Source organism: Manis javanica, chromosome 9, assembly GCF_040802235.1.
Source record: "Manis javanica isolate MJ-LG chromosome 9, MJ_LKY, whole genome shotgun sequence".
In the NCBI taxonomy this organism is placed as follows: Eukaryota; Metazoa; Chordata; class Mammalia; order Pholidota; family Manidae; genus Manis; species Manis javanica.
Genome location: NC_133164.1, coordinates 5,672,931 through 5,817,109, shown reverse-complemented (window position 1 = coordinate 5,817,109; position 144,179 = coordinate 5,672,931).

Below are 144,179 nucleotides of genomic sequence, written 5' to 3'. Positions count from 1 at the left end.
GATTGTGCAGGAGTCAGTGCCCCAAACCCCCACCTTGTTCAAAAGTCAATTCTATTTCCATGAGTTCAAGCCTCACTTTAAAAACAAGTGTAAAATTAGGAAAGTCAACAAAAGCCAACATGCTTCAGCAAATACAGAGAGTAGTGGAAAAGGCATCTAAATTTCCCAGAGGTAGGAGAGATCTGCCATCTTGTTAGATCGTTGAGGGCTATGCCATGCGTCTCAGTACCACCAGGCTGGGCGGAACACTGAGCAGGGGAGTGACGGGCAGGCTTTCGGTGCCCTTCCCTCATGACTCACCGAGTCTCAACCTCCTGGACCTACCGCATTGTGCCCTGGCTGCATTTTCTCTGCTTCATCTTATAAACTTTCCCTGCATTAAAATGAGTTCTCTTCATATCGTGTTTTTAATAGGGCCTTATGTTTTAATGGTGACAATGAGTGGAAAGTAACAGATTTTACAAACTCAGTTATAAATTACTTTCCAGTTATGGTTTCACTACTCAAAAACAATTAATGCTGATTCACATTGACTTTTGGGTGGCATTCCTTCTTTCTCTGGCATGGCTCTTATAAAGAAAGCCCTGTATTTGTAAAAGAAAATAAATGCATCAATCTGATTTTTGTGATACACAGGGGAACCAACTGAACAAGATTTTCTGTAATAATCTGATTAATTTTGATCTTTCTAAACACTCACAAGTAATATTTAATCTTCTAACAGTTGTGTTTTCCCGGTTTCTGCTGAATGCAAAGAGATCTCTGTGTCCCTTTCATCACATATTGAGAACTATATTTAAATTTTCAGTTTCTTAGATGATCTCTTAGTATTTGCTTTTACAATAAATTCCAACTGCTGGACTTTTACTTGGTTAATCTGCCGAACCCTAATTTGATCACTTTTCTTGTTTGTAGGCTTGACATCTTTTTTTTACTGAATTCATCCTCTTGTTCATTTTGAATTTTGTTCCTGCAGCAAGAGAGGCTGGGGTTGTCTATAATCAGAACAAAGTATCAAAAGGAAAAATAATCTCCTAAGGCTGAGCAAAAAACAATTTCTAATGTAAAGCAGGTATCTTTGTTACATATTAAGCAGACTATAATGCTCTGATTTTCCAGTTTTTAGGGTTTTAAAATTTCTGGTAGCAATTTTAATAACTTTTCTCGGTTTCTTTCATTTTTTTCTATCACTATGACTAATAAATAAACAAAAAATGCTTTTTATTTCATGTGTTTTTATTTTTCTCATTTTTAAATAAACCAACAAAATACCAAGGGGCACATTCTTTAATATTAACTACTGGTTATTAGATATTTATGAGTTGTAGAGGCTAGATTTGCTAAAGCAAAATTTATCAGGCAGTGCTATCAATACAGACATAACAAAGCAGTACATACATGTAAAATCAGCCAGAGCCCCTCAACTATAAAAATACTCTGATAAGTGAGTAAGAGGAATTATATCTAATACTGGTCATACCAAATATGTGGCAAACACACATTATATTTACCAAGATGAAGGCTATGAGGCTAGAAAATTGTATGGATTTTGGAGTAGTTGTCAGGTCTAGAGCAAAGAGAATATTAGCACAGAATTAAATGATAAAAATTACCTAGAACATGATGTCTTCAAGGGGACTTCTAAGAAGTGTTTATGCTTTGATATGAAAAATAAGTCAATGGCTCAGAATTTCAAATAAGTTTTTGTCACTTACTAGGAAGTAAAGAAGGGAGTGCTTACTGGCTAGAAGGTAAATTATATGATGTTAAATGAATATGTATTTAAAATGTTTAATCATGAGCTCATTAGACATAAAATGAACACATGAACATTCTACATTTTACTGAGTCATTAATGGGATCAACAGTTAAGATGGTAAACCCATTTTAAAGGGGAATTTAAGGCAGCATATAGGTGAAACATTTAACTGGATACAGTAATTTTAAACAAGAAACTCACATAAATATTTTTACTTGCAATTTACAAAATTGTAAAATAGCTCAAAAACAGTGAAAGGCAGAGACATCTTGGAAGACTGTGGCGCAGACAGGTCATTTACTAATCTTTTCCATCCATTTCAATTATTTCATAATTTTCTCTAAATCTACCTTCAGAGTCCATTTCCTTTACATAAAAATTAAAAGAATTATTTATACCAAGATAACCTAAGATCCTCTCCAAAAACTGCCCTGTGCTCAGAAAGGGAGAGAAGGCCTTGAAACAGGGAGGAGAACTCACACAGGCAACGGAGAAGAGGATTTCATTATAAGACACTGAGCTTTAAAAAAGCTATGCATGTGCTATTTAAGGATGGTTTGGGCACTGCATTTCATGGGAATAAAGGGTTGAGTCAATTCATTTAAGTTTTCTTTCCTGAGTTGCAAGTTTGACATCTTGATATTTTTGTTTTATTCTAAAAAATGATTCAAAGTGTAATCTTATCCAAAATTAAGACAAAGTAGTCTCAATTTTGGGTAGATCTCAGAGTATAATGTGTGTATTTCAAGTCATATACTGTATTCCTTAGAGTCTTTATTTGTGGGAATTTAGTTCCAATCAACAATCTGAAAAGTTAGGTAAACTGGAGGATTCCTATCATCTCAGCACAATCATTAAAACACCATGTATGTTTAAAGATATGATACAGTTAATATCCATATTTGTCAGTTTAAGTCCTGGTGCAGGAAAGGAGACAGGGAAGGAGGGAGGGAATGGAGATGTTTATTTTCAAATGTCACAGGGACATTTATAGAGATGATATATATATATATATATTTGAGTCACTTACTCTTCACACCAGCCTTATGCAGAGAATTAACCTACTTCATTTTAAACTTTGAATCATATGAAAACTAAGTACTTTCTCTGGATTTTATTAAAACAGCCTCTCAGGATTTTTATTTTGATCAGGATAAACTCTATTTTTAATTTTCTTCTAGCACAAAAATTATTTTCCTAATACAGAGTCTATTTTAAGTACTCTTTAAAAAATGAGTATTTACAAGACTATGATGAATGAAATTGAAGGACTAAATAAATCGAATGATATTCCCTAATCATGGATAGGAAGACGCAATATTGTCAAGATGTCAGTTCTCCCAACTTGATCTATCCATTCACTGCAATCCCAATAAAATCCTGATAAGTTATCTTGTAAGTATTGAAAAACTGATTCTAAAGATTTTATGAAGTGGCCAAAGACCCAGATTAGCCAACACAATATTGAAGAAAAACAAAGTTAGAAGACTGACACTACCCTATGTCAAGACTTACTATAAAGCTTCAGTCATCAAGACAGTGTGATATTAATGAAAGAACAGGAAAATCAATGGGAAAGAATAGAAAGCCCAGAAATTCACAAGTCAGTCAGTCAGCTCATAGAAGAGCGAAGTCAATGCAATGGAAAAAAGACAGTTTTCAGCAAATAACATTGGTACAACTTGACAGCCATATGCAAAAACATGCCCCTAGACACATACATTACACTCTTTACAAAAATTAACTTAAAATAGATCACACACCTAAAGATAAAATATAAAATTATAAAACTCCTACAAAATAATAAAGGAGAAAATCCAGATGACCTTGAGGATGGTTTTGAGTATTTTTTTTTAAATCTAGCATCAAAGGCATGATCAGCAAGGAAATAATCTATGAGTGGAATTCATTAAAATTAAAAACTTCTGCTCTGCAAAAGACAATGTCAAGAAAATGAGAAGATAAGACACAGATTGGAAACTTCCAAAAGGCATATCTACCTAATAAAGGACTATTATCCAAAATATACAAAATATCCTAAAACTCAACAATAAGAAAGCAAGCAATCTGATTAGAAAAAGGGGCCAAAGACCCCAACAGACACTTCACCAATGAAGATACACGGAAGGCAAACGAACAAACGGAAGAATGCTCTACATCACCTGTCATCAGGGAAATACAAATTAAGACAATGAGATGCAACTACATACCTATTAGAATGGCCTAAATCTGTAACACTAACAACAGTAGCAAATGTGGAGCCACAGGAACTCTCATTCATTGCTGGCGGTTGCAGATTTATAGTTGCTTACAAAACTAAACATACTCGTATCATATGATCTAGCAACTGTGCTCTTTGACATTTATGCAAAGGAGCTAAAAAGATACGCTCACACAAAAATTCACACACATATGTTTATAGCAGCTTTATGCATAAATGCCCAAACTTGAAAGCAAAGATGTCCTTCAGTAGGTGAGTGGATAAATAAACTGTGGTACATCCAGACAGTGGAATATTATTTAGTGCTAAAAAGAAATGAGCCATCAAATCATGAAACACATGGAGGAACCTTAAATACATATTACTATGTACAAGAAGCAAAGAATTTGCACTGTATGATTACAGCTTATGTGACATTCTGGAAAAGGCAAAACTGTGGAAAAACTGAAAAGATTAATGGTTGTGAGGGGTTGGAAATGGGGAAGGATGAGTATATGAAGCACAAAGATTTGTGGAAGTGTGAAAATACTCTATATGATATTCTGATGGATACATGTCATTACACATTTGTCCAAACCTGTACAATGTACATCACCAAGAATGAACCCTTACATAAACGATGGATTTAGGTGATTTTGATGTGTCAATGTAGGGTCATCCCTGGTGAAAAAAAAAAAATGTACCACTCTAGTGAGTAATGCTGATAATGGGGGAGGCCAATGCATGTGTGGTGGCAGGATACATATTGGAATTCTCTGTACCTTCCCCTCAATGTTGCTCTGAGCATAAAAATCCTCTAAGAAATAAAGTCTTAATAAAAAAAATAAATGGTACTCATTGATTTCTTCATATTTTCTCATCACACTCCTTTTGATAGTTGTTCCTAAATTTTATTTCTTCCAAGAATTACTTGGAAACCTTGTTAGATTTACAGCTTGCCAAGCCCTATACCATCAGTGAATTTGGGTTATCTACAAAGTATGCATTTTTATCAAGCATCCTGGGTGATTTTGATACTGGGTCACACTTTGAGGGCAACAAAGCTATAGAGAAAGGGAAAGAAGCAGAAAATGAACTTGTATATACACAATAACAACATGAAAAAGGAAGGGCATGGATTTCAAACTGCCTGCTCTAATTCTTCCATTTGTTTTGCTGTTCCATTTTAATACACAATATTTAAAAGCATTTTCCAGATTCTTTTCAACAGTTTGAACAACTACACTCAAACTCTTCCCAGTTGCAATACCTGATTCTATCTTTGTCTTGCCCTTTATGGCAGCCTTTTAATTATTTATTTACTTAGGTTATAGGGATTGTTTTTGTTTAAATAATGTTTTTTTTAAATTTCCTATAGGTTAAGCATAATAGACCATAGTGAAAATCAAATAATTTCATTTTACCTTTTTAGACTTGAATAAAAAGGAGATTAAGATAAAATCAATTATAAAATACAATTTTTAAAAATATTTCTGAAATTCAATGATCCATTTTTTCTTTTTTTTAACCACTGATAACTTAGTATTGACTTTTTATGTCTTATCTGAGGCTATTCTAATTTGTTATTTACAATATTCCTGAGAACCTTAGTTTGCCACAGAAAAGTGTAGCTGAGCAATAGAAAATGGAAATTACTCAGTGAAATTATATTTATAGGCATAGCAACAAAGCTATTACAGAGTAAATTCTACAGTGATTTTTTTTAGTCATACTGATGAGCTATAATCTGTCTATAAAGTATTAGAAGCTATAGTTTATTGGTTTGAAGCAAAGTTAAATTTAGACCAGTTCCATAAGAGGTTATTTCTACTCATTTTCAATCTTGCGTTCTAATCAGAGCTACTTAATCTTTAGACGGCAGGAAAGCTACTTAAACAAATTCTCCTGTCTTCAAAATGAAGCCAAAGTCTTCAACATTCTTACCAACTATTTCTTTGCAAGAAGGAGGTAAGCAAGAACACACTGGTATAATCTTGTGAAATTCATTCATATGCTAGAAATTTACTTGGTGAGAGAGTTCAAACTAGGATTCTTAATTCTAGAACAGACAGTCTAACTTAAACATTTATAACTAATTTATCTGTATTGAATTTTCTAAAACTTATTTAATTTACTGTAAGTAATGAGTTATTTATTGATAGTGATTCAGTTTGTTGCAGCCAAATACTTGATGTCTGTGTCTTTGATTTGTTGAGAGAAATTTCACTGGGGCTGTGATGTTTCACAAACGCCCTTCCAAAATACCTAAACCAACAACTATCGGCATCCTATAGGAGGAATAAGTTTTAATTTGCTATACAAGTTTCAAAAACTGTATAATCAGAACACGGCTTATTACTGGAAAAACATACACAGGTATGCATATTTTAAGGGTATGATCATTTGTTACTATTAAACTAATTCAACAAGGAGACTGAAGTGGCTTAATGCCCTAGTAGTTATGTAAGCAGACCCACTCCTAAGCCTGAAAAGCCCAGAGGTCAAGGAATCAAAACCTAGAGATAACCAATCACAAACAGCCAAGGAGTCAATGGCTTAAGCTACAGCCAATCAAATAATTCTTTTGCTTTATTTCTGCCTCTTCTCTCTCTCCCCAGTCCCATGGGTAGAGCGCTCCTAATCACTTCTGGTTTGGCTTCACCTGAATCAATTTTTGCTCAAATAAATTCTTAAAATGTTTAATATGTCCCAGTTTATCTTTTAACAGTTCATAGATGTCTTACAGGCCATCTTTTGGCTGCCAAGCGTATCTCAGGAAATGGGTAATAGATTAACCAGTAGATGACAATGTTCTATCGACTTGAATTTTGTAAAATAAAATTAGGTCCTTCTACAAATTCATAATCAATTGTTTCACAATTAAGCAAGTCAATTTGAGGGTTTGGGGACTGAATATTACAGTCAGTAACCACATATGCAAATATGATGTGATGAAATCTGATATGCATAAATTTATAATGATTATATAAAACCAATCAGTTCCAAGAAAACATTCCAGAATCAGAAAAGTTAACATGGTGATTACTGTTTTCAACTTGGAATTGGGAGGTGGGGAGGAGAGGAAGTTGGAGAAATGCCAGAGTCAAAACTTTCATGAGAAATAAAGAACAGTTGAAATAGCATTCTTTCGCAAGTATCCTTAAGGCTTTGAAAATGTCATTTCTCTTCTAGAAATCTCATGACTTTTATAAAGTAAAACTTATGATAAATATAAAATTAAGCAGAAGACAGCATTTCCCTTGGCTAACACTCACCTCATTCTTTTCTGGACAATTCCAGTCTGATTCTAAATGGCAATTTGCGGTGTCCTTTTAAAAGCATTTCTTAGATATTTGCTAGGCATTTTATGGAAGGAGACACTGAGGCAAAGAACTTAAGCTGCATGCCCATACTTAGATAAGACAGCACAAGTTAAGTAAACCTCAGAAACCAGATACCCAGACTCCTGGGCCTTAATTCTTAAGCCACGCTCCCATTTAATATGTCCATGGTGGCTTTTACCATGACAGAAAAAGTAATTGTATCCATGAATGCAGAGCTTTGGAGGGCCTGTCAGCATTTCACGTTATCTTCCATCTTGAAATCGCACAAAGCTTTATTAAACTGTTCAAAAAGGAAGTGTTATTGTGCCCATGCACCTCTGTCCCCAAAAGATAGTCAAGTGGCTTTATCGGGTGGCTGAATGGGAGCACTAAGGAGGTAGATTCAACTCAGGGGGAGAGATTTTCCTTATGAATAGAAGGGCTTTTGTAATGTTGGTGCTAAAATGGTCCCCTTGTCAAAGGACTTAAGTCCTATGAGGTCCTCCCAATAAATTTAAAAAAGAAGAGGAAATTGACCACATTAACTGTCTTTGGTACATTTAAGAACCAAAAAGTACATTTTCACTCCATGGCACACACTCTAATGAGAGAAGGTTAAAGTAAGTGTCTCAGACTGATCAACAACTAGGTTCTATTAATCAAAAGCTGTATTTACATGAGCCAAAGGAAGAATTGGTTTAGAAATTATTTGGGTTATTTAGGCTGAAAAAGATTACTTCATGAACCTTTAAGACATTTTGAAATTCAAATATTTTTCACTTTAAAAAAGTTGAACATGTAGATGCTATTATGTTTAAGGCAGAAAGTAGGTAATTGGTTTCAATTTTATTTAAAGGAATATCTACTTACAGAATTTGTGTGGAAAAGTGTCTGTGTAATGGCGTCAATTATTCAAATTTATTTTGTGTATGTTTCCATAAAGAAAAACAAAGAACTCTTCATTAATCTTTTAGAAACATACAAACATATAGATACTTATTTTCGTTAAGTCAACTTGAAATTAGAATCATTGGAGATTCTGATCCTTATGCCAATTTATTAAAATCTTATCTCAATGATTCTCCACATTGGTGCAGTCTACTATTAATTTTTCCAGGACCTTCCAAGGACATTTTTACCATTTCCACCATTTTAAGAAACCAACAACAGAAGAAAAAAACTTTTTTACCTGAAACTTGAATTTATCAAAACTCAGTTGTCTAGAAATTAGCCTGGGAATATCCAAACACTGGAATTTCTATTTTTTTTTCCCTTCCTAACTTTAAATCCTGAAAGGAAAAAGACATTTCCAAATATCTATGTTTTGAATTTTCAAACAGAAAACACTAGAGCTATATCAGAATACAGTAATTAATTTGCTTAATGATTCCAACACCACCTAGGTATCTTTTCAATATTCATAATAATTTTCATCTAGTGGCATTTTTACAGAAAGTGAAAATGATTCCTTCCCCTCACAGAAAACACATCCACCTGTCTCCAAAACACAGGCCTATTTTTGTAGATTACATGTGAGGTCCCAAAGAAAGGGAGTTTAACGGGCAGAATTCTCCTCTGGGGGATTTTTGATGTGAGTGAGAAAAAAACAGCCTTCCTTTACCTCATTCCAGATCTGGCCAATGGCTATGCAGAGAGTGTGAAATCTGCCAGCGACAAGTCCCGGTTACTCCCAGCATCCTTAACCTCAATGCCCGCTGTCCATGTATCACGTGGCCCACAGACATTCCCGCCTCAGTACCAGGGCAGCTCCCACTCGCTCAGCATCCTCAGGTGCCTGCGGATCGGAGCCATGATCGCCCAGACTCCCTGCAGAGCTTCTACAGACACCAGGGGCTCATGTTAACACCTCCAGATATTTGAATTTTCCTCTACTGCTTATGATCGCCTCTCTAAATACTTCTGAGATGCCATCAGCAACATTCTGATGAAATTTGTTAGTACTCAAAAGCTAGTTGAAGAAACTACTGTGAGCTCCCTCACTTGCTGTCATCTACCTCCAGTCCCAGGCCTTCATCCACTCAGTCAGGCCCGTTCAGTCTGAGGCATTTACACCAGAAACCCAGAGCTCCAGCGGTGGGGCTTACCACCACCCCCACTGCGCCAGGCCTGCCGTCCGAGCACGACTCCCGCTGCCTCTAACACGTCACCAAAAGGGAGACACCAGTGTGGGTGCAGTCCGTCAGATGCAATTGTTACTATTTTCCTATATTTCCTCCAGTCTAAGTACATTAGTGATTTATTTATGAGTTATATACTTCAATATTTTGGTCAAAAAAAATTCTCAAATGAATATAAAATGAAAATTTCAAAAATTTCAAAGTTCAGATAAAAATGGACTAATATAAACATAAAAATCTTCAACTAAAAACATTTTTAAAGTTTATCCATGAAACATTTTAAGGAAAAAAAAAGATTGTTCTAAAAAAAGATTTTAAAGTATTTTAATAAATATGTTCCTCCCAAAAAAACATAATTTTTGAGATAGATACCTGGCAATATCAGAACAATTTAAAATCCTAAAATAGGCAGATGGATTTTAAAACAATAGAGGACTTCACAAATCATTTCCAAAATAATTAATTCTGTGTCTTGGACATTAATTTTTTTGCCTGTCAAATTTCATTAAAATTTGATTTAACTACCTATATTTCAGCTTTTGTGCCAAACTGAAAGAGAATCTATCATTCAAAATAATTTTTACAAGATCTCTCCTGTTCAGGATTATTTAATAGTCTGTATGGGTAATTCATACCATGAAACATATTTGGTTTCTTGGTCATTTCTCATCAACTAATTAGGGAATGATAAGCTAAAAGCAGCCAACTGAAACTCAACTTTATTGAACTATCTTAGACTGCACGATATCTAACAATATAGCTGCACTTCTATTTGAATGGCCCATCATTTTTTACACAAATGTTTCTCATATGAACACATTTTTTCTGATCTTTTCTTTGGATTCAGTAGGAGGTCACAGTATTATTACTTCCATTACAGAATTTCTACAGGGTTTCATCACTGTGTAGTTTCAGGGTTTCCTCACTGTGTAGACGATTACCTTAATTCATCTTCACCACTCAGCTGGCACTAAGGAATGCTGAATCCCAGGTTACCTTCCCACTGAACAAATCAGGTATACATTCATCCTGATTGTGCCTTTACAAATGTGGACAAAAGCAGTCCTTCTCGGGGGCAGATATAAACCCCCCACAGAGAAAGGTCATTCTTTCACTTTCTGTTCAGAATGAGACTGATTACGCTTTGGGGTAGGGAAATAAAGGGCAGTGACTCTCTCGTTGTCTATATCCGGAGACGAGACCTTCTCTGATATTTGCATGGAGGTGTTTTAAACCAGTTGACTTCCTGCTTTGTGCCTGGGCCACTGCAGCCCAACTGTGTCCATATAGATAATTCAGGGCACAAACGTTGACTGACCCCATGTCTGTCCTGCTGACCCACGACAATGTGTGCTCCATGACAGCAGGCTTTCGCTGTTGGCTTATTCCAAGCTTCAAGAACTGTCTAGCAGGTAGGAGACATCAGAACTCAACTAATTGTTTGTTGACTGGAAGAAATGAGGGAGCCTCAATTTTCAGCAAAACTTTATCCACCATTGTCTTCTCACATGTTGCTTGTTCTCCCACAGATTGATTATATTGTCAATTCATTGATTTATTCATTCATACATTCACTCAACAGACATTTGTCAAAAACTCACCTATACTTAGGGTTTAAGCAGCGCTCTCTGAATTCAGTGGTGAGCTGGTCACTGGGGGTCTCTCTCTCTGTCTCTCACCTCTGCAAGCTTCATTCTCTTTGTAGAACAGTCCCCCTACCTTCCCTCCTAGGCCGCCTTCCAGAACAAATGCAGTTTTACTTCTGCACTTATTTGTGTTTGTTTGTTTGAGTTTTCAGCAGATCAAAATGGAGAAGAGAAATGACCAAAAGAACAACAGACATTATAGAAATGCAAATTTGGTTTTGTCTGTGGTCTGTAATTCCTGACACATTTATGGAAACGTAGAAATCTGTATTTGTTTGGTAGAGCCACCATGGTATATGATCACGAACTGGGTGGCTTAAACAACAGCTGTTTATTTTCACACAGTTTTGGAGGCTAGAAGTCCGAAATGAAGAAGTCAGCAGGCTGGTTCCCAGTGGAGGCTCTGAGGGAGAATGTCCCACATTTCTCTACCAGCTTCTGGTGGTGGCCGGCAGTCCTTGACATTCCTTGGCTCACGACCACATCGCTCCAATCTCTGCCTCTGTCCTTACATGGCTTCCTTCTCTCTCTTCCTGTCTTTTCTCTTCTCATAAGGAAAGCATTCATATTGGATTGAGGGCCTGAATTATTCCACTATGAGTAGACTAATTTAACATCTTAACTGATTCCATCTGTAAGACCCTATTTCCAAACAAGGTCACATTCTGAGGTTTCAGGAAGAACAGGAATTTTGAGGGGACACTGTTCCACCCAGTACAGAGCCACTTTCCTGAACTATAATCCACAGAAAGAGTTCACTTAATCTCCCTACTTTTCCAATGTCTTATTTAGCAGAAGTCTTTATGAACTCATTCTTCCAGAAGTATCCCTGAAAATAAAAGGTCGGCATAATAGGCAGTCCTTCAATTATAAAAAAAATCATTTCATAACACATACTATTTATCATTTTAATAAATGAGGATTCTCAGCAAGCAAGCAGCATTTTGCAAATTAAAAATAGTAAAACAAAAATTGCCTGTCATTAAAATGTTATATCTTTTTCATCCAAATGAAAATGAATGAATTTAGTCACTTGGGGGCTTTGATATTTTTGTCAGTGTTTGAACAATAGCTGAACTATGTGAACAGATAAAGCATTGCTTGCCATTTGGGGATTACATGAAATTTTGCATGTGTTCTTGGTTCCTCCGTGTCAGCAGGAAAGGAAGGGGTGCAGGTGGCAGGCATTTGCTTCGGTTTTGGCTTGTTGGTGTCTAACCCAGCTTCCTTTTTGAGAGCAAACTGCACATGTTAGTCTGATGAGGTAGATTTCCAGTCCAAACCAAATTCTTCTGGGGAACTGCTCCTTCTTAGCATTGAACTCTTTCAGAACATTCTTGCATATAGCAGTGGTGCATACTGGTAGGATCACTGTCTTACTCTACTCTCCTTCAGAAATTTTAATGATCATGGGGACTATGTATTCAAGACTCACTGTCAGGCCCTGTGAGAACAGAAACTAATTGAAGTACTTCATTGAATCTTCGCAAGAAGCCATCAAGGGTGTGTCATTATCATCGAGATACAGAAATGATGTGGACGCTTAGCTAGGTTCTATTACTGGCTCACAATGCCACAGGTAAGTGGGGAGCTAAGATCTGAACCCAAATCCCTGTAACTCCAGAACCCAGGCCTAAACCACCATACATACTGTTCCGTCCCTCTCTCTGAAGGGACTATTTCAAATACTTTCTACTTATTAAAAACTCTGACCCTTCAACCAGTCCCTTAAAACTCAGCAGATGTCCATTCCTCCTAGGTCAAAGCAAATATGGAAGCCATGAAAACAGCTGCCCTTAAATCCCACAGCTAGTATCCAGCATTCTGACCTATTTGCTTCTGTCTCTCTCGTAAGGCAAACACATCCCTCTACCAAGCCTCAGGGTCCCTTCCTTCTCTGTGGTAGTGGAAACAAACTATTGATTCATTTTTTCTCTCTCCACTGGATCCTGTTAATATTTAATATGCATTTTAGTAACAAGAACCCTTTACCCTTCAGCTATCTATGTCTGTCTCTCTCCTTAAGACAAATCTCTAAAGTGTCTATACTTGCTAGCTCTATTTTATAATTTCTTAATTTATTCTTATATGTCTCGTGCCTCATCATTCAACTAAATTCTTTTGCCTTAGTTCTTCTTAGCATGAATTCACTTAGCACTTAATTCTTAACAACTTCTGAACCTAATAGATGGCTTTAAGTTCTAATATTCCTTGATTTCAAAATAGCATGAGAAAGAGTTGCCTCATCCCTACACTTGGCTTTTATTGTTTCTCACACTCCATGTGTTTTGTCACTTTGCTCTTTCTCTTAATCTTGTTGGCCAGCACCTCCACTTTCACTCTGATAGAATTTTTTGTAGGTGCATGCTTAGCTTTTAAAGAAACAGCCCAGCTGTTTTCTAAAGTAATTGAAACATTTTGCATTCTTATCAGCAGGACATGAGAGTTCCAGTTCCTCCATATTCTCACAAAAACTTGGCATGGTCATTATTTTTAATTTTAGTCAATTAATTGATATGTAGTTGTATCATTGTGCTTTGGTTTCATTTCCCTAGACTAATAGTACTAAGCATTTTTTAATGCAGATTGACTATCCCCATGTCTTTGGTGAAGTGTCTGTTGAACTCTGACAACTTTTATTGGGCAGGTTATTATCTTATCATTGAGTTTTGAGATATTATTATACATCCTAGATACAAATTCTACATTAGATATGTCCTTACAAATATTTTCTTGTAGGTTTGTCTTTTAATTTCCTTAACAATAACTTTTAAAGAGTCAAAAATTTTGTTCTGTTTTGAAATTTTGATGAAGTCCAATTTGTCGATCTGTTCCTGCGTGGATCATGTGTTTATTTAGTGTTGCATTTGAGAAATCTTTACTTAACCCAAATTTGTAAAAACAGTCTATTATTTCTCCTTAAAGTTTTACAGTTTAAGATTCTTTTATGTTTAAGACATTAAAGTCTATGATCCATCTTTAATTAATTTTATATACATAGAGATGGATCAATGTTCATTTTTTGCAATGAATGTCCAATTGTTTCATCACCATTTGTTGAAAAAATGACACTTTCCCACCAAATTCTCTGACTCGTTTGTTCAAAATCAACTGTCCATATGTCTGGGGTCTATTTCTGAGCTATTTCATTCCATTGATATATTTATCTTAATGCCAATACCTGTCTTCAAATTGTTTTATCCCCAGCTTTGTTCTTCTTTTTAAAAAATTATGATAATAGTATATACTTTGTGTTCTCATTAATAATTAAATTCAGCTTGTCAATTCCTACATACAGCTTACTGGATTTACATAGTCTCTCTAGATCGCTTTGGGGAAAATGGTAATCTTAAAAATATTTAGTATTATCACCCTACGGAAAAATGTATCTCTCTACAATTCTTTTGGATAATCTTTAATTTTTTCTCTACAGCATTTCTGTAGAATTTTACCTATCCAGGGATTTTACATATTTTGTCAGGTTTATTCCTAAGTATTTTATATTTTATGCTATAATAAATAAAATTATTCTTTTTTTAGAACTTCAGACTGGTCATTACCAATCTTAAAAAACATTGATTGTTTTCATTTTGAACTCGTATCCTGCAACCTCACTAAAATCCCATATTAGTTCTAGCAGCTTTTTATAGATTCCATTAAGTTGTTTCTGTAGCTCATTATATTGTCTGCAGCTAAAATTAGCTGACTTCTTCCTCTCCAATCCTTATGGCTTTTATTTTTCTTACCTTACTGCTATGACTAAAATCTCCAGCACCATGTTAAATAGAAGCTATGAGGGAGGGCGTCTTTTCGTCTTATCCTGATCTTACGTGAGCAACTTGTAGTACTCAATTTGTTCGCTCTGCTTTTCTCTTGTCTGTCAAAGATTACTGTTTCTTGGTTGCCTAGTTTCCCAGGTCTTAAAAACAATTGTTTCAAAAGTTCTATTTTTGTTTTGTTTGTTATTTCATATGTCAGGGTAAATCTGGTCCCTTTTTGTCCATTTTAGACAGAAATGTTAGTCCGTTTGAGCCTTTTAATGTTTAATGTTGATATTAGGATTCTGACTAAATGTTGTCTTGCTGGGAAATGTTACCTACTTTCAGAGCACTGCTTATCTTTTATACACAAGTGACTCTCATATTTATATCTCCAGCTGAGGTCTTTCATTTTGAATTCCAAAGGCTTTTTTTTAGTTACCAAGTCTACATGAAAACTTCACAGACAGGTCAAACATGGCATGTCAAAATGAACCTATGCTCACCCCACCACTTACTTGATCTATTGAATTTCCTGTCTCAACAAATGGCATCATCATATATTATTCATGTCAGAAACTTGGAAGTCAACCGTGACTCCACCCCATCCCTCAAGTCCCACTCAATCACCAAGTCCTGTTGAGTCTACCACCACAGATACATCTAAAAACTTTTCCATGGCTCCTTTCAACCACCCATCATCTCATTTCCCTTCAAAGCCTTCTGTTATGGGTTAATTTACGTCCCCTCCATCCCCCCCCCCGAAAAGATATGTTAAAGTCCTAACCTCTGATACCTGTGAATATGACCTTATTTGGAATAGGATTTTTGCAGATATATCCAGTTAAGATGAGGTCACTGGGGTGGCCCTAATCCAATATGACTGGCGTCTTTATGAGCAGAGGAGGAAGGGCACACAGGCAGAGGCACATGAAGAGAACATGTGAAGACCCTCAGGTATAAAGTACTATGTGATGATGGGGGCAGAAGATGGAGCGATGCATCTGCAAGCTGAGAACTGTCAAGCATCCCGAGACCCCTTGCAACCCTAGAAGCTAACAGAAAGGCATGGAGTAGGTTTTCCCCCAGAGCTTCCAAGCAAGCAGGGCCCTGCTGGCACGCTGATTTCAGACTTCCAGCTCCCAAACGACATGATGTTATTTTAAGCCACACAGGGTGTGGTACCGTGTCATGGTGCCCTAGCAAACTAACTCCCCATCACCTCATTTCAACAAGGGCCACCCAAACAGTCTCCTCACGTGCCACGCAGTGTCACTGCTACGCTCCACACAGGAGTCAAAATGGGCTTGGAAACATCCGATCACTTCACTGCTCTTCTTAATACTTTTAGTGAGCAGACAGGTCAAACATGGCATGTCAGAATGAACCTATGCCCACCCCACCACTTATTTGATCTTGTCTGTCAAATAAAAAATCCTTGTTATTTCCAGGATGCAGTCATGGATTTTCAATATGGTCTACGTGTACCTCCAAATCACTGCTCCAACCTTATTTCTGAAGTACTCTTCTCTACTTTGAGTTTTTCTCTCTCTCAACTTGGGCATGTTCTTCTTGCTTCTGAGTTTTCACACATGCAGTTCTGTCTGCTTAAACTACTCTTTTTACCTGGTTAACTTCTATATATTCTTCAGGGATCTACTGAGACGCCTCTTCCTTAGAGAAACTATGTAACTGAGAGCAAAATTGTATATTTATTGCTTTTCCATTCTCTTTGTCCAGTGACCAAGAGAGGGACATATAGTAACAATACAAGATGCTCATTTATTTAATTCATATAATGAATAAGATGTAGTATAAATATCCTTGGGAGGCACTATCCAGGTATATGATTATGCTCTCAACTTAATCTCAGCATCTTGATCATACTCCTCACTGGCCACCCCTGCTTCACCACTGGGGCTTTTGTTATTGTTCTTTATTAAGGACATCTTGTTTGTTTTTTAAACCTGATCTAAAATATAGAATAATATTCTGATGGAGCCAAGGGATAATGTGATCTGTTCTTTTTTTATAAGAAGAGCTTCTGAGTTTTGCATACTATAAGACACATACTGGCAATCTCTTTTAATATTCAGCATTTTTTGAATTTATATCTTAGAAATCATTTACTCCCCCTGAAACTTCTCCCCTTTGTTTGTACCAAAGATATCTAAATGTGATAAGGCAGGAACTGTGAAATTACAGGAGAGGTTTTTTTTTTAGGTTTGCAATATAATAATCAGATACTAGAGGGGGAAAAAGTAATCATCAGTAAATTTGAACTGAAAACTAGAAAATGACTTAACAGATTAAAAAAATACAGATATGTAGTATTTTAAAATAAAAATCTATGTAAAATATATGGAATATTAAAAATCCGTGTTTGGTCTAGAAATGAAATATTTAGAGGAAATTGATCATCAAAGGCCTATTAAACCCAGTTCTTATAATTGTCTGATATCTCTCTCAACATTTCCGATGGAGTAACTGCAGTGACCAGTGTCAACAGGCAACATTTAAAAAGCCATTTCTCTGCAATTTAGAATACTTTTGCCACCCCTGGGGACATGCTTTGAATCTGGCAAGAACATTAGCTGATTATGCTACTTCAATCTGACAGCTTCAGATTTTTAACAGGGGAAAAAGGCAGAACTAATGGATGTGAATAAGCTTAAAAGCAAGGGAACTTATCAATCACTGTAAACAGCTGTATTTGGGGAAGCTAATAGAGGTACTTGTAAAAACGTAAAAAGTCAATAGATATTTTTCTGGCAACTAATGGTTTCAATCAGGTCTTCATTTGTCTGTCCCCTACCCCCAACCTGTCTAATTTCTTTTTCGTTTTTATTCAGTATCCTTGTCAGCCTTGATTAACATGAAAACATTCTCCTGCACCATTCCACTCTCCAGAAATGAATAACATAGCATCTATTTTTATGAACGATAACTCAAAAGATGAATGAAGCAAATCAATTATTAAAATGATTATAATCCTTTTTCTTCCCTTCCTGGTTGTATAATAGAGAACATATACACACAATACTATCTATAATTGGTACATTACTGGTAATGACTATGACTATCTTTTTATTCAACCTCAGGCACATAACATTTTACATATATATTTCAAAGAGCTTGAAAACATGATTATCTGTTTTGCTTTATAATTATTTCAAGATATTCTACTATTGTAGTCCTGCACAGAGGCATCTGACCCACTCTGTTCCAGAACAAATTCATTTTAGAAGGGATCACTAGTGTAACAATGATTGAGGAAGCACAATAAAACCCTGCTTACTCCACGGGAAAAGTAGAAAGCATTTCATTTTATTCTCCAAAGGATTAAGATCGGGCCAAATCATCAGGCCTTAGAATACTATGGGGAAAATGTCCTCATATGGAACCCCCAAGGCTACAAGCCTGTTTCAATACTTTGATGGTCCTCTCTCAAACTAAGAGGCCACTTTTCTATTAACATAGCTTGATTGATTTTGGAAGAACTTAAAAGGCACTAGGATTAACTTCCTCCTACGCTCGATACACTTCACTGTCTGCAAGGGATAACACCACACTTAAGACACAGTCATGCTCCAGTGAATTAACTGTTCACCAGGAGAGACAAACAGTGTAAACACACACATTGCATTAGAATGTGGCAGGGCCCAGGCAGTGGAGGCAGCTGATTACAGGACCGTGTGATTAACTATCAACTGTTAGATAGTATACTTTTTCAGTGGAAGGCAATATCCAAGCTGGGTTTTAAAGAATGAATTTTTTTTCCAGAGTATCATTTGCATGTAAATAGGTAAACTTTAATGTCTAGTTTAATAGCATGAGCTCTGAAGCCAGCTGCCCGAATTTGAATCTCTGCACCAAAATTTTCTGTGTGACCCTAGTAAAAATACTTAACTCTAGTAGCTCAGTTTTCGCATCTGAATGAGGCTTAATAATTGATTTTAATTCTTTCAGAGCACTAAGCGTTCACATTAGATTTGAATCAGGTCTGCTAGACTTTCTCTATTGGGTAACATTCCAATAATTGTTTTTGAAAGAGAATCTTTAATATCTGTAATGTTTTTAAAAATGCTTGTTTTCCCCAAAGAGAAGTCAGCTAGGTTTTTCTACTGAGTAAAGTTGTATGAATAGATCATTTTTGTTTTGTTTTGTTTTTTTATTTTCAAGCTGACTCATCTCACAGAAGTCTCAAAGACATTACAATTAAGTATTCGCAATTTCAAGCAATCCCCACGATTCTTACAAACCTTTGCCTCTACCAAGAAGATCCAGCTCAGATTTACCTGGAATAAGCTTAGCTAGAGATTCCTTATCATGAGTGAGCTTTGGGAAATCAGAATTCCACTGTTTGTGGCAATTGGTACTTTGGCACTCCAGAGCATCCCACTTGTGTGAAGGGTCACTTGCTCTAGAGCAAATTCCATGAAAACACAGGCCTACTCCATTTTCTTGAGTATGGAACAATTTTAATGTTATCAACTGATACAAACATACTAACCAGTGTTCAAGTAGAATACCCAGCAGAATATTCCAGTCCAGGTAACATGTTAATTGCTAAAATCAATCTGTCAGAGTGAGCCACTGATTTTCTTCTCTCAATTAGACTTTAGAATAGACTTACCGTATATTTATGCTATTTCACAGTCTTTCTGAGAAGTTGCATTTACATATATAGATGTGGCAGACAATCCCTAAGGTGACCCTCTTCCTGGTGTCTACATCTTTATATAATCCCCAATTCCTGCCTTTATACCATCCATCATTGTATAACCCCTTCTTGAATGTGGGCAGAGGCTGCGACTGACTTCCAACTGATGGAATGTGGGAAAGGTGATGGGCTGTCACTCTGGTGATGAGGTCACATCACATAAGGCTCTGTCCTAATCAACTGAGGAAAGGCCTCCTGGAAGGTTTGATGAAGTCAACGGTTGTGTTGGGAAAGTCCTCATGGCAAAGAGCTGAGGGTGGCCTCTAGGGACCACAGGCAGACTCTGAGACTAACAGGGAACTCCAACCACAGACAGTAAAAAGGCCAGTCCTACAACCACAAAGAAATGTAATCTGCCAAGGTCAAGAGGTTTTGGAAGCATAATCTTCCCCAACTAAACTTCCAGATGAGAACACAGCCCAGCCAGCATGTCCACTGCAGCCTATGAGTCCCTAAGCATCAGGTCCAGCTAAGCCGGGGCCCAAGACTCCTGACTCACCACTGCTGTGAGCTAGTAAGTGCAGGTTGTTGTAAGCCATTTTGTTTCATGGTAATTTGTTGCATAGCAATAGAAATTAATACAGTAGGTAATCAAAATACTCCCTTTTGCTTGGTAACATTCCAACTCTAAATTATTATCGAAAGTTAAATGGTCACATACATACTACTTTGTGAGCTATTTTCATCAGTAAAACAAATGAACAATAAAAATGCGAGTGGCATGTGAAGTGTTTCGTATTATTAGTGAACTTACACAGAGAAAAATTCAAAGATTAATTTATTTCAAATAGTAATGAACAACTCCCTTCACTATTGATATGGATCTGTAATGTGGTACACTAAACATTATATTTTCGATCAATATTATTGATTAACCCTTTCCTACCTTTACAAATTAAACCTATTGTTTTGAGAAGAATGCTAATGATTAAAATATTGTCAATTTTTGTAAATTACTCTGGAAATATTTGTTTCCTATGTCCTTTCTAAGACTACTAGTAAAATGAGAAAACTATGTCTTATTATTCACCAAAAGAATAGTAATTCAGCAACTGATGAGAAGAAACTAAAAATGTGGAAATAATTCACTTGTAAATACCTGTTAAGATGCAAAGCTGACTTCATTTTTTTTAAAGGTTTTTTTTTTTTTAGATGGTAGAATCGCAGTTGTGACTATCTAGTCAGTTAGTGATAAAATGCCATCTCTGTGCAACCACCTGGCCTTTGGATTTTTTTTTTTAATGCTCCTCAAGGTTAACAACTGACTTTTTTTAGTTATGTGATTAATCTGCCTGTGTCTGTGGCACGACACATGATCTGCATGTCTCACCTTGGCAAAGCTGCTTCAGCTCGGGCTGATTTTTGGTAAATACTTCTCCTAGAAAGAAAAACAGAAAAGAATGCTATGCCTCATAGGCAACTATAAAGGAAGCATTGTGTACTCCCGGGATCATGCCTCTGGTTCTCAGACAAAATCTCTCACATGTGGATCACTTCAAGGATGGGATGCCCTAGCAGCTGTAATTTTTGAATATATACCAATTTTTATTGGAATTCACACATATATACACATGTATTTCATATATGCAATCCAATCTTTAATACACATAGTACATATATTAAAGTTTACAATACTGGGCTCCATATTGCTTTAACACAATACAATGTTTCAGGAGTCACAGATGTAGGGAGAAACAATGACGGAAAAAAATAGCAAAGATGTGTTATGCAAGAAATAAACTACACAGTTATTTTTTGCTGTTGGATTTTGACCTAGCTCTTAAACTTGTCTAAGTCACAATTTATTAAGTTATGAAATAGAGATAGTAAAATTATTTATCTTCTAAGTTTGTAAATGAGCTAAAACCTGAAAAAAATCTCTTGGCCCTGCCTAATACATAGAAAGAGCTCAATAAATGTTAGCGGCTGTGGGGGGATTACTATATGCTACATATTAAGAGTTAAGAGGCACTGTGCTTAATAGATTGGATATGCTACTTTGCATTGTGCTTAGAAGGTTGAATTGTCCTGTGCAAAGATTTATATAAATTTAAACCAGGTGTCTCACACTTATTCAGCCTTCAGGGGTGAGTCATGCTTCCCTTTAATTTCTAAATAGCAATAGCCCATGCCCCTTTGTGTATTATGGCAGAAAATCTCATCTTTTATGGGGTTTCTCTCCCCGAGTATTTCTGAGAATCGCTAGAAAATGCTTATGTGTCCCACAACTGCATCTGTCATAGCTGCCCCTCGCACTTCAGCGAACCATCTGATCCCGGGAGCCTGTAGCCCATTTCTGCACTTCTCCTGCGTTTCCTTTGTTCTGGCTTCCTTGGGCACATGCTGTTCCCTCCCACCAGGCAGCACCACTTCAAGGTCGGACCCTATCCCTTGGTCCCCAGCAACACAGCTAACAATACACACTTTCAGTGGGCAAGACTTTCATAGATGTTTGCAGCACACAGAATAGATGTCCGTGCAGAAAGCATTGCAATAATCAAGTTCCTACTGGACGGTACTGCTTTATAAACAACCATGAAATGCACAGACTTGCCAAACAAACGGTCCTTACCCATGGCCCTGCTGGTCAGCTGTAGCTTGGCCAGAGGCTGCTGGGATTGACGGGACGCGGCTCTAGGCTGAGTTCAGTCTAGCTCACCTGTGTTCATCTTCTTATTCTGGGCCCTGTGGTGACACGGAGCACGCGCCTCTCCTGACAGATGGCAGGAGCATAGGAGGCCAAGACATATCACAGAAGGTCACTTAAGCCTCTGTTACATCGTGACTGCTACATTTCCACTGGCCAAAGCAGATCGGTCACCAAGACCAGAGGACAATCAATGCACCCTCCTAGAGGCTCTACAAAGCCACACAGCAAAGAGGGTAGAAGTACTGTCCTATTACCAGAGGGAGTGAGGAGCAGAGAACAGTAAACTGGACATCACATATGATTGCTCTGAGACTTCTTAGGCTAAGCCCCCTCCACAGGGGGTTCAATAATGGTCATTTTTCCCCTTACCCCCATTTTTTCACATATTGCTTGACCAGTGGGAGTGCCTTTGAAAGATTTCTTACCGGAAAGTTATTTGTAGTGTTCAGAGAAGGAATATCTTTTCCTAAAAGGAATAGTGGGTCAAGATGGAATTGTACTAACAATGAAGAAAATCTTTTACAATGTTTAACATAATGGTTCATGTTTCATTCCTGATCTTTTCGATTTGGTCTTTCTAAAAGAAATTGTTTGCTTTGTTTTGTATAACTAAATAACCCATCCCCTTTTTTTTCTCTAAAACAAAGGAACAGTAAATTGGCAATGGTAGATTCAAGCCACTTCTCTACGGGACAACGCATGTTGTTGGCTGGTCAGATTGGGAGTCTTTCTTTGCTTCTAGTCATCTGGTATGTCCAAGAAGTATCAGGAGATATAGTCTCAGGCAGAGGATTTTCTATTTCAAAATGTTTAAAGTAATAGATCTGCAAAAGGGTTTGGCTAATTTAAAACATCTCAGAAGAAAAGAAATAGGCTGATGGAAGACAGCAAACACAGGTGAGAGAATGATCCCTATGGATGGTAACTGCAGAGACTCACCTCAATAACTGGGAGGATTTTTGCTTTTCAAGATTCCTTAGGGTATGAACCTATCCATAGTAAAGTTACTTTTATGGATAGGTTAACAGCCCAAACCCATATGAACAGAGACACAGGTGAAAGAGCCAAGAAGGGCTGCATTAGAATGGACAGCTCTGCAAAGATCAGAAGTGGTTGTTTAAGATGGGATGGATAGATACATCAAATAAAACATAGAAAGCCTAACATGAGCTTACTTCCTGAGAACATGTTCAAAAGTACCAAGCTCTGATCTTGGCGGCTTATGGGTTCTCAGATTAGTCAAGTTATGTTACCTATGTGTATATCCTTCCTTCTACTTTTAATGCTACCTAAGCACCTCAGGTAATCACCACATTAGCCTTCAGCATTATCACACTGAGTCAGACAAATTTACAGTAAAGCACAATGGCTTGGGTCACATACTAAGAGATACCCAGACAAGCCAAATGAAAGATGTGAACTGTGAAATCCAAAAACTGGAATAAAATTATTTTCATTTTGTTAAATAGGGGTCAAAAGAGTTTCATTTATGCAAAATATACATACTAGGGACAAAGGCAGAGAATAGCAATATTTAAGATTGTAAAATATCAGTGGACTAAAAAGAAGAGATATGCAACATAAAAGTTGAAATTGTATACAAATAAAATTAAAAATTACTTTTAGCAAAGCTTAATTTAAATTATTTTGAGAAATATATTGACATTACCCATGCAGTTGTATTTATATTTTGTTTCCCTACTCACAACAAAACAAAAGCAGAGAAAGTTAATCCTGAGATCATTTGGTATTAGTAAACTCACATGGTGGTTCCCCTAGAATCTGATATAATTCCTAGAAAACAAGTAAATATTTTTTGCCTCCAAAAGCAAGAACCTTTACAAATTTGTTCTTAAGATCTCTACATGTGGCTCCTATCTAGAGGAAACTTTGCTCTGGAGCAGTTAGGGCAGAATGCGGCTGGGCAGGAGGTGAGGCTGGTCTCTGAAGATACCCCACTACGTGACACCAGGGACAGAGACACAGGAAGACCACAGCAAAGAAATAACCTCAGTTTTTATTTTACAAATGTAGCACAGATTGGAGTTAGAGGAATTGCAGTTAAGGGAAAATGGTGTCTTAAGTAGAAAAAATGAAATTGGAGGTGAGGAAAAATGAAGAGTTATTAAATAGGAAAAGGAAGAATCCATGTTTTGTTTATTTTCTCCAAAAACACACCTTCTTCCAAACGAATACTCATTCACACAATAGGCCAGATGCTCCGCTTTGGTCAGACGGCCGGAACACCCACGGCCCCAGGAGCGCGGTACCTGACAGCCAGGCCCGGGAGAAGCAGAATGGGTGAATTTTTATTTTTCCTTCCTGTCTGCTGGGGAAACCTAATGGGCTGGCTGCTCTGAGCTGGCCTGTGGATGATGGCGGTAACCCAGTGGAAATCAGCATTTAGTCATGCCTGGCATGGCGAAAAAATTAAACTGCATAGAAAAATGAGAAGACAGAAGGTATGAACTGTAAAACACAGAAGCAAAGAAGGCTGTTTTCCCATTAATGTGTCAAAGCGATAAGATAAGCAAAGTCGTTTCCATATGCGAGAACCCTAAAACATCACCCCCCGCCTAGGCAGCCGTGAGACCTTCCCAGTCACCTACAGAGAATGTGCTGCATCCCTCTCCCTCCCGGAAGCAGCGCCAGCTCCGTGTAATCTGACTTCTCTTCACAAATGCGCATACAATCTGTACTGTGTAGGGTGCCTACAGATTTCATTTAAGCCGCAAGAGCAGTGTCTTCTAAGTTGTGACATTATACTTTAAATTCCTATTTTTCCTTATTTGTCAAAATGTCCATGTCTGACAGACACACCTTTTGGTCATCTTCATTTCCCCCCTAAACTTCCTCTTTGGATCACTCTCACTCTGATTAAGTTTCTTCAAATGGAACTTATATTTCCTTGAGTGAACTTTTCAAGACTTCCAAAATCATTTTTCCCCCATTCTAACTTATTTGCACATTAAAGTTGGTCTCTTAAATGATCCTCCTTTTTGCAATCATGTTTCTATCTCTCCCATTCGGCTAACATTCCCGCTGGAGGCCATCGGGTTTCACAGCTGATGGCCCATTGACTGTGGTCCAAAGGGTCCCTGCCTTGTTCACTGTGATGTTCCCTCGCATATTTGAAATGGGTAATTTTATTCAAAGTCATGAGAACAATGTGTCATGTATATAAAAATGTCATCGATGTAAGTGATGGTGCATTTCAGAAAGTCTTTCTCCATGGTTCTTGGAATGCTTTTCCATAGGTGGGAAATGGTGACACATCTCTTTGCACAGTGATTCATTTCTTATATTTAAATTCTGTATGACAGAAAATATTCTCTGTATAGATCATCCGGGTCCAGAGAAATTCTCAAGCATGACATCTCCTTCCCACAGTGTGTGGGTACACTTTACAGTTCTTTCCAAAAATGTTATACAGTGCCTCAATATCATATTAAAATGGTTTCTCATATAAATGTCTAAAATAAAATGTATGTACAACCAAAGTCAATTATGAAGAAGAGAATATGTTGGACTATTTAAAATAAGAATTTAGGGTGACTGATGAATTAGTATGATGAATTTTTTTCAGTCATTCATCTATGCACATGATCTTGACACTAAATCCAGTTTTCCTCTAGAGGAAAAATAGAAAAAAACCCCAAATATATAGATTGCACTAATTATCTATTTACATGTATATATATATATGTATGTATATGTATATGTTTATGTGTACATAACCAAATGTATCACATTAAAAAATCAGTTTAGTCACTCAAATAAGAAGTTATTAGCCCTAAAGAGCATTGAAGATATAAAAAATTTCTTTCAAACTGCAAAAAGTGGTAGTTCATACTTAAATGTCTTGACTATTTCAAGACACAAATTGTCATCTAAGGGTCCTGCCTGTGCTCTAAAAATGTCTATAATAGAGTTTAGTACCTCTTGTGAAATATTGTATGCATTGTATTTTGTTACACTTATTATACAAATTGAAATGAATAATAATTTGCAGTTTTACATCCTATGAATATTTTTTAGTATTCTCCAGCAGTAGTTAATATGCTAACCAACGTTACTGAAAGGCATACAGATGTGGAAGAAATCTATCTGGGGACTTTAATTATCACCTTGTCAAATTCAAATTATTATCTTGTGAGTTCATTTCCATAAAGTATTCCCTTTGCTGTTCCATGATTTAACATGTGTCTACTTTATCTTATCTTATTTGTATCTATCTGGAGGCTCTAATCCTTTCAAAGGAGATATTTCTCTGTCAGATTGCGATCTTTACCATAAAAGATGTGGTTAAAAAAATTATAAACACTTCATTTTGGCAGAAGAAAGGTCTCTAGAATGTATAAAATACTTATGATCAATAATGTTCCACAAATCAGAGTGAAAATTAAGTTTTTATAAATGATATCAACATTAGGAAGATATTAAAAGGACGACTGATTTACTAGACATAATTTGAGAGGCCATCAAGGCTGCACAGTGTGTTATTCCAGGAATTAAGAGATTCGCAGTAGCTACAAGGTTAAGAAATGCATGGGATTGGTAATTTATGCTGAGATATCTCTTCTGATGGGAAGTGGGAAGAAGCAAAGAGCTGATAGACTGTGTGTTTCTCTTCCCAGGTACAAGTCCATGATTTCTGCAGAGAGGGTGAGAGTTGAGTGCAGGAAGTAAGGGCAAAGGCTTCCAGAACAAAAGAAAATTTAGTTCATCCCCTTGACCATTTGTAAGGGAAGAGAATTCAACATACCTATTTATGCAGCTTATTAAGTTATAAAACATTTATCTTGAATTAAAATCAAAAGTCAATCCATGTCTGAAAACACTGGGCAGGCCTTTCTAATAAAATGGCTGAAAAATACCTTGTTTTGACTTTCATATAATTTCAAATGCTTTCACTGAAATGCTTTAGTGTCATTAAGTGATTACCTCAATAATTACTAAAATGTGTTAAAGTATATCTTCAAATATTTCAGTAAGCATTGCAACTAAGAACTTCTATTATCACCTGTCTTGTGTACCATCCCCAAAATCTACAAATGAAGGAATCAAAACCTTGTAGTTTTAATGAGTTGGTGCAATGAATTAGCGGGTGAGCAAATGATCATGTTCCTATCACATTCAAACCTAGAAATAAAGCTCATTTCCAAGTGTTTATCACAAAGGCTTATTTCTTTAGTTAAGTGCATGCATCAGAACTAGGCTTTAATATAATTTATTAAAAGAGAATGAGTCCTGGCAAAGTCTGTTGTATTGAGGAAAATACCTCTCCAAAGATCTCTCTACACAGACACCCCTTAAAATGAGTGGGGGGGAAAAAAAAAGGCCCAAAAGACTTGAGTTAGGAAAGCAAGTTGGTCAACAGTACCCAGGACTGTGAGCCAGAGAAAATAAATTCAATGATCTTCCTTGTAAAGGACTTGGAATCTAACACTTGCCTTTACCGCAAGTTCTTCAATCATTGTAATTAGATAACCACTTCAGAAATACACACAATGTCCACATTTAAAGTAATAAACTAATAGAAAATATTTTAAATAAACAGGACAATCAACAAAAAGAAATCTAGAATATATAACTCTCTTTCACTAAAACTAACATATTTCTCTTTCCATGGTCTTTATCAGGAAATTTCCACAATTTACTACCTGCTTACCTATTCAATATTTCTGAATTTTACAAGTCTGTTGACTGTTATTTTCTCTCCTTCATTCTTGGAAAGCTGTTAATTATCTCAATTACCGCTGGATCAGTTGCTATGCAGTTTTTCTTTCAAGGCGGCCGGTCCCTGACGAACTGGCTCAGACCTCGAGAGGAACGCAGTGCATGTTGGCACCATGGCTGCAAACGCCACTCTTCTGACCGATAATCCAGCAATGCCTCTACAAAGTTGTGTATCAGGTCTTGTTTCACATTTAATAAAACAAGATAAAACACTGTCTTCCCATTGGGAAGCAAACCCACCCAGGGCCCCTATTATTTTTTCCAAAAGGAATATCTGTATGAATTTGGGAGAGAGCTATCGTGTCTTCCTTAGAATTTTGCATGAAAACTTTTGCATAACTTGAAAATCAAATGCCCTTTAGAAAATCCTGCTAGTTCACCTTCTTAAGGTGCCTCATTTCATTATTCTTCTTTTCCTCACTCTTGCCAATGGGTTTCAGCCCTGGGCAAGTTCACTATGGATTCAGTGACACTAAGGAATGAGAATGGAACGTTCCTGGGGTGGAAGGGTTATACCAGCTTTATCCCCATGGAGGCAGGTCCGTCACTAGAATCCCGTCCACTGGGAGCGAGTCAGCCTGCAGCAGGCCGGGCTCTGCCTCGGGGCCCCTCCACACCCAGGCGTCTCAGTCCCCGTCCTCGGCGCAACCACCACTCCTGCCTCGCCTCTCCTGCAGCCTGCAGCACAGACCTTGGCGCAGAGCTCTGTATACAGAGGCAGCACATTGCCCCCAGGTGTACCCTGAGCGGGCGGCCCAGGGCCAGGGGAGCATCCCGGCCGTAGGAACCTTCATTTCTCTACACCACTACCTTACCAATTTTCGTATGTTTTCATTTCAAAACATTTTGTCTTACCTTCTTCAGGTCTTGGCATGTTCCTTCCCTTCCACACACTTCTTACATTGTCTAACTTTGTCCACGAGAACCCGTGTCTGGCCAGTGGGTGTCAGCGCTGGGCAAGTTCACTATGGAGTCAGTGTGACCAAAGAACTGACAGTGGAAGGCTCTTGGGGTGAAAGAGTTATACCCAACTTTATTCCCACGGTGGCCAATCACTAGAATCCTGTTAACTCAGAGCAAGTCTGCATGCAGCAAGCTGGTCTCTGCCTCTAGGCCTCTCTGCCCGCACAGTCATTGTGCACAGCCAACCTCTTGGCCTCTGTCCTTGGCACTGCCACCGCTCCAGCCTCTGCTCTACTCTCCTGCAGCCTTGCAGCCGTACCACCATATCGCCCAGACCCATTGGGCAGAGCTCTTTATATAGAGTCAATAGCAACTCATTGCCCACACGTGTGTACTTAGCTAGCCAACCAGGGCCCGGTGAGAATCCTGGACACAAGAACTTTCATTTTATCCACATCCTCTCTTCCAAATTTCCTGGACTCCTACTTATTTCCTCCATGTTGACTCTTACATTACCAACTGTCCCATTTTTATTCAAATTCTTAAAAACAGTGAATGACCCACAGGTGAAATATAAACAAACAAAAACAAAGTTTAGGCCTGCAGCTCACAACTTCCAGGAGAACCTGTGAGAAAAGCAGAGTTTGAATCGGACCCCGATTCTTAAGCACATAATGCTTTTTCATATTTTGGGCAATCAAAATGAATTTAAAACTATTTTACATGCACATATGAAACTGTGAAAGACATTATTTTTGCTATCTGGGATGTAGTCAAAAATGCCAAGAGAGTCTGAGTTGGGATAGATCAGGAACCTGAGATGACTTTGGAAGCACTTCTGAAGAGAGGAGGTGAAGTGAGGCTCAAACTTCTGTCACAATTTCCCGCAGCAGTAAAGTAGGGCCAAAGGGGGTGAGGGTGAGAAGTGTGATTTCCTTAATTTAATTTAATTTAGCCTTGATAGGCATTCAACATATTTATCTCTAACTGCATCTGAGACTAATAATTACAACAAATACGGGCATATACAGCTGAGATAAATAAAAACAGCTGTGGCTGCATCTGAACGTGCAAAAATAAAAAAATAATAGAACTGTCACCTGTGTCTATTTTAAATTAGAGCTTTGCTCAATGCAGTCCTTTGTAATTGTGAGCCAAGTGGTACTTTCAGGGTACATGTTGGAGAGACAGCAGTGAAATGTTTAATCCACATTCAGAGTACTGATAATATGTAGTTTGCCCCCATTCCTCCAGTCCTCTGTGGAAGCTCTGATTTCTGCCAAATGACAAGTGATCAAGCATAAAAATCAGGAGCAGACTCACCCATGGAGTGATGACTGTTAATTTTTTCCCCAGGGTTTTTTTCTGCAAAGAAGCCATTGATTTCCATTGCTTAGGTGGATTTTCCAAATTTTAAAGTGATCCCTTTAAAAAGAAAGTTTATATTCTAGTCAATCTGAGATAAGGAATCCAAATTAAGTTGCATGAACCTGATGGTAATGAGTCAAATTTCTCGAGTTTTCCAGGCAGAAATTTTGCCTTTGGTTTTGTTTTTGTTTGTTTAAGGCAAATGAAGGACAGAAAAAACATGAGAAAGTTTTCTTCTATCTAATTTATGACCTAATTTATGACACTTCAAATTAAGTGTACGATGAAAATAAGCCCAAGTGGTAAATATAACTCATTCTAATTTTAGTTAAGAATGAGCTTAAAGTAAATGTATGAGGTAAATAAGTAGTACGTATGACTACTAGTATTTTTACATTTGATGCTTTAAAGAAAAAAAAATCCAAGAGCAAATATTTATGAGTGAGTTAGTATTTGTACAATTCTGGAGAAGTACTCTAAGGGATATTTGAAAGAAAAACAAGGCTCTAGTAAAAAAGATTTAAATAAATAATAGTAGCTGAGGAAAAAACCCACCACATCCATCCATATGCACCTGTGGGTTATAAACAAACATTTCAATTAAAAAATGTAAAAAGGAGATTTGAGTTTTGTAGATTTTAGTAAATTCTTGACTTTCCCCCTCACATCAACATGAAAGAGTGCTTCAGGCCATCACTGTGGCTGGATAAACTGAGGACAAAGAGAACACAGGATCAACAGGTGTCAGGTGGAAGCTGGTGCCTAACAGAGAGTGAGTGTCATGGGAGGCTACAGATTTATACTATTTTTCTCATCTATAAAATAATTGAGATATTTGTATTAACAGTAAACATTACTTACTGTGTGATTTTATGACATCTAGGCATTATGATAAGTCATTTCTTTATTGAAACAATAATCTTATAATACAGGGTATTATTAGTTTCCCCATTGTACAGACAAACACATTAAGCCATAGCAAAGTCACATAACTTGTTCAATGTAAAACAATTATGAGTAGTAGAATTTTAAAGCTACAGGAAATCAAACTCCTGCTGCTGCATTTAAGCATTTAGCAGCTGTCAAAGTGTGGCCCCTGGGCCCACAGCAGCATCTGAGAATTTGGTAGAAATGGAATTCTGGAATCACCCCTCAAATCTGCTGATTAAGACCTCTAGGAGTGAAGCTTAGGAAACCCTCTACATGATTCTGACACACCTTCTAATTTGAGAAGAATCACCATACATTTTACTGCCACCAAGTAGAGTATAAGAACAGGTTAGTTTAAAAGTGTTCACTTAACCAATCAGAGTGGTTCCTCATTAAATGAAATACCAAGAGATTGAGACTATTTGCTAGTTAGTGTAACTCTTATCCCTGGATTAATAATAATTGCTTTGTAGGGACATGGCTTGTTAGAATGGAAGCTGGGCCTTCAAAGAGCAGAAGAAATAAATATAAAGCCTCAATAAGATATTTTTTAAATGCAATGTATTTTCTAAGCATTGTCATTCTGTATTCACCTCATATTCCAAAATATTTGTCAATTAGTAAAATTTTAAAAAAAATACCCACTGAGGTAGGTTTCCTAACAAAATCCTATATGTCTAGAACAACTGGAAGATGCCAAGTGTTCACCAGGTGCTTTGCCCAGCTGACTCCAAGTACTGCAGGACTCAGAGGTGACTGCAGACTCAGAGGAAAGATGAACAGACCCTGCTTGAAGCCTTTATCAACTTATGTGACAACTTAAGTACCTTCCCCTCTATAATTTATGTCAACATGACTAGGCTATGGTGCCCATTTGTTTACACAAACACTAGTGTAGATGGTGTAGGAGGTTTTTTGCAGATGTGATGAATAATATGGTCAGCTGACTTTCCGTAAAGGAGATGTCCCTCAATTGTGTGGGTGGGCCTCATCTAATCAGTTGAAGACCAAAAACTGAAGTTTCCTGGTAAAGGAATCCTGTCTCTGGTCAGTGCCCTAGAAGTCCTGCCTGAGTTTGCAGCTCGCTGGCCTGCCCTGTAGGCTTTGGGTCTGGCAGTCCCCGCCCACGAGGTGAGCCGGTTCCTTAACTAAGTCTCCCCTCGCTCGCTGCCTCCCCTCTCCCAGTTGGATTTCTTCCTCTAGAGAAACCTGACTGACACACTCTCCAGACCGCGAACTCCTTTTGGATGATGACCAGTTCGCATTTAGTCGATGTTGTGTTCTGGTGCCCAAAAGGAAATCAACTTATATTAAGTAATTAAAACCTACAAACAAGTCGTATTTCCAGAAAATTCCTAAACTATTTTAAGTTCAGATGTAGATGGTAAGAATTAATTTTATAATAACTAGGTCAATTAAACTAATAAACTTTTGGGGAATAGCACAGATGCAATGCCGTTATTTTTCTTACGTTAAAAAGTTCACATACTAATACATCTTTCAAAGTTGAAATAGGCTATTCCTAGGATTTCACCAAGGATAAAGCATTTTTTAAGTGTTACAATGACTTCACTACCACATGTCCTCTTTTCATACAGTCTCTTACTGCTCATGTGCCTGTGTACATGTACCTCCAGCCCCTAAGAATGCACCATGAATCCACAGACACCCTATACTGGGAGTTCTCAGTGGCTTACAATTTTGATCAACTAAACCAAATCTCCCTCAAAAAATTTTTTAAAGAAGTTTGGGGTCATTTACAAATAAAGATCCCACTCCTTCTATGAGCTTGACCATTTTAGATAACTCATGTCAGTGGAACCATGAATTATCTGTCCTTGCTGGTGTATGTCACTCAGCAAAATATCCTTCAGCTTCATCCACATACCACAGAGGCTGAAGGGATGGAGAAATGGGAAGTTTCTGTTCAATGGGTATAAATTTGTTATGCAAGATGAGTAAGTTCTAGGTATTTGCTGTATAACATTGTCCCTATAGATAACAATACTGTATTGCACGCTTAAAATTTTGTTAAAAGGTTAAATCCCATGTTAAGTGTTCTTACTGCACACAAAAGAAATATTCCCTTGGAACTTTTTAAATTCAATAATGCCTCTCTGAAAGTCGACTAATTGGAGAGTAAAATTCAATTAACAATGATCAGATCTGCCTCTGGAGGCTTGGGTAAAATGGCTGGAAAATATTTGAATGATGCGGTGGATGTACATCACAAAATACAGTCTGAGGAATTGCCTCTGAACCAACACATATTAGAAACCATTAACAACTGAACTTCCCAGAAATATGGAAAAGATGGAAGGATATACCTAAGAGGCCAAATTTCACTTCTTTTCTTGAGAAAGTGAGCTCAGGGATTCCTCAGCTCTCAGCTGTGATCGTATTTTTCTTTCACCAGAGCCTAAGCATGTCTTTGGCATAAAAATTAAGAGAACACACGACCGTCCCTGCATGATCTTCACTGATGGGAAGAGAATCTATATTGTGTATCCCTGCACGGAAACTGCCCTTCCTACAAGTGACGCCCTGTGAGGACCACGACATGCATCCTAGGCTCTGCCAAGCTGCTGCCCACCAGCCAGCAGCACAGGGAATCACTCTCGTAACCGAGACCCCTGGAGACGGCAGTTTTCAGGGTGGCACCAGCCCTGGGTCATCATCAGTTGAGTTGGTGCCCTTACTGCCCTGAAGTTTGAATTTTGGTTGGTTCTCACCTTGGTCTTCTGCCTCTCTGTCGTGTGCAGCATCTCTCTCTGAACTTCCTGGAGATTTGTGAAATCCCCAAAATCCTTTCAATGAACTCCATTCCCACTGATATTGGCCAGAGATGGTTTTTAATGTTGGTAACTAAGAATCATCTTACACAAACTAAAATTGTTCCTCATAAAACTGTAGGAGGTGGTGAGTGTGAGGGGCACCTTACACTTGTCTCTTGGTGCCCCAAGGCATGTGCACGAGTCAACCTAAAATATTATATTTCAGTGACTCACCAGAAGGACATTTCCAGCAAGTTCCCACTATGTGGATTCAGTGTCTATGATCCCTCTTCACATGCTGTGTCAGACACAATCCCTGGCACACAGTAATAGGTCATTAAATGTAAGCTAGGTTTACTTGCAAATTGTCTATGATTTTGCCAAATTACACCTGCAATCATAGCTCTCAGTGAGGCATGTGAATCCTGAAACTTTACTGACATGCCTTTTTCTTGTTTCCCAAACTAAGTTCCCACAACTACAATTCTTGATAAATGCCTGAATTTACATCTCAAATATCAATTTATTCTTTTTCTTAAAACTGGATGTGTTGACTAACAAGGCTCTCCTAGGCTCCACTTTTTATCAACAATTAGTACTGGGCAGGGGTAAAAGAATGTAATCCTTCCATCCCTGTGGAGATAAATGCAATCACAACAAAGCCAAGAATGCTGCTCATAAAGACAAATAGTAACTAAAACAATACAAATGTTGGCCTTGTTTATATCTCTCAGGCATGCAGGAAATGGATAATATAAGATGTTTTTATAAAGCACTCTCCACCTATAAAATGGATGAAAATTTTTAGACATGAACGATTCTGCTTGCCTTAGCTTCCAAGGGAGATCATTTCACTTCTGCTTCAATAATTTGAGGAGTTTCCTGGAGCTTCCCTTCCACAACTCACAGGAAGTTTTCTAGAAATCATATGATGACTTCCTAACACCAGAGTGACATTCTTTTGCCACGGTGCCAGATTTCTATTTCCCATGAGAGAACTATTAGCAAGCGGTGTCTCAGTGTGAAAGCTTTCCTCCATTTGCAGGTTCCTAATATTTTAGACTTCCCTTGAAAGCTAACCTGGAAGGGGGCAACTTTCAAAGCGATTTGCACAGAAAGTCCTGTTTCAAGTTCCTCTTTCTAGTCATGTCCCAGTGGTCAAAGAGAGAAGTACTCTGCCAGAAGCAAAACCATGGGAGCAAAGGGCTGGGGCAAAGGCCACCCAAACATTTTATCCCATGATCTCAGCACTGTTCAGTCTCACTGAAGAGAGGATGCTGGCCAGCTAAGCTGGTGGCATTTGGCCACTGGGGTCACCCACTCTCATTGCTCAAACAGCTATTGGAAAAGAGAGACACAATGTAATTTGTTCCCGCATACTAGATTTATCCATTTAATGTTACAGTGCAAAGGTTTTTTTGTCTTTCTGCTCTGTATGGTTCATTCATTTAGCTTAATGTCCTCATTTGTGGAAAAATGCAGAGATGTGTATTTAATCATGGAGATAATTGAAGTCAAAACTTCTTTAAATTAAAAATGAAAATTTTCGATTATCTGTTTCATTGTTAAAAGTACACTCAGTGTTCCTTTATGTATACAGATAATCATGCATGGTTCTGTGCTGTGTGTAGATACCCTGTAGTCTCAATTAAATATTATAACTACTTAATGAAAGGCCACAGGGAATTTTGAAGTTAGTCATTATAACCATAACCTAGAATTGAAACTCTCAATTCACCCTCAGACTGCTTAATAAGTTAGAAAATAAAATGGCTGTGGCCATTATGTCTCTGAGGGAACTTTCAGAGACAGAAGAATAATTGTAGCATGAGAAAACTTCTACAATTGTTTTGGTAAAAGCACCAAAGTTTTTTTTTTTCTATCTTTACTCTTTTCCCTGGTATTGTAACATACATTATTTGAGATTTTAGAATCACCAAACATTTATTATTTGTTATTATCCCATGTAAAACTAAATAGTACTCCTTTTCTAATAATCCACAGGTTTTTTAGATTAAAAACAAGATGCACTAATAGATTAATTGGATTATTTTCTTCATAGAAAACAAAACAATAAATATAATACATAAAGCGAGCATAAGCTTAAATTGAAGATGAAGGTTCTGAGAAATTAGAGGGAAAGGAATTAATGGTAAATTCTTAAATCTTGTTTCACAATAATGATGTTACAAATTGTAAAGTATAGCACATCATCCTGTTTGAAGAGCAAAAAATAGCTGCTTTAAAATAGAATTGCGACAGAAGTTCTTTTTAAAATGAAGTAGCTCACAAAATCTCATAGAATTTCATGACTGAAACAAACTTAAAAGTGTATATATATCATGCAACCCCATACCCCCTGCCTGAACTCTGTCAACCTAATCACAGATTAACATGCTGGTAAATAAAACTTCCATAAACACAAAAGGAACTCAAAATTAATACAAGTTTTGAGGAGATAAATAATTCTTCCAATATCCAACTAGCTGTTTAAGTGACATAGCCTTTGACTGTCCCTCCATCTACAGCGATCTGCCCCAGGCTTTTCTGTTACCAGGCGAAAGCTTCTCTGATTTCACCCACAAGGCCCTGCCATTTTGATGAGTGAATGAGGCAAAACTTTTGGTCAAACATCTGACTAAATAGATGCAGACAAACAACACAGAACATTCACACTTGTAATTTTTTATACTAACACTTCACTCCTTGTCCTTTGGAGACAGAATTTTTACTTTCTTTTTAATTCTTTCACAGACTCTCTCCTACATGTCTTTTATCTCTGAGCAATCCGAAAAGTGCACATATCCGAAAAGTGTCCTCTCGAGCTGACAGCCACGCGTGACCTTTTTGCGTGCCTTATTTTCTCAGTAATTAAGCTTTTGGCTTTTGTTAACGAGATTTTCCCACCAACCATGTTATTATATATTTTCTGGGAGCATTTAAGTACACAGCAACAAAAACTCTAATGGTTATATTGTGACCTGGGCTATTTGTAAAGTACAAGCAAAAAATAGCAAGTACCCAAACAGAAACAGGGGACACTGTGATGCAGTAAGAAAAGCCCTGAACTAGATGTCGGACAATGGCACTTCTCAGAGGCCGACAAAGGCGCCCCTGGGGAGCTGGTGGAAAGGCCGTCAGGGAGGATCCCGCATCCCTCGTGAGGATGGTCCACGTGACCTCTCCCTTGCACCACGCCCATTCTGATTATTCTTTCCATATAACATTTTAGAGCTGGTGTTGACTCAGCTGACGGTTTGGACCCAATCCCTTAACCAACATGATTCTCTCCTCCCAACTCTGTTGCTGGGATGCTAGTATCTATTAAGCTTATTTCCTGGGATAATTATGGGAGATCCATGAAATGGCTTTTGTGATTTTTCTCTTATAAACTGTAAATGCACCATAAGAGCACAGTATCATTAAATATAAAAAATAAATGTTTAAAAACTGAACCTCAAATCTAACCTATCAGCATTAGAATAAAAATGTATGATATTTAAATATAAGCCAAAGATGACTTACTTCCTTGAAGTTTCAGTGGGATGTTTATGCATTCCAGATTAAATGGCTTATTTCACAAGGAAAATAAACCTCATGTCAAGCTGTGAAGGCAATCAAATTTCAAAGGAGCACATTTTTCTACAGTAGAGGAATACATTTTTGAAAGCTCAGGGAGATACTATCAACAATAACTAGAACTAGTAAGTGTAGAAATAGCTAAAACATGATTTTAAAAGGGTTAAATATTGACTGTGAGCATCAGAGCAACTTTGTCATAGGACAAAAATGACCCAGCACAGCAAATGTGGAAACGAATAGAATTACCTGCAAATGAAACAGACATGGAGGATAAATAAAAGATTTCAGCAAAAGCAGACAAGACAATAGGAGCCCTGTCCAGTTTCTAGCCAAGGAAATTACCTGGACTAACAGGATTTGATATACCTCAGTGAGACGCCCTTGCCTATAATTTCTATTTCCTTCCCTCCTTCCCTCCAAGCTACAGAGTGTGTTTAGTCAGTTAAGTGGTTGGAACTGAATTGTTTTGATTTCGTTTTCATTATTTTCAAAGCATTCTTTTTATGGTAAAGCTAGAAGGCAATTAATATAATAAATGGATACTTAAAAACTGTATTTCCAAAACTATCATCTAATACCCCTTGAACATTGGTTTAACTACTCAGTATTAAATGAACAGTTTTCTTAATATTTATTTAACCTAGAAAATGAGCAAGATACAATCAGAAATCAGCTTACCTCCCACACTATCTACTTAACTCCCCACTAGGGGCAAACTCATGTGCCTGAATGGAGTGCAGGTAGATCCCACCATTTAGCTGCTCACCCCAAGGTAATAAAACATCCTCTAGTCACTTCTTTTGGCAAGAATCATCTCATTTTGTTAATTATAACTCTTTGTGCTCTAATAATTGAAACACATGCTGTATTTGTTTAAAATTCTTTTCACAAGTATGGCCGGTCCAGCGAGAGAAACAGTCAGTTTCCCATTGGTGAGCCTGCGGCGCCTGCCCTCCCCGCACACCCAAGGATGCGGCTTCTGCAGGACAGAAGCGAGAGGTGTTCTGGGTCCTGACGATCCGACTGACTCGCCCCCCTGCAAACAAGGGCTGTTTGCTTCCTCCAGAAGGAATGGCAAGCTTTGTGCTGATTTCCCCAGGCACATGTGGGGCTTCTCTGAGCTCCTTCCCTCCGGCTGGTGACCCCACGTGAGCAGATCTCCCAGCCAGGGTGGCTCTCTGTCCTCCTGACATTTCTCCCTATAAACCGAGACGTCTGGGGATGGCTCTCCCGCCTCTGTGCAGAGGACCCTTCCTCGGCTAAGGCCTTCTGAGACAAGACTTAAAGACAATCCCAGGGTGAGCGGTCTCGCAAAGCTCACGTGTGATTCGTTAGCAAGTGCGGTCAGGCCTGCTACCAGCGGGAACGCAGCGCTTCCCAACCTCAGCCCCTCAGCCTTCTTGCCTCAGGCTGCGATCTCTCTGCCACTTTCCCACCCTTCAGTGCTTTCTGGAGTAAATCTCACACTGCCGGGCCCCCTTAGGTCCAGAGACACAAGCTCTCTGATGAGCCAGGGAAAGCGGGGACTTAGGGACCTGTACCATGGCTACAACCTCCCAAGGAGGGCCCCCACTCTGCTTTGTACCCCCACAGGGCACCGAGCACAGCGTCCGGGGACTGTCCTGGAACCTCTTACAAGTCAGCACTGGATCACAGTCACCCCTGGGAAATTTGTCTTTTCTGATTATTTGTAATACATTCTCTTTTTCTTTGGTGTTCTGAAATTTTACTCTAATGTATCATGATAATGTGAATGATTTGAATTTTTCCATTAACTATCCTGCTTAAGATTCACAGGTTTTCTTAAATATTGATCGTTGTCATTGAGGTTTTCCATAATTCTCAGATACAATCTCAATAGTCCTCTGGCCACTGCGTTTGGAATTCCAACGAGGGGTGGGTTCATCCTGTACACTCTGTCTTTCTGTATGTTGGCTTCTTCACAGCCCCCACTTCCAGGATATCTCTGCTGCATTCCAGAAATTTCTTTAGCTCTGTTAGCTCACCTGTCTCCCAGCTGTGCCTTACCTGCTGCTACCACACTCTATTCCACTTCTTTTACAGCCAGAACTTCCACATGGTTCTTTTTAAAATCAGCTTACCTTTCATACCTTCTTTTTTGATGATTATATTTCCAATTAGCCTCTTATTTTTTAAAACATATTAAAATATTTACATATTGATTTATATTCTGTTTGCCATTACAGTAATAACTGATTTTTTTAAAGGCTTTATTTTCAATGTCTCTTATTTTTGCAGGTTCTCATACATGGTTCTTTCTTTTCTTGTTTCTTTAGAGTGAAATTTGCCTGTAAGTACTCATTTTCTCTAGAGGAATGCTTTGAGTTCAGGAATGAAATCCTCCAAAGAGGATTAGTATTGCTTTTGTCTTACTAAATTAACTTTAAAATAAATTCTGCATGTGTGTGTGTGTGTATGTGTGTGTGTGTGTGTGTATCACACAGAGTGTGTGAATGTGAGGACCAGCTTTTTCTTTTCTTTTTTCCCAAGGATGGCTGGGAGGTATGTGTAAGTGTGTAAGTATGTATGTGTATGCATCTGTGTGTATACATGTATGCACCTTCCATGCAGTATGAAGGACAAGATATATACTTTGCATCTCCTGGAGAAATAGGTTGGCTTTCTTCACGTTCACAAGTACATCAAGGATTTGGCCTTTTGATGGTTCCAGTTTGAGAGTACTTTTCCAACTCCTACCCTGTTGGGACCAGGATGTTCTTGACTATTTCTTGTACTCTGAAAGGCTGTGCACGCCAATTTGAAACAGTATCTTTAGCAAATTTCCTCAAGGTCAAACCTGTTTTAGAATTTTACTTCCCTTTCTAGTTTTCAAATAAGAGGTCTTTTTTTTGTTGTTCATTGATTGATTTGTGAAACACATTTTCCAAGATTTTTGGGCTTTTGGGTAGGGGTAGAAATGATTGGTTAGAGTACTAGTCTTCATATTACCAGAAATGAAAAATTGTGATGAAAGAATTTAAATTCAGAGAAATTGAATGGATTCTTACAAATGAACGAATGCTTCACAAAATTTAGCCTTTGCCCAATGTCCCTCACTTGCTTTAAGTTTGTTATTAAAATTTTCAATGAAAGATTGTTTCTATTCCCCAATCTACTTAAATTGTGGACTTGCAATTTAACACAGGTTAGGAAATAATATATGTATTTATGTACTGCTACTGCTTTAAAAATGTTCTGTAAGTGTCCCGGATAATTGACAAATGCAGGTTTTAACAGAAACAATACTACAGTGAGGATAATATGATGTGTAACAATGAGGCACACTGCATAATTCTCAACAAATAAGTACCAGATTTCCATTTTATCAATTTAACAGATTTTTTAATGGTGGGATGCTTGGGGTTTTTATATGAGTTTATGTGACTGATTATACATTAGAATATTTTAATTATTCACTATGGCCTTTTGGAACAAATTCTGAATGGATTTCACTATACAGCCCCTACTCCTCAAGGGTCTCAGTGTTTCTTTCTTTAGAAATGCCATCTCTTCACACTCAAAGAACTTAAGTATTCTGATATTAAACTTAGCAACTTCCCTAAACATGATCATCCATACCAGTGATGTTTACATGTTTACAAATTGAATAATTTGTGTAATTAATCTTAATTTCTGGCTGATAGATGGAATTGGAAAAAGGGAGAAAATCTTATCTGGATGAGGTACTTTATTAAGAGCTTATGCCTTACTTCAGACATGGTTGCCTTTGATGACAACTAGCAGTAACATTGTGGAAGCACCTACTACATAAATTCATGGTAACTATTGGGAAAGTAACTCAGGACAAGCTTCCTTGGTTTAGAAACCCCTGAGATGTCTGCATTAGAAAGAAGAACGAATTCTTGGCAGGTAAAGCTGCTAACTAATGCCTCAATCAAAAATCCTTCAGAAAACGTGCTTATGCTGGCATGTCACATTCACAGTGCGCATTCTCCACACAATCTTGAGATTCCAAGTCCCTGCAAATACTCAGTGTCCAAGTTCTGCGGAACACTCAGCACTGGCCTGGCAACCTGCTCTCCGTTGTGCAGTCCTGTCGCTGCCCGGCTTCTCCCGCAGGCCTCGCAGGCCTTGCTCCACAGAAGCCCTTCTGAGGTCAGCACACCCCACCCCACCTCCAGCCCTCCACCCCAGGGGGGGCAGAGAATACCATTTCCATCTACTTCATTAAGGCGAAATGCATCTCACCGTCCTCGTTCCCACTGACACATTTACAAATACTTGCAGTTTTCCTCCTAATGTCCTCTAGGCCCACCTTCTCCTCGTTCATGTGATGGTCACGGTGGCTTAAAGAGCAGAAATACACACTAAGTATGAATACAGGCTGCAAGTCAGTAGAAGTCTGTTCCCACTCGAACAGCATTCCAGCCGCACGAAGGGACCCGGCCTCCTTCCCCCGCGCGGCTCACCTTCCCCTACGGCTGCGGCTTCCAGGCCCAGTGGGCACAGAGGGAGAAGCGCGGGCCAGACACGCCTCATCAAATGCCAAAGGGCATCTTCACGGCCGACACTCAGGCACGTGACCACATCTGACCGAACAGACATCTGAGACAGTGGCCCCACTGGGGAAGAGAGAGTCAGAGGGAAACGGAGAGAATCTATGGCCGCTGCGCCTCCAAAGAGCCCTGCCTGGGCCCCACGTCCAGCCCCTCCCTGCGCTCCCACCCCCGCCAAAGCTTCGCTCCATTTCCTGCTTTGCCTGCAAACTCTCCTCCTCACCTGCACCTCCGCAGCATGTAAACAAAACCGTATCCCCCTTCTCAGTAAAGCCTTCTCTTCCCTTTGTTTTAGTTCGCACAGTATCATGTTTCATTATCATCACTGTCATCTACATTCGCAGCATCAACCACTCTCCCCCACGTCATGCTTTTAAATACCATTGCAAACATTCGCCCCGTCTCAGTGCCTGGGAAATAACTGTGAATGAGCTTGCTGTCAACATCCGCAAGTTCTTCTTACCTTACATTTTGCTTTCCAAGTCTTCAGCATCAAACATTGCTGACGATTCCTTTGCATCCGTGCCACTGCAATCTCTGACTTGCTTTCTTGCTCATTCTGGCCAGTTTTACAGCCTCTTATCCTCCTCCTACCCCTTACCTACTACTGATGTTTCCCAAGGCCATGCCTGTACCCTCTTCTGTTTAAAGTTTTACATTATCTACTGCTTTATTATTGCTTAATAAATTCTACAGTCACTTTTCTCAGGATTACAGCAGGTGTGTATCTCCAGCCTTCATCACCCATTGGACGGGCCATTGAACACAATACCTGCTGTCTCACAGACACTTCGAGTGCAGTGTGACACCCTGAGGTCATCACCTTGACTGGCCAGCAGCTGTCACCTCCTCTGTGAATGTCACCCATCCTCCTAGTCACCCACGTTGGAGAACCTGACTCACCCCTCTTCCCTACCATCCTTCGTGGTTATTCAATGTGCGATCACGTCAGCGCTGCCTCCTCAGTGTATCTGGTATTTTCACCCTCACCTGCATCACTGCCATTATGTTCTGTCTATGTTGTGACATCACCTTCCCTGGTCAAACTTGTTCTCCATATTGACAAAAAAAGACCATCTTTGAAAATATAAAACTAATCATTGCCTTCTTGAGAATTTTCAATGACTGTCCCTTTCTACTGGGTGTATAAGTTTACTATTGCTGCATAACCAATTAAGTAAGACAATTAAATAGCTTAAAGTAACCCCCATTTACTACCTCCTGATTCTGGTTCAGAAGTCTGGGTGGACTCCAGTGGTCCCCCAGTTCATGGTCTTGCAAGGATGGTATCAAGGTGTTGACAGTCTGGGCTCCCATCGGGACTCTGGGGAAATGTGCTTTCAAGGTCATGCTGGCTGTTGGCAGAATGCAGGACTCTGATTGCAGGACTAAAGCTCCTGGATCCTTTCTGGCTGTTATCCAGGAGTCATTATCAGCTTTTAGAGGCCACCTGCATTCCTGAACCTGCGGCTTCTTCCATTTCCAAGCCAGCAATCACACGTTGCGTCGTCTCGTGCTTCAGATACCTCTGGGTCCCACCTCTGCTTTATCTCTGTGATTCCTCACTGGCTCATGCAGTAACACTGGGCATGCCTGGAGCACCCAGGATCATCTCTCTATTTTAAAGTCAATTTTCTGGTAACATTAGTTACATCTGCAAAGTCCCATTTGTCATGCACATACTATAACCATGAGTGAGACACCAGAAAGTGAAGGTCATATGGAGTAGAACTATGCCAACCATACTAGGTAGGGCTGGAACCATTTGACATGGCACAAAAGAGCAGCTACTTTGATCCATTTCTTACTTATTAACCTTCCATGTTTACCCCTCACCCTACGTCTAGGATGACCATCTATCCCAGTTTCCCTGGGCCTATTCTGGTTTATGCATATTATTCTAGATTAAAAATTAATAGTGTCCTTTTAATATTCTAATAGGTCCCAGTTTGGACAATATACTAAATGATCACTGCTGTGGACTAAATGTTTGTGCCCCTCTTGAATTCATATGTTGAGGCCCTAATCCCCCCTTGAATTCATATGTTGAGTGCCTGTAGCTGGAGATGGGACCTCTAAGGAAGTAAATAAGGTTAAATGAGGTCATAAGGGTGGGGCCCTCCTCCAACACTATTAGTTTCCTTCTAAGAGGAGACCAGAGAGCTCTCTCTCTCTGCGCACACACTGTAGAAAAGGCCATGTGAGGACACAGAAGATATATGGCCATCTAGAAGCCAGGAAGAGAACCCGCACCAGAAACCGAATCCTGCTGAACTTTGATCTGGGACTTCCAGTCTCCAGAACAATAAGAAAGTAAATTTCAGAGTGAGGCTGCCTAGTTTGAGGGTTTTTGTTCTGGTAGCTCCATCCAAATGATGTAGTTCCTTACTCATATCCCATGTCCTGCCTACTATTCCCCATTCCCTAGTTTGCAGACAGCAACAGTCTCTTCCAGAATTCTTAGCCTTGTCAACAGCCTGTGTCCCTCCCACACTCAGAATGCCCTTCTCTTTGTTGTTTGTCTGGTGTTTTCTTATATCTTAAACAAAGTCACCTCCTCTGTGAAGCCACCTTTGCACATTCCTGATGTTTTATTCCTTCCTTTTCTCTATCCCTGTATTTTCCATATCATTGTCATAGCAACTAAAACTGTTATTTTATATTCCTGTCTTCCTTTCCAAGGTTATAACTTCCTCGAGGGTATGGACTGTGTCTTTTCCTGTCCTGATGTTGCCACATTCTAAAAAACTCAGATATGGTCCTTTAATGATGCCATTTGTAAATAGAGTTGTGAACAGCAATAGACTAAGGCTCTAACAAGTATATTTGGCAAGAAAACCCAAAATGAAGGCCTCTAGTCACACAGTTAACCTAGATATGTGTCTGGACTCCACCAACTCTGTGTTTCACTAACTGGGATGAAGAGCTGAGATCTAGGAGACATTCACATGGGGCATGTTAGCTATCTCACTCTGGGATGGCTTTGGAAGGAGAGGGGTTTCAATTAGTTCTTTCTCTGAAGCTTCGGGGGCTTCAGTTCTCAAAGTCAGAGTGATTGTATCACCTGCTAACATAAGGCCGAGGTGTGTGAGCATGTTGGTGGGCTTCCACTTCACTCTCCTTGGGAGGGGCCATAGGGAAGTTTGCATAGATGGCCATCACAAGAATTCACTGGGGCTGTCAAAGAGGAACCAGTTAGTGAAGTCATGGGACAACCTTCCTCTGCCCAGTCCCTTTGCATTCCAGATGAATCTGAAGAACTGATCCTCTCTTAAAATATATCAGGGGAACAGTTGACTGATACGCAGACCATATGATGACCCCTGCACTTCTGTGAACTGCCAGCCTGCACTAAGTGCTGTGTGCAAATGCTAGGGGTGTAACTGGTTAAAGGCAGTAGATGTGAACCTTTTGCAGCCGTGTTAAAATCACTGTACAGGGCAGGCTCTGCTGAATTTGTGCATGCTGTAGCTTGGAGAATCTATTAAAGGTACCAGCTAAGTGATATTTCCTTAAGCTCAGCAAAATGAATCAAAAACTTTTCTGCAGAGGAGAGAAAAAAAAATCATGATTTGCAAATACAGTCAAATGAATGTGCATATCCAAATGAGACTGCTTAGACAAGATTCTTTGTATGAAAACTTGTATTCAATGTTTGGCTTTATTATACATCTCAGCCCCTTTTTTTCCCCTTAGAATCCTTGATAAAATTGTGTCTTTAGTATATCTCTGTGGCATAATGGACTAACTTTTTAAAATATAATAGTATTTTTTGTACTACATAGTCAAAGATTTATTCTGCAGTCAAATTACAGCCTTTTTCTAATATGGATAAAACAAGGCAATGTTAAATCCTTTGTAGCTGAACTATAAATTGCTCCAAGTAAGATTTTTTTAGTAAATAACTAATTATTACCTCAATAAATTTTACATTTTGTAAACACTTAAAGCCTGAGCCATGATTAGACTTTAATTTATTTCAGTGACTAGTGAGCCCTGTGTTCCCTGGGGCTGTGTGGAGACATGTTTCCCTATTTTCAAAGTATCCTGGAAGGGAAAGGAGAAAGAAGGCATTTATTTGACCCTTGTATGTGACGCCTGCCTTTAGTTTTCTCACCTAATGCTGATACAAATAATATCCAACAATAAACAAATTCTTGCTGCCTCCATTATGTTTATCATGTGGATGGTCTCACTGAATCCTTACAATCTATCCATATCCATGTGGTGAGTGAAGCTGTCAGTATTTTACAGGTGACATGTGACATGGGAAAGATAAATAACATGACTGTTGCTTTCAAAAGTAGCCGAGAATGGAATGAACCTTAGTAGTTTTTTCCCTGTGTACAAAGATGACAAGATAGAGTGTCAGAAAAGTTGACAGTAAGATCCAATGTTTTCTACATTTTAAATGGAAATTTCTGGATTTGAACCCTGGTCTGCATGACCTCAAAGTTATTGTTCTTTGGAGTACATTGGGGAGCCCCTGTTGGGAACTGCAGAATGCCAGACTAAGCTCCTAACAAGTGACACTGAAAACTTCCACCAGAACCTGACACATGAGAACCATTTCCACCCGCAGGCTAGTAACAGCAAGCCTTCCATTCCACTGGCTGGTAGGCATGGATTTGTCCGTGGACTCTTTGGCTCCAATGGCATTGCTGGAAGTCACTCTGACATTCAGCTGTCTGAAAGGTCAGATACGGCTGCTCCCATATATCTGGTACCTTTGCAGGACGACTGGAATTCCGGGCTAGGCTGGAGCATGGATCAGAGCACATCCATGTGTCCTCTCCAGAATGGCCGTGTTGAGGTTGTTGGAATTCTACATGGCATTGAAGGTCTTTCAGAGAGAACGTTCCAGGAGAGCTAGAAAGCTGTGAGGACTCTGAGGACCTAGTCTCGGAAGTCCCAGGACATAATTTTTTTCACCACTGTTCTGTTTGACAAGAAGTCACTAAAACAAGTCCACTCAAGGTGAGGGAATTAGTCTCCATACTTCAGTGGAAGGAATAGCAAAAAATTTAAGCAATCTTCAGTTTCCAAGGAGAAGAATATTATTATCAAACTGTCTAGGAAACAGAAAATTGCCCTCTTGGTTATGGCAAAGTAGCTGCTACAGAACCAGCCTACCTGCTATAAGCAAACATTAATAGCTATTATTGTAACAGTAAAACAAATAATAATAATAATAAATGCAATGGATGGGAAACCATAAAGTATTATCTGGCTAAAATACTTACTTCAAACCTATAGCAATCATGACAGTTTGATAGCAGCACAGAGGTAAACGTGCCCATCAATGAAACAGTATAGAAAGGCCAAAAATAGAAATATAAAATGCTGTTATTTTATTTTTGGTGAAATCAGAATTCAATGGGAGAAAGGACAAACACATTCAATAGGGAAAGGGTTGAAAAAATCACTCTTTTTAATAAATGGTGGCAGAACAACTGGATATCTTGTAAGTAGGATACAATCCTGGGCCCTGATTAAAGCCACTTAGACAAAGTTCTGCATTTTCTGATATGGTTAAATATACACATCTCATATCTTAGAAATTCCAGTGATAAATATTTCTCCAAGAGAAATTAAAATGTGTTCGCAAAGATAATTATACATGAGAATTTTTATGGAACTTTATTAAAATATAACCTCAAATGGGTATGTTCAAGATATATATATATTACTATTACACAAAGAATTAATATGACAGAACATGGATGAACCTCAAGTATTTTATGCCAAATGAAAAAATGACACAAAAGAGCACATATTCCATGATTATATGAAACTCTAAAACTGAAAACTAATTCATCGTGACAGATGTCCACTTGGGGAAAAATGATGAGATTTGTCTTAGAGATGTAAAGTTTGATATGTATCTTGAGACCTTCAAGAGAAAATGTTAAATATTCATTTAGTTAAATAATAACTTGTGAAGGAACTACATTGAAGGGCAGAGACTAATCAGGAGCAGAGGCAGAGAAAAAGATGAAATAGTGGCTACTGAAGCCAAAGATGGAAATATTTTATGAAGGCTGGAATGATCTGGAAAAGTCAATGTCCTATAAATGTCTAGTAAACTGAGGACTGAAGAAGTGTTCGCTGAGTTTAGAGGCTTGTATACCAGAAAGCACTGGAAAACTCTTCAGGTGCGTAGCCAGGTCAGAACCCCAGGTGGAGAAGGTCAAGGGGTCTCAGGGAGCCGACAGAATGGAAATAGGAGAGGAAATCTATTTCTGTAAAACTTGCTGATGAACAGTTGGGAAGCAACAGTCACATGGCAAATGGGGTGCCGAGTAGGATTTAGGGCGGCAGTCAGTTTTAATGTTGTTTTTGTTGAAGTGACTTTGGCATTATTGAAGCTAATCAGAATCATACAGGAAGAAAATCAAGACAAAATTTACTCAACATCTAAGGCGAGGGTAGGAATATGTGTTGTGTTTTTCTCGTTCTGTGGAAATATGACATTCCTTCTCACATTCACTGAGATTACTTAGAAGGCTTAGAGACTAGATGGGGGTTGAATTTAAATCTGCAAGTATTATCATCTGCTTTTATCAGTATTCTCTAAGTTAGGGTACACTATTAAATAACCCCCAAATCTTGCAGCCTTACGGCAACCATTTATTTCCATCCCTTTTTCATTTTTGCTGTGGGTTGGTTATGGTTTTGCCCCGCACCCCTTTCCACTTGAGAATCCAGACTAAAAGAGTACCCCATATTTGAAACAGGTTTTTAGGGCAAAAGGAAAAGTGGGAAAGGCAACACCATACATTAGTCCTTGAAGCTCTTCCTCAGACACAGCAGGAATGACAATTTTCCAAGCAGAGACAGGGAGGCAAAGAGAACACAATATGCAAAGACCTGAACGCACAAAGTGAACACCCTCCTCAGACGGGAGGTGTAGGTGCTGAAGGAGGTAAAAGCTGAGCTGCCTGCTGGTCAGGTTTTACTGACAGTGTTGCAGCCTAGGTGGATATATGTGAAGAATAGCAGTTTAAAGAGAAGATGCTAAAAGTAGAATATCTTTTGTCTGAAATCCACATGGGAAAATCAGGAGAAACCCCAGAGAAGATGGACATAGGAGACAAAAATCTTAGCGATATTTGAACATCAGCATGGTTGTTATGCTGAAAGCCTTCATAGCATGAGAACCTTTCCAGGAACCGAACATGGATTAACAGCATAAGAGGGCAAAGGACAAATTTCTGGAACACCAACACTGACAGAGTTATGAGAGGAAGAATATCCTGCAAAGGTCACTGGAATAGACAATGTTAATTGCTTAACTAATGTTCATTCAACTCTTTCTTCCTCATGAAAGACAAATTTTGAAAAAAGAGGCACTATGCCTGGCTAAATATTGTCTTTGGTATAACCTACCCAGCTTTCCTTTCACGTAGGAGTGTCAAAGCTCTTGCCTGCTGTATTAGGCCTGACATTCCGGCAATGCTGTCTAGGGAGAAGCTTCCACAAAGGTTCGTAGGAATGCGCTTCCTTTCGTGATAGAAGGGAACAGCGGGAACTTTCACTAGTGTTTGTCTTTTCCCCTCTGTCTTAGTAGAGACACGAGGGCTGTCGGTAGCACATCAATCCTGCAGAGTTGCCACAAGGCAACACACACAAGAACAAAAGCCGACCTGATAAGGAGAATGGAGCAGAAAGGCATAAGGTGACTGAACCTGAGAACGCTGTCACACAGAGGGGCCAGCCTGGACCAGCTTCTCTCCAGATTTCAGGACTGGAGAAGAAACAATCTTGTCTGTTTTAGTTTCCATTGTTTTTTCTTTGTCTAAGTCACCTACAGTGAAAGCCACTCTTTATAACAAAGATACTGACAAGAAACATCACGAAGTGGAGAAGAACCCTGTGCATGTGGTTTCACAGAATCCAAAGAGAGGACGTCGGAATGGCAAGAGCCAAACGGAAGAGCACGCACAGCTACTCAATTAGAAATTCACTCCTGCCAGGAAGTCCCCAGGAAATGGGGTGGCAGTCGGATCCCAGGGTTCTGAAACAGGAAACAGAGGAAAGAACCTGGACACCATGAGAATGACAATCTTTTTCTAAGAAGACTGACTGATAACAACCATCACAAGTGGCTTAATGGAGAAATGGAAGCGGTGGAAGAGGGGTCCACCACGCGGGGTCCGCAGCCACCTGCTCCTGGGAACGACGCTTCCCTGGAAATAGTCACCCCCACTTGCTTCCATGTGGTCCTGGCTCTTGTCCCTACATGAGCTGAGGAAGGTCACAGAAACCATACGGTCCACAGAGCCAGGAATATCACTGATACAGGGCATCAAGGGGAGGTTTGTTCTTGTCACCAGGTGAGGGTGTCACTGACCTATAGGAAAGGTGCAAAGGTACCGATGAATGAGAAATGCTTAAACTTCTAACACAATGACCCTTGAAGGACAGGGGCAGATGGGTCATTAGAGAACTCGTTATTAAAAGTGTGGAGAAGACCCTTAATATGTTGGGTACTTGATAAATTGCTAAGCCTATGTTCCCTCATCACAGGATAATTCAGTTATGTTAAGAGTCACCTTTTCCCTCCTTACTTATTTGTCCTCAGGTTCCAGTCACTTCTTCAGAATAAAAATCCTGGAGCCACCTTTGGCTTTCTTTCTGCCCCTCCATCCCCTCTGGGATTGCTCATCCAGCTTCCTGGCCTTCCCCACACCCGCCTCACGCCAGCGCACCACCAGCACTCGGAGTCAGACACCTGCAGCGACCTGCCGACAGACCCCTTCCTTCCAACCCTCTGCATGACAGGTCACTGGTACTGAAATACCACTTGGCTTCTGTTGAATCATTCTCAGGCTCTTTCAGTGGTTCCCCATTTCCTACAAAGCTCAGATCCCTGGACATTATTTTAGAGACACTATGATTTATTATTTCACCATTTTCTGCCCTTAACTTCCACTCCTGCCTCTGTGGAAGCTGCACTAGAGTAAATTCAGGCTACTGCAACCATCCTAAACATTTGTTAGTTGTTAGGCTTCACCTAAGATTATTTGTCCCCCATTACTGCCACCAAAAATTACCAATTTATTAAGACATAGCCAGAAAACCTAACTTTACCATGAAGTCTCTTGGAAAATTTCAGTATGAAGTGCCACTTCACTATTCACACAGCATTTTTATATACTGTTGTGTTTCAGGAATTTGGATTTCTTCATTTCCAACATAAAAATTCCGTTTGGAGGCTTGTTGTGAATTAATTCCTTTCACCTTCCCAAAACACAACTGTAATACATAGCACATCTCACCCACAAATAAATGTTGTTAAAGCAACAGTCAGAAAACCATGTTACTAACAGGTTTTAGCCAATTCTAAGCATAAGGTTTTTGAATGAGAACTTAGTAATGATACTCAGTAAAAACATGCATCATTAAATGACATTTCAAAAGGTTCTTTTGTATAAATCAGGATTATACAAAAAGCATAAGAATATTAAATAAGAATGAATCATCCCATTATTAAATGAAAGCTTTAAGTATATTATTATAATACTACTTAAAAAATTTCTCATAAAGCCTTTACACAACAGTGTCTGCTGGACAGACTTTGCAAATACTAGCTGTTATTTTTATTTAGGTCCAATCTATATATCTTCATGTTGTACAATACACGATGGAGTATGACCACGACCTTCAGGGGTATCTTAACCACGAACCCTGGAGAAACACTTTGGCAAATATAGGGGAAAAATGTCCTATTCATGTCAATTCTAAATTCAGATTCCAAGTTCTGCTGATATTTGTATTCTGAATCTCCCATTCTTGTCATAAATTGATCTACACACACACATACACATACACAGTTTGAAAGAATTAGTGATGTTGGAAATTCTTAGCTCATACTTAAAATCATCCAAATTCTATTTTTTTTATAACAGATATTTGTCAAAATTACTTCTATGGAGGTTTGTTCCTGGTGACAGACTACAAGATCTCCAGTCAGTCACCCTGGTCTTCACTGTTCTCTCTATGGCCATTGCTGGGGTTCTCCATGCAACTCCATCTTCCCCTTGGGGTCCATGCATTTCTGTGCTGGAGAGGAAATTTAAGTATCTTTAAACCTCTATAATCTTGCCTGCTGTATCTTGCCTGCTGTATTAGGCCTGACATTCCGGCAACGCTATCTCAGGAGAAGCTACCACAAAGGTTCGTAGGAATATATTTCCTTTCCTGATAGAAGGGAACACCAGGATAACATCTGGATCAGAATCTAAGCAGCAGTGGGTCCCACTGAAGAGAAATATGCAGGTCAAAACCCTACAATCACTGCACATCTTCAATCTGGGCTATTACCGTGATCACTACATTTGCCTAGGTTTCCCCTTCTGTGATGACCTTTCCGGTGCAGACTAGCTCCCAGTCACTATTCCTGTACGTGACTTCTAGAGCGTGTTCCGCTGTGAAGGAACTGCTATATGTTTTCATACACGGTGGAAATGATTCATCTTCAGGAACATTTCTCTTCCTGTACATTACCCTCATTTTGGAGCCAGAAGAAAATATTATATGGTCCTTTCTCTCCATTCTTGCTTCTAAACTCTATTCCTGGCCCAGTTTTTCATGCACGATGCTCGCTCTGAGTTCTCTCCCCTTTCCTCAGTGCTGTTGTGTATTGAACAGCACGTATCAAACCTCATGTAATCCTTGGCTTAGGATGGTCATAGCTTTTTTCCTCACTTTATCATGTATCAATGTTTAGATCATAGGATCCCCACGTTTACTCTACATGAGAGTGGCAAGGAGAGATTTCTAAAAACACTAATGCTTGCACTCCGCCCCAAAGAGATTAATTTAATTGGTCTTGTGAGACCTGAGCATAGACGGTATTTTTTCATTCCCCAAATATATGTGCAGGTTAAGAAACACTGATTTTAACCAATTTCACTGCTATCAAAGTATTATCCACAGGTCAAAATTGCACTGCTGAGTCAGAATTTGTGAATGTATGCCAACTGCAGTTGACAGTGAATGTGGCAGTTATTGTAGGGGATTTCAATGAATTGAGGAATGATTTGGAAGTGAGAAGTTGAGACAGTGAGAACAAACTCCTTTCAGAAGTGTTGCTTTTTAGAAGAAGATGAGGAGATAAGGGAAGAAGGGGAGGAAGAAGGAAGAGCAGTAAATTAGAGCTAACGTGAAATTGCACAAGTTCACATTTAAAAAAAATAAAGCTTGGTTGTGGTAATGGAGGTAAAAGACTCAGTAGAATGTGAGATGGTGACCTAGGAGGGGAGGGCAACGGCCGATGGAGCTGGATTCTTAAAGCAGGTCGGAGAGGACGGACGCTGGACAGCGGAAGGCGGGAGCCATGGGAGGGAGGGAAGGGATGCTGGTGTGACTCCAGGCATGCTTGGGGGCGACAGGAACACAGTGGACAGTGTTCCCACACACGGGTGTTTACTATTCCGTGAAGTTCCTTCTGAATCTCAGGAAAGGAAAGTTTGGGAATAGACTTAAAAAATCAGGGACAGTGTATCCATGTAGGAAAATCCCCACGAAGGCTGACCACGTAAAGGGAAGTACCTTCCACACAGCAGTGTGGACTCCAGAAGAGTGAAGATGGCAAGAATTACAGAAAGAACCGATGGACATGATTACAGCATTTTATTTAACAACACAGTGTGGAGACCAAAGGGACAGACCACAGGATTGTTCCTGACGTGTATGTTTCGGCGTTGGGCAGAGGAGGACAAAAGGTGACAGGACCGCCACGGTGGGAGAAAAGGGACCCGCATCCATGACATCCAGGCTAGGAAGGACGGAGACGGCTCCCTGGGAGAACAGACGGCTGGTAAGTGTGCAGGGGTCAGAAACACGGAGGGCGTGACGTGAAAGAGTTTATCTGCTTTAAAATATACAGTTGATGTTTCTAGGATGATCAATTATTACACATTGTAGAGATGAACTGAAATCAAGATCGTGGAACTGTCGCCCCGACACAGCCGCCAGCTGACTGTGTGACCCGAACAGGCCCTGACGTGGCCTGCACCGCGGAATCCCGACGCGTGGAAACAGACGGCGAGGCTTGGAGATGTCCCAAGAAATGCTTGTTGCTGTGTTGTGTGAATCAAAGAATCAATGTCACCGTTTAACAAAAAAAAAAGGAAAAGGAAATGTTAAGGGTGCTACTTTCAAAAGAAATTCTGATTCCGAATATGCAGCTGTGCCCGCACTGACGAGCCGGCCGGGGGTGTGTGACCATGCACTGCTGCTGTGCTGTTCTTGTTGGGTGTCTGCTCGGCACATTCTACTGCCCGGCCACCTTCTCCTCAAACACGTTCCTCCTGTAGCTTCCACCACACACCTCTCTCCCAGTTTCTCTCATACTTCCGTGAGGTTTATCCTCCACCATCTTGACGGACTCCTTTTCTTCAATTCGTTCCTTAATGATTAATATCCTAGTCTTCTATTTGCTTCCTTGTTTAAAACACCTTTCCTAGAGGAGGTCATTCACCTATATCGCTTTGACTGCCACATACCTACTGATGACCCTCAAGGAGTTGTTTCACACCTAGATGTTTTCTATAGGGCTCCAGACAAATGTGTGTATACGGCTGCTGTTCCCCCTCACCCCCACTTAGATGCTTCACATACTGCAAACAACATATTTAAAATGAAACTCATTCCTTTGCCAAATATTTTTACTTCAAATACCATCTCTGTGCCTATTGATGTACCACCCTGTTGTACATCAACATACTGAATAATAAAAGCAGATCCTCCTTCCCTGCTTCCCTTTTCTGTCTTCAGTATATTTAATTCTCTCCCAAGTCCCAGAGAATGGGTCCCTTATAGAGCATCTGAGTCTGTCTGCACCTCACTAAGCCTGCGCTGCCTCCTTGGTTTGTCCTCTGTCATTTGGAATCAGGAAATAGCCTCCGTTATTCCTCGCTGATGTTCTTTCTATCCCCAGGTGGTGCTCCATCCAGTTGGCAAATGAGTCCTCAGACAGGTGAAAACAATGATGATGTCCCGTATGCAAGTTCTTTGAGTGGTGGTGCTCTTATCGTAAAATATACCTCCGGTTTTGACTTGGGTAATACAAGAGTGTTCAGTATCTAAATTCTACCAGCCACTGCCTCATTTCACCCCTCACACTCTTGGAACACGCATGCAGTGACTTGCAGTTCTTTGAAAATGCTGTGTGGGTTCCACGGCGTGGTGCTCAGCGCTCTCGACTCTGAAAATGCCGGGCTGCTTTACCCTTCCTGCTGGTATCGCTCTTCACTTGTCTTGAAGTCTTTCTCCACTGTCCGCAGAGATGATCGCCATACATCCTTCAAGAGTCAGTGGGGACATGAATGCTCTGCGGGAACTACATCCTACAGATCTGTTGCTATTCATATATTTTAGCACATGGAGGGCTTGCAAGAAAATTTGACTGTGATGGCATGTAGGAAGACAAAGAAATAAACATGTTATTAACTCTGCGGCTTTAGAAATGAGTATTGCTAAAGGTTCAAAGAAAGACAACTTGCATGTATCTACTATGTTGGTTAAGTGGCCAAAGGCTTTCATCAAAGGGAAATGTATGTATGGGGTAAGCTCTGAATCACAGCAGATTTGCTGATATGGTGAACACCAAAGTACCTGGGGCCAGCATACCTGGTTTATAATCATGATATGTTTATTGTTTTCACCTCAGCATGCATACCTCACTTTTGTAATAGCATCAGGTTGATTTTGCTCAGGAAACCAATCTTCCCCCACTTGAGATCTTAGTGTTTTAAGTGAAACTATCTCCCATCCATTTGGCTGACCTCAGGTGAGCCAGTCAGCGTGTTGATTTCCCTTGGACACAAAGACTAGTTCAAAGGTATGTACGTAACCTAAAGTGCTCTGTCAGAAATTTTCTGAATCAAAGATACTGCAAAAAATATGTTCATTCTCTCACAGTGGATCCCTAAAAAGCACACACGCTTGGAAGGCGCTAACAACCATTTTAGATGCACGAGGAGCCTTACTATCAAACCGACATCAAAAGGAGGGGAGTGAACAGCTGAACGGAAACTGCATTAAACCTGATACACCTGCTTCGCCATTAGATTGATAGATGACTTCACAGGAAAGTCTGTCTTATTCCTCCTGATTGTACTCCTCGGAGTAATTCTGGGTCCAGTGACACTGGGATCGACTTGTGCTGTCAGCACAAAACTAATGGACGTTTTTAGTACAAAAATTCTTTGAAGGACTGTCAACACTGTTTGGTGGGGAAGAGTATTTGACAAATTATTTCTTCCAGCTGAGCTTGCACTGACCGAAGAGGAAATTTGCACAAGAAAACTGCAGAATATGACATTTCCCCTGAATCCTGTTTCTCATTACCTAAGTGTTGTACTGATGGGAACAAGGAAATATGAAAATAATCAGAGTAATAGAGGTTATTAGGAATGCAGAAAAAGGCAAACATCTTTGTAGGATAACTAGACCATGTCAACAGACCCTAATTCCATTGTCAAGATAATTTGCTCTTTGACAAGCATTGTAGTTGCATAAATCAGAACAAAATTTATTGATTGATTAATAAGACAGAAGTTTTATATTGACATCTCAGAAAAAAAAAAAATAAATGAACAATAAACCATTTTGCCCCAATTTAAGAAATGGCAAAAATAAAGACAAATGAAAAGTTGAAGTCAAGGCCCCCCAGGATGTATCTACATTTTGTATAAACAACTGAATATATCCTTGCTGGACGTTTTATTTAATCACTCATAGTAATGTCTCATTGATAACAGAAGTACTACATGTCTTTTGTTTATACCCTCTGTCTTTTTCCGTGTAAATCACTGAATGTTTTGAAGTAGAATTATTTACCTGATCATGCTGCTCAGGTGATCAGTGATTACTATCTAATTCACTAAATCATAACAAAACTGGGCTTAATTCTCCTGCCTTTCTTTGCATCACCCACTCTCATTGAATGTATTTGTTTTTTTCTGTAATGTGTTTCAGGCAATTACATTTATTTTACTTGCCATTTTCTTAGTTATTTTTGCTGGGGTAGGTTTCTCCTACAAAATTTTTTTGTCCTTTCAATTTGCATGACTTTCTTTTCCTATCGTGAGTCACACCTTTTTTCACACTTAACACCATTCCTTATGACTGTCATTCAAAGGCTTCTTTCCGAGCCACACGCCTCATGAAAATGTCACGAGGGCTTTATGACCCCCGTCAGGAGAGTCCCTCTTGAAATGCTAGGTTGCAGTAGACCCCCTTTGACGTCCCTTCTCCAGATGACCCACTTTGATAATGACTTTAGAAACAGGACTGGACAAACTAAGTGACCTGACTCTTCAGTGATTCTGGCCTTACATTTTAATCACATAACAGATGTGATTATTATTATTGAGTCATTCTTTTGTATCAGCTGCTGGAACACGGAACACCTACATACTATAAATGAAGGCTCAGTTTCCCTGGCAAGAAAATGGATATAATAATCTAATATTTAACAGGTAGTTCATGAGTTCAAAATCATATATACTTGTAACAGAATTCAAGATTCCAAAAATTGGGGAAAATGTCCTAATGTTGCAAAAATAACAGTAGTAAGAAAAATTACAATTTTATGTAATTTTACATAATTCTAATTTTCTAGTTCATAATATAGGAAACTACAGCTTTAAATTCATGTCATTTTTATAAATTAGATAGTTTTCTAAATTTCTTTTAGTCCAGTGCCATCAGTGAGTGGAGTTCTTTGTCAGCCATTCATTGGACAAGAAAAATGCCAGTAAATGCTTTTGTGTCAATCCAGACATAGCCGCAAAATATAGAGAGTCTTTTACCTTAATACTTCCAAAGGTACTAAGCATTATTTTGTCATCAAATAAACACTAAATATTTACTGTGTATCAGAACAACAACAGACCTTAGTCCTTCCAAATTAGTGAGAAAAATTCATTAAAATGGCTTTACAATACATGCCCTAAGTGCTTAAAAACTAAAAATCTGCTGGCTAAACAGAAAAGTGAAGAACCAATTATATTTCAAGTCACAGTTAATTCAGAGTATATGATTTTGTGACCATTAATGACTGACTTTTCATTGGCGATCAGCAGAGTTCTCAAAGAGGAGTTGCTGGGTCAGCCTGCCCCCACCTCAATTCCCAGTGTCCTTTCTTTTACGTTTGTAGAATCCTTTTTCTCCTGCCTGTCCTGGGAACATTGGTCCAGCTTAGGATGGTTGTTTCTTTATTCCCTTCTACATGGAAAACACTTTCCAATCACCAAAGAACTTTTCTTTCAACTACCACATACATTCTACAGTGACAATCCTCATTGTTAAATGTGTATACATATATACACACACACCCAATCACACACACATTTGAGACAGACAGCTGAAGTCTCAGTAGGCCTTGGTATTTGACAATTTCCTATAATAACATGGGGCTCCCGCGGCCCCTGTGCCCTGCAGTCATAGTATACATACAGTACAGCCCTGCCGCGGCTCCATGATGACTGCCTACACTCCCCCCGCCCCCCTCCTTTGACTTAGCCAACTGTGCGCACAGAGCTGGCCTGCCCTGAACATCAGAGGCACATACCAGGGGTTGGGTTGCTCCATCACTTCGGTCTGTGCTTCGAATATGCGCCACGCTCAGCCAAATCGCCACCTGAAGCAGATCCACCCGCCCAGGGGAGCCAAAGCGAGAGAGGCTAAAACCCAGTTTACCACAGAATGGGGAGCTGGAGAACAAACATTTGTGTTTTGAATCATTAACTCTCTGGGTACATGATTACCCAGTGTTTTTGTGGTAATATCCATTTTTAAAAAAGACTTAAAGCTGTAACTTCCAGGTTATATTTCTTATACTGACTTTTTATTCCCCTATAAGTAATTAAATGATTTTTAAAAAGAGTATTTAGTGCCTTCAAATTGTCTGGTTTAAGAGGCTATCTTCATTCTGTCTACATCGTCTAGTTTTGTCTCTTATCACCTTGAACTATGGGCAGCAGCACTGGTGAAGGTCATGTCCCTTCAGTCCTTTTGCTTTTTATACAAGCCGTATTATATATTACCATGAACCCTACCATCCCAAAGCTATAATTACATAGTGATGCCCGTAGTTCTAAGGGGTGGTGGGCAGGGCATTTAATTATTTTAATGTCAAGGCCTTAATACAAGAACATCAAAAGGTAAAGGAAAAGGGATTTGAGAAACTACCCCTGGACAGCTTAACACTGGAGTCTTTCTTCATGAGAAGCACAAACACGTAACTTGTCTAAGCCATAAGCTGGTAACATATATGCTACTTGCAGTGTAAACATCCCTAGGCGGTGTGGATATTTAGCATATTTCATGGCTGTCATGACCCATATACTCCCCTATTGCTTTCAGAATAGTCTCATCTCTGAAATGCTGTAATCAAGACACATTCTTACTGTCTTGTATTCCCCAATATCCTTTCCTTTCAGAAATGAATCACAGCACACACCACTGATGCTTCTGGAGCTGACTTGGGACTGAAATTGTCCCGCTCTTCCTTTTGAAGAGATCTGTGTCAGTCCTCGGGATCCGGGCCAGGGCAATACTGCCCCATCTGAAGAAGTTCGGCATTGCCACCAAGTTTGAGTCCATGAGCTTTTCTAAGGCTGTTTCGAATTTCAACAAAGTCTGTCTTTCTGTCTCTCAGACACACACCTGAAATTTTTGTTTTTTTAGTTCACTAATATATCCCAAGTAAATGTTTTAAACTTCATTTCTCTCTAATAATCCTCAATTTAGCCTATGAGACTAGTAAAAGTTAACTTTTCATCTTATAAGTGAAAACAAGATACAGCAAGTAGTTATATTTCTTCCAGCAAACATGAGGATCGATATCTTAAAAACCTAGGATCCCTAGGTAGTTACAGCAAGCACTTGACATAATACCTGTTTTACTTTAATGAAATTACTATAGAAGACAGAAACACAATAAATAATTGGGTGAATATTTTCTAAGTGTATTTTAAAAGTCTATAACTTAAGAAAATATTATACTTGACTAAATAGGATATTTAGTTGTAAATATCCTAAACATTCTATTTGGCCAAATATCCTAAATATCCAATTGACTAACTTTAGGCAGGAAAACAATAAGAACCATATTTCCTATCAGTTCTTCTTAACACGTTTTATAAACTCTTGGATTAGAAGTTAAAAAATCAGATCCTTCTCCACCAATAATAATGTACATTTAACTTTGGATAAAATGATTCAAGCAGATAAAAATTAGCTTCTTAAAATTAAGGGATCACACTAGATCGGTGGAGATGTTGTAATTTATAGGGAATTACTCTCAGAATCACTGACATTTATTGTACCTAGAAAGGCAAATGTGGAGCCTGGAATCTTTAACACAACTCCCCAGATAAATTCTAGAACACGCCTCCATTGGCAAATTTGTTGGATTTAATCACTTCTGAGGTCCTGTTCAGATATATGATTTTATGATCCTGAGCTTATGTTTTTAACAAGGTAGGTAATTGGAGATGACACTTCATTTCTCTACCTTAAATACTACAAAATTTTAGTGTCCCTTCTTGGGAAATTGAAGAGAGTCAAAACAAAAATCACTACACAGCACAGGGCTGCTTCACTTTGCATCACTCAGAGTAACCTGAGGGATTCGGAAAACTAACCTGTGCCTGGGAAAACACCTCAGGATTGACAGATATCCAGAAAGATTCAGAGTGCAATAAATTTTTAAGGAGATCCTAGATCAAGTTTTAGGAAATATTTTTAAGTACTTTAGCAAATCCCTATAATTATTCTTTATAAGAAAGGAGAATGAGGCCTGTAAACTTTACCCAGTTAAATGAAAAGAAGTCTAAAATTAGAGCTCTTCTGGGGGCAGCTTTTACTTACAGCGCTGAATCTTTGACACTGAGATCATGTTTTATGAATACATTCCAAATCTAATACGCAGAAAAGATTGCACATAAATGGTATTCTTTTCTGTGTTCATTTTTATGTTTGTTTCCTCTTTGGGTATTTTCCTTTGTTAAAAAAAAAACAGTAACAATGACTCTCTAATGACAGTATAAATTCAATAACTGGTTAATTTTATTTTCAGTGGAAAACAAAGGCATCACAGATTGTTATTCTTCTACAAAGGAAAAGAACATTCAGAATCATGTTTAGTTGGGCTCTGAGGGGAGACTTGCTACAAGTTAGCTAATAAAAAATATTATGTCTGGATAAAAACTTAGGGAATTTCTTATAGGATGAGGCTGGCAGTATCACAGTGCAAAATGTGAGAGGCTGCTTTTCAGTTTATAGTCAGTTGTAGGAAAAGAGAAAATGATAAAAGGTCAGTAGGGACCCAACACCTACCAAGAGTTCTAGGACCCCCCGCACCAAGAACACATTCATATTTAATGTATTACATTAAGGGCTCCCAGGGTAAATATTTTCCATTCTTCCCGTGACCATATCCCCCATACATACACAAATTAATGAAGGTGGATTCTGGAGCTGTACATAAATATTCAACTTGTGACTGTATTTATGGCCCAGCTTACAAATAACTAATGTTCGGCTGAGCCAGAATAATCATAAATGCTAGACATGTAGGAAGGATTGCTGATTTCATTTATTAGACCACCTGTGAACCTCCTGGGGAAGGGCAGCCTAGTGAAATATTTTGGTGTGCTGACACAATTTTGTACTTGTTTATGAGGCTGCGCCAGCCTATTCCTAATTTCCTGCTGTAATTCTTTGCTTCAAAGGCCAAGTCCACACATGGGAAGAATATTTTCTGCAAACAATCTTCTCAAAGCTCTGCTATCTCTGTCTCCAATTGCCTCTCTGGGTCTTCTGTTCCCCTTAATACTTGCAACAGCCATGAGGGATTTAAGTTAGCATTTGGGGCAGAACAAAAGCAATAGCAATGGAAGTTTTAGATTGCTGTGTCAATTACTTGATTTTGCTTCTTCTTGAAGACAAGGGAGAAAAATTCTCTTTTCTAATTCCTGAGCTACAATTGACACTGGCAAGAGCCTTTACTTCAGTGCATTTCACCAAAAGATCAAGCAGAGACAAACTGATGTTGCTTTCATGCTCACAACCTCTCCATAAACCTGTTTCTTTTCTAAAGCAAAATATTGATGTAATGTGGACAGCATGAAAATATTAGTATTATTCCTTTAGGAGGCATTAATAGCATTATATCCTGGGGGACTGGTTACTGCATTTTTTAATATTTCTTATTAAAATGTGCTAATCCTAGCTGGGCAGCTCAGTGTAAATAAAACTGGGTACAAAGATAATTATTTCTATCATCAATCTATCAAAGAATACCTTAAGTTTTACATATTACTATGACTTTCAGTTTTAGTGTATCTTTTTTGTTCACTAAATACAGTTTCAATGTTTATTAGGTATAGCCTATCTAGTATTAATACTTATAGCTTGAAATTTTGATTTTTGGGTATTTGCTTCACCTTAAAGATTCATGTATATTTAAGAAATGTACATTTTTTGAGACTGAATATTTGAATTTACAAAAAGTGGGCTGGAGTATGCTAGTCCAACAAAAGCTATTACTTAACCAAGAAAAAAAATAGAGCAATGAGAGATATCATTGACTTTTCTGAAGATATTGAACAAGTTAGAAACCAGTTTGAATAGGAACAGGAGAATGGAATCAATAACATCTGGATCTTCTCATTCCAAATGATTTTCAAAATTTTCTAACTGCTGATGAATGCAAAGTATTACATGAGTAAACAATGATCAGTCTCAACATATGTCAATGATTTTTTCATTCTTCATTTGTCAAATAAATTCTGGCATTGTAATGAACAGAAAAAAAAGTATTCATGCCTGGCCAATGGCTTAAAAAGAATCTTAGAAAGAAAATGAACATGCAAATAAAAATGATAATTAGAGACCAGAGGGCACATTGCTTAACTGATAATTTGTTTGTTGTGCTTAAATATTGCAAAGGTTTCTGGTATGCACATCATGTTGTACCATATGTGATTCTGTTTTGCTTACACCAAAATGATTTTTGTCTGGGCTTCTGAATCAACCTTTTCTTTTCTTTTTTATTTATGCCCTAATGATCACATTATTAAAAATGTCAGTATGAGTGTGCAGGCTAATACTAAGTATATTTCTTTCTGAGCTGATCTTTTTTTCTTATAACGTATACATTTTTATCTGCCATTGAATATTCAAGGTGTATTTTCCAAAGCATTTCTAAAGAAACTGAACTTTTTTTGTTTTATCTAATTATCTAATAAATTAATACAACAAGGGAGCTCATTAAATGCAAACGAGGAAGAGGGAAAAGGTGTTGCTAGAACTTAATTAGCAAGATACAAAGATACCAATTAACACCTATAGCTCAGGAAAAAAAAACTTTTTCATGTGGCAGCATCAAAAATAAAATCACAGCTGGTTACACATATAAAGTGGAGTGCACATGAATTTTAGGCTTCTACTGGTATTAAGGTCTCAGAAACAAAGAGAAGAGAGGAGGGAGAAACTAGAGAGAAAAATTCCTAGGCTGGCCAAGAACGCACCATTTTGTTCATTTGAATGCCTTCTGCTCAAGTATTAGGAAAAGAGTGAGCACTTCAGAAGAAAACTGTATATGAATTCCAAGCCAAAAACATTTTATTGTTTTTAATCCTTTGTACAGACATCTTCTCTAAAAATCATTGAAAAAAAGTGTGTCATTTATGATCATTTCTTTCAATGTTATGTTTTCTCAAATCTAATGACTTGTGTGATAAACTTCCTAAGTCATAAATGTTCTTAGTTTCCTTAGTGTAAGTAGGTATGAACTTAAAAGAGGGTTTTATTTTAAGTTTTCTAAAATCTGTGAGTAGTGTAAAGCCATCACACATCAGCGTGACTTGATGAAATTTAACATTTTAAAAAGCAACTGTGTAGTACCTAGAATTTTTCATTTCTCAAGATCTCTTTAACTGGGTGCCCACATTTAACACCTACTAAGTATAAATTAAGGCAGAGCGGTTCAGGCTTTGAGTGTGAAGCGAGGGTGCTTACACAGATTTCAAAATAGGGAGCTGTGGAAATAAATATTAACCAGAAATAGTGTTACCTATGCCAATCTTCTATGAGATAGATTCTTAAATTTTTATTTGGAGATACTTTAAAGCTCACCAAAAAATTACAAGAATAGTACAAAGAGCTCCCATAAACCCTTCTCCCCAATTTACTAATTACTATGTCACATTCATGTGCTTAGTGTGTGCGTGACACTCACACATGCACACACACCCTCAGCATTTGAGAGTACATTGCTGCCATAATGCCGCAACAAACTTAATGTTTCAATGTCTATGGCCTAAGAACAAGTACATTGCTTCCTCGTGACAGTAGAGTAATCATTTCAGGAAATGTAACGCTGATACAATACTTTTATATGATCTACCACCCATCGTACAGTTTTGTAAATGACTCTGATAACGCCCTTTATACCACATGATGCATTTGGTTGTAATGTCTCTTTGCATCTCTTTTTAAGTGAAACAGGTCCTCAATCTCTCTCTTTGTCCTTCACAACACTGACATACTGGAAGAACTTTTGAAAATAAAATGTTCTTCATTTTGGGTCTGTGTCAGTTTTCCTAATGATTTGGTTCAGGTAATTGCCATGTAAAAAGCTGCTTTATGATGGTGTGTCCCCAGGGTGTCACTACTGGAGCCACACAAGTACCCCTCGACTCTCATCAATAACATGAACAGTGACACATTAACTCTGTCTAGTTCATTTGCTGTGTAGACCAATGAGATCATTTTAAAGCTTGTTACATTTAGCCAATGATTAGAACGACTGTAAGCGACATATTACACACGCACACGAATCACGCTGCACAGCCCACATGTTGGTCAAATGGGATGTGTTTCTACTGCTTTGGGCTTCTGTTAGCAAACCCACAACATCCTAACATCATATTTAACTTACATCCAGCTAATCAACATATCCAGTAATGCTTAAAAAATTAAAATATATTCTTGAAATTCTATAGTTTTTAGGGAAGAAAAAATTAATTTGCTGTATATAACTTGTATCAGTTAAGTGTATCTTATTTCCTAAAAAAAGTCAATAAAATCACATATTTATTAGAAGATTGACTACAGTTTCTACTATCAAGAGACTATACTAAGTTATCCTTAAGATGAGCAGATAGCTTACTATTTGGTTGGGAAGAAAAAACCAGGGCAGAGGAAAAAGAGGCATGTAATAATAACAGGGGTGCAGTTCACGTGCCAATGTGCCTGTCTTTGGCCAAGTTATTTTCATCATTATAAACTCAGATCAAGAACCAAAATGACCTCAGTCACCCTCTATGTCATGCTATATTTTGTTTGCTATACTTCGTATATTCTTAATATATGGTCGATTGTTCTAATTTGAACCAACTAACTTCTGATTCTGCTGAAAATTATTCTGGAATTTACCACCTTTTATCACTATTATCACAAATAGAGTCACTATTTCTCATTTTGTGATTTTATTTCTTCAAAAATTACATTAAGACATTTTCTTAATTCCTGTAAGTCTAAAAGTGTCACTTCTTGGTCCTATATTAAAATGATAATTTGGCCAGATAAAAAATCATAGAATTGTAGGTTCTCACTTCCCTAAGAATGTTGCAGACACCATTCCTCTTGTCTAGGAGCTGGCATTACTGACGGGAATGCTGACGCAGGGAATTCCCCTTCCCTGTAGGATGTAGAATCTGAAAGCATGTCAGCATGCTAATAACAAGAAAAAGCTGGAATCATATTCACTCTTGAACCTGTCAGAGGTGAGGTTTCAGGGAAACGAAGGGCCAGTAAACCTAAAGAAAGACATGTCCTCAGACTAGGGAACATGAAGGTAAGCTCAGCTGAGGCAAAACACGGAAGGAAGATGAGGCCACAGTTGTCCCCTTCAACTAAATAGAAGCAAGCTCGGTGACAGGGTTTTAGGGACACAACATGGCTGAAGCAAATCTGTGCCAGTTTCTGTACCTAGGCCTTAAGAGACTGGAAAGTTGTCCTTTCTCTCTTTTGAAGAGCTCTATCTCAGAATCCAAGGCCGCCACCTGAAGTCAGGTCTGACTTTCCCTCGGATGTCCAGACTGGATAGGCCACACATGGACACTGATCAACGCCACCACCGAGTGCAGCCTTCTCATGTCCTTACTATGTGACAGGTGTGTGCAAGCAGCCAAACGGAAGCTCAGAAGGACTCCACTTGCCAGCCGAACACAACAGGATTTCATTTGTCACATAAAAGGGGAAACCCCGTTGTATACTTCCAAATATTATTAGCAACAAAATCATGTACTATGATAAAATGATTGCGATTTTAACTTGTAAATAGGTATAATTTGTTGTGCAGCAATAGATACCTGGAACAGTAGGGTGGATTGAGAGCCTCTTACATTGTTTTAATTTACTACAAAATTTCACTGTAAGAAATTTCATTATAGGTATATAGAGCTTTAAACCATATGACCTGCCATTATTTGACATTCTTTGACCTAAAAACACAAATTTCATTAGTTTCAACCAAATGTTAATTTTTAGATGTACTCTGGTGTAACAGCTGATCTCAGGAACACATAACCTAGGGATGGTTAACTAGTGGGAACTTGTCTCATCACAAGCCTGTAACCAAAAGTGGCAAAAATATCCCATCTAATTGTATCTCTGCTGAGGTTTGGTTAAATAACACAGTTGGTAAAATAAAATGTATTTTAATTGATTAACTACTAATTTTCAAAATATTTGTATTGCCTAGAAATACTGTGTATACATCCCCTTATTTCAGGACAGGTTATGAGTCTCTAGCAAGTTCAGAAGCCTGGGCAGTTGTTGATTGTTCCCAAGGCTTGACTCAGAAATGGCTTTAAATCCAGCTGCTGATTCAGACTCGTGTACAATTGTCTGACCATAACTTCAGCTGAATTCTGTCCTTAGAATCTTCTGTCCTCTGGCTGTAGTAAACATTTCATGCTTTGTACTTTTAGAGGCCATGAAAAACAGAGAGTGATGACTTCATGAAGTTTAATACAGCGGATTTTGCTCCTGCGTGATACTATTACGTCTACACCGACAGCAGACTTCTGCCTAAGATTTTAGGGAAAGAGACCTCTGATTCTCAGGGATCACCATGTAACAGTGTTATTAAAACATAGTTACTTAAACGTTATTAAAACATTGTTACTAACAGTGTTGCTAACAACTTGACTAAAATGACCTAATACTTGTAAATAACACAATGAACTCAAGTCAGGTTACACGGAGAGCAGGTTGACATATGATCTAAGGTTAGGAGAATTTTACTTTGGGGCCCTACCAAATGCACTAGCAGCGCCAGTTCCCTTCACACTGTTCACTTGGTGACTGTCATGAACGACTGACTCTCTAGTCTAACTTGATGGGCTGCCAATTCCAAGTCGCTCCCTCGGAGGTGGGCCTATCAAGCCCGATCTGCACAACGGTTCAACTCTTCACCTTCAATCATTCACCCCATCGTGTCTCTGTATGCACACCTGTGGGCATGAACCCCAAAGCCCTCTGGGTCCCCACTTGGAAAATCAGGACCGCCTTCCTCTGCTTCAGTGTCCCGCACATACTGCGGATTCGGACTTCCATCTCAATTCCCATATGCTTCCTGTTTTTATGTATTCTTTCAAAATGCAACAAAGATTTGAGAAGTAAGCAAACGTGTTTTGCCAGTCTGCCATCTAGAATTCAAGTTTGCAACAAGTTCATTTTAATCTCGCCAGACCTGCATTTCAAAACACCAGAGCTATTTAGTCCCTGTCACTTACAGCGCCCCCAAATAGCTATCGATTTACGGAACGCCCATCATGCCATGAGCTCTCTGGCACATGCCTTCTGCACACCACACCTGAAGGCCAAGGACTCTGGAGATGAGGCAGCTCGGACAGCCAGCCACACCCTACCCTCCGACTGTGCATCCGGAGCTGGGAGAGAGCCTGCAGAGCAGCTCTGGACCTCAGTACAAGACAAAAAATGAGATCGCCCAGAGGAGGGTGTTGGATTGAGTGTTGAAGGATGAGAAAAAGTCTGGCAGGGGAACAAAGCGCAGAAGGGAGCTGCAGGCAGGGGATTCAGAGACAAAATGGCTTGTCTGGGAAATGAGAAGCCTTTTAATGTGGCTAGGAAACTACTATGTGGAGGGAAACTGTAGCAGAAAAGACTAGAGAAGGGAGCATGATCTGGAACACCCCCTAAAGATGCTGGGTTTTATTTCATAGCTAAGGCAGATCCATGCGGAGCCCAGCTGAAACTGTGAGCCCCGCTCCTGATGCCCCCGATCTGCTTGCTCCCCAGCACGGGCGCTGTGCGACTGTCCAGAGATGTACAGGAGGGTGGCTGAAGAAGAAAGGGTTGGGGGGAACGTTCCTACTTATGCGGTGAGGAAACAGACCAAATTATGGGGCTGGCTGGATAAGGAAAGAAGAGCAGCAGAAAGAAAAAAAACAAGATTTGAGGTTGCACAGAAGGCACGGGGGAATCTGAGACATGAGAGAGGTGACGGGATGTACCAGTTGCAGATACTGATCTTCCCGAACTCAGAGATGGGAGAACTTCCAGGTGGTAACAAGATCCCAGGGGTGGCCAGGGGCGTGAGTGGCAGACAGGTGTGAGATGGAAGGTTTTTGAGAAGGAAGAGTCAGTCAGGAGGGCAAGCAAGGGTGGGGTCCGAGAAGAAGATTTGCATTGGAGTGTGAATCCCGTGGGGGGGCTCTGTGCATTGCTAGACGCCAGCAGAAGACTGACAGAGTGCCGATGATGAAGAGCTTCTCGGGAACTGGAAGAATGGAGGAGGAAGGGTGATTTGAAATATCTACTGAAGGACTAAAAGGCAGGGAAGTCAGTCAGCAGATTTTGGAGGGGCGGAATGATGCGACACACAGCAGAGAATAAAAATTTGGCAATAGAATGGAAAACAATAATGCAAAAGGAAAGCAGCATCATGTCATCACAGAGTTCTTACTACAGCCCCTGGAGGAACTGTGCCACGACGCGAAGAAGTCAGACAGTGGGGAAGGGCTCCGGAATCAAGGGGGTGTCTTAACTCAGTATAGACCAGCTATGTGTGCAGTTATACACAAATGGGGAACATCAGTATAACTTGAGTTGGATAAAAGTAAGCAACTGGAACACATGTGCACTTCTTATCTTTTGTTTTCAGTGGAAATAACCGTAGCGTTTATCTTCCCCCATAACTACAAGCTTCATAAGAAAAAACACTCATGGTTTTTGTCAGCTGTTGGTGCAGGCATTGGGCTAAAAGTTTTGGGTAATTTCTGTCATTTAATTTTCCAACAGTTCTATTAGATAAACTTGTTTACCCACCCTTCACAGTTGGGATTAATTAGTTATATCCACGTTCACACCTGTAAGCGGCACAAAAATAGGAAATAAATACAAGTGTGGTTGACTCAAAGCTTCATGGTTTAATCTCTCTGCCATACACAAAAGAAAATGTAATTCCAGAAACTCATAATGTGAAGGTTTCAAACTGATTTACCAGACCAGTCTTTGCAGGACCCCCTGAGTTCAGGTTGACACATAAGTGTAGGAAGGCAGGAGCTAAGAACATGGGCTTCAGAGTTGCACAGATATGGGTTTAACTTTAAACTCTGTCATTTCTTTGTTATATAATCCTAGGAAAATCACTAAAGTTCTCTGAGATCTAGTTGCTTCACTTATAAACTAAGGACAATAAAAATGCTGACCTCATATGACAGTGTGACAAATGAGATAGTGTATGTGCATTCCTTATCACAGAAGTAAATCAGTATTAGCTGTTAATAACTATCAATACATTAGGCATGTTACTATATTTAGTTCTGCAATATTTATTTTACTGATATGAATACAAAACCTTTCTACATGACTGTATCAAATATTCCTATAATTGTACTAAAAAAAGAGATATTTAATTTATTGTGATTATATCTTCATCTATACAACTTGGACACTGAATATTTTTTAGTTCATCTGCTATTCTTTTAATGTTGCCATGTGAATATTACAAGATTCCAGGACATACCCTGAACTTAATATGCAGCTATTAAGACACCAAATAAGCTGCAGACAAAACAAAATCTGATTAGTTTCTTTAAATTTCCTCTAGACTACTCCTCACTATCAAAAGGATTAACTGATTACTAGCAAGAGAAAAGCACTGGATTCCCTTAGCATTAGAACTAAAAATAACCAAACTTGTGATCAAACTAGGTTAATTTCTGCTTTGACAAAAATAGTGTTAAACTCAAAGCTGTTACTATAAAAAATGAGACCACATGAAACTTTAGCTTTGGTGTTTTGTAAACACCAGAAAGCATGACATTAAACTTGAAAAACATTCTTAGAATAAAATGTCTGAATGCTCGGATTTGCAATGTTAGAGGACATATATACTTATTGCATGCATGTCAGTGTTGACATCGATGTGAATGAGCAGGGATCATGCCGTCAGAGCTCCACCCTGAAGTCCCGTTTCTATGAGGACATCTCCTATCTTCTGTAGGGTCTATCTTACAGAAGAGTAAAGGACATTCTGTGTCCAAAAGGATGTAGTTCTTTTGAGAAGTTCAATCATTCAGTTTAAGCACAGTGGCACAAAAACCCATTTGGATAAAGGAAACATTTTTTTAATTTAAAAGATCTAGTTTACTCTCGCAGGTTACCTCTTCTCCTTCTTTCCTTGTTGGCAACAGCCCCTCTCCACTCCATTCAGCCAATGTACAAACTGTTCTAAGGACGAGAGAGAAGCTCAGCTGGAGTCACTAAAAAAAAAAGAGGTTCACCGGTACCCCAATGTTTTACCTCCTGTCTTATTCCATTTAGGCTGCTGTAACAACAATGCTGTAGACTGCATGGCTAAAACAAAAAAATATATATTTTTCACAGTTGAGGAAGCTGGAAAGCTCAAGATTCAGGTGACAGCTTGCTCATTCCTGCTGCGAGCCCGCGTCCTGGTTTGCACATGGACGCCTTTTTGCTGCACTGTCACATGGTGCGAAAGAGATTGGGATCATCTCTCTCGTATCTCGTCTTCCGAGAGCACCGGTCCCATTTATGGGGCTTCCATCCTCATGAATTCATCTAAGCTGAATCATCTCCCAAGGGCCCCTCCTCCTCCTACCATCATACTGGGAATTAGGGCTTCAGCATATGAATTTTGAGGGGTCACAAACATTCCTTCTGTAGCAAACCCATCATTCATGATGGTCTCCCCAAGGAGATGTGACCAAACAAAACCAAACTGCACCAGGCGGTCAGAAGCAGCGTCACGGCGGCCTGCAGGATGCTGGAGATGACTAAATCAAGACTCAGGCACACAGGAATGAAAATGGGGCCTTTAGGGCCAGATGGAGAGACTGATACTGAAAGAAAGGCTGGTGGCTTTCAGATTCGAAAAAGGTTTATTTAGGCATGTGGAGTCCATGCTTTCAAAAGCCTGGTAAGGATTTTCTAATATCCTTACCAAATCTCACCCACGCGTCCCATTGGTTGAGAGTCTAGATCCCACAGCGGTTGGCTTCCCACGAGGACACACCGCACAGCAGCCCCAACACTGGCAATGAGCCATGGGCCCAGCACTGAGGCCCTGGAGCTGAGGCCCACACATTCTCGCCAGAAGGCTTTAACCCTTTGATGTCCAATAGACTAGGATTCTCCATTTTAAAACATGAACCTACCTACAAATGGACTTACAGTCTTTTGACCAGGAAAACAGTATAAGATCACTTCTGTCTGTGGTTTGAATTTAAACCTGTTTTGCTTATGGATACAATTGCAAAACAGCTATTTCTTAACTTGATTGCAGACACACTTCAGTTTTTCTTGATTGGGAAATAAATACTAATGGAAAGTGAATTAAATGATTAAAATCGGGTGTGGCATAGTACAAACAAAGATTTTTGAATAAAACCTAAGGAGGCATCCCATCTCCACCTAGGTCACTTAGCTGTGTGACTCTAGTTACATCATTGAAATTCTCAAAGATTTTCCTTTACAGCAAAAGGGGGAACACAGCAATACCCGACTCCCTAAGAGAGGGGGCTATTTAAGAGAGTGCACAGGAAAGTGCCTTTTATCCTGTTCAATGCTGTTAAAAACTGGATTGCCATTTTATTTTGATATTTCCTTCGCAAGTGATAAAAAGAAATATAAATGTGTGTGTGCTGAGTTTTCCCCTTCACTTTTCACCTACTGTGCTCTGATATACACACTTGCTGTTTAATGATGTGTGTGTAATTGGTGCACAGGAACTAGAAGGACATAAAGATTTCTTCAGCTGATGCCCTCATTTCATCGCGCGAACAATAAGATAACTATACATACACCCCAAAGAAATGTCTGGTTATGGTTTTTGGCATTTACAGTCCATCTGTTGTTATTTGCTCAGATCCTTTGCATCACCTTCCATTGCCAACGTGTCGCCAATGTCATGATCACTGACCCACATGTGCGACCCTGCAGCATGACTCGCACTAAGACTGGCCTTGTACATGAAGGTCAAGGAACATCAAACGTCATTCCCATACATTTAAATTCATGTGTATGGATCCTGTCAATTGTCTTCATTGATAATTCTCGCTTCTACAGTAATTGCTCTCAATTTCCATGCTGTCCTGCTCTTCCGAATGAAGAATAACACCTCCTGCTTTCTCTTGAGAATTGCTTATCACAAGATTAAATCTACCTGGACAGATTAAAATGCATCTGAATTTTTTCTCTTCTTTGATTTGTTTGTTAAATCATGTGTTTGTTAAATCATCATTTGCAATTTCTAATTTGTAGCACTAATTGCATCTGCTTTGAATTCTATGTGATATCATCTTCATAAAACAGTGTAATTTACTGTATCATATTTATTAGTTTTCCATCACCTTTCCTTTTCTGTTTCATATATTTTTAAACAGTAAAACAAATTCTAAAAAGAATGTTTATTCCTATTTAGTAACTAAATATTTATTAGTTAATTATTACAATAAGTTATTCAAAATTATTGAGCTAGTTAGTGAATGTTTTGATACCCATTATTTTAGTTTCTATTAGAAAAAATACATTTCTTTCTAACCATCTACATAGTGCTTGTGAAGCATTTTACTATGTGTGTTACATAAACCTCAAAGCAATTCTATGGTATGCCACTGTTATTATTTACATTTTATAAATGGGAAACTGGGACTCAAAAGATAAACTAAATTTCTCAGTATCATATCACTAGCATTTTAAAGAATTAGGATACAAATGTACACAGTCTGGCTCTTTAGTTTATAATTTTAAAAAATATGTCAGTGGTTCTCAAACTATAACATGCAAAAGAATCATCTTAAGAACTTGTTAAAACATGGTTTTCAGGGTCCCATGCTCATAAATTCAGAGATTCGAGGTTGAGGTCATGAATTTGTGTTCCTAACAAGCTCACAGATGATGCTGATGTTTCTGGCCCAAGGACCACACTTTGAGAGCCACTGCTACCCTATGCTTACTTAGTCTTACAAGGATAACTGCAGATACCAAGACATGAGCCTGAATAGGCTTTACTGTTTAAACTCTGAAAACACTAAAATAATGTTTTGTTCAGAAGAGATAAAAGTTCATCAATAAATATAAGTAACCCTAATGCTTTGTCTTACATACTAGAAAGGTGGAAATTGAGTCAAATGGCTTTGTGTTTCTTTCTCTATATTACATCAGTATGATACTGAGCAAATTATATATATCCTCCCTAAACTCCAACTTCCCCAACTGTATGGGTCTGAGTTTTTGAGGGGGTTAATTGAGATAATGTGAGTACAGCATATGCCACAAGTAGTTGCTGAGTTAGAAATGATTTTCCTTCTCACGTTATTCTAACCAACTAGAAAATAAGAAGTTATTCAAATTTATCAATAATACATTGTGAAGAAGAGGGAGAAAGAGCATAAAGAAGGATCAAGACATTGTAGGTTATATATTGACAAATGCCTTATTTCATTCAATTGAAAATTCAATTAATCTGATAGCAAAAGTAAAAACATTTCCTGACCACCTCTCTTACTAATAGCTTGAGTGAAGTGATTAGAGGCCATTATACTCTCCTGAAATAGTCACTTTCCAGTAAGAACTCATTAAGCACTTTAAACTACAGGACATAATTATAGAGAATAGAATACTAATTGTTAAAAATAAATATCATGTGTGAGCTGACTGAATTAATCTCCTTCAATATATCATTGCATAGTGTTCTCTAACTGCATGTAATTCTTATATATTTTTGCCTTATTCTCTGACCATGAAAACTTGTTCCCCATCTCATGTTTCATTCTCTTTGTTACAAGTTAGGGGACCATAGTGAGATTTAACATTTTATTCTATAAAATCTACTCTTGGGCCAGAATAGCGTAGGGAAAATTTGTGCAATCAGTGATTTGGCTGCCATCAAAATACAACCTGGGTGACACTATCAACTTCCAGGGCACTTTCAGTAACCATGAAGAATGTTGTTAGGTTAGAACTGTTTTGAAGTGTTTGACTTATCTCTAATTCCACATGGACATTTCTTAGCTAATGATTGCTAAATGGCAGGACACAAACTCAAACACAAGATCTAAAAATGTAGCTGAAGCTATTTGCACAGAAGAGTTGTCTTCCATGAACAGGCAAAACTAACCTATCGTGTAAGAAATCAGAACAGTAATTATCTTTGGGACAGGGCACAGAGGGACCTCCTGGATTTGGTAATAATCTATTAATAGCTTTATTGGCCTGCTGGTTACATGGCAATGCGTACTTAAAACCAATAGAGCCTATGGTTTATGATTTGTGCACTTCTCTGCATACATGTCAACATTCAATAACATTTCACTTAAGATAAGGTTCCTAAACTTGGGGCATTCTGCCATGCTCCAATATTCCCTGCTTATAGGGAAAACGAGGAAGCAGACTGAATCACAAAAAATATTTATTTCATCCTAAAATTTTTATTTTTTGGACTGCCATTTGAAGTGGCATTAAAAAGATAACTTTTTCTTGAACAAAGTATTTTTATTTCATGGACTGTGTAAATACATATTTCAAAAGATTGTAAACTGATTCTTGTTTTATGGTAGCTCTTGGTTTTCATTTCTTTGTACTAGTCAAAAATCATCTCTGGATAAAAAATTAGTGACCTAAATTCAGAGGCATGATCCAGGAGAATCCCATATAGTTCTGGAAAGAGAAAAATTGCTATCTTCTAGATTTATTTATCTTGTTATTATGCTCCAACAGCATCATTTCAGTTTCTAAAGACTTTAGAATAATTTGTTTTCTGTAAACCAATTTGTATCATGTCAAAGTGAAATTGCAGTTTTACAACCACCTGCGGGAACAAGTGATCCTCTTGCATAAATAAAAAAGAGATCTGCATAAATATGTACTAAGATATCCCTATAGATTTTAGGAACTCTGTATCGGAAGGGAAACGATGTGAGTAGAAACGATTAAAAAATTATGTGAGGTAAGTTACAGCCTTCATTTCATTTGCCACGTTCTAACTGTCTAATGAAGCAATATCAGTGCTGAGAGGAGGTCTGTACAAATATTTATTTGGTATTAGAGCCAGCTTACTCAGATAAATACACATCTTCTCTGAGCTATATGTTCCAAAGTAGAAACTTTTGGAAAACAGTCCTTCAGCAAATATGAATAATGTGATATTCAGAAGAGCCAATATATTGAATTGGAAAATTCTGAGTTCATCAAAGAGTATTTTTACAGTAATCAGCCCTAAATGTGTTTCTTTCTTCTCTGCACTCAATTCATATTAAGTTGACAGATATGCAATAGATAAAGTGGGAAAGCAGGGATGAATGTCTTCCCATTGACAGGCTGTCAGCAGGGCATGGAAAACTCTATCCCACATGAGAGACAACAAAAAAAATACGGAATTTAAAAAATAAATGCCTTCATTTATCCCTTTTCCAACATGGATGGAGTTTTGACTATTCAGGCTAACACTGAAGCTTGAATCAAGTGAAAACCCCCACCTGCAGCATCCTTAGTACGTGAAGTGGCCTACAGGGCATCCGGCCCCTTTATCTTTGCATGCTGCCAGCTAGGGCATGATGACTAAACTGAAGCAAGAATTTGAGTTTGTGTGTAATTATACAATCACCTGGAGCAAATGCAGCCTCAATCAGTAATCACAAGCATTGCATCAGACTAGGAGAGCTCTGATTGTAAGTTTTAGATACTTAAACAACTGCCCCTCCCCCCACCAGTTGCACATTCTAGCTCCCAGAAGCCTTACATCGCTATCTCATATATTCCACAAACACATCTGCTTGATTACGCTTCACAGTTTTTGTCCCTGGGTGGCACTTCTAATTGGCCCACTAAAACATTTTTCCCCTCCTCCGAAACACTGGGTATCTTCTTTTCCCTGGGATACCTACCTTCTCACTTAACCTCTATCCCAGCAAACCCAAGTAGAAAAGGAGACAACTTTCTTAACATGATATCAAGCATCAAAAGCATTGATTTTTCTAGAAAATTTACTATCAAATGGCTGATGCCTTAATTTCAACTCTTTCAAAGGAGTTTTATCGGTTTTGACCATTGATACTAATCTTTCCTTAAACTTGATGGACTGTTATGGGCTGATAAATTCAACTTATGCAAAGAAAATGGAACATACTTCCTGCCTTCAGGTTCATTACGATCTAAAGGAGGTTGTAATAAAACAGATATGTGAGCCAGCAATTGTAATAAAAATCTTTTATAAGAATCAGTGGGGAAACAATAAGAGAGCAAATCATTCTTCAGGGAGGGCGAAGAATGTACCAGAGATTTGACAAAAGAAGAAATACTTGAACTGGTCATGAAATGTTGGCTCAGAATTCACAACGCAGTGGGGCAGGAGGTCTTTCTAGGCAGAATGAAGAAGTAAAAGCATTTAGCTGCGGGGTGGGGAGAAGTGTGCTTGGTGTAGAGAACAGGGGCATTTGAGAATCACCGGAGGTTTGGGGAGCATGAAGAAAAGCAGCAGAAACTGGAGCCAGATTGTGATGACCCTGATTGTCATTTTAGGTAGCTGGACATTGTCTGGTGAACAGTGCGCAGCAGAGAAGGTGATAGTTAGAGAGTAAGAGAATAAAGAATGAGAGAAAAATCTCGATAGGAGGGAGGAAAATAAAAGTGTCACTGAAGTCTTGTTTTCCTCCTCCTGAACATTCCCACTGAGATGTGCCCCTCGGTGTATGGGCACAGTGTGAGCTGGGGCTACACAATCCCTCAGTTAGGAAAACTATGAGTCATGTCAAGGAGCTCATATTAATTTGCTCTTTAACCAGAGATCTGGTATCAGGGCTTTTGCTTTTATGTTCCGTATGATTAAGCCTTTATCATGGCCCAGATTATGATAAACAACTCTTCATCTTGATACACCAAAACAGAGCTTTCTGCTCTGTCTCATTAAATGCTTCATAAAGGAACCTTGCTTCTTGCCTGGGAATCTTCTAGGAAACCAGAGTATACTGAACAGCTTAACTGATTCCCTGCATTTATTCATGCCTCTACCCAAGACTTATCGAGGATCTACTGTGTGTACCAAAGTGCTGTTTTAGGCTCTGTCAACAGCAGGGAACAAAATAAGCAGACATCTCTGCCATCACGGAGCTGCCATTCTACTAGGAAGTAATCAAAATAGTCAAGCGAAATATGTACGTTAGATTTGGATAAGTGCTACGGAGAAAAATCAGGGAAGGTAGACAGGATGTGTGTTTGTGGAAGTGCAACAGAAAATAGAGGGGCAAGGCAAGTTTTAATAAGAAGATGACATTTAAATAAAGATTTGAAGGGGATGGCCGGGCATCAATGAGGGTGCCTTGGGCAACCACATTCCAGGTGGAGGGGTCAGTAAAGGCCGTAGGCGGGAATAGTTGGAAAGTTTCATACAAGATAAAGTTTCATGGAGGAGAAAACAATCAGAATGGGAAGGTGAGTTCTTGACTGGCCTTTCAGACACTTTGTAGTTGTAGTTAATTCTACTCAAATTACATCCACAGGCATGGAAAGCTCAGAGAAAAAATTATTTTAGAAGCCCTCAAATTTTGAAGTTCAAAAAAAATCTTAACTACTGATCCTAAAGAAACAGAGTGGGAATATGGACAATCAGAATTCACACGTTAAATATTAAGCCTCCTTTCGCTCCTTTAAACCAATATCAGGGTTTTTTTTAAAATTTTCTTGTTAAGCTTTCAATGCACAGAAGAAATATTTAAATATAGCTAATATCAGTTTAGTTGATCCAGGATTGATGGGGAAGCAGGAAGAGGGCGGTCCAGAGGTGGGAAAAGGGGAAAAAGAAGGTATCTTGGAGGTGACAAGGGTTATTTACTTCAGTTTTTTTTTCTGAATATTATTCCGTCTTAAGCAGAATCCTTCACATTCGAATTATGACTAGGATGATATTCATGAACATGCTTAATTTTGCCTCACTGATTCATCAAATATCTCATAAATTCTTTGGCAAATATATTTGAGTTTCTCTGGCCTCTTCTAAAGCATTGGGTTTTTAATTTTTCATTTAATGTGTAGACTTTAAAAATATTTGACTATATCATTTAATAGCTGAAACAGCTTCCAGACATTATAAAGCTTATATTCATTTTAGAGACGAGCCACCTCAAGATTTTCTGAGATTGACCTTATTATCAACATACTTCAATAGATTATCTAAGTTCTTATATTTTTTAACTCTCCATTTATTGTAGCAAATTTGCTAGGGTGTAGTGGGGGGAGATGATACACTTAATGCTTTTGGTCTTTTCCTTTAATATACTACTTGTATTTAATTAATGAAATTGAGTATCACTAGTATTATTACCACTGCTTAGTAAAATACAGTATTGGCATCTCGGGGAAAGATCTACAAAAACGGCTGTAAAAAATACCAAATGATTTTTACATGAATGTCAGGTTTTCTGAGAAAATTGAGAAAAATCTTAGACCTGGTATTACACCTTGACTAGGAAATAATTTTTTTTAAATGCCAAGACTAAATCATTAATAGTAAAGACTTTCATTTGAAAATAATCCAGCCGTCTTTTACAAATGGTATTTTCTTAAATGGTACCTAAACCTTCACCAAAGGTCACCTAAAATTAGTTTCTTATGTAATGATAGGAAGAAAAGAATACATAATGCACGCAGCTTCAATGAATTTAATTTGTAACTCATTTTCCTATATCCATACCCAGAAAACACCCACTAAAAGGTAAAAGATTTTACACACATGTAATTCAACCATTGTCTCTACTGTTGCCACTGACTTTGGTCACCACTGAAGTGCCTTTCTTCGTCACTTTGTTCCAGCACGATAGTGCAGATGTGACTGAAATATATAATGCATTCTTTTCCAAGCAATTAATCCTTTTTTCAGTTAATGTAGGCATAGTCCATTGGGCAATTAACTGTGGTTAGCTCAATTATAGAAAATATAATTCATCTGGTTTAGAAACTTAACTGACAAGGAAAGTGAACTTTGGCTCACCTCAGTGGGAGAGAAACGGAAAGAACAAGGCCAGAGGGCTCAGCCATAGGAGAACAGGAATCCACACAGCAACAACTTTAGAGGTACGTAGACAGGTTCTGAAGCGTTTTAAATTTTAGTATGGTTTAGTTTGAAAAATTATTTTAAAGAAAGGAAATAAAGGGAAGAGGAGAGGGAAGGGGCAGGGAAAGAGAGAAAAAGAAACAAAAAGACAGAAAGGAAGAGAGGAAACAAGCAAGCTTTTCCAGAAAGTGTAAGCAAGGCTTTCTCTTGGAGAAACAACACTCAACCCTAGAAATAAATACACCGTGCATGGTGTAGGCAATTACTCAACAGAACTTGCAACACAAATGGCTTTCAGTAAAGCCATGAAGCACACGCTCCCAATACAGTCATCTATACCCACTCACGTGAACCTTGCCTTGATGAGTATTCCTAGGACTATATATAGATTTCTTTCTCTCCTCTGCTTCCCTCTCTCCCCCCACCCCTCCAGCGCTCTTCCTCTCACACCTGTACACACACACAGGCACACTGCTCTCCGAGCAGGGGTTGTTCTATTTGTCTAACCCAGCTGGTGGAGTTAATTTGTATATGAATATGTGAATGAATAAATGAATGAATGAAGTAATCCATTCTAGAAATAAGAACATTTACAAAGTAATATATTCATTCTCTAGTTCTTTAACAAATTGGCACAGTCTTAGCAGCTTTAAACAATGTATGCTTATTACCTATGTTACCATGGGTCATGAGTCCAAGTACAGGTGGCTGGATCAGGGGCTCTGATCTCTTCTCACAGGCCAAAATCAAGGTATAGGCCAAGGTGTGAGGAGCCTGTTTCACCTCGTTTTTGACAGAAGTCATTTCTTTAGCTTTACAGTCACAGTGGCCTGATCCTTCATGGACAGCAGAAGAGAGGTTCCTGTATCTCACAGTTTAATGGTCTTAACCTCTTTTAAAGTCTCACCTGATTAGCCCAGACCCACCCCAAAAAAATCTCCTTTTTGTTCAACTTAAAGTCAATTGATTCAGGAGTTCAATTACTTCTGAAAAATGTCTTTACCTTTGTATATAACTCAACATGCTCCACCATGTTTGCCATATTCTACTTGCCAGAAGCAAATTACAAGTCCCACCCTCACATAGGAAGTGGGCATGGCTGACAAGGTCTGGGTCAGTGGTGCTGTCTTCAAATTCTTCCTATCACAAGTTACAACATTGGTACCTAAAGTTTAAAAGGTCCCTCAAACTGCAACACAACTTCAGAATAACTATAGTTGACTGACAGTTTCTTTCACATGTGAAGCCCAGCATTGCATCTTTTTATTTCACCACATCACAGTAACTAGATACCTAAATAAAAAAAACTGGGTAATGCCCAACTGAATTTTTCCTAATATATGTTATCTTACAAAAACACAATATATGAAGTTGCATTGTTTCTGCATACATTAGTAACAACTTTAAGAATAAAAATAAAATGTGGGGAATTAGTTTTCCCTCTTTTTAGGATTTTCAGGAAAATAGGGACATGGAATAACATGGAGGGAAATAAAGATCTTTGTGAAAGGAGAAGGCAAATATATAAAAATTAGTTCAAATGTCACTCACTGTGTCAGAAGAAGCATATTCTAAGAAGAAAATTCCAATGATTTCTACATAATCACTCTGATTGTATACAATCAGCCTTGGCCACGCACGTGCCATCTCTGCCACTGTGCTGACTGCCTGCAAACAACCGAGAAAACATAAATCACAGAGAGGAAATGACTAAAGTATGGATTTAAGTGTTTCTATTTTGACCAGAACTTAGTCTCCACATTTCTGTTGACTATTCCACTGACACCTGAAACGGCTTGGGCCAGCCTCCTTGCTGTCTAGGTAACCTCTTTTGCCATTTATGGAACCCTGTCTGTACTTCATGGTAAGAGAAAGAACTTGTCCAATTCATTCTTAAGTCTTTCATTAAAGAGTTAGTAATGAAAATTTGTATTTTTTTACCATTTAAATGATACTGTTTTGAAACAAATTCTCTCAATAAAATTTGTTATTAACTTACACAAAATTTTTACATACATAACAATATATACAAAATTTATATAGCTCAACTACAGAAGCTCAGTATGAAGAAAAGCAAAATCTAGTACTCAAAAATAAGTATTAACATTAACAAATTCACTGACCAATTAAGGTTAGTTCGGTAGGTAGGACAAAACAGATTTTTTTTTTCCTAGTGACATTGAATGAATGAGTGAAAAACCCATTCATTTTTTATTTGATATTTATATTTACTGAGCACCTATATATGCTAAAGATAGCAGTGCATGGAACACTTAACATAATTTTTAAAGACTAATACATATACTTTAGTCATAATTTTAAAATAGATTTCACCCTTGTTATCAAAATAAAGCAACTTGAATTTATATCATTGTAAAGGTTGCATGATTGATTTTTAAGAACTTTGAGCAAATGTGAATGAATCGTGTGATATTATATGTGGTAGTTTTCATGAACTTCCTTGTTAATGATACCTCAGGAATTTTATATGCTCGCTCAGAATGCTAGGAGTCATATGCAGTGCATTTTGCTAAAAGACAGGTGCTCTGACCATTGTGCATTAGCACATGTTGCCCATTTTGGACGTTCATGGACTTTTATAATTTGAAAGTAAGCTTAGTGCTTATTTAGCTTAACTTTCATTTTATCCTGATATGAAGATATTTCATGGAAGGAAAATAACTTGTTTCAATCAGTTACTATTAGAAATTATTTCTCCAGGAGAGTGTAATCACTCAAATATTTTATTTGTGGAAAAAATCTGCTTTCACACACTCTTCGCAATGGCAGCTTCGCAATCAGAACCTAAGGTAATTCATCTTGGTGTCCTTTCTTTGAGTAAGAAAATGGAGTCACTGATCCTTAGACTATGTTTATCTTATGGTAAACAGTTTTTGTAGGATAACTAAAAATATATTTTTCCAGTAGGTAATTCTTTAATTTCAGCCTGAAACCAACTCACTACTCTTAAAACTGCCCCCACCACTGTCAAGAGTAGAACAAAAGTTTATTATTCTCAGTTGTTCATTCCCTTCAAAACAAACTGGGGCTTTTATAGTTTTCTAAAGAAATAAATTATCTATTGAAACAAGTTCATACATTTATTGAGTGTGTAAACATAATGTTGTGTTTGCCATTTGGAGTAATGAGCAGACTTTATTAATTCCCTAACTGCATTGTGAGATCAATACAATAAGTCAGAGTTCATAGAAAATATTTTAAAAGTCATGCAATTCACTTGCTCATTCCTGTATTTCTTACATCATTCATTCATTCAAATCAGCTGGTTGGTTAAAAAAATGAAATACCCAAATCAGTGATTCCCGGCAGGGAAGTTGGTCGTTGGAAGGTATGCGTTGGTGGGATGGCAGAAGGGGTCAGGAAATGATCCGGAGTCCTTTGGAGACATTCATGCCAACTACCCACACCCCTTCCCAGTTGCATCAGAATGCGGAGAAGTCACTCTGAGCTACATTTTAATGAGCATGCTACAACCAGGCAGGGCTTTGTATATTCAAGACAGCAGAGCTCATTCCAAGCCTAAATTAAGGGCAATGCCATTATTCTGAGATAAAGCATGCGGGAGAGGGATCAGCAGGATTAAGGGGAAAAGCATTTGTTCAATTTGGAGATGCTGAATTTGAAACGCCAATGAGATGATATGCAGGCAGACATGTCACCCACCGTAAGTCTTACATAGAATTCTGTTTGGAAGGAAAAGAGGACTCACTGGACACAGACATATGGCAGTTTCCTTGTGCAAATAGTAGTTTAAAACATCAGAGCAAATATCTCTGATGGACAGAAGCAATGAAATTTCAGGAAAATCTAATTTCACAAGATGTTTGGAGAATGAGTAACCAAAAAAAAAAAAAAAAATTTAAGGTTGGAAGAAACCCAGGTAGAACAGGGAGTTTAAGAGAGCAAGTTGTACACCATTGAAGGAGGTGGTCAAGTTCAGAGGAATAAGGGAGGAAGGTCAAGGCCACAAATAAGCAACACAATTGCCAATGGATGTAATAGGAAAGCACACCCATAAGATTTTCCAGTATTCTTCATGAAATTATTGGGATATAAGTGATTTGTTTGGGGGATAAGAATGGAATAAATGGTGAACAAGTAAAAAAAACAAGTCTAGAGAATTCTGTCAATGAGTAAAGAAGAAGAGGGAAATTATGGGATAGCATGGGAAGGAGATCAAGCATCCAGGAAGTACAGTGGGAATTTATTCGTGATGGGATTCAGCTGCAGAAAACAAGTGGTCCTCTTCCCACCAGCCTGGAGATGAAGTCAACACATGACCATGAATAAAAAGGTAGGTCCTGCAGAAGTTATTAAACTGAATCAAACCACTCTAAAGTTAGCCTCTCCGATGACCAGGCATGTGAGAATTTTTTACTTGTTTTCTAAAGTGGCTTGGTTCTAGATTTTTTTGCTGCTTAGAGGTAAGTACATGTAAATGTTCTAAGTAAGGAAGGATGCTCATTTTACTGAATTTTTATAGTTATGAACTCCAGGAATATCATAAAAATTAAAATGCATCTGTAACTCTACTACAAAGTGAAACTAATAACAAGGAATTTGAAAAGAAAACGTGCCTAGCGCTTTCTAGTTGCGATCTGAAGAGCAGTCTTTCGGCAATGCTTGGGACGGCATTTTCACATATCACCGCCATGAATCTGAACTTATACAAACATGTTCTAAACACTCTGTAATGTGTTCCAAGGTCCATGACAATAATGAGAATAATACTAAAAAAAATAAGTGTAGTCAATTATTTTGACTTTACTGATATTTTGACTATATTAACTGACATACCCTTTCAATCTATCTTTTCATTTCAAAATTAACAATATGGGGAAAAAATGACACAGGATGTCATGATTACAAAAATAAAACAAAAATGAAACATCAAACATTGGAATACTTAAATATTGAAAATTCTACCAAAATCTGACTTGAAATCCAATAAAAATTAATACTTAAAGGGACTAGGGATTAACGTGTTTTTCAGTGAAAGTGTCAATTCTGAACTCAAAATTCTCCTATTCCAGCCCACGTGATATAAACTATAATCCAATTTTATTAAAACTCTAAAATGGACTACTTTGTGGTGTATTATCAAAATCTCTCCCTTTCTACTTACATCTTCACTCAGGTAAGAACCTTAATATTATCATATAAATGCAACAGTAATTTCTTAACCCATCTCACAGGCCACCTGGTGTCTTCCAGGGCTTGGGTTCACTCAGAGAGCAAGCCTTGCAGGTAAGAAGTGACAGTGCTGAGCAAAAGCTATACATTAACAAAAGCTAGGCCTCGACCTCCTTCCCAAACCGGAAAGCTTGTGTTTCACCTAATTTCCTACATACTGAGCCCAGCCCTTTGTGAGTAACCTCCTATCCACATCCCCACAGCATCAGCGTGTGGCTAATCATTGCTTGTTTCCCATCTACACCAGCGGTTTATAAATCTGGAAATGACCTTCCATGATGGGCAACACTCACTAAATGCATGCCTAATGGTGATCTCGTTCCTCTTTTTGAATCTTACAATATACATTGAAACCACACCATGGATGGATACTTTTACCTAATTCCTAGAGATGAAGAATCTAAAGGTCAGAGAAATTAACTGTTTTTTCCAATTCCATACAAAATATTTAAATATATTCACCTATTCATAACCCATTTAAAACATGATAATATATGTAAAATTGTACAGTGAATAAATCAACCCAGTTGTATAGCCACAATGTAGAATAGGATCTCACTCCTTCTCTGGAGACTTAAATGCAGTTCACTCTCAGCTTTAAGCCCAAAGCCTTCTTGTGATTTCTGCTGATGAGCAGGACTTCCTGTCTCGCGATGTCTCTGTCATCAGGTTCCAGCTTCAATACCTTCAAGGTTCTAATCCTGCAACAGGCTGCGTTGACTCAAATGCAGGATCCTGTTTGGGTTACCCCTCAAGAAGTCGCTTATGCAAAACGGACAGTGAATCTTGTAAGCTTTACTTAAGATTATAGAAAAGAGGGGTTTTCTATCCCATAACTCACAACACAGAACTGCTATAAGACAGTACAATTCCTAATAAAATAGCTTGCAGGTTGGTCCACTGCCAACGGTATGCAGGTAAATGCCTGGCAAGAATGTCTTTGGTGGGGGAAAGGCCCTTCTTTGTGATGTCTGCCAATTTTTTTGTGGTGTAAATATTCCTTTTTTAGGCTGTCAGTGTGACATGACTGAATTCTGATTTGGAATTGAGAAAACATGTAGATAACAGGCGCTCGCCACTGTAGGCTGACTCTGGTGGTCACTGCTCATTAGCAAAGGCTTTTCTCACTGGGCTTCTCCGTGCAGGTCTCCCCCTCTCTTTCCTAATTACACTGGGCTGAGTCATTACTACCAGCTACAACCCTTGGGAATTTTAAAATCATTTTCCTTTTGAATACAGAGTCTATCCGCTTTTTTACATTTGATGACATTTTAAAACATGTCCACACATTCTTTGATCCACCTCCCACGTACATATGAAGTTTATATTCCCTTCACTTTAAACTGGAACGACCTTAGTAACTCTCAAATAACCAACAGAATGCAGCAAAAATTGACTCTTCATAACATCCAAAACTACTTAAAAATCAGCCACCAGCATGTTTTGTGGCCCTTGTCTAGCTTGGATTAGTACTTAGTCTACAGGCACAGACCTGATCATCTACATTTGCCCTCTTACAGCACTAAACTATGTTTTCTACCTTTATCTTGCATCTACCTACCACTTCAGCATTTTATTAAAAATAATAATAATAATAATAATAAGGGAGAAATGTGGGATTCACATATAAATCAAGTATAAAAATCAAACGAATAATCATAACCTGATTGTTTATAGTTCATAATGAGTGATCAAAACCGAAAGTTTCTGTGATGACTGCCCTTGCACTGTTCACCATGTAAGAACTTATTCACTATGTAAGAATTTGTTCACCATGTAAGAACTTGTTCATTATGCTTCAGAAGATTGGAGACTGTTGAGAATTAGGCTTGGGGTGGATTAATGATTGTGCATTGAGTCCCCTATACAGAATTTTATTGTTGTTAACAACCATATGATCAATAAATATGAGAGATGCCCTCTCAAAAACAAAAGATCAGCCACCAGCTTCTACCTTGGGTTCCTTTGGGTCACTCCTTCCAGGGCATGCTTACTTCCCAAAGAAGCTCTACTACCCTGTCGTGCTTGGAAGGCATCCATCCCCACCCACCTCCCTGCCAACAGCCACGTAATTTGCAGCTGCGTGACCAAGCCACGTTGGAGGGCCGGTCCAGCCGGACTCCCTGTGATGGCAAGCCCCGCCAACAGCCAGCCGTGCCCACAGCAGCTTCCAGCCCTACCCAAGCCCTTCTCAGCTTCCAGGCCCACAAAATCATAAGCTAAATAAAATGTTTTTTTAAGCTACTCAATGTTGGCCTCCTTTCTAGAGAACTGGAGTTATTGAGAGCAAGCTTTCCTTTGCAAATATAATTACAAAGCATTTCAATAGTGATGATAATTTCCCATAATATAGATATTACAGTATGTATATATATATATATATACATAATATACAATAATACAGTAAGATAAGACTACAGTAATAATAACAATAATACAATGTTCTTTCCTGAGAAGACACAGGAAAAAGAGCAAGTTTAAAATGTGATAGAGGAAAAGTTGGCTACGTAGAAACAGCACCCAATTCTGAAACTGCTAGTTTCACAGTGTTGCCTTAAATACTAAAGCATTTGGCAAATCTAGGTATGTGCATTATTTGTCACTCCAGATTTGTGGTCAATCAAATTGTTTACCTTACCTAAATGTTTCCCAGCAGTGAAAAAGAGGATGAAACGATGCAAGAAACTCTAGTGCTAATACTGAGGCAGAGGTATGTATGGCAGTGAATGAATGAGGATGACAATAAAAACTTATTTTTTTGTGGCTAGGGAACCCTAGACTGGGTCATGCAAGAGGTATCTTAGTTTTAAAATTCACAGACACACTCTTTTCTTCATAGGTTTTCTAGTACTAAGTTTCCTGAACTTCCCTTTCCTGAAGTCTGTCTCGAGTCTTTGAAAAGGCTAGGATTGGCACTTTCTCCATCTTAATTCAAAGGGAGGCTCCCTTTTGTTCTACCTGTAGGGTCAATCTTAGCCTCTAAACGTCCCAGATGAATGGAGACAGAAAAGTTTCTCATGTTGTTTACAGAAACCTGAGTTACACACGGAATGCCACCCACAACAGGGAAGGCCCTCAGCTTGACTGCCCACAAGGCTTTCTCAAAAATGGCATGAATTTAAACTGGAATCAGGCCAGGTCCTACTGTTCCCACTTTAGTCAAAGACTCTAACCCAGTGTGTGACGCAAAGGAGCACAGATTCCTCTGGTAACTGCCTGCAGGATGCGCCTGCTAAGCAGCAGAAGCTCCATTTCCATCAAATGACAATGCCAAATTAATCCCAATTATCCTGATCACTGAACATATAAATGAAAATGAAGACATTTAAGGTAACTGATTACCAGGAAGGCCATTTCTGAGGATGAATAATAAAATATTTTTAAACAAAGACATAAAACAATGGGTTTCAACTGCCCAAATCTTGTCAGTTTGTTTATTTGTACTGATCACATTGAATTTATACACCAGAAAATTGGGGATTATTTGGTTGTTAGAAGAATGCAGAAAAGGCTCCACGGAGAAGTGAATCCTTATTTGTACTGCCTCAACAAAAAGTCACAGTTAATTATTTATAAATTAGTAAGTTTATCAATTTTCAGATCCAAATATAAATTTGGAACAAACAGTATGAAAAAATGAGAGGTAGAAAACTTATTTCTGAATAATTGTTGACGTCATGAATTTGCTTTCACTGAACAATAAAGTGGCAATTTTATTAAAGTTCTGGAATTACTACCATTTAAGGAAATGACAAAGCAAGATGAAGGAAGAATTGTTTATAATTAGTGAATGAAATAGGAAATGCATTTTCATTTATGAGAAAACGAAACCTGGTAATATATTGCCTTTCCTTTCTAGCCTGGAAGGATGATTGTCTTATCTGCATTTCTCCAACTTGTTCCTCGGAAGTGATTTCAGAAGAATAAGAATATTCTCACCTTCTAGAAAAGAAGATTAGGCTTGACTGGGGGAAAGTTTTTTATTAAACAGGTGGGCAGTAAAGTTAAAAAGCTGTACTTTTGAAAACTTGGTTTGCTTCATTTCAAGCACATTTCCTGCTTGCAGCCAATAAGCCTTCACGCAGATAGATTCAGGCCCATGCAGAAACTTGTTCGTGAAAACAAAACAAATCCAAAAACAGGCCACTCTGTGGTACAGCTCAGCACTGCATCGCCAAACTTAGATCGAACAAAAAGTCTGATATTGGAAATACTAATAAGCAATATGTTTATTTTCAATTGCCTGTGTGTTTAATTGTTTAGAGACTCCTTGCCTTACATTTAATAAATGAATTCTTTATTGTCTTAAAACTGACAGGAGGGAGTGGCTGCAATTTCACTAAATTCTATTGCAAATTCTCAAAAACTCAAATTCTTGAATTTAACAAAGTACTGAAATTAATTTTTATATATAGACTGTGTACTTATGACACCAGTCTCTGCTATGATTCTTGCCTTAGTTCCTGGTTCTTTGTGAAACTGAGCCCAATTTAATTAAATCATTGAAGTTAAGGAGCCTCTGAGGGAACTTGCGATATTGTTCGTGAACCACTCAATGTGATTTGCTCTTCTGGAGTCCCTGCATTTTTTGCTCACATAGATATCAGCATCCTTTACTATTAGTTGAAACAAATGAAAATGACATTTATGTAGGTCAAACACTAGGGGATCTGCAATATTATATGGTAAAACCAAGAACATGAAGAATAAGGCAATTTCTATCTTACCCTGTACTATGTTTTGAGGGTCTATGAGCAGCCTAATGTCATATACAAAAGCTCAAAAATCACTTCCTTAATAAATGGAACCCCAAATCACTGTCCTAATACTGATTACTTTTATGGTATATCTTGCATGTATTTGTTCATCCTTTACTTTGTCATTTTATCAGTCAACAAGTGAATATTCTGTTGAGTCAATCAAACAGACAAAATTTATTATATTGGAAGAGTATGTAGGGTAGTTGGTACAAATAGAATATTCTAGATCACAGAAGTGAGGTAAGCCTAGAATCTAGTTAGATCTTGATCTGCTAGAGCCAAGTGTCCAGCTGAGGCTAAATTGGGACTTCCATCATCTTACTGATATCATACTACATGCAAATGAGATGAACAGTGATTTGAGACAGATCTACACAGGGTTCAGTTAGCTGCACCTTCAGGCTAGGTCAGCGAGAAGTCTGGAAGGGGATGCTGCTGTGGGCAAAGCACAGCACAAGCCAGTGAGTCTGGGGAGCACTGAGCTTTTGTTTTTCCCTCTGGATCTAAAAGCCATGGAAGGTAATACTTAATTGTGGGATCTCATGTTCACACTGTCTGTCCAGTTTCACATATTGAAATCACTACCTACGTGGAACCAGGTAATAATAAGAAAAGGTGGACTCTCACACTCACGGTGCCATAAAGAAGCCCTAAAGTGAAACTGGGTCTGCGAGGAGCTCCACCCACTTAGTTGGAACAGTCTGGCCTAAGCGAGGGAAGAGGTGGAACCGAAGGTCAGCACAAATTTTTGCGGAGTAACAGGCCTTACGCAATGCGCTTAAGTTACAGCACTGAGGAAGCCCCACATTAGAGGACTGCGTGCGTGCTGGGCCAGGCTGAACTTGAGAAAGAGAAACAACGATTCAGGGAAAGAGTGTTGGAAGTGGAGGTTCACTGACTTGACTAAAACACCCTAGAGTAATTATCATGCCCACCTTTCAAAAAGAGATGGATAGAAACTGGAGTACAAGGGATGTAATTCAATCCCAGGGCTCCAAGGGCACCTGCTGTGCCAGGAGCAATAATTTTAAGGGTTTAGAAAATAACTACAGGAGGAAATATCCAAAATCCAGGTGGAGGAGTTAAAGAAGTACAGCTACTAATCAGTGGAAACTAGAGTTGAAACTATGTTTTCAACCAACATTCTCTATTCCCTGTTTCTAAGCACAGATGCAGGATCTTCAGTCAGACAGACTCATGTTCAAACTCACTCTGCTTCTCACTCACTATGCGATCTTGTACACATTATTTAATTTTTTTATATTTCAGTTTTCTCAGATCTAAAGTGGAATATTATGATTACCTTTAGACTGGCTATGAGAAAAAAATTAGAAAATCCTACTAAATTATTTAACATAGTATCTAGTTTACAGTAAGTGCTCAAAAAATGTGGGACTGTCTCAATTCTTATGAAATGGCAATGGCAACCAGTTGGGACCCACCAGAGTTAGAAATGTCAATAGATTTCATTGATTATTGTCTGTAATAGCTTTTGATGTCCTGCTGGCCCCAGAAAAGCCACATTCTGTTGGGGTAACCACCACCTTTTGTGCTTAGGTCAGGCTGACCACACTCCCGAGCCCAGGAGAGGGAGGCAGGCTGTGGGCTGCAGGATGCCAGAGGACGTCATTCTCGGTAGACTTGGGGGCATGATCTAGTTTGGGAATCAGCACATCCCACATCTTTGGCCATCATGGTTGGTTTTGAGGTGGGCACTTTCATAAATTAGACTAATTAGGCCTCTAAGATTTAATTCTGGAATTTGAGTTAAGGACACCAGAAAGTACCACTCTCTTTCCATAGTAGGTGCTGGGCTCTAAAAAGAGAGCTCATGCACAAGAATCTTAACAAGTAAATGTGAAGTGAGATCAACTGTATTTTGGTGATGTTTTTGCACCCTTGAATTAGCCCCACTTGAAGATCTACTCCTGAAAGGCTAGTTATACAAGCCAATAAAGTACTGTTTTTGCTTCGCAAAACAGGTTAAGTTGGGTTTTCTCTCACTTTTAACAAAAAGCATCCTAACTGACTCATGGTCACGGATACACTCCATAATCACTATTGATCATAACTTTCACTTAAAATGTAAGGAGCTCAAATCTCCTGGTCTCATCTAACTTATCATGTGCTCGTGTGGTCCCCAAGTGGGTTGCCTACCCCAGCATGTATTTGCTATTGCCCACTGGCTCATTTCTCCTGATTTTAATGGTCTCTTTTTCTTTTAAGTGGAATTATAGATTAAGTAAGTGGAATAATAAATGTAGAAGGATTTTCATGAGATTGTAAACAGAACTACCATTGTAATTATCTTTCTTTAAGAATTCTAGGCTTTGGGTTATATCCCCTCTTTCTTTCTCTTTTAGGAACTAAAATGGTGATTCATATGTATTTTTTCTTGCTATCTGAAAATGTGCCCAAAGGATAGAAAGCAATGGGGAGATACATTAACATTAGTAAATAAATATCTGCTTCTTGTCCAAAATTACCTGGGGGCTTCAGTGATAGGTACTATGTAAATGTAAAAGTGACCTGGAATGAAAATAGCTTAGAGCTCTCTCAAAGAGCAAAGCTATTAACCCTAGGGTTCTGGTCAAATTCTAACTTGGCAAGTTTGCCATGCAGATTTAAATCTGTGCCATTTCATCGGAAAGCATTGTGACTCAGAGCGCACATCCTCTCCTGCTGTGTGCCTGTGCCTTATTGCTAGCTGACATTTAATGCACTCCAAATTACAAAAGGGGGGGTGCAATGTGCATTCATCAACACACTGTACAGAACAGAGATGCAGGCTCTACCCAAGGGGCTTGTTCTTCTGGTGGCCGTGAACATGCTCTCCAGAGACAAGTGAACTGATGCCTAAAGCCCATGGGCAGCCTCCATGTGAGAATAAGGGATTTCAGCTTTATGGTTGTAGATTGTCTCCACTTCTCTTACATCCTTAATAGTTCATAGGGCAAACAAAAGGTGTAGGGAATGAGCTGGGTGGGATTTAATAACAAGCACACTAAGTAGTTATAAGTTATGGTGTAACTGATAAAGAACAAATGTGTACAGTAGTAATATCACTGTAAGTGATAAAAAGCAGAATTTTCCCCTTATTTTCTAAGGAAAAGAACTTAGATTTCCAAAATAAAAGAACATATGCTATTTTGTTTCTATTTTTAAAACAGTAAAATAAACTTTCTAAAATGAACCTAAAACAAGACTTAATTATTTTTATTCCAAAAATATTTCAACTGAGAGAGCACCTCCACTCTGTAGGATGTATTTTAAACTTTTTTTTTCAAGCTAGGAAATGTAAAAAATTTGGAGGTCGGGTTTATTCATTTCCCAGAGAAATTTAGGATAAGGAAATTAAATGGAAGAGCATCGTGCAAGACATGGCCACAGGTTTCTTAAGCCCTGAATGGGCCAATTGGATTTCTATGTTCGGTATCACAAATCACACCGTCCCCACTGCTCGTCATCCCGCCAACATGCATCTCTGCATCTCACAAGCGTGTACCTTCGATGCCAAGGAGGGGCCAGCAGCAGATTGGTGAGGGTCAGTGATGACTCATCTATCCTGCTGCAGAAGCAGATGAGCTGGTGACCCAAACCACCAACCAACAGCAAAACACAGAAATTACAAAGAAAACAAAAAGATTTCCCATTTCGCTTTTTACTTTATACACATACTAACTTGAAAGCAATCCACGAATTCACTGTTAACGACTTAGAACATAACATTTTCGTAGGTAAATAATGCATGGTTTTGTGCACTGTGTTTTTATATATACTGACAGCACTCAGTGATGATAGGGACCGAAGTTTTTCAACTTTTATTTTAAATTCCTTTGTGCATGATACCCAAATTCAAAGTCCTGAGATTAAAATGAGTGGGTTTCTAATCATTCAGGGAGATCTTAACAGCCTACTTAGTCACGAAGAGACCCAAAGGCCAGACTAAAATTCATTTTTCTTCCTGCCGTGTGGTTGATGACTTAAACTCAAGAAAAAAACATTTTTTTTCTTAAAGAACAAATAAAAGCCTTGTGCTCACTCTTGCTTCACATTTAAGTATGACTCTGATACCATTGCTCTAAATGAAATGTGTCATGCATCCCTACACAGATGGATGTTGAGTTTCTGTGGTGGAAAAGTATTCATCCGCTGTTAGCACAGACCAGACTGGTATTTAAAGGAGCCAAAGGTTCTGACCCTTGGGAGACATAACACATGGCTTGTCCTGGCTCCCCAGTAGAGGGAAAGGGGAGGAGGAATAATGCTTAACTCACGTAAGTGTGCATAAACTCTCACCAGGAACATCAGCCTCTTCGTCTATCCTCCAGCACATGCACACATTAAAAACGCACTTCCCACACAGACCCTAAAAACCACCTGTGATTGCAGACCGTGCCCACGTTCCAGCTCACACGCTTCCCACAGAACAACTTAAGGTCGGTCGTCTGTCCATACCTGGACCTGATGCTATAAACCAGCCGCCTCGGCCCTCTCTACAAGCGAGGAAGCAAAGGCAGAGATGGCTGGGTGACTGGCTCCAGGCGACGGATGCTTTCCTAACAGATGAGCGTGTACTTGGTCACCTCTGAGTTTCTCCTTCTGGTTTTTCCAAAAGAAAGAGGTTAGAAAAAAATTGTTGCTGTTATTCTAGATCTCATAGTGACTTTAACAAACTTCATTTGTTACTACCTTTCCTTGATAAAAAAAGCAATTTTAAAAATTACTACTAAAAAAAAAAGAACAGAAAAGGAAACCTGAGCCAAAGGCATTTGATTATTCATCAAAATATGTGGTCATTAAATATTACCATCTTAACTTTGGAAAAAATAATCAAAGTTCCTAAGATAGTTTTGAGATAATTTAAAAAGTTTAACTCATGATCAGATCATAGAGAGTGATTGAGGAAGAAAGTGACTCAAGATGGAATAATTTCCCAGTCAGTGACCCGTAGTTGCCAGGGGTTCGTGCTCTCAATGTGAAATAATCAGTGCCATTCACTAGAGGAAAATGCCCATAGATTCAAAAATTTTGATAAATTTTTATAGTGCCAATAGTTAATAAATTAACATTTATAAAAACATATAAAACTATATATAACATACATGTGTGTGTGTTATATATATATATATATATATATATATATATATATATATATATATATATATATATATATATCTCCCATGATTATAACTTATTTCTTGACCTTCACTTCATTTTCAAGACTAAGAGGTTTTATTTTAACCTCTATTGTACTATATTCTTGAAATTAGCTCATCAACCTTCTTTTAAATACTATACTTTTTTTAAATCTTTGACAAGAGTATATAATTAGTAATGCAAATTATGAGCTTGAAACCTGAAAGATGTGTTGCCTTTTTCAAGCATTTATCCTTTGAAATGTTCAAAATAACATATTGACAAAAAGGTGTATGCTTCAGAGAGGCTTGAACAAAACATCTGTGATATGATTGTTGCTATGGCAACTGGTTTATTAAACATTAAAATTAATAACTCTGAAAACCATTTAGGCTGACATGAAAGAAAGAACTTTATAAATGTAATTGAGGCATAATAGGAAAATAACAATCTCAGAACACAGGGACCTCCTCCATGCTGCCTTCTGGGACCTTCAGAAAGTCTGTTGAAAATGTCATGACTGGTCCTTGAGGACAGTAAATTGTGACAGACCCCTGGGACATTTTTAAACATTTGCTGTGGTTTTTACTTCTTTCCAGATCTTTTCAAGACTGCTACTTTCAGGTTTTTGTCAATACAAGGTCACATTATAACTTTCATGGGCCCTAAGATCTTTTGCCTTCGCTGGACCTCACCATCATAATAATATTAGTATTAAAAATTATTTTCAAACTTGTAAATGTTTTTTTTTTTCTGATTTAGGGAAAAATAACAGATTTTTATGGCTTCTGAAAATTGCATTTATTCTGATGTGGGAATAAAATTAAAACTTTTTCTTTGACAGTGAAATTTTCTTTTTCTTTTTGATTTTAAAAATAAATTAAAATATTTTCATGGACCCAAAAATATTGTGGGCCCCAGGCACTATGGCAAAAATGCTAATGGGTAAGTTGACCTCACGTCTTCTCACATGTACACTGTTTACCAAATTCGTCCACATTTCTATATATAGGCAGCTCACAGATATTATCTGCAGGCCAGTAACTGCCTCTCCAGCAGCCCAGTACCTTCTGGACATCTCTTAGATGTCTCCATGGCATCTCTCACTCAATGCATGCCCTGATCCGACATCTTACAATCTTATTAGGATTCCTACCTCACTGATTAGACCACAAACACTCCCGCCCAATTTACCATGAAGGACACCATTACAATAATCCCACATTACTGCTGGGTACTGGGACTAGCACAGGATTTCATTCTTACTCATGTTTATCTCTATTCTATATTTTCCTATTAATTTTCACTGAATATTATCAGATATTAACAAATGCATTTAATTAAAATGAACTACCTGAGAAAGGTAAAAAAATATATTCTGTTAACTTCTAGACAAATATTGATGGAATATCAAACTCCTGTCTTATGCTGACTTAGTTCAAGAGGAAACATGTTGAAATATCCTTATTCCAACATAACTCTGGCTTCAATTAAAATGAAGAAGCTATCCACATTATCACAGGCAGTGAAAGCTATACTGAGGAAAAGAAACAGGTGAGGTGTTCGCTAACTTCTGGGTCGTTGAAATGTCACTGTTTGGACTTAACTGTATCCCCCCAAATTTGTATGTTGAAGCTCTAACTTCAATGCGATTATATTTGGAAATAGAGTCTATAAGGAGATGGCTAAGGTTAAATTAGTTCACAAGGATGAGACAGTAATCTATAGGACTGGTGTCCTTATTTGAAGAAAAGGAAACAGCAGAGAGCCCTTTCTTCCCCATGCCTACAAAGGAAAGGGGAAGCAAGGACAGGGTGAGGGGGGTGAGATAGGGTCTGCCGGCAGGGATGAGAGTCGCCACCAGAAGCCAGGCCTGAGAGCACCTTGATCCCAAACTTCCACCCTCAAGACCTGAGAGACAATAAATGTCTGCTGTTTAAGGCCCCCAGTCTGGGGCATGCTATTATGACAGCCCAAGCTGACTGACAGTCACTAATGAAATAGTGTACCTCTTATCTGAGACCCACTAATCACTGTGACAAGCCCCACAGTCTTCTCAGGGTGCTCCTTCCCAATCATTTAGTTTCACACAAGCTTGTAAGTTGTTCAAGACAATCAAAATAATAACTATAGTTTATTGATTCCCTCCTATGTTAAACATTTTAACTTAACCCCTAAAATCCTAAGGGACAAATACTATTATTATCCCATTTCACAGATGAGAAAATTGAAGCACAGAAAAGGTACAAACTTGCATGAGTTTGGGCAGCACAGAAATAACGGAGTTAAACTTTAAATCCAAAGGTCTTGTGATAGGAGTTATTATTTTATTTTATTTTATTAGCCCAGAACATTACATGACTCATTAAAGAGTAGGGATGATTAGAAAATACTGATTATCAACTTTCCAAAGCAGAGCTTGGAAAAGATTTATTTCTTGTTCCATAGATAATGGGTTATGATAAGAAGGGAAAAATGTGTGCCCCCTCTACCCAGCAGCATAGACTCAGGTGTGTCCTAATGGACACTGAACTGAAATTATAATAACTAAACCCACAGAATCGCATGCACTTGGATGCTGGGAGGGTCTTTCCGGCACTTCTGAACAGCCCTCTCCTCTTGATCCGGGAAAAAGAGCTTCTGCAGATATGGGCTGACACCCCTGCAGTGCCCACCTGCAACCAGGTCCAATCGTATAGCCTGGCACTCCTTGCAGGACACACGTGCACTTCAAATTTCCTTCCGAATTCATCCTTGTGCCCCCTTCAGAGGAAAACTAGTTGTAATTATGCAAAGAGATTTGTGGACTGTAACAACAAAGCAAAACTGAAGGAACAAAACAGCAGCAGACTCACAGACTCCAAGAAGGGACTAGTGGTTAGCAAAGGGGAGGGGTGGGAGAGGGAGGGTGGGGAGGGAGGGAGAAGTCTTATGATTGGCACACATGGTGTGGGGGGATCATGGGGGAGACACTGTGGCACAGAGAAGGCAAATAGTGACTCTGTGGCATCTTACAACACTGATGGGCAGTGACTGCAATGGGGTATGGGGGGGGACACGATAATATGGGTGAACACATTGTTTTTTCATGTAAAACCTTCATGAGACTGTATTTCTTAATAAACCTTAATCCAAAAAATAAAAATAATTAAAAAATTATGCCAAGGGAGGAATGATAGCTTGTTCCAGTGCACTTGGTGAGGGCTGCACTGTGAGGCTGCAGGGCGTGCTAGGGCGGCGGCAGGACATCAGCTCCGCCTCACGCTGTGGTCGGCGTCCTGCTCTGGCATCTGGGAGGCATGGGTGTCTAGGCAAGAGCTACGTAAGGTATCTTACGATGAGTCCTGGTAAGACCAAATACAAACCCCTCGAAATATGAATAATTCTGTAGGAAATTATGCAAGCACCTAAGATTATTTATTGTAGAACATTGTAGATTCATCAGTATCAGACTTCCTTATGTTAGAGAAATCTGTTAAGATAATTAACTAAAAGCTCATTATTGTTCAGTGATTTTTAATAAAAAGAGCTTCTCTTCCTGAGTGTCAAAACAAAACAGCATCCTCCATATGTGTCAAAATAAAAGAAATAAGATGGGGGGGTGCAAATTCCTATTATCACATTGGATATTTTCAAACATACACTCATTTATTAAATAATCACTGCAAATCACTGAAAGTATGATAACAGACCTCCGTTTCCATAACAGTAGTTCTGCTCGCAGCACTGGAAGAGCCCTCCTGCACATTTTAATGAACTATTTGAAAGAGTTGTGGACGACTAAGCAGAAATCCCACACTCTCCTCCTCTGACATGCACTGTTTATTTTTAATAAAATGCTCAGTACAACAGGCAAAGCGAACTGGGTAGCTTCCTATTTATGGAATAATCAACACCAGGGTGAACATGAAGGCTGTTTTCCTTCATCTTTAGCACTGATGTAATAAGTCAGCAAAAACATCCCCCCATCTCCGTTAGGTGTTCTGAGTCAAAAGCAAACAAGAAAACAAATACCAGATATTCACACGAAGCATGTTACTTGCCACTTCAGTGAGACTTGCAATCACTCCCACTTCACGCTTCTGCTTCAAAATTCTGTTGCTCATTTTCCCTAAAATAAAGGATTCTGACATCCTGTAGCTCCTTATGCTACATGTGGCTGTTTACTAGCTGTAGAGAGAAACATTCAAAGCCTCTCAGCACAACCAAGAACATGTGGCTTATCATTACTTTAAATTTATGGCTGAAGGGTCCTTGTCTTGTCTGTCTACAAGATAACCAAAAACCAATTTGAAAATGAAAAAGGTGAATTGTTCATGTGCTTGTGATTAAAGACAACTAATCATTAATATGTCTTGATTAAATGTACCAGTTCTACTTTATTTCCCCCCACTTTGTTTACTTTATATCCAAACAGAAGACTCAAATCCACATTACGGTGGTAAAACTGGTCAGACAAATATTTCCCCATCCAAGTCCCCGGAAGTACCTGCTCAGCTCTTGGCTGACATGTGGCCTGGCCAGCTCAAATGGGCTCGCTGCACAGTAGGACAGTGCAAGGCCACTCCGAAGACGCTTGCTTTCTGTGGAACCATCACTAGCCAGACAAGGGGTTGCCATCATGACCCAGAAGGGCAACCGACACCGAGCAAACCATTCTGACAGTATATCTGAGATCACAGCCCATACTAAGCATGTACCCTCTGAGGTAGAGGCAGGCACAGTTCATTTGATAAAGAGACCAAGTGAAAGAAACAGAAAGCAAGAAGAATGTCTTGATTACAACCTGTCGTTCAGTTATATTCACATAGACACACCTAAATTTATTGCAGAAATAAATCATACCCAGTGAAATTAAATTTGGCAATAGTAATTTGATACCTATTGGCCTGTATAAAAGGATTTCTTGTAGCAATTGTATTAGCCCATTGTATCTGACCTTCATCCCCCAAATCTTTTTCAATCATTAATCCATCTTGCTTATTGAACATGACTTTGTGCCAGACTCTATTCTATGCCCTGGGGGCTTCGGGATGTTCTTGTTGTCGTGAAGTGTCTGTTCAGCTGTTGAAGACACACAATACATGAACACATTTATATTATGTCAATGGTGATAAGTGCACTGGAAAAAAAGCACAAGGCAGAGTAAAAGGACAGAGAGTAACCCAACAGGACTTGGGAGCCAGTGCTATTTGGGACAGCGTTCTCAAGAAAGGCCTCCCGGATACTATGATTTTTGAGCAAAGATCTGAGTTAAAGAGAGAGAGAAAGGAAAGAAACAAGTTTCTTGCAGAGAAAAGAGTACATTCAAAGGCCATCAGTCATTCCCTATGTATTATAAATGGCATATTTTTAAGAGAAGGAGGAGACAAAAGTATAATTTGCTGGTAGGAATAATTAGAACCCTAAGACCCACTAGGGGACCCTACAGGGCATGCTCTGTAAGGACAGCATCAAACAGGATTTTATAAATTTTGAGACATAATGCAAGTATTCACAAGGCTTAAAATGGCACCAACTTGAGGACAGGATCCAAATCCAGAGTGACGAATAATTAAAAATAGGACCAGAAACAAAATTAATTTCAGTACGAACAAATTAATAAGGAATGTAAGTAACAATTTAGGGAGGAATTTCATGAAACTTATTCAATCCTCATAACAACTCTGCGAGGCTGGTATTTACTATATTAACTCTCAGTGAAGAAATCAAGAAAAAAAAGATGAGGAAAAAAAAATCACACCAGGCAAGCTACCTAGGTGGGTCAAACTAGGGCTGGTGCAGATTCTATGCTGCTCTTCCCATTGGGAAGTGGATCCAACTGGCCTTGGTGACTTGTTTGTCCAGTGGAATCCACTGAAGCACCTGTCCGCACCTGCGGCCTTGGAAAATCCCACTGGGTACCAAGGGCCATCGCGGCTCTTCAGACAAGCCTGCCCACTGCTTACATGTCTCTGAGCGGCCTCCATGGATACATGCAGAAGAGGAGAGTCCTGCCCAATTTGTGACCCACAATTAAGAAATAAACTAAACTGGTTGTTGCCTAAAGCCACTATATTTGGGAGGTGGGGAGCAGTGTGTTAAACAGGAACAGAGAACTGGGTCACCAGTTAATAGGCGGACTTCAAACTCTGCTTTTTAAACTGAATATCACCCCTTCATCCTGTTTCCACTACAGAAACACCAAAATCAAAATAAGACATGTAACAATGTGGTTAAAAAAGGTTCAGGAATCACTTCAAATGAGTTAATCACAAGAAAAAACTAGTAGACATACATCACAAAATAGAGTTGTCTAAATGATAAAGTATATCTGTGTAGATATAGAAGTGGAAGTACTAGGCCAAAAGGCAGAGAATTAGAAAGAAAGAAATTTGTCAGTTTATAATGTACTAACAATGGGAGACACCTATCCCAGTCTTAGGGAGTGATACCAAGGACATTTCTCAGACTAGGGTGAGTCATAAAATGGAGCTTTCTACAATTTGGGGCAAAATCCCTTAATGGCCATTCATTTCACTTGCAGTTCTGAAACACCTAGACTGGTTTTCCAGGCCAACTATTACCAGGAATTGGGGGCTTACAAAATAGCTCTTCAGAATTCCTTGAATGTGAATTCTGTGGATCAGTCTGTCCAGACTCAAGTACACTGGAAAAATTGGAAATAATAAATTGAATAAATATCTCTTGATTTTTGAATCATTTGAATAAAATAAAAGGGTAGGACTTGAGAGAAACACAAGCTTATAACTATGGTCCATGATGGAAGCAAATTATTTGACCAATAATTTACTTAACAGCAAATAAATAATTTTTCACTTAAATAACTCATATTCACTAAAAAGCCAAAGAGGAGTTTTGGCGTTTCAGGGTTATAAAGTCTGGTCTAGCTGTTTGCTTTTGCTTTTTAATTAGGCTGACATCACAGACAGGATATTTCTGGAAGACCCTCTCCGAACATCAAAGGCACGGGGAAAACTAGATGATAACTCAGAAGAGGTTCACAAAGAGGTTTAACGTGTTCAAGGACTGTAAGGTAGTTCTTACTCTTAATAAGCAAAAAAATTAGGCAGTGCAGATGGGCTTTAAGAAAACAGTTACCTATGATTCTGTAATGTTACACTGTTTTTTCTGTGCCTGGACAAAATCCAGAAGGCAGTTTCCTGAAGGCCGTGGATGAGGGTCAGACTGTGCCCTGCAGCTCCAATTCAGCGGGTGAATGGCCCCTTCACAGCGCCACGGTCTACACACCAGGGAGGTGGTCAGGAGGCAAACCGTGGGTCGTTGAAGCACAGCTGTTTCCATATCACCCACCTTGATTTGGGCCACACCTTTGACATGGCAATGGGAACACAGTAGCTCGGTATCTTGCAATAAAGTAACCTGGTTGAAGACATTTCACAGGAAGACCCCAGCTCCCACCCACCGTCAGCTGGCAGGTTTTTAGCTGTAGATTTACAGGCACCCAGTTACCTTGCTGGCATTCCTGAATGCCACTCCAGTGCTTTCTCTTCACTACGGCTTTGAGAACCTCCCCGCCGTGGCTCTCCCTGCAGGGACAGCCTGGAAACAGCCCTGGCTAAACCTCCCATCCTCCCTCCCCTCTGATGTCAGACAGGGCCTCTGTCCACTCAGGGGTTCCTATCTCTAGCCCTTCATTGTCCCCAGTTTTCATCTTTGTCCAATCCTCTGTCCCTTCAGGCATGACAACCCCATGCTGTGCTGTCCAAAAACAAATTAACTGGGAATTTATCAAAGACAGTATGAGTATCTGCTGGACAGATAATTTAAAGTGAACCAATAGGGTGTCAAAGAGTTCCAAAAAACAGTGTTGGGTTTATTTGTTTGTTTGTTTGTTTAAACCAGTTTCTGTACATAACACCAAAATTATGAGTCTCAGCTTTTATCTCTGATTCAAAACTCTTAGTTTTCTGAAGCCAACTCTTTTGGTGAATTTTTATATGGCAAATTTCATTTGGATTCATTCTATCAAAATGGCACGTCTCTATTTTGGTCAATGACGTCACTGCCCATACTGCTGCTCTCTGACACTGGTTCCTACATGATGACTGCAGTCCAGCCGGCCATCGAGTCCTTCCCACGCTCTCCTACCGCTTCCCCCCAATTCTACGATCACAAGTCATCCCTCACAAGGACCACTGAACTTGGTATCTCCTTGCTGCTCCGTATTGCAAGCTACTCATTCCCTATCAGCACAATTGTCCTTCTAAACCAAAATGGAATCTGCTACTTCTCCAACTAACCTTGGCTGTTCCCACCTCCCTCCAGCTCAAAGGTAAAGTCTAGATTTCTTGGCAAACAGGTGGAAAACCTTCAAGGTCTTCCACTAAGTACTGCTCTGCACTCATTCTTGGTCATTCTCTCCCACAAGACAATACCCACATTCAAAAATCCTTTCCTTCCTGAAGCTTGTTCTGGCCTCCACTTGTGTCTCTCCTGTTGCTGTAGCAATTTTCCCACAGCCAAAGCATTCATCACAGGTGCTGAAGTCATTTCACTGCATGTTTCTCGTCATCATATGACTGCAAGCATCTTAACAGTAGCTAGGAAGCATTTTTCAAGTGTAATGTAGAAAGCATCATACTGAAAGGGCTCAATAAACATATGGTGTAGGGTCTTTTGTTTCAAAGTTTGACATCAATTATATGTGGGCCGTATTTCTTTTAAGCAATAGAACAGACTTCATGGAATAGGATCTCAGTGCCATTTGTATTAAATAAGTCTGAGCCAGGCCATCTTTAATTTTTTAATCCATATGCGTAACACAGAATTTAACATTTAGTCAGGGTTAATTCTATTCTTGAAGTGAATGAATGGATGTTTTTCATTATTATTTTCAAAATTAGATGTTGAATTTTAAAATGACTGTGTGAAAAATGGGTTTCTTCATTAAGTATATGCTTCCAAAACAAATTTGAGAATGTGTTTATCCTCCCAAGAAGTTCTAGATAAACTCATGTACATTCTTAGGAACAAATGATAAAACAAACTATTTCAATTTTCTGCACTCAGAGTGAAAGTTAATGAAAATTATTTTCAAAGAATTTAATGGTGAAATAACATATCTCCTGAAACTTAATCTAAATTATGTGAAGAAAAAAATGATGATGATTTTAGTTACCTATGATTTAACTATGCAATTTTATATGATACAATTTAAAATGTATTTTCTAAGAGACAGAGACATATAAAAGATTCCAAAAGGTTAATATGTTCTTAAAACTATGTAATAATCCCAAAATATTAAGGTTGCAAAAATACCAAGTTCAGTTTTACCAGAAAATTTTAATTTTGGCAAGAACACAACAGTTAATTTTGTAATCTTAATGCCCGTTTGATAGTGGGTGGTGGATTATTTAGATTTACGCATTTCAGTGACTTCCATCAAAGACCCTTTAACAAAAGATACTTGATGATAACATTGTCTGTTTACCATTTGGAAACCTGGGTACTCAGTGCCTTATTTGTATTTTATTTAAGAAAATAGTCCTTATAAGAAAAAGGAACCTATTTCAGAAAATTCTTTCAATACACCTGGCCTTCACCCCAGCCCACCTACAGACATGGCAACAAAATCATCTTGGCATGCAAACTCCATTAGGAGGAAAAATATTCTTCCTGACGTTTATGGGTTTATTTTTTAAGCAAAAATTATAAAACTTTCCAAATATGTAGAAATTCATTAAAAGCAATCGTGTGTCAGAGGCAGAACTCACTTTTATAGCACCGCATGTCATTGCCCCACTACTCTCACCACGTAAACCTTATTTCCAATTACACTGAGGACCGCAAGAATCAGGGAATACACAAACATCCTAAACACGTGCTGAATATGCCGCTTCAAATTTGCCACCAGCCTATTACAGCATATCCATCAGGACTTCAAGCAAGTAACATGCTGCATTGCAGAGACATTTAATAATGCTTCACTCAAACTTCAAGTGCTTTAAAAACATCACACTACCCTAATGCGGTAGATAAACATTTTATCTTTCTACTTTTGATGGCATATAATTTTCAGCCTTTGATCTAATATAATTTAAGGTGTGTCAAGATGGATTTTGGCAGAGCAGGCTAGTGGAAAGGAAGGTTTAGCACTTTGGTTCCTGGACATGCACATCCCAGACACTGGCTTTGGCAAGAGTGGGGACTGTGCAGCCAGTTTGACTTCAGGAAATAAAAGAGGTGCTATTTAAGGGAAAGAGCTGGGGTTAGAATGCAATTGCTGCTGTAAAGATGTTCAGCTCACATTGCCATATGGGTTTTTTGGAACAATTCCCATGTATATTAGCTATGTGCTTGGCACTTGCAGCTGCATTTGGATCTGTGACATGCTTCTGCCGCTTTGAAGCCCTGTGAAGGGAATGTCCTCTGGCCGCACCTTCACAGGAAAAAGCTCTGACAATTTCAGTGATGAGATCTCGTTTAAAAGCTCAAATAATTCATCTTGTACCTTGGTATCTGTATCTATAAATGTACCATCTAATATAGCTAAACATTACTCTGTAATTTGAGTAGGATGTATTCCACTAATTTATATGGACAGAGAAAATGATTTCTTGTAATTTGGGGAATATGCATAAAATAAATATAGAATGTATCAAATTTCAGTTAAATTGAAAAAGTGCTGCCATATCATAGAATGCTTCTGTGCGACTATATAAAAGGAATTCTCAAGAGAGTTCCATTATACTGCACACAAAGAACGCTCAGAGGCAACATGCATCATTCATTTACTCATTCTTTTATTTATTTACTAACTCAATAAATATTTACTGAGCATATACCATGTACCAAACATTGTATTTATATGGGGCAATGAATGTCAAATTTTACTAAAACAATTATATCCAATTATTTTTTTGTTGGATTCCATTATTGTCACATTTCATAGAGCCCCAAATATATAGAATTCTTAAGACAGAATATATGGAGGTATTAAATAATAGAAGTAAGAGGCTGTATTTTATAGAAAGGTCTGGATTTAAATCTCACTCTCAGTCAATATTCCCATGGCATGGAAAAAGGTAATTCATAGGAAAGGTAATTAAGCTCTCATAACAATGTAATCACTATAAAATGGGATACTTCTTAGCAGTACTCTCTAATGTGTGCAGTTTATAACTATGCAGGCATTTTTATTTTAAATAAAAAATAGTATCACATCAGTTTTTAAAAATTGTATTTATTTTTGAGTACTAATACATGTGAGGCAAGATTAAAAAGGTGCAAAGGGAGAGAAATATCAAGTCTCTCAGCTCTGACTGCTATTTCTGAGCAACTGGCTTCCCTCCACAAGGACAATCATTTTCCTGTGTATCTCTGCAGAGATAATCACAATATTGGGCACATACATTTTTCCCATTCAAATGGAAATGCATGCACTAACATTATAACTGGAAGGTAGCTCCATATGGATGTATAGGAACTACCTTATTCTTTTTAAGAGATGTCTAACATTTCTTTGAACAGATGTCTCCTGCTTGTTATCCAATCACCTATATTTCCATTCCTTTATAATGCAGATAAGGCAACAGTAATTACTCTTTCTCCTATCCAGTGTTACACAAGCGAGAACATATTTGTGAACTACATGCTAAGTTGAGTTGGTAGGCAAAAGGTTATTCTTTTTCTTTCTTTCTTTTCTTTTTCTTTTCTTTCTTTTCTTTTTCTTTTCTTTTTCTTTTCTTTTCCTTCCTTCCTTCCTTCCTTCCTTCCTTCCTTCCTTCCTTCCTTCCTTCCTTCCTCCCTCCCTCCCTCCCTCCCTCCCTCCCTTCCTTCCTTCCTTCCTTCCTTCCTTCCTTCCTTCCTTCCTTCCTTCCTTCCTTTCTTTCTTTCTTTCTTTCTTATTTAGATATCATTGATATACACTCGTATGGAAGTTTCACAAAAAAAAACAATGTGGTTACTACATTCACCCTTATTATTGATATCCCATTGCAGTCACTGTCCATCAGTGTAGGAAGAGGCTACAGAGGCCCTACTTGTCTTCTCTGTGCTACACAGTCTTCTCTGTGACCCCCCACACACCACACACCATGTGGACCAATCATGATATATCCCACAATCCCCTTCTCCCTCCTTCTTCCCCAGGCCTCCCCCACCCTCCCCTTTGGTAACCACTAGTCCCTTTTGGAGTCTGTGAGTCTGCTGCTGCTTTGTTCCTTCAGTTTTGCTCTGTTGTTATACTTTACAGATGAGTGAAATCATTTTGTATTTGTCTTTCTCTGCCTAACTTATTTCCCTAAGCATAACACCCTCTAGCTTCATCCATGTTGCTGCAAATGGTAGGATTTGATTCTTTATTGTGGATGAACAGTATTCCATTGTGTATATGCACCACATCTTCTTTATCCATTCATCTACTGATGGACACTTAGGTTGCTTGCATATCTTGGATATTGTAAATAGTGCTGCGATAAACACAGGGGTGCATGTGTCCTTTTGAACCTGAGAAGTTGTTTTCTTAAAAAGGTTATTCATTTTAAGTTTTAATGGATATTGCCCAATAGTCCTGAAGAGAGACTCTGAATACTTATACTCATATGGAAGGGTTGGTTTTCTCACAACATTGAGACGGGATGTATCACTGAAGGCTTCACTTTTGCCAATCTAACAGGTAAACTACTGTGGCCTTGATTTTCTCGATTGCTTCCCACCTGTGCATGTCAAGCTTCATGCAGCTCCTGCCCCTGGATTCAAGCCTGCTCATGACATTCCGTCCCTCTATGGTCCTGCTTCTCCAATTGAATAATATCACCTAATTCAAGAATATTTTCACAACTTGTTTGGAAATTACATGCTGTATTTCTGTCCTTTAGTCATCATCACATATACATAATTTATGTAAGTCTATAGTGAACTGATGTCTCTACACTCCTCCTGAATCATAAAACAACATTACAACCCTTTTCTTATTTCTGTCCCTCACTTGAAAAATATGCTATGGTAGACAGTATTTACCTTTTCTTCATTTTTACTTACTTCATAAGGAAATACATTTGATTTTACAGTGAAAGCTTACTTAGACTTATGTGCATATTTGCCACCAATTTTCTGTTGTTCTTTTTCCAGACCTTCCATGAGGTTCACTTGCCTCGTGCACTGATGATCATAATGTGAAACTACCTTTAATGTGGCCCTGCTGGTAACAAATTCTTTTAGTGTTTTTCTGTTGAATAATGTCAGTTTTTGTTCTAATGCTTGAAAGAAATTTCCACTTAACATAGAATTGATGAGGATCTTAGTCGCTCTATTCAGCTCATGAAGGGATCATTCCACTTTTAGCTCACATGGCTGTTGCTGAGAAATGAATTACTGATTTAAATGCTTCTCCTTGCAGATTTATTTCAATCTCTATTTTTTCTTCTGGTTATATTAAAATTTTTCACATGATTTTGCTACCTATATAGTTCCCTGTTTCCTTGCATATACTTACTTTTTTCCCCTTAAATAAAGTAAACACTGGGGTTTTCTAGTCTGTGTCTGATAATTCTAAAATTCAGTATGCTGCAAGTGCCTTCTTCCAGATATTTATTGACTTTGGTTTTCCTCTGTAAAGCTCAGGTTGGAGGTATTAGCAACGTGCGTTTGAGGGTCCCTGGACCATCCAAGGCAATGTACATCTGGATTGAAAATTCCTGGTTCACTTCTGATTCAAACTTACGGGGGTGAGGGTGGGGCTCTCAATGTTCTGCTTGATTTGGGTAAGAACGTCTGTTAGAACCTCCAACCTCTGACGGCGTTTGGCTTTCATTTCTGTTCCTATGGTCTGGTAAGTCACTCAATGTAAAAATCCAAATTTTTCTGAGTAGTGGACTAGCCACCATGGCAATACCAGTTACTACATTCAGCTTCTCTTCAGTTCTGGCCTTGTAATGCCTCCAAACCTTTCTACCCTAAACTTTACCCATTCTTCCTCTGTCGTGACACAAAAACTTCTGAACATATAAATAAACAGAAGCAGATGTATGGGTGGTGTGTGGAGGAGAGAGGGGTAGAAGCTCTAATGTCTGTTCTCTGACCAAGCCCATCCCTAATGCCCAGGAGTGCATGTTAAGGACAGAAGACAGCATGGAAAATAAAAATGGTTGATTTGACAAGGCAATGGAAATTAATATAAATTTTGTTATTCTGATTATTTTCTTGATCAGTGTTATAATCTGTATAAACTTGAATAGCTTTCTAGCTTTTATTATAATTTCTCCATTTTCTGTTCTACCACTCCATACCTCTAAAATTTTATTAAAATTAGCAGAGAAAGGAAGAATACTTTTTCTGTCTTTCACATATCCCTGTATCTTCCCTTAAATGATGACGCATGCACGTTAACCCAGAATGCCCTTCTTGACAGCCATTATATATAAACCGCAGCGATGCAGGGGTTGTTCTCGTTTCATCATTATTTCATCCTTCCCTGAGTAGGAAGCATACAATGGATAATCTCAATAGATATTTTTTGAGTAAACAAAAGAGAAAAAGCTGGGGCTGGGGACAATTGATATTAATGCAATAAGAGAAAACTCGATACTAGCAGCAGGGTAGGAAAATTTTATGTGACCTTTATTTCCAGACCATGTTACAAAATCTCAAATGTCCCCCTACTCAGTAACTGTATGTATATTCTTAAATAGAGTCCTCAGAGCACCATATTTTACAAAAATCTCCAGCAACTGATGGGATAAAATAAAAATAATGATTTTAAATAATCACTATCAGATTTTGGAATTTGTTACATTTCTTATCTCAAGCCCTATGCATGTATAATATTTTATATTATCATCTTCACTGTTCACTAGTACATGATAATACATGATTTATTATACCATGTATTTTTTTTTTAGATGAGGAAAATGAGGATGGGAAACAATTTGCCCTACAGTATCCAACTGCAAACCAGTATTTGAACTCACGTCTGTCTTGGTGTTTTGTATCTATCCTGCAACTCAATATGAAACAAAAATCAAACATTAAGATCTTTGTTTAGGAGAATATCCCATTTCCAAGTGAACTCGCATTTCAGCTTCCCGTAGGTTTTGCTGGATGGCTTGAGCAGGTTACTGCAAGAGGCAACCTGCATGGACAGTTTGGTTTATTTGGTAATTAACCATTTGTTTATATGTTAAAGTTCTTTTGTTAATATGTTAGTAAAAAATTGAAGACTTTTCTAGTCCTGCAAATGGCTATCATCAAACCTCACTCTCAAGTTTCCATGCCTAAGAATGCCTTAATGCAGTATCACAAACTATTCATCTCAGATAATCATGGTGACGACATTTATCAATTTTTTCAGCAAAATATTTCAGGTGTGGATAATCAGAAATTTATCTGGGAACGATGTTGTTTTTCAACCAAAGGTAAATTCAACTCATCTTCGTTTAGAGCCCCTCAGTGACTCTGAAAACAGCCCTGTGTGTCTGTCTGCCTCGTGGGCACTGCTGAGAGTGCTAGTTAGCATGGCTGTCACAACTCTAACTCCTGGATTGTTTGGCTTCCCAATGTTTAAATTGGCAAACTCAATGTTGCTTTACTACACTTTTGCATCTAATTGCCTAGAATATTATATTAAGCAAAAATGTAATTTCTTTGGAAATATGCATTCAAAAATATATAGAGAATGATCTCATGTAGAAAGAATGTGCAAAGGGCAAAAAGAAACCTTAGTAGTTAATGTTTAGCTTTTTTGAATTTTATTTTCCACTAAAATGATTTTCCCCTTATGACTAATTATGATTCCAATTTAAAAATATATTGCTGAAGGGACTTCTGCATATTTTAGTCCAATCTTTTTAAAGAATCAAATGACTGTGTTCAAAAATATTTGGGGAAAATATTTAAATTAAAATGTAACAGAATTAGAAAACATTAAAACTGTACGTTATTAGAAGATTTTAGACTATGTGTTCTATGTTAATTCATTCAAAGACAATAATTCTGGTTTAAATGGTTTCTCATAGTTCCCAATTATAAATTAATTTCATTGGAAGTCACATGAGTTCTTTTCATTTATTAGGGTACCACTTAATTCACTAAGTAGATCCTCAAGTGGCCTAATAGAGCTAGTGCAGCTGCCAAAGAGACTTACCCCAATTCCGGGAGCATCTAGACAGAGAACGTCTCAGCCTCGTTAATCAAAATTGATTCTAAATAACTATGTTATTGTTTAAAAACATTTATGTCAGTAGGGAATGGAGTGTCTATTAAAATATTATGCTAATGTACTAAAAGTGAAGTACACTAGGAAATTTACAAATTTCAATTGTGCCAAATATTTAGATTTTTCCAAACCAAGATTTTTTTCTTAAATATTGAAGAAAGTTTTGTTTTGTTTTATTTGTGTGTGTGTGTGTGACAAAATCATCAAAATTTGACACACATCAAAATCTGATTTTTAATCACTGTCGGACATTTAGGAGACATGTATTTTTATGAATCCCTTTATTTTATTACACAAACAAAAACATCTTGTCACTCTTTTGGAGATACTACACATGTATATTTTTCAACAAGCAACGTCTAGCTCAATGATTTCTACTGATGTGAGGAAACTTTAAAGGGATCCATATGCAAATACATACAGAGTGAGAAAATAGGATGAAGTACAGATTATTCCTTACAGATACAAAAAGTCTGCTTTCAGAATGAAAAAAATACAGTATCATTTCTACCAAGGCAAAAGTCAGCAATTGTGAGGGAAGGGTCAGCAATTTTGTTATTAAGCATTTGAATAACCATGAAGAGTGTAGGAAAAGGAAAGTGGGAAAGAATCTAGAATTGATCATTGACATATATATTTTTTTAATGATAACAGAGAGAGACAAAGCAGCCCCTGCTTCAGGATCCCTGTGCTGGGAACATGAGCGCGTGGTTCTAGCAAGGGCGGTTCAGGTCGGAATTTTACTGCACCGACTAGAAAGTGCTCGTGAGAGAATCTCTGTAGAGACCCTTCCAAAATCTTGAAGGAACTGACGTGTAGACCACCCTCCAGGACTTCTGGAGGTAACAGCGGAGAGCAGTGCGTGAATTGTTTTCTCTACATTTCCATTCACGCTTTTAATACTCAGCTGCTTCTAGCGTAGGGTCATCAGTCTGAACCCCTGGGAGCCACGGTGGGTCTCACATTTGATAAGAGGCTGATGAGGTGGGATCTGCAACCTGCTACCCTCTTCCCATACTTTAAATAGGAAAGCTTCCTTGTATGCTTTTGTTTGTGTTGCTGGTATCCAAGAAAATTATGATTGGAAAAAATTAAGCTGCTCCCTTAAACATTTTGAACAGCTCCCGCGCTTCTCTACAAAGAACTTCAGTTTTTTTTCAGATAACAAGTCCTCTGTTACCATGTAAATCAAGGAACATGAGTCAGAAATGGCATCTAATTTATATTCCCTATTGATTTACTTGTACAAATGTAGTCAGATAACTGAATCAAACTGATCAATTTACATTTGGTATACTAATAATTTTCATTTTATACTTTTATATAATGCTATAAAAAGATTCTCCTTTCATGCAACTATATTTTATAAATTCTTCTTTTCTCTCAGTAAAACTACAAACACTTAAGAAAGCATGTAATAATAGAAACAGAGAATTCTTTTATAAGTAAAACATTCAGAGACTTAGGATTTAAAATTAAGTAAGTAGCAAAAACAATAAAAAACCAAAGTAGTACCTGGTACAAAAACTTCATTCGTGCGGAACCAGGACACAGGCCACAAAAATAACTTTGTTAGAATATTTGGCTTGAGATTAAATGTGGGGTGAATATTCAGGGCGGTGGGAGGTTGTTTTATCTGAGCCCACACTTTATCTCTAGCCATTCCCTTCTATTATTCCAAGGTAATGTGCAGGACAGGCTGGCTGTGGAGACACAGTGCAGACCTGGCATAAGAATTTATTTGCTGCTACCCGGCATTCCTGTAATGTTTCTGTGGGTGCCTTTCAGAATAAGTGGAAATGAAAACAGCAAAGTGACTCACTCCATGATAAATGAATGTACCCCCAAACATGAGCCTGTAATACCAGCCAGAATTACTGATTCAGGCTTGTCAAGAAAAACATGAAAGAAAATAGAAAAGGGTTTCTTATAATGCCAGCTTAATCAAAAGCTTTAAACATTATAATAAAAACATTTGATGGGAAAAAAAAACATGAAGTTATTCAACTGTTTTCCTGAGTGAAATGTGATAAAAGTTTGGGGAAAATGTAGATTCTGTAATTACAGGATATAGATATTAAGTTCAATTTGCTTTGCACCTCAAAATCAGGTCTTTACAATGAATTATAGCATCCTGGTGCTTACCTCTCAGTTTACACAGCATTTGTGAAATTAATAGATTCACTACTGAGCTAAGCAAGAATCTGAGTTTGGTTGGGGGAGTCTGGGATGATTCGTCTCTAGCATTATTTGCGCGCCTGACGGATTCACAGGGAGAATCATGCTCAATGCTGGTGTTTTGCTGGGAGAGCAGAGGATGTCTGGGAACAGAAGAGGAGTTTGATGCACCAGGGGATGTACGACGGTAATGGGGGTGACTGGAGAAGCAACGACTGTCCTTTCTCTGAGGGACTGTTTTGAGCCCTAACTGAGAGAAAGGCCAAATTAGAAGTCGAAGTAGCCATTCTTGTGATGGGCTTTTATCAGTCGCTGGCAAAAAAAAAAAAAAAAAAAAAGAGTGCTATTTTATGGCACAGGTGACAAAATAATGGGAGAGAGGTATCTTCCCATCTTGTTAGTGATCAGTGGCTTTGGGATGTTGGGGGCCACAACACCCTTGGCCTGCAAACTGCTGTTCTATGGAAACATCAAGGAAATATCAAGGAGACAGAAAATAAGAGGAGCCAATAGAAGACACAGAGCAACTGCCAGGAATACGTGGAGACCGCAGAGCATGAGGCTCTCCAGACACACCTCAGGGCTTTACGTAGAATTCTACAGGTACTGGCAATGCAGACCTACTGTGATGGCTTATTTTCTGTGTCGATTTGTCTAAAGCACAGTACCAAGAACGCTGGTCAAGCACACCAGTACAGATATCGCTATAAAGGTATTTTTGTGATGACATTTACATCAGTAGATTCCGAGTAAAGTAGACCACATTCCCTAATGCAGACGGGCGCCATCCAGTCAAAGACCGTAAGGCTGACATCTGCCGCGGAGGAGGGAATCCTGCCTGCAGACGGCCTCAGACCCCAGCTGCAGCCCCAGCTCTCCCCTGGGCCCCCGGCCCGCCCGCCTGCTCCGCGGCCTTCAGGCCTGCCAGGCCCCACACATCTCGGAGTTCCCTGATACACCTACTATGCGTTAGGCTCTTTACCCACATCGTTTCTAGCTTTTAACAGCCTGTCAAAATATTTGTTATGCTTTACCACCCCCGCTTTATGAATGAGAAAACTGACGTTCACAGAAATTAACAACTTGACTAAATCATAAAGCTAATAAATTGTGAAGAGGAAATTAAGGCCGTGCGTCTTCTATCCCAGAATCTGTGCTTTCTCCATCTGCTACATTTGGTAAGTATTTTACTAAACAAGTATTTGTACCTCTGTAAAAACTCCCCAAAGTATATATCATTATTATCATATGTGTTATAAATATCCTTTATTAGATTAGGCTATGTAGATTATGGTAATTCATTCAAGAAACTCACCAAAAGATGCCAAACTATTAAGCAAATGTAAGTTAACAAAATAATTGAACAAGGATATGATGTTTTTCTCCTTTATTGACACTGATATTTTAAGGAAATTCTGCCATGTGAGTGTAATGGAAAAAAGACACAATGCTGCAGAATGGGTACAAGTGCCTTTACATTTTATTGCTTAAAATGTTATTTTTAACTTCTATGGAAAGAAACTTTTTCCCTGGGAATGATTAATCCTCAACAACAGCAACAATAAAATCCGCCTTTTATGCATATTATGTACTATTTTCAATCATGGGATTTTCTGAGGCTAAGATGTCATTTAAATTCTATGAATAACAAATGTGTTATAATAAATACAGGTGACATGGTCATCTGCAATCAGAGCTGTGTTTATTGGTCTTCAGCCCATATGCTTGCTTGGGGAAAGCATACATACATGCATATATGTATAATCATATATCATAAATATCATTTACATATAAATACATCATATATATATGTTTATGATATATACCTTTCACATAGTTTTTTAAATTCCTATTTCATGTGTGGAAGTAAAAGCACAAGTTTCATCAGATTTATAACTAACAGTGTACTTTGGTGTAGCAGGCTCTCAGGAAAGGCTAACTCAATGAACGAATGATGTTTTTCTAGACATGTATTTCTTTGTGTGATCAGAAAATAGAAACTCAAGGCATGGTAGATTTTACTTCTTTCTACTTTTAACAAAACTTATCTTGAAAATAAATAAGAGAAAAATATATTTTTATAAATTGAAAAGATTTTTATGATATAATGTAATATATATTTTGTCTGTTTACTAAAACATTATGTTCACAGAAATTATAGAAAACATATTACTTTAGTGTTTTCCTTTAATATTTTCAGGATGCTTAAAATATAGTACCTTAGGTATATAACTTAAAAAGATTGAAAAATATTTTTTTGAAGAGAAGGGAAATGTATGTAGCAGAAAGTTAGCTAACAGATATGAAGTGTATGACAAAATTAGAAATTACCATTTGGCAATCCACAATGATACCTTGTTTTGGCAAGGACCAGCCACTAGTTGGCAAAACAAGTGGGTTAACATTTGGGGGATAAAGGACATTCACATTGCCACAACACAACATTTTACTTATCATTTGACCAAAAAAAAAAAAAAAAAAAAAAGCATACCTTTACAATGGAGACATCTGGCTGCCATTATAACTGAGTCATCAAACTTAGAATCACCAATCAAAATGTAGCAACCCCACGAATAGAGGGCAATATAAAATTATGTGCCTCTTGTTACAACGCCCTAAGTATACAACATCACACGTGTAACATTCCTGCTAAAAATGTTCTATTTGACTGTAAACATAAGGGCACAATGAGAGAAATCCACAACATAGGACATTCTAAAAACAATTGTACACTAGGCAAAAAGTCAGTATTGTGGAAACCAAACCAAACCAAATCAATACACGAATAAAGAGCCATTATCCATTGAAAAAGATCAAAGAAGAAACAAAGTGAAACAAAAACATGCATATAGACTTGATATTTATCCTGAATCAAAAAAAAGCCTATTCATAAATGTATACATTAGATGACGTTATTAAATTTTTACTTATTTTCTTATATGTGATTAAGTCACTTTGGTTATCTAAGTGCATGTCTGTATTCTTAGGAGATGAAGATTCTTAGGAGATGAAGTAATTAGGGGAAAAGTGTCATGATTTCTACAGTGAACATTTGAAAGATGAGAAAAATATCTGTAGCTCTGTGTGCATGTGTCTGTGTGCATGTGTCTGTGTGCGTGTGTGTGTGAAACACAGATAAAAATTGTGTAGCCAAAAAAAAAAGAAGAGGCAATATATCCAAACTAAAAGAAGAAAAACTAACATTTTACTTTGAGAGACTCTTAGTTTGCTTGATGATTTCACATATATTTCTAGGAAAGTGGCCGAGGAATATCTGAAGGAAGTCCTTGGCACGTGTGGGCGACAAAGCCAGACGGAGTGTTTGTTGGTGGCCTTTGGTGCAGGGTCTTCGGTGGGCAGCTGTGCCCTGCCTCCTGTCACCAACAGAGCCGACAGAGAGAGAGAGAGAGAGGACTGGGGCTCTGACAGACCCAGGAGCCTGCCTGGCCTCACGGGGGTGGAACTCAGCCCCAGCTTCAATTTGTACCAAGGCAGAAATGTTCTGTTCCTACTGTCCTTGGTTATGTTTTGAATGCCGACTTTAAGTGGTTATAAAGGGCATCAAACAAAAGTGAAGGTAGAATGGAATGGCGATTACTGTATCTGGAAAAAGAGGACTCCCTCAGATTGTACCTCTCCTTAGAAGGTTCATTCTTTGAGTAAGCAAAATCCACTGAATGAACAAGCATTTTAACAGCTAGAAGCAACGAAGGATCTCTTGAGATTTGGAGAGCCTTCCAAGTCAGCACCACTGATCAACACATTCCTCCAAATCAAAAAGATACTGAAGCTTATAAAAGCTATAATCAACATATCAAAGGTCGCTTGGAAGGGATGTCACTCAGAATTATGTCAGCATTTCCACTGATACAGAGAACAACTTACACTGTTATCAATTTAATGGGAAAATTTACTACTTTAATGGTCTTTTTGGGTCAGATCCAAACACGAAGATCTCTTTTTAGGCTTGTTTTGTTTTGTTTTTACCATTTGTGTTGTCATTTGTACAAGCTGATTTACAAAGATTATTTAATACTAGTATAAGTTGTCTATTATTGAAAATTCACTATAAATATAAGTATTTGTCAGCTTAGGACTGAAAGAATAGGTAGGGGATAGACAATTAATTAGTGAGAATCAAAGAAAATGTAACCTGCATATCTTCAGAATTTTGTGCTTCATTGTGACACCACCACAGCCCTCAAGCCACCATGTATTTTGCACTGTCATCTCAAACACCAAGCCAAGAGACTAATTCCTGATTCAATGCAACGTAGAAAGAAAGAATTTAAAATACTATATATTTAAGGATTACACAAATGAAAAAAGGTACAGATTGTACCATCTGGAAACTTGCCCAGGACCTTCATGGCTTCGGACACCTAAATGAATTTCCCTGAAGTACTAATCAAATGGGGTCATTTTCATTCTTTAGTTGTTTCGTATCATGGGGATCATTAACAACTGCCAATATTGACACTTCTTCTGCACTGTGTTTCAGAACTATGGTCCAACTCAGATTTGGTTAACAGATGTGTTTCTATAGAAGAATCTATTTTCAAAAGACATCAGTATTACAATGATTATTTTTCTATATACCTTAGCCCCAGAACTGTGCCGTCATAAATAATAACATTGTACCTTTAGAATAGAGATGATATATGTTCCTGAAGTAGCCAGATTTGCCTGCCAAATCTTTAATATCATTCCAAAAATATAAAAATAAGTTAATAGATTTTAATAAATAGTAGATGCATTTAATTAATAAGCCAACCTCATCTATAAAAACCTGAAGCAGCTTCCAAAATGCACATAAAAGAATGAGATAAAGAGCTGAAAGACTAGGATAGAAATTTAAGAAGTAGTCAGCACGATACTCCTCATGGTCTTACTCTTTTCATTTACTAATAACAAATTTTAATCAATTTATTTCCCCCCATCAGGTATTATTACCATTTCTCCTCAAACAACCAATCAACAACTTGACTAAACAAATACAGACCCATGATGTTCAAGAATGCTGGGGGCCCTCATGTCCTGGTAACTATTCATCCTGCAGAGAGAGTGAAGGAAGTGGAATTTATCTTTAACTGCTAGAACGATGGCTTGCGGGGCTGCCAGGCAATGCTGCTGGTGAGCATGGGAGTCCCCACAGTCCGCAGGTCACCTGGCCTTTCTGCCTAAACAAGGTAAGAGTTGCCATGTACTTGGGTCCCACGATCAAAACTTAAAATTTACATTCAAGTGCTTATGTATTTATCCCTCAAAGAAGGATATCAACCAGAGAGACGGTGCTCAGATCTTGCAGAGCCAGCAACACCGTGGACCAGAATCAGCCTCTCCGGAGGAACATGAGATGCTGGAAACAAGAGTCAAGCCAGACTGCTGGGATCTCCTGAAGCTCCTGGGTTGTAATGGCGGAATACGGCACCAAATGCTACTCCTACCCACTCCATCATTTTCCAGACTTGTCATGGGATCCTAATCAATTTCCTCCCAGCAACCTCCGGGGTCTATGCACAAATGAGTCATCTCCTAATCCAGAGCCCAAGGAAGAAGACAAAAGATCCTGCGATCTCCTTGACGCAGGACAGACATTCAAGGAGAACACGCAAGTGGTTCTTTTTTTCCCCCATTAATAATAAAAATCTGTTCTAAGCTGACTGGCTATGTGAACCTTTTAAGAGGTTGGAATATTTTTCTAATTCCCCAGATGTCCAGTTATTTAAAAGTAGAAAAAAAAAATAAATCAGTGGTAAGATTAACACCAAACATCACTGTCAAATGATACTACACAGCTGCTACAAAAAGAAAGACTTCATTTCTTAAAAGATACAGCAAGGATGAAAGTGCAATAAATCTCAACTTTGTGACAAAATGAAATGAAACTCTTGTTTAGCCAAAGAAAAGCCTCTCCTTTATATGGACAATATGCTTATATTAAGAGGAAAATGTATGTGGTATAGTGGGTGACACCCTTAACAATGCACATTCAGTAGATGCAAATTTCATGTGATATAATCACTAAGAGTTTGCTTAAGTGACTTATGCAGAAGTTATTTAACATTTTGAGGAATAAATCTTTAATCGTCCATCCATGTCAAAGGATAGATTGTTAAGAAATGTGAAGGGCTGGAGATTTTGCCATACTTCCGATATAACAGCTTGAGCTGCCAATCATATGGATGCTCATAGGAGACAGTGAGCTTCCTGGATCCGAGAGAAAAGACAGCTCGGACTCCCAGGGACAGCGGCAGCCTCAGTATCAGCATCTGCGGTGGTTCCCCAGCTCTAGTGCCCACACAACAGCACGTAGAGGATCAGAGAAGTCAGCGCTCACAGGGGTTGTCATAGGAGAGGAACCCCAGCTCAGGGAATGCGAATGCTTACAATGGAGTGTAAGTAGGTCTACTTCGTGCTCCACAGAGAGACAAAAATCTCTTTTCCAAAGTTATTCACTATATAGACAACTTTGAAAAGATAATCCAGTCAGTGCCCAACTTAGAGATATGCAAAAATGGGAGAGACCAATTATGTCCCGACAGGGATACTGGGAGAAAACAGAACAAGCTAAAGATCTTCACTTCAGACCAGAGGAGTCAAAAGCAGATTACAAGAGATGCCTGGAATTGTGTCGTTTTTCTGCCAACTGCATAGATAGAATCATATGAGAAAACTATGCGGCATGTCAAGTATCCACTGTAGCACTATTATGAAAAGATGAGTGCCTCTGCTAATTTAGGACAAATCTGTCCAATTGTCCAATGTCATATTAAGAGAGACCACCTATCCTGACAGTTAAATTAAGGTAGACCGGTAATCCTCAGCTGGGGTGAACGGGCAACATCTCAAGATTTTGGGAGTTGTCACAGCTGTGGGCGTTATTGGCAAATAGTGAGTTGATGGCAGGAATGTTCAAACCCTAAAATACACAGGACCACCTCCTACAACAGCAGCTTATTTAGTCCAAAGTCTATAGTGTCAAGGGTGAGAAGCTGGGTGAACACTCACCCTTCCTTATCTTAGTGATTTTACCTAATCTCAAATAATCTGAAATATTATTGTTCAAAGTACATGCTCACTGAAAGAATGTTGACCCAGCTTTTTTGTTTATATTTATTTCTGGTGAGCAAATAAAAATGTACATTTTACTGTTTGATCCCAATAGTATTTCCAAATCACTTTGAGAAGCATCTTAGACATATACTAAATGCAGTGATTTAAATAAAGATTATTCTCCAATTCGTAAATAGATGTCCTGCTAATAAGACACACATTGCTACTAGATGGAAAAATAAATTCAACTCTCAGTCTTTTAGAGACAGAATCCTAAAAAGCTGTGTGACTTTGGGAAAATGACACATTCTTTGACCCTCAGTTTCTCAGGTTTCAGTGGGTCAGTTACATATAAAATAATATTGACTGCAAAGACATTATAAGAATTAACTGAAATAAAGAATAGAAAAGTGCTTTGTAAATTATAAATTACTAATATCAGCTGAGACGTGAAGGGCAATTTATTTCCCCTTCACATCAAAGAGACAGAGTAATGATAAATGGCCTATTCTTCTGCAAAATCATTGATTTTTAAATCCTCAAGGATGGTAATAATAGTCTTTTTTTTCTTCTGCATGGGTTTTAGTTTATCCTATCTTGAAGGCCAGGTATGTGCAATTGTATAGAGTAACCTGTCAAAATTAGAATAGAGTTGGATATAGCTTCACAACAAGATATTCCACGAAATGTCTCAGAGCTGACTTGGCAAACCTCTCAAAATGGGAAAACGCAAGATTAAGCGTGTCCTGGAGCCACTAAGAGAAACAGAGTTACATTTTCATCTATTTGTCATATCATTCTTTTCCTTTGCTTTGCAAGAGAAACAGTGTCTTCATGGCCTCGCGGATCTGATTAACATAGTTTTGCTCAAATCAATTTCTGCAGGAAGAGTGATGGAGAAAAGATGGAAGGAGGCTCTGAAGACCACGGCTGACACATCCAAGGGGACGACAGCGCGGGACGCTAAAGCCCACTGACACTCTGCCTGGGTAAAATGTCAGTTACCCAGTGAGATTTTGTTGGCTAAGTACAAGAACAGCATACACTGCTTGCAAAGGAAGATTTTACTGGCTGGCTGACCACAATCATTTAAGAAGTGTCCAAGAAGGCCATAGGCCTCTATTTTTGAAATTACATCTAGAAGAATCCAAAGACAAGAGAAAATCTATGGAACAGTCAAACAGGAGTGACTGCCTCTCCAGCTCTGCAGACCCATGGACACAGCACGCTGATGAACTTGACTGGCACTGAGGGAGGCGGCTTCCTAATATCATTCCACCGTCAGGTGTGGAGGCCACCTGACTTCACAACCACCTAGTAGTTATAATTCAGGAACTGTGTATGATTATTAACAGAATGGGAAAAAATAACAGAAAAAGATGAGGATTAAAAATAACCTCACACACTTAGATAAACTTATATGAAGAGATGATGCAAGTTTTTAATTAGTGAAACTGTTCAAAGGGGCACAACCACTGCTTTTGTTTGCACATAACAAAAGTGATACACAAACTGGATGATAATATAGATAAGTGAATCCATTCAACCTACTTGTTTTAAAAAATGAGAGCTGCCTGTATTTCCATAGATTACAGAATTCACTGGACAATTGTACCCATGAATTTACCAGTTCCTCCAGAAGAGAACACTTCATATTTCCTATAATCTTTTCCAAATTGCTTAATCATGAAGTTATAGAATCTGAACTCAGTTGAATTGAACTAACTCTGAATTACCCAATGTGCCTCAGGTTTGTGGGACTAAAGTCGACTCTAGCTGTGATTCATAATAATCAATAACATTAATTAATACAAATATGTAGGATAAGTAATAAACTGTTCTTATATACTTGCCTTACTTTAAGGAACATCCTTCAGAAAATCATAAGTGGGTCTCAAGTCCCATATCTCTTCAATGATTGTTCTTTCTCATTGTTGTTGCCAATAGTTAAGAACAATAATTATGGTGTTTTTAGGAACAGAAAATAGACTATTAATCTATACAAAGGAGAATGATTTCCTCTTGTAAATGTCCTGTGACAAAACCTCTTTCAATGTCAGTTTCTTCATGATACACAGGTACTTAACCTTCTGTATCCTAAACAGGTTAAAAGGAAGTTGCAATTTGATCTTGTTGTAGGTCTGTAATGTTTGCCTAGAGAAAGAAAGAAAAAGGCTGAGCACCTCCTGTTACCTGGAACAGACCGTGACAGTCCCCAGGAGGGCACCAGGAGCCCCGGTGGTCCCCTTGCCTGCACCTGTGGCTCCTGACAGTGGCAACATGAGTGATGCAGCCCTGAGGGAGGCACAGGCCCAGCCAAATAAGGGAAGAGCCCCAAGTCCATGCAAAGCCCCAGAAGTAGGGTTCGCGTGTCTGGACGCCATCAGGGAATTGCAATGAAAGGGATCAAAACTTAATCTATGGCGCAGAGGGACACAACACTGACAGACAGTGATACAGGGCTTCACATGCTACAGTGCAATGGCCCCGATAAGTACAGCTGTCAGAGAGTGAGGAGAATGCTAAGACTGATGTAGTGGGCAGACCAACAGCAGGCAACAATTAAATGGTGGGGTGAAAACTTTAAGGACACTTAATGACAGGTGGACTTTTGTAGAAACACAAGAACAAATACAGAGAATGTACTGATTTTATCTTGAAACAAAAATGCCTACCCTATATTTCGCAATTGATAAAAAAGGCATAAATAGTCAATCTTCAGAGTTTTTTTTCTTTTTAATAAATTCTACGAACTTAGTACTTAGTTTAGTTGATTATTAGACCAGTTGAATTATCTGACTGTACATACACACACTTGAGGACCAGAGATGCCTGTGCTTTGAATTTGGTTTTTCATAAGACTCTCTTAGGCTTAGTCTCTTTATCAGAAAAGCAAATGAGAATAAATATTCTTACCTTGAAATGCTTAGAAGGTCTAAATGGGATAACAATGAAAGCACCTAGTGTTACTTTCTTTTCTTTCAAATATAAAAGACATTCAATGACACTAATAGGGATGTTTACTATTTCCCTGCAAGATTTAGACATTTTATTTACTGGTCAGTGAAAATGTCAAGCCTTGAATAAGTTTAGGGAATAAAATGAACATATCTATTATAAAATAAGATAAGAAGAACTATTATGCCATACTGTTGTATATTTTATAAATACATCTTATGTTTATGGTAAAATCTTGCTACATTGTACCTGCTTTCCATGGTGCAGAGATTATGCAGTGATGCAATGATGTACCGCCCTGGCTGCTGTACTTTAGGGACACAAATCAAAATCAAATAGTAACTGTAATCAAAACAACCACTTGTGCTCATCTAGCACATATCTGGAGGCCTGTAGAGGTGCAATGCACATCCTGCCAGATCCCCTTCAAGGATCTGCTCGGGCTTTGCCAGCTTCTGGGTTCTGGGTTCTGTGGTTACTTTCATAGTTACATGGAGGTTCTTGCAACATTGAGCAATGGGGTGTGGCTGCGAACCCACAAAGGTGAGGGAGAACACTGATGCTGCACAACCCCGCCAGCTGCTCCACGCCCGGGCAGAAAGCCCAAGGTGGGGTAGAGGCAGCCCTGGGGGCCACTCTGGTGAAAGCCCCCCCACCGCAACAGCCAGCCCATTCAACTGGCAGCTGTGTGTCCGTAATTTTCCTCTAGTCAAATGTTGTATATTAAGAGAAAGCCAACTACCAAGTAAATCGCTCTATTCAACTAAAACCCAACAGAAATCAGTAAGTCTCAGAGAAGGGGAATTCCTTGGCTGGAAGAGAAGTCAAAGGAGGACACACTCCAGCTTTGGGAGGGGAGTTGGAGCCTCTGAGGGCCGCCTTTGAGCTCTGGTTCTGCAGGGCATGAAAGAGGAGCCCGAAGTGGGGAGAAGGGGACGGAAGTTTTTAGAAAAAGCTCTTCCCCCCATCTTGTAATAGAGTCAATTGATTCAATAGTATGTATGTTGCAAATGCTATGGCTTTAAATTAATACAGATTTGTTTCAGATAGAATATATTGCATTTTTGTTTCTCATTTTTGGGTTATTAGACATGAGCTTGACAGTAATTATAAAGTCCTAATATTTGAACAGAACAATACTAAATGGATATATTCTTTAATTATAAGACAGCTTTCCTGAAGAAAAAATGAAAATCGTTTGTAGTTTCTGGAATGTTTCTTAAAAAGAATGTGTCTTTGGTAGGTCTGTGTATGGCTACATTCCCACAGGTCTTGAACAGAGCCTAACGTAAATGATGAACCTTGGCAGTTTTCTTCAACCCTTTTTCCTGGGCCTCGTGGGCCTCCCTAGGGTCTGAATATACAAACATATTTTGCACATGTGCGTGTTTAGAAAATTCTATTTGATGATAATGATGATGATTTCCTGAAAGTGAGGATTTTTCATCAGAGGAATGTGTCACTGTTGGAGGCTTTGATTAGATTCTCTTGATCTTTTTTAAAAATAGGATGGATTTGCTCATCTGTTTGGAATGGCTAAAGGGTACTCCTGACTAAAAACAAAGGAAAGATGGGATGACTAAGGTCCATTCTAATGTTACAAGTCGATGAAGTAGTATCATTTATTCTGAAGAACAGACCTGGAGGTGGAGTGTGTAGAAGATGGTGACCATCTGCTCTCTTCTCACTGATTACAGAGGGAGGAAATGTGTTCAAATTGGAACATGAGTAATCGAGGCTTTGAGGAGGGAACGTCCTGACACTAAGGCTATGTCAAAACCAAGCACAAAAGACCAAAAACTACAGGCAATTCTCTCTTCTAAGTAGCACTCTACCCAAGGTTGAGGAGAATCTTTTAATAAGCAGAAGAAAGTTCACCTATATTTTTCTTTCTTGGTCTTTCTCCGCAGCAGCCTAGTCCTTCTTTAAGACAATTTACAGCTCTATGAATTCTGTAAAAGAATCCCCAGAGAACTCAGTGATTTAGCTAGACCTGCAACTGCCTAAGTTGACGCTCATAATTTTTGCATTGTTAAAAGTTACCCAGGAGCTTTTATGGGTGTGGCTAGGATCTACTAGAAGTGACTTAAATGTGCTCTTATATTTCTGTAAAACTGACCATGTGCTATAAATTGCAGTGATTTTATTAAATTTAGATGTAATAACTTAGATAGTAAAATGTACTAAAGTCACTCCTCTCTCAACCTTCCACATTAGGTAAAATTATATCAATTCATACTACTAAAAAGTCCTTTTGCTTGAGGTTTTTAAAAATTGTATTTAGAAGTATTTGAAAGCATCAATTTTTCAGAAATTGTTGGCAGAGAATTCTTTACCAACCTTCTGGAAAAAAAGAGTAATTCATAAAAAACATTAATATTGATTATTATGAACTATGAAACATGATAAAAACTAAATAATCAAGAATATCTATAAACTTTACATGGAGCTGATTATTTGTTTTATTTTTCTTCATGTTTAACAACTCAAAAAACATCTATTACAAGATATCAATATTTAAATAACAATATAATTTGATATATGTCATGGACAAAGTAAGGTCCATATGGATAAAGCATTCACATATATATATATGAATTTATTGTGACATTATTAGATCCTAAAAAGTATGAAAAGTAGGATATAATTTTACCACTAGAATTTAGATCAAAATTCTTTCAAGTATTACTTAAAAATGTAACACACACACACACACAGTATCACTGTATATAACAAAACCTTAAAACTTCATTTGAATGAACATCTGATTTCAGAATATTTAAATATGGCCAATTGTATTGTTTGGGATGCACTGAGCTACATGATTGTAAACAACTTAGCAACAAGGAAAACGTGTCCTACGTGGCCACTACTCCCGAGGCAGGGTGGTGCAAGGCGGCCTGTCCTCACTGTCCCTCTTCATGGGCTCTCTTCATGGGCTCCAGGATTTCCAGCCATTCTGTGCACACCTGACTCTGGCAAGAGTTAGAAAAGGGACTTTTCCTTTTCCTGTCCTTCTATTTTCCAAAAGGATCCTTTCCTAAGAAGTCCTCCAGCCAAGTTCCTGCCCCTCTCACTGGGAGAACTAGGTGTGTGCTGTTTCTAGTCCGCTGGGCTTACACGGTCCAGCTTCAGGCACTCAGATGTACCCGTGGCCTGGGAGTAACATCTTCCATAAACGCATGGTTACGCGGAGCAGGGTTCTTTGAAGGAAAAGGGAGGCTGCTGAGTGGGCAGTGAGAGTGTGTCCAAAATACACACTCTTCTATTTCACTTGTTAAGCCATAATACGACAGACATGTCACCATTTGCGCATATCCACACAGATTACCAAAAAAGGCAAAAGCAGCAGTAAAAGCAAACCAAAGAACTCATACTAATCATCAGCGTTCGCATCGAGACACAGAGCACACACCTCTTCGGATTCTACCTGCCTGCTGTACAAGCACAGAGAAAGTTGCTTTTTAAATCATGCCACACTTTTCAAACCATCGAACCAACATGCAGTTACCGTTTTTCCTATGTTTTGAATACACATGCAAAAAACTTAGAATTGATCTTAATAAAACCAAATTCTTAATATTTACATTTATTCAGTGAACTGGAAGAATACTTTTTAGTAACAAAACATTGGTGTCTTTGGACATTGTGTCTAAATAATTGCTTAAAACATCAATATTTCTTCTGTATAATTATGTGTTACTACCATAAGATTGTAATTTGATCATGATTAAAGAACATTTTGTTCTTAATGCAATAAGCTATTTGGTAATTTTTCTGTAAGCCAAAGAAAACAGACTGTTTAAAATCCACATAAATTTGAAACGTGTTTATATTTTAGATGTGACTGGCATTAGTATTTGCTCTAAGTTCCATGGATTTCAACACTATTCCCATTCTTGAATGTGCATGGGGAGGGGGGTGGGTGAGAAAGGAACAGTGATTTTACTGAAACCTGGTACTTCTATTTGTGGCTGGGAAAGAGAGTCTTACTTTTTCCAAATTGATAAAAATACAACAAAATATTAATAAGAGTCTTATAATGAAAGTCAACATTACGATCAAATATAGAAAAAAAAGATTGAGATAGATATTGAGCAGATAGTTATCCCTTTAATTATATATATGTATTATTGAATTACCAGTATAACTACTGAATATCAAATAACTCTTCGTAGGGAAGTTCCACAATCAGGTAACACAATCAGAGGGGCACTAGGGCGGCCGGCAACGACTGGGGGCGTCTATCCAGCAGCCCCCCTCCCCCACTCAGCAGACAGAACACAAAGGGCCCAGCCAAAGGTGGTGCCCCTGTTCCCGCTTCCCAAGCCTCTGTCACTCAGGCACAGCCAGACGGAGCCAGTTTCCACCAGTAAAATAGAAAATGCATATAAATGGATGACTGTCAAGAGTCTCCACGAAGGCTTTTTGCCGTCCTGATGAAGCAGAGCTGAGGACCTTTCTCCTGTCCCCCTCTTCTCATTTCCAACTTGGGGACGAAATCTAAAGCAATAGGAACCAATGGATTTCAGTCCTATGGAAAAGTATAAGAAAGTAAGATACCACGGTGTTGATAGCACTTGCCACTAATCTAATGCCAAAATCTGCTTACATCCAGGGAAAAACAGCCCCTCATTTTTTTAAAACACTGTGAATCGGGTTTCCTTTTCCTAGTAGGTGAAAGCTTTCTGAACTGAGAGTTTTGACTACACAGCTGTAAATATATAAGAAGTACTATGCACTCATCTAGTTATTTGAAAAAAGGCAGTCATCACAGATCAAATCCTATTTGATATTGTTTTCAACATAATCACATGCAAATTGACCCATCTAGTATTGTCTCATGGAAGACAGAAAAACTAATTATTTAGAAATTAGTGGATGTAAATTCATCACTAAATTCTTTAGTGAAATAATAATTTTATTTTTGGCTGTTATTGTATCATCTTATTTTCTGAGAACACAAACTATGTGGAACTATGTGGGAGGCTGGTTACGTGAAAGAACATTTTTGGGGGGAGGGGTTCATTTTTATCTTTGATCAAACTTCAACAAATTAAGAAATTGCCACATTGTATAAAACACAATTTCTTTTAGTCTAACATACATACTATCTCTGTCATTTACAATAGCAATGTTCGGGGAAAAACATAAGATATTGTTTGGTTCTGAATGAAATACATATTCTGCTGTCACTCAACAAGAACAATTCCCTGATAGATACTTGGTGATCTATTCATCATTCAGGTGAAATTCATGACACAGGAAAGTGGTCAAGAGTTCAGCCTCAGGAGTGAGACTTGCATACGTGGCCTTAGGTAACTTACTTCCCTCTTGAGACCTCTTTTTGCTCATTTCTAAGCATGAAATACAAGTAGAAGTACCAATTTTAAATGGTGTGGAAGTATTAAATGTTAATAAATGTATAGCATTTAGAACAGTGATCGTTTTGTTGTATCGGGAATTAGTAAGATAGAAAAAGCAGACAGCTATTTCAAAAAGCTAGCAGTAGCTTGAACTGATCAACTGAAAAGAAAGACGGGCTTCCTTTTAGAAGCAGTTTCTCTTTTTGTTAGACAAGCATACTCATTTCTGGTGGGAATTTGGTGATGGTGTAAAGCCTGGATGAAGTAAACGGCTTTGCTGGAGGAGTGGTGTGGCTAGAGAGGAAACAGGAAGGAAAGCAGGAGGTGGCTCAGAAACAGACAGCAAGTAAGATGGTCTCTGAGACTAAGACAGGCACGGACAATACAATGGAGAAAAGAAAAATGATGGAAAAGCATGAGGCAAATATCTACAGAGCAGGAACAGAAGTGTCCGTGAGAACAGGAGCCACTGGCAGATACCCTGGTGTGAGTCGTGCCAGTGCGGCTTTGGGAAGAGATGCTGGCTTGCGGCACAGCCCTCTGCTAGGGGCACGGAGACTGTTTCGTCTCTCCTCAGCAGGAAAGGGGGGCTCACCGTAGCTGGCGGGAAACCATCATGGGTTTCAATTTTGGAAATACATTCATTTATATTTTTCTAAATGTGTCTGTTTCTACCATTAATTCCCCTTAGTGATTTCCACTCTGGGTTCCATCATCATTGCACAGATTTGCCCAAGTAATTGCTCTTGGTTATCCCCATTCTGTGTGAACACTACTCATTAAATTCACTTCTGCTGCGTTTAGGTGTCTCTTTGGGTCTTTTCCTGTTTCATCAGCTCTGTTTGCTTGTTCTCTCTGGAAAACATCGAGGCTGGCCAAGAGTGACCTTTCTTGGAAAAACCAAACAATATTTGGAAATTCATCCCAATGTCAATTCCCTGATAACTAGGTAGCTCGATCTACAAAGTTGTTAAGACATTCTCTCAAATAAGTTGTGCGGGTTGGGAGGTGTGAAAGGAGTAAAGCATGGAGATTCCCAGTTTGATCTAAAACTTGGATTCACACGTGTCTTGAAAAACCTGATACATGTTTTCCAGAAGCTTGGTTATGTGGGTGACATTCCTGGAAAACAAAGCGCTTGCATGATGACGGTACCAGGTTCGATAAGACTGACTGAACGATGTGGCATAGGTGGTACAAGCAAGGCACATGTTACGACAGCATGATGTCCATCATTACCATTTTTTCTTCTGGCCCTTTCCACACTGGATTCATACATGACTCCTACAAATAGCAAATGGATGAAATTTTAAGTGAAAATCTAATAGCCTTCACTTTTGGTTAAGAATTAGAAAGTCCTAAGAGACCTAAAACTTAGAACAAGACTTCACCAGTACAAGGCTGCTAACAAAAGATGGATTTAAAAAGAAATACCTCCAAGTTTCCTCAGGACTTTACTGTGTGTACTTGACCTTCTGAAGCCTCAGGATGGAGCTGCATGGCAGAGATCTCCTGAATGTAAAAAGCTGAGTGTGAAACAGGAGGACTAAGAGAACCTACCCAAAGCCCCCAAATCTGGAAGAAGGAAGTAAAGCAGAGAGAGATGTACCTCAATTCAGAAAACTAGGAATTCAGATATAAGCACAAAGAGAAATCTGGAGTCTCAATGGTGCTTAGATCTCAAGTTTTCCTAAATATGAAGCCAGTAAAGAAGAGACTAGAATGAAAATAAAGCATATTAAAATTTAAGAGATGAAATCAGAGAAATGCAGCAATCAGTCAAGAGAGAAATTTGTATCTTCAAATGCCTGTATCTGATAATTATAAAAATCTGAAATCAATGATCTATGGCTCTATCATAGGGAGGAAAAAACCTACAAATTAAACCCAAAATAAGTAAAAGGAAGGCAGTAATAATAGTAGAAATAAGTAGACTAGAAAAGAGACAACAGAAAGGGAATATTATGAACACGTTTAAGTCAGTAAATTCAGAAACTACCATGAGAGACTAGTACGGTGTGTTAGCATGTGGGGCATGCTGTATGTCCAACACGTCTCACATTTCCTTGGAGTGGACAAAACTTCAAGCCCCAGGGAACAGAGCTTCATGCCCCCGACTCACAGCCTGCCAGGCCAAGAGTTAACTTCTGGTCAAAAATAACACAGAGCATACTTGACTCAGTCCAACTAGGTTTCACTCTCTTTTGGAGCCATTCTCTCCATTGGACATTTGCATTCTTTGCTGCTCATCGTCGTAACTTTCAAAGCCCAGAACTTCATAGTTGTTAAAAAAAGAAGCCTGCCAACTTAATAACATGATCAAGTAAAGGGGAAAAAATCATGAAGCCCAATTGTATGACTGCAGTGGTAACTGCAGGCTCTGGGCAGCTTTATCAGTAACTGGCTTTTTAATCTCCATCAGTTTGTTCTTCCATAGGTTCAAAATTCATAGGAGGGAAAAAAACCAGCTGGTTTGACTAAACGTGCCAGCAAATGGGTCACCCGGTGCCCCGCGCCTCTGGCCCAGAGCCTTCTGCCCTTCTCTCACCTGGGTCCTCCATCTAACCGCCTTGATACTGCCTTCTAAAGGACTGCCATTTATCTCTCTCCTCCACATCTCTGTTTTAAGCAGATAGCAAAGTAACCCGTTACAAACAGTGACGAAGGGGGAGGAGTCAGGGAAACCCAAAGAAATGGAAATTTACCCTCAGGTGAGGCTGTGGGCTTTATCGGAACCTTCCCGAATTTCAGGCTGGTGATAAACATCTGAACATGAGCACCAGGGAAGAGGTTAGTTGAATGAACGGTGTTAACGTTGGACCACTTTATTACCTGTAAGTGTGTGCGGATGCTCTGCTTGCCTGTGGGCCTTCAACTTAATTGACTGAGATTGACGTTTGCAGTGAAAGCATCTCCATTTTATAAACAAATGGTGAAATATTGACTGAACCAGTCTTGGAAAACATGTAGAGATTTAGGTGGTATGGTAACTCGGAGTGTGCAAAATGGATTTTCAAAGTAAATCATCCCCAAGACTGAAATTTATCCTTTGAAGGCAACAGAACATTCTTTGGTGACTTCTGAAGGGCCAGGCAGTATTCTGGGGCCCGAAAGAGCGAATACAGATCAAACAGGGCAGCATTTGAATTCCTTTACTGAGAGTGACTTTCAAGGATCAAAATTTCCAATCAGGCATTGATGATTCCAGTACAAACTGAGATGTGTCAGGGAAAGAGGGATCTCAAAGTACCCTGCCAACAGCTGCTCAGTGAACCCGGATGTGAATGACACCAAATCAATAACAAACCTGAAAATACTGTCCTTTAAGAGAAGACTGGCTAAAGAACTGAGATTTTACTAATATTCAGCTTTAATTAGTTTCCTTCAAATATACTATTTAATGGAAATAGTAAAGGGACAATAACATGCTTCTGGACAATTATAAACACGATATTTAGGCATTCGTAAAATATTACAGGGCCAAGCTACAGTAGAGTTTTCAGAGTTGTATGTATGTATTTAACCACCTGTTTTTGTTTAAATGTTAGAAGCATGGCAGTGTTCAGAATTGCACAGCAAAGATCTGGATTAAATTGACAAAAACAGGGAAATTCAGAGTTAAGGTTGTCACATCATATTTAGAATCCCTCTGATATAAAAATGAAATAAAACCACCAATACGTGATGTCATGTTTATAAATAATATTAAAATATGAAATCACTGTGAAATGTGAGTGCTACTATCGTTGTCCCAAATTTATTTTCCATTTATTTACAGTTTAGAGTACTCTGACGATAAAGAGCACTTTTTACAAGCCATAGTCAGCCAGTCAATTGAAGAGTGGCGATGTTTGATGTCACTGTATTATCTAAGACAGAATGGAGTAGATTCACAAAACACATGGAAATCATTTCCATCAAATGATAGGACAAGAAAGGTGTCCTTGTTAGCTCAGCATGATGAATTTATTTTCAACATCAGGAAATTGATCTCTAATGCAAGTGCCTTTCATTTCATTTTTCTCCAAGGTAAGGTCATTTATGATCTACTGCATAACACTGTTAGGGAATTAGGTGTCATCAAGTGTTTCACCTTCACACAAAATTCTATTAGAAATATACTACTTGTATATATAAATAGAATAAAGGTCATGTTATAATTATAGTACAAGCAGGGTAGAATGAAATGAAGCTAATTATTCCCTTAAACACGTGTGAATAATGTTAACACTTGAGGGCACAATTGTCAACAGTAAAAATCCTTCTATTCTATTTTTATTCCCATGAAAAATGCTGAGAACGCAGTATTTAAAAAATATATATGATATATAACAACCAAGTAACAAATCTCTCACTATGAATTAGAGACACAACTATAAAATATGCACTGGCATAGCAACAAGAGATGAACAAGCATGCAGAATACATATGTGTGTGTGTGCGTGTGTGTATAGAGAGAGACAAACACACATACACGTGAGCACACGTAATGTTTCCTTTCCTGTTCTCTGAGACACATGTTAAGCACTGAGTGGAGGGAAGTGTTTGGCTCCAGAAATGCAGTGATGTTACCATCAGAAACGATGAAAAATTAACACTACTCAGAATTTCGCCTCCAGATTTAAGATTTTTCTCTTGGTAAGTGTCTTCTATGTTTTAACTATTTTTTGTCTAGGTAACTATCTCACTGGGTCTTAAATATTTACAATTATGCCACATGTTTCTCATGGTAGACATGACTAGTGCACATGAGTATTTGTGGATCTCTATTTCCTGGACAGATGGGTGAATTCCACTTCTTGGCTTCTAGAGGTTAGGCTTAGGCATGATCACGCAATGTGTTTTGGCTAATAAAGTGTCAGTGGAATACCATGTGTCACTAAAAAGAGACATGTCAGAGCCCATTCTTGATTACCCAAGCCCCTCGTCCTGAACACTGTGTTAAATGGAGGCACCACAGACGGAGCATCAGGTCATCTGAGCTGACAGGTAGAAGACAATTCCTTCTCTTGGTTATTTCTCTGGAACCCAAAGTGGATAATGTGAGAAACAGAATAATTTTTGTAGTATTAAGTCGCTGAGACTTTGGTGTTGCTTTTTATTGCAACATAACCAATCCCTTTCTTGTTCAACTAATCCAATCCTTCCCTCATTTTAATATTTAAAGCATTTTTTCCTTCTAGTTGTGTGTGTCTGTGTGTGTTACATATGTGTGTAGTAAATCTAAACCAGCCTTAAAATGTTTCTTTCTTCATAAATTTTATTATCTCTATTGGTCTGTCTTAGAAATATATGGTTCTCATACATTTGGAAAGGAGAGGCAATAATAAAAGCATAGTTATCCATATGTTGGTCTCAGAATACCAGTATCTGTATAGAAATATGAATAAATTCATCGTCCTTAAAAAATAGTTGTTGATGTATAAGCACTGGATAAAAGGATGAATAGGACACATGAATAAATGGAGGGATGGATGGATGGAGGGATGGAAGAGCGATAGGGGATGCAGGGATGGGGATAGCAGGATGGAGGGATGGGTGCATGAATGGATGAGAGACAGAGGGATGGATGAGGCTCTGGCTATTTCATTATATGCAGTAAGTAAATAAAACTAAATCTGTGAAACTACTTAGCTTACAAAGAATGTCTCTATCCTTCAAACTCTAAGAACACATTTATTTTCATCACCACTTAATTATTTTTAATCATACTTTAAATCAGAGACGTTGTTAAAGCAATATTGGCTAATTGGGTATGTCCTTTTTCTCCATCTAGACTAAACATTTTGAAAGAAAGAACTATGTGCTGTATGTGCACATTATTTTCCCTGAAGGAAGTTACTTGGGATCAGAGAAAGAATAAATAAATATTTTGAAGCCAGTTCAAATTGGATTCAGATTGTTGTTACTCCTCACTTGAATTCTGTGACATACTTAAATCCTATAACTAAATTACATAAGCCTCAATTTCCTTATTTGAAAAAGGAGATAATATCTGTCCTAAATATTTGTTTAAATGTAATAACAGAAAGCACCTTGCATATACTAGAAGATCATCAAATGCTAGTTTTTTTTTCTATATCCCTCACACATGTGCTTAACACAAAGTAATGCCTTTAAAGAGTTGGGGTGACATCCACAGTACATATGTGTGTGTGTGTGTGTGTGTGTGTGTGTGTGTGTGTGTGTGTGTGTGTACTGTGACCTAATTCATACTCTTGCAATCGCCATATTTTTCTAATAACCAGGGATAACCTGTGGGTGACTAACAGGTAACTACTTCAGATTCTGATATGGAGTTTTAGAATTAAGCTACCAGCCTGGTGATGTGCTAGAGCCAGCTCATATCAGCTGGCAGTAACCAGCTGTGTTCAGAATTTAAATGATATCATGTGAGTAACTTTAAATCAGCCAGGAATATTTGCACCAGAGAAATTAGCAACTGCTATAAATCAGGCCTTCCCAAATGACTACGAGAGCCTATTGTTAAACATTTATCAGCAAACGCCTGCACAGGTCACAAGTGTACAAGATCCCTGTGGTCATTCCTTCCATCCCCGTCAATCAATGACAGGCATCAGAAATTGATCCAAGACTCCACTAGACTTTGCCTTATAATTATACATGAAAATCTTTCTAAAACCACAGTTCCAAGTTGCCACTAAAAGGTGATTTGAATTGGCTCCTAAGTGAAAACTTATTTGGTAGTTTATCTACAACATTTACAAGAAGCACTAACTTGGATAAATAATGAACATCTAGATTGTGACTAGAACATGTGAAGGTCCTTGACCCTGATCCAAAGGAAATTTCTCTCGTCTCCTTAATAACATTGAAAGTGCTTTAATTCAATGAAGAACCCAAAGAGTCTTCAATAGTATTTTCAGGTTAAAGAAATCAAGTTGTTTAGCAATGTTTTTTTCTTTTTATAGTCTCTCTGACAATGATCGTCCTTTAAAAGCAGCTCTATAATAAAGTCATTGCAGGAAAATGGAAGTTCCGGGATTGTGACTTTGGTTGTTCAATGCAAAACACTCCCTTCGGTTCATGTGATCTCGTGATCTCTTTTTTTTAGTCACCCCAAAAACTCCAGGCAAAGAGGGAGAGGGGGCCCCTTTCTTCTCCTGGCCTGACCCCTGTCCTCATTTCTATCATTAATGTCTTCATTCCTTCTTTGTCTCAGATTACTTACCAGAGAAATATGATCTATTCAGAAGTACAAAAAAATAGAATGTCACTGAAGAACTACAAAACAGTATACTTCTACAGAAGAAAAGTGAACTCAGATGGGAAAATTATACTTGATTTTGTCCCACACCTTGAATCAAGTTTTATCTGAGTGTAGAATTCTAGGGTCGCAGATGATTTTCTCCTCTTTTTTTCTTTTTCTTTGGCTAAACCATTTTGAAACTGTTTCTCCATTGTCTTTTTTTTTTTTTTTTTTTTTAGGGCACAGAAGACAAGTCTGATTGCTATTTCTGTTTAAACATATTGCAATGTTTTTCCTATCATAACTTCTCAGAATATATATTTTGATGTTATGCAATTTTATTTTTTCTGTGCCTTTGTATGGATTGATTTTCATTGATTTTTCTCACTACTGGGCCTGCACACTCAATCTGAAGACTTATGTTTTTCTTCAATTGTGGCAAATTCCCCGCTTTATTTTTCAAATACTGCTCCCCTTTTATTCTTTTTCTCCTCTTATTTGGGCATATCATGAGCCTTTCAAGCTACCCTCTCCATCTCTGAATTGCTGTTTTATATACAGTATGTATGAGCATGTGTGTGTATATGTGTGTGTACGTACATATGTACACAATTCCTTAGCACAAGCTTCAGCTTTTTTTCTATACTACATCCTGGGAGAATTCTTCCCTGTGTCCAGTCCAGAAGCTATTAAGTATTTTTTATGATGGTGATATATCTTTCATTTCTAATATATTTTATTTTTTCTTATAGACACAGATTTTTGAATATGCTCATTTCATAATTTTTTTTGTTCTTTGTATGGATGTTGTGACAGACAAATCAGTATCTCTCCCCACCCCACCCTCTAAAAATAGGCATGCTCTGGTTCCCAGAATGTACTAAGTATGTGTTTTGAAGGGCAAAAGGGACTTTGTAGATGTCATTAAGTCAAGAATCCTGAGGTGGGAAGATTATCCTGGATCGGCATGGCGGGTCCAGGGTAATGTCTAGAATCCTTATAAGAGGAGGCAGGAATGTGAGAGCCAAGAGCAGACAGGGTGACAGAAGCAGAGGTTGGAGTGACACGCTGGGCGGGCAGAGGAGGAGCCAGGGGCCAAGGAATGCGAACTGCCTCTAGCAGGAGGAAAAGGGAGGGCGCAAATTCTCCCCGGGAGCCTCCAGAAAGAGACAGCCTGCTGACACCTTGATTTTAGTCCAGAGAGACCCACAGCGGACTTCTAGCAAATGTGTATGTTTCAAGCCACTAAGTTTATGATAATTTGCTACAGCAGCAAGAGGAAACTGATCCTGACACTATGTCTTCTTTTCTTAGGATACTTTTATATTGTTCTATTGGTTCCAGTATATCTGTTTTATCTGGAGTATATGAATCTTCTTTCTCCTTTTCCCATAATCTTCCCCTTCCTCGTGAGATGCGGATCTTAGCTTCCCTCCGGCCTCCACCCTGCCTGCCGGTGGTCTCTACGCGAGAACTGTGTCTTAGGTGCCGACCTTTTCACTGCGCCGTTGGGATGCCCCAGGCCCTGGAGCACATCCAGCAGGCGACTTGGCCCCAGCTTGGCCGCACAGCTGTCTCAGCCCCCTCTTCCCCTGTACTGACCTCACCATGTGAGCCCGAGTCCCAGGCAATGGTCAGCAGTACCTCTTGTTTCAGTACCATTTCTCAAGCGGGGCAGCCCAAGCCCAGTTTATGAGCTGGAGCAGCAGAGCTGTTACTGGTTGCTCGCCTTGTAGGCGGTGCTCACGCTCCCCAGGACCACAGAGGGGACGCGCACCCCACTGCTCACGCCTGCTCCCCGACCCCTGGCCTGGCATACCTGCGGCTTTGGCTCTGTTTACCACTGGACCTTCTTCCTGATTCCTGACTCACTGAGAAGCTCATTTTTCCTTTGATCATTTAAATTTACTTTTTATATTGTATATATTACGATTGTTTATTCTGTAGCTAGTGGGGGGGGGGATGTATCACAAAACATGAACTTAAAAAATATCACCACAAGTAACCTTTATACTCACTAGTTGACTACAATTTCATTTTAAAAAGAACCCTTAGTAAAGGCAGAAGAAAATTAGCTGCAAACGACAGCCAGACAAATAGTTTTCTCTTCCGTGCTGCTGCAGATTAATGTGTAATGCTTCCTGGAGCACCATGCTGAGAACAACCCCACTCGTACACCTGACGTTGCTGGGGATGCATGCCAGCCGTGGTTAGGGACGCCTGCCTCGGGGGCTGAGTGGGGCACCCCTTGCCCACGCGGGGTATTTCCCTTGATGCAGGGGAACTATGACATCAGTGAGGGTACTTAGCTTCTTGCAACCCTGAATGAATTGATTTTTAGAAGGGAGTTTTTATAAAGATACTAGGAACTCATCGGTCCAATGGAAATGGGGCAACACTCCCTGGGTGAGTGAGGGGCCACCAGCTCCCAGAACTCCCTTTGGTAGTTCGGTGAAGACCCACACTGACACTATGTCCCCAGAAACCTTACAGAAACAGTGGTTTACAAGAGTTATCATACTGTCTCCTACAAGGTAGCAGAGCTCAAGAACAGTCACAGAGTCGATGAGAATATACCATTACAAATTTAAAATCCCTCAAACCTACGCAGAAGGCCAATATCAATATTTTCATGCCCTTTACAGCTTTCCAAATGGATCCTAAAGAGGATGCTCTCACTACTTTAAATTTCCTTTTAGTTTGTTAAACAGCAGCAACAAGATGTGGAAATTTGGCAGCCCCAGAAACGTAAGAAACTCTATAAATACAGGATATCTTTTGTGGTCTGGCAGTGTTAATGTACTTCATATATATGGACTATATATTTCTACAGGTCGTTGGGGGTGAATTCATTTTTTTCAATATGCCTGTATCTATATGTATAAACATCTATATCTGTCTGTCTATATATATGTTGTTCAAATACATATCCACAAAGACATTAAACTGAGGTAACATGAAAATTACAGCTCTTCATTTTTATGTCAGAAATAGAACACTTTTATTTATCAGGAAGCATGTAGACATTGATTTAAAAGAAGAAAAAACTCAAAGTTATCCCCTAACTGAAATGAGCATTGATTTTAAAATTTAGCCTACATTGAAAATTTGCTTAACAAAACTTTAATTAGTATGATATTATTCCCACCATAAGAAATGATTTAAAGATAATTAAAATATATAGCAAAATGCCAATATTCTTTTAATAATTCATAGCATGGTGATGGGGAAATTATAATTATAGTTATAAATAAAGACCTTTAGAAGGCCAGTCTATTCATATGTTTGCAAGCTCTCCCACTTTGCCAAGACCCTGGAAAATGAAAAACACTTGCTTATACCTTGACTAATACCTAAGTGATAACACATGACAAGTCTATGCAAATGCTTCAAGTAGTTAAGAAATATTATTTCTGCTTTTTCTTCTCTTATATATTCTACTTTACTCTTCACTGGGTCATACTACAGGAGACATGGATTTAATATCTCTAATTTGAAATATTATGCTTCTGCTTTACTTCATCTGGTTCCATATTACAAACCAAAGTTTATCATTTACACTTGGACAAGAGTAAAATCTGTTCACCAAGAAAGCAGCACTGACCCTCTGTCCTTTCACACATACCCATAGAATTTCCTTTTTACTTATGCTCCACAAGGCCATAAACACTGAAAAAGGTCCTAATTAAAATACAAGGTTTGACTCTGTTTTCTTCAAGGATTACCAACACTAAGAAAATGAAACGAATATGGATTTCTAAAAAATTATCTGGGTCCTGACAAAGACTCCCTCCAAGTTTTACACTGAAGTTTTCTTTTCTCTGGCATCGCACCCTTTGGAAGAAAGGAGCTACAGTGAGACACTGATGAAGGTGAACATCATTTGAGCTGTATGTACACTCTTGTACCAGTTTAATGCACACATGGGAATGTGAACAGGATTTCAAATGAAACATCAAAACAATGATGCATGCAGAGAAAGGTTTGGTCGCCTACTGACTTTAGGGAAATAAGCATACTATGCTCGCCTGTAAGTCAGCGCGTCCTTACAGTAAAAGTGGGGTTTCTACCCTTGAGAATAGCAGTCAAGCAAATACATATTTTCAAGAGCTAAATGTCAAGAACTACAGATCACGGTCAAGCTCAGTATCATAAAAACTTCATGATGAATCATCAAATAATCTCACTTTGGTGATTCTTTTTTTCTCTCTGTCTGCTATTTTTTCTTTCTTTCTATTCTTAGACTGCATGCATAACAAAAGAGCAAAGAAGGCAACCCTGTGTAGGAACCCCTTCATGGTGCTTCTATTATTAAAAGCAAACAGCAAACCGGTACATTGCTATGCCCTATCTGAGTGCGATTGCTTATTCCTTCAGGTCCTTTATACTGATGAACGCTCAGCCTCATTTAGTCATAAAAGGTCTAATACTAACATAGAACAGAATTACCTTGGTACCATTAGTTTGTATTATCTACATCTCCCTCATTTTCAGTTTCAGTAACTCTCTAAATTAATACCACTTGCTTCCATTATATTTTAAAACTATTTCCACCAAGGCAATATGATACAATTAAGAAAATGCAAAGAATAAAAGTCAGCCTTTCTAAAGTTATAGTGGTGCATGGACAGTCATGGGACTGATAACTGGAAGAAAATACAAAGAAATACATTGAGCCTTGTACAGAATACAGAAGAACGCCATCGAGAAGTCAGCCTGAGTTCTCACCAGTTTCCCTCACCATGTTCAGCGTCACAGAAATCAAGCCTTAGGCTTGGTTTCACCATTCAGCCATTCACCAGGGTCCTTTGCTCTTCCTCAATACAAAAATTAAAGAGATGTTTTACATACTTGAACATTTGATGCCTTTGAATATCTTGAGGATATTTTTATACATTTGAGTTCATATTAATTACCTGAATTCTGATTCATTATACATAGCCCTAAACCCAAAGGCTAAGTTTCTATAAAAAAGCATTTGAAGCTGTGCTCATTCATTTTCACAGTCTTGATTGCATAGAAATTATCTCTTCTATCAGAACTGAAAATGACAAGCTTCACTTTCTGCTTAGTGACAGCTTTAGGAAACAGCAGGTGTTAGAGCTAAGAGGAAAATTAAAACTCAGATGTTAAATGACCAGCCCAAGAGCACAGAGAGTAATGACCACTTTGCAGTAGATACCGCATCTCCTTGTGGCCTCTCTCAAGATATAACTACAAATACATGCTGTCCTCAGGGAAAATGTGAGCTTTAACATGCATCATGACAACATAACTTAAGCATTTTTTTGCTGTTATATGTTTTGTTAAAATTATGCAGAAATGGTCAAAAGCTACATCTAAACAAAACAAACATAACAAAACAGGAAGTAAATAAAACATCCACAACATTGACATCATACTGATAAGGCACATGTTCTGGATGGCAGCCACAATTTCATGTTCACTCAGGTTCTATTTGTGTCAGACACATATTTTTGTTTTCCTTTCATACTAGTGCAAGTATGTGTTCACATGTTTGTTCAATGAAATCTCTTTTCAAACACAACATTACGTAGCTCATCAAAGCAGGAGCAAGAAAATGAAGTTTTGGCATCTTATTAACCAAAATACAAAAGCTTTATATCTATTAATAAATCTTAATGCAAGAACAGTGATTTGAAGGTGTCACAGTGCTAAGCTATGAAGAATTCATGTCTGAGGCACGTGACAGTGAGAAGAGGTGCAGTGCTGGAACTCACGTCCTCTTCCACATGAGGGCTCACCAATTTTGGTGCAGTGACTTAGGCCATTTACTCATAACCATGTTTTTTGGAAAGAGTAACCAGTCTAGATTGAGATGAAGGCTAGAATGGCTTTCCATTTGGAAAGAAATATATACATGTTATAGCAATTCTTGTAAAAGAGAATTAAACAGTTCACCCTAACTGAGGCACCTCAGGGAATGTCACGACAGCTATAATGTTTATGGAGAAAATCTTCACTCTGGAAAAACCTAGGTACTGCAAGAATTTGGAAAGGGAATGACAACAAATACCCAGCTGTGCCTCAGCAAAAAGCACCACCACGAAGCTGAGCGTCACTGTGGGGCCCTGGGCGGCAGCCAGTCAGATGGCCGTGGGCGCCAAGGGGGTCCGCAGCCCACTGCATCAAGGGAAACCGAGCAGGTGCATCAGGCATAGCCTAAAAATAGGAAAGACTATAGCAGACACAGCATGTGAAAATATATTTGGGGCAAAAAATGCACTAATGGCTAATTCCTACTCCTTGAGGGAAAAATAAAATACCAAGGTTGAGATAAATTCAAGGCTGATAACTACAACACTGATTTCATACCAAATGTATTTGGGGTCTATTGTAATAAGCTGAATTTAAACAGAGCAGTCATATTTCACAAAGCTCTGATTATGCTTATCTATGACTATTTACATTGTTGGGATAATTCCATCCATAACAAGAGCCCATTGATCCAGGAACATAATTTCACTCCCCCTGCTGAGGCACAGCTGGATATTTGTTTCATTCCTTTTCCAAGTTCTTGTAATACCCAAGTTTTCCAAGAGTGAAGATTTCCTCCATAAACATTATAGCTGTCGTGACATCCCCTGAGGTGCTTCATTTAGAGTGAGCTGTTTAATTCTCTTATACAAGAATTGCTGTAACATCTACATTTTTTTCCAAATGGAAAGCCACTTTAGCTTTCAATTCAATTGATTCTAGTTATTCTTTTGCAAAAAGCATTTAGAATGTCATTTTCACACACACACACACACACACACACACACACACACACACACACACCACTGCACAACTGCCCCATAGTAATTGCACTTTGTTCAAAGAAGCAAGGTTTGCAACAGAATTATAAATATTTGATTTTAAAGTTTTACTTGCACATTTGCCAATGGAAAAACCAAGATGTTCTGAAAATAATAATATTGATTCTAACACAGGAAAGATATCATCAGTTCTATGCACAATGGTATGAAACATGACCAGTGAGTGACCACGGAAGAGAACTGACCGATGTGGACGGGGTAAGAAGACCCCACACCCTGCCTAAGAGACTTTGCCAGACTATTGTGGAGGGCAATCTAGAAGTGAGTGTCAGATGCCCACCACACATTATATACACTGACTAGATAAAAACAAGATATAAATTATTTATAACTCACAAGACATAACATAGATTCAATGGATCTAACATTGTTTTTTATGATATACATATAATTCTCTGCAAGAAAATGACGTTGGATTGTTATGTATGAATACCTGGACTTCATGGATATTATCTCACATGCAGTCAAGACTTATGCCCAATCTGGATGAAAGCACAGTAGCCACACCCGCCGACGCTGCACGGAGTGCATTCTTACTCAACAGGCCCCATATGATTCTCCTGAACAGTCCCACTGCTCATCTACTATTAAAAATTAATTGTTAAGAACACCTCATTTTACTCTCAATTCTGTTCTAGTTTAGAAAATAAATTATGTGATAACTACGCTCATAGGCAAAGGTTTTCATGGTGCCTTCATTTCCCACTGAGGATAGGGAGTGCTTAAATAGCCATCTCTGGCTTGGAAACGAAGCAGGCAAATGGTCACCGAGAGAGATTGTTTAAATATAGATTCCTGGGCTACAATCCCAGATGTTAGGATATAAAAAGTTTGAGGAGAGAGAATTTTGGGAAGATACGGAGTAGGAGGCACCAGAAACTGGTTTCCCCACACAGAAAAAATCACACTGGCTGAACTAGCTTGATATAATTATTTTGGAACTCTGGAGCGCACTGAGGGGGGCAAGAAAGGACACTGCACACCAAATAGTAGGGGCTGGGGGCTGTCCAGTGACCACAGACACGATGACCAAGAGGCAGCAGCCCCCGCCGGTGTGCCCCCCTCCGTGACAGCCAGCCCCCTCCCCTCCCCTCCCCTCCAGACGCATAAAAGGTGATGTATTTTTCCCCTCTTCATTCTTCTCTTTTTCCCCTTTTAGGAGCCCGACACTGAAAACTGAGGCCATCAAAAGCAACTGCGTATAGGAGGAAATCAGGAAGTCACCTTGCATGTCCAGGGGGAGACACAGGCTTGGGAGGGTTCTGAAAAGAACCTGGTTTACAACCCAAGCCCATACCCAGCACAGGAAAAATCTGCAACCATCAGTAAGACAGAAACAGCAGACGCTGGGAAGGGGAAGACAACGATGCCCAGAGTTACCATAGTATTAAGATTCGAATGCCCGGTTTGTAACAAAAACTCTTGAGGCCTACAAAGAAACAGGAAAAATCTCCCAGTCAAAGGAAAAAAAAAAAAATTGTCCCGGAAAAAAATTTGATGACGCATCTACCAGACATTTTTAAAACCTGACTTGCAAGATGTTTATAAACTAAAGGGATATGTGGAGAGAGTCAAGATAATGATGTATGAACAAAAAGGAATAATCAACAATCTAAAAAGGAACCAA